This window comes from Pteropus medius, unplaced genomic scaffold, assembly GCF_902729225.1.
Source record: "Pteropus medius unplaced genomic scaffold, Ma_sr-lr_union100, whole genome shotgun sequence".
Taxonomy (NCBI): Eukaryota; Metazoa; Chordata; class Mammalia; order Chiroptera; family Pteropodidae; genus Pteropus; species Pteropus medius.
The window spans coordinates 2257991-2399487 of NW_024342466.1; the positions used below are offsets into that span (position 1 = coordinate 2257991).

General features: G+C 55.9%; 2 protein-coding genes across 3 annotated transcripts in view; one reads left to right on the top strand and one right to left on the bottom strand.

Annotated features, from left to right (window-relative positions):
- Positions 1-16756: 16756 nt before the first annotated feature.
- Positions 16757-92228, bottom strand: COL6A3 (collagen type VI alpha 3 chain). Its single transcript, XM_039861550.1, has 46 exons — positions 92080-92228; positions 91614-91817; positions 78109-78226; positions 76089-76706; positions 69786-70388; positions 65160-65750; positions 62966-63565; positions 61188-61760; positions 59167-59775; positions 56542-57147; positions 54318-54932; positions 52845-53444; positions 51635-51972; positions 51001-51079; positions 49650-49795; positions 48324-48416; positions 47755-47808; positions 46828-46899; positions 46163-46189; positions 46011-46055; positions 45857-45910; positions 45333-45395; positions 44707-44772; positions 44259-44312; positions 42807-42842; positions 42139-42201; positions 41341-41403; positions 40027-40089; positions 39219-39242; positions 37805-37897; positions 37605-37655; positions 37388-37423; positions 36870-36932; positions 35778-35840; positions 34846-34878; positions 34724-34760; positions 34611-34622; positions 34020-34513; positions 32487-32583; positions 31201-31896; positions 29754-29856; positions 27256-27659; positions 25762-26025; positions 24677-24775; positions 18084-18248; positions 16757-17428 (listed from the first exon to the last, which is right to left on the bottom strand). Exons 1-46 carry the CDS (start codon positions 92140-92142, stop codon positions 17388-17390), a joined length of 9891 nt encoding a protein of 3296 aa, XP_039717484.1. The 5' UTR covers positions 92143-92228; the 3' UTR covers positions 16757-17387.
- A 42184-nt stretch (positions 92229-134412) lies between these two features.
- MLPH (melanophilin) overlaps positions 134413-141497 on the top strand; it is a 36057-nt gene continuing 28972 nt past the window's right edge. For both annotated transcript variants that reach the window (XM_039860351.1, XM_039860343.1), the window contains exons 1-2: positions 134413-134519; positions 138865-138998. In XM_039860351.1, coding sequence (XP_039716285.1) covers positions 138889-138998 — 110 coding nt within the window. In that variant the 5' untranslated portion in view covers positions 134413-134519; positions 138865-138888. The remainder of the gene's footprint in view (positions 134520-138864; positions 138999-141497) is intronic.

The window sequence follows — 141497 nt, forward strand, 5'->3', positions numbered from 1 at the left end:
CCTGCGGACGTGTCCCGGAGCGTCTTCGGAGTCCTCTCGGTGACACTGTATCCGCTCGGCTTGTGTCTCTGGGCTGTGGTCAGCATCAACTTGGCCGAGATAATGAACGTGGGCTGTGAAACCCACAGGTGCGCCCTCCCGCGCTGTGAGCTCCGGGCAATCCCTACATCACCCAGGCTCCTCACCTTGGCATCCTCGACCAGCTCAGGAGCCCCACCCATCCGGGAGACCTCGGCGAGGCTCTCTCTGGTCACAATCGCCTCCTTAAAAACGCACCTACTACAGTACACGCGGGCAGTTTGGAGGTCAAGGACAGTTCATACAGAGGAAAACGTTAGCACTGATCTCAAGAGGAAGTTAATTTTGCTTTTTTTTCATAGAACCAATTTCACACTCCACAACCCACCTCGTACGGATGAAAGTGCTTAAGCCATGCTCTGGCATCTTCGAGGTGGTTTGACCAAAGAAAGGAGGGACCCGATCACACTGAAGGACACCTCTCATGCCCGTCCCGTCACCAGCCTGCCGCTTAGCGCCATTCCGTAACCACAGAGATGAGCGACGTGAGGATGAGGCGTGTTCCCTCTACCTCTTGTTTGAACACACACAGCAGCGAATTGGAGGTGAGTGAAATGTGGCGAATTAGGGTCAAAGGCAACAGACCAGCGCCCCTCCCTCATCGAATGTGTCACCTGGACCTGGCCACACCCGGTCTCAGAGCTTCATCTCCTCATCCGTGAAGCGCGTTCTTGGTGCTTTCGTCTCCATGGCAACCTCCTCCTCATGGCCCCCCTCCACAAGTCTCGCGTCCCTCTCCACCGGCACACGGTCCTGATGGAACCATCGTGAGGGCACAGGGGAAGAACGCACGTGACCTCGCCACCGGCCAAGCCCGGCTCGGCCACACACCTTCCGTGACTAGCACAGCGACAGATGTCCCCCTCCCCCCCACAGAGGAGCCGCAGCTAAGTCTCACAAAGCCAGCTTCCGCGGATGGCTGAATTCCGCCTTTGATCTCCAGCTCAGCGTCTGTCGCGGTGCCAGGGCTGTCTGTCATCGTGTTGCCACCCCCAGCAGATTTCCTTTCAGCTAAACCAGAACCTTCTGTAACATGTCAGTGCTTCGGAACCAACCGAATGTGGCTGCGTTTGCAATAACAAAACCCCCAAACTTAAGTAATTTGTAACGACATGGACGGACTTAGAGGGCATCAGGCGAAGTGAACTAAGTCACACAGAGAAAGACGAATGCCATGTGGTTTCATTTACACGTGGAATCTCACGAAATAACTGAACAAACAAAACAGAAACAAACTCATGGATACAGAGAACAAGTAGGTGGCGGCCAGATGGAGCGGGGGTAGGGAACAAGCTGGAAACTCAGACGGGATTAAGAAGTACAAATTAGTACTTATAAAATTAGTCATGGGGATGAATCCGCGGCATAGGGAATGTGATCAATAATATTGTAGTAACTGCATGTGGCGTCAAGTGAGCGCTAGACTTATCAGGGTGACCGCTACGTACTATAAATGTCTAATCAGTACGTCATACACCTGAAACTAATACAATATCGAATGTCAATTGTTATTTTAAAAAAATTTTAAGCCAAAAAATAAATAAATAAAGAGAGTGCAGTGAGGCTATTCACTCTGAACAAAGATGTGAATTAACAGGAATACAAATTACCTGCCAGCTTTAATGGTAATATTTATAATATCTTTGGATAATGAGGAAAAATAATATTCTAGAATAGCAAGAGCAAATATGCACGAAAGGTTTAAAGTAAAAAATTATATCGAACTTCGCAGTACAAAGAACATTCCACAAACATTAGCTCAGTGAACAGCTTTTGCAGATGGGAAAACTGAAGCTTGGAGAGGCTGGGACGCTCCCTTGGGCCACACAGACCGTCAGTGCCCGGGCTGAGACCGGTTCGTCCCGCTCGGGAGCCCGCGCCTCCCCACGCGCCCAGCCCAGGTGCTTTCCAGGACGACACGCTGCCTCAGCCTGTACACGCCCCGCTTGTCACCTTCTTCCCTGAGGCTGACAACGTCTACCTGAGCCTGTCCCACTGCTTCCCTTTCTGATTATGACCAAGAGGACACGAGGACTCAGACACGAGGCTTGCTGGAGAACAGGGTAGCAGCCGCTGAGGCGGCAGAGTTTGGGAGGAGGGAGACGTGGCTGGCCAAGGCCAGGCAGACCCAGCCCTGAGTGCAGATGAGAGAAGCGTATTCAGACACATCCCAGTAGATGAGGCCACAGAAGGAAGAGCCATCTGCAAATGGACCAAGCTGCTCCCCTCAGGGACGGGGCTGGCACTCCTTATCCACCTGGCTCAGGTAATCCACAGACAGGGACTGGAGCAGAGGAACCAGGACCCAGAGATCCTGGAGGGAGCAGGAGCCAGGCAAAAATTAAGACCTCAGCCAGGAGACGGGGCTTGGGGCTGAGCTCCGGACCGGAGGCAAATGACGGCCTCAGGCGGGGACGTAAGAGGGGACTCAGTCACACCACGTGGGGTCCCATCGGAGTCCGGGAAGCGGGCATCAGTATCAGGTGGAAGAATAATTCGGCGTCCTGCCAGGCGATGAACCAAGGATGCTGACATATCTCCTGCCCTGGCCAGAACTGGCCCAGGAAGGATGAGAACTGGTCACCCAAGCAGGAAGTCAAGGTGGGCGTGGCTAGGAAGGGTCGAGAAGGGTCAGGTTCGCCACGCGGCACCATAACCCACTTCTCTGAGTCTCACGAGGAACCCCGAACGGCCAAGCAGCACGTTTCCTCCTCGGTGGGTGGAACCGTCGCCGTAGGACAGGAAGAGGCCCTCCTCCCTGGGGCACCAACGGCTCTAACCCAGAAGGTCCCAACGCCGTGGCGACACAGGGGCAAACGCAACTGGGTCGTCAGGGATGTCCGCGGAAGGTGACTCACGCCCTCCCACCTCCCTGTCCTCAGACCCGTGTGTAATAGTGACGAAGCGACAGCACCATACGTTGGCCTCCAGCTACGAGTACAGAGGAAAGCCTGCGGGGCGGCACCCCACGATCGCGAGGGGCCACTACTCCCCGGCGGCGCGGACCCGAGTTTTCAGCAGGCCGTTCGCGTGGGTCAGCGGGGCGGCCTCACACACTCGGCTTCTCCTCTCCCGCAGCAACGCACCTGCCTCGCCCGCCGGGGCCTCGACGTGCCGGCCACATGTACGTGGGAAGTGACAATCACGCTTATCTCTCTTTCCTACCTCGGGAACTGCGGAAGCTTTTGTTAAGGTAGAACTTCTGTCAGGCTGAGGCCGGGCTAAGCTGGACCCGAGGAAGAAATAAAGGGTCATTGTGCTCGGAGGCGTTTGTCACCTCACCGTGACCTCAGCCACCGATGCCGATGCCGACTCTCCACCTCTTGGGGCGTGTGATCAAACCAGCGACACTTGCTTAGCTGCACAGCGAGTCCCTCGGCTAGAAGCGCTGTCGTGGGGCACGTGGGACAGTGAATGAGGCATTCGGCAGGTCTGCGGATGGCGGTGCTGGCAGCATGTGACAACCAGGAACGCCAAGCAAACTCAGTGAGCGTCTGTCCCAAGGACAACTCACTGTTCCCTCACGGCAGAAAGGGTCCAAGGTCATCAGCCCGCCCTGGGGTTGTTAGTTGGTCCCTCGAGACACCGCCTCAGGAGGTCAGGGCTGGTCATGACTACAGGCAGGTGGACCACACGGCAGCGGCCATCGCCAGGCCAGCCTTGACGAGGTGGTGTCCATGTCAGGGATGCCCTGGAGAGGCTTTGCCTGAGTGCCAGGGCCACGTGGTGCTTTTAGCCGTTGGTCATTGGAGGACATAGGCCAACGAAGACCCTCAGGGCGGGTTGTCGTCTGCCTGACCGTTGAGAGCACCTCCAGCAGTGGGGGCCTTTGGGGGCCTTCTGACAGAATGTGGATAATCTCAGCTCTGGGTTCACGTCAAAAGGAGCAGCCTTTACCCCAAGCCGTGTTGTCTCTGACCCTCCGGTGCTGCTCCTCCTGAGCCCCCGACTCCGATGTCATGCTCCGCTAACCAGCACGACCCTCGCCCCTGGCCACGTCTTCACCCCTGGTTGCCACAAAAGCCGTAAATGCAAGAAGCACGCGGTGCAGTCAGCTGTTCCCCTCCTCCCCGGCGAGGCCGCTCCACGCCAGCTGGACAAGGCGATGGCTCGGTCCTGCCCTCAGGGGCTTCCCCTTCTCTGCTGTCCCTCAGGGAGTCCCGAGCGAGGGCGAAACGTGGCTCGCTGGGCAAGGCGACCTGTGGTTCATGGCTGGTGGCCTAGGTGGCATGGCCACCTCTCGCTCACTAGCATGACGGGAACTGTTTCTGCAAGGAGGGCCCTCACGGGCTCGAGGGGACGCGGATGGGCTCCAGAGTCTGCAGAAACGCTGCTGTGACTCCTTCCGGCGCAGGCTCGTCCCCAGCTGCCAACGCCTCCCTCATATTCACGGGGAGGTGGGAGGGACAGGCTGTGCCGGATCAAAGACACATGCGAGGGCCTCACAGCTGGTCCTCACATGCTACTGCCATGGGTCCGTTTCCTGATAAACTAAAAAGTCTTTAAAGAAAAGAAGCTCATAGCAGTACAAACAAATGTAAAAGATGCAAGCCCCCGAGGCTTCTGGAGTGCGTCTTGAAAGAAATTAAAAAGGATAAGTAAACAACATAAAAAGTTTTTAACTCTGGAAAGGCAAAGTGAAGTAGCATAAACTGAGGTTATGAACAACCCAGACGGCATTAAACAGGATTAAAAGGTTACCCAAATAAAGCCTTAAAATGATCCAAGAGAAAGAAAATAGAAAATAATTTAAAGACTAATGATTATGGAACACAGATGAAAAGAACAGAGAGCCAAGGATGAACTAAGATGGTAGTTCCGAGCTCAGCACGTTGCTTGAGAAGACGAAGAGAATCTTCCAGAAGGCATGCACGGCCCAGCCCTGCCCTCCGGCTTGGTGCCGAGGCCCAGCAAGGTCCTCGAGTTGGCATCAGATCAAGGACTCGGCCTCCCACCTTGCTTGTGGTTGGCTTGGAAGCTGGCAGCCTTGGCAGGCGAGGCAAGCTCGTCCTCACCGGGGCTGTGGCACATGGCCCCAAGTGTCCCTAGAGACACGCCCGTGTCCCTCCCCTCGTGACAGCCGACACGCCCTTGTTCACGCGCCATTCCACACACGTGCAGTGCGCAAGACGGTCTGTGGGTCCGTGAGGGACATGCACGTGAACTAACCCAAACCCGTAAGAGTCAGACGCGAAACCCAATGTCTGTCCCTCCCCTCCCCCGCCCTGCCGGCCTCGACCTCCTCCCATCGACTTTGAGCTAATCGGTTCCACAGTGTGTCTTTTTTATAGTTTTACTGAAAACTTATGGTCATCGAAGGCAATGCTTTGCACATAGAGCATTTCACCGGAAGCGTCTCCAGCAGACGCCTACACCCCGGATCCCCCCTGGCACCCAGCCACCGGAAGCCAGGTTCACAGAGCCGGGGTCCGAGGTGGAGATCTGCATGCAGAAAGGTCATCGGGGTGTGCTCTGGGGTCAACGCCACCATCTCTGAAGTGGTCACAGTCACTGGAGTGGAGGAATAAAGCGGGTGACGGTGCGGGTAATGGGGAGAGTGGTGAAGTGGGCAGACGACAGCCATCGCACGGCAGGGAATGGCTTTCATGAGGTCGAGGGGCGCGGTAGCAGCTCTGAGAGGCGGTGATGGGGAGTGAAGATGGCACACTCGTCATCTGGGGTTGGCACAGCTGGAGTTTGAGGGGAAAAAGCCAGTTTTCAAGGGAGACAAATAGGAGGGAAAAAACCCTTCTGAAAACGGCTGAAGATGCATGGGGCCGATGACAGGTGATTCAGACGGCACAGAGGAAGTATTTGCGGAGGAGGAAAGAGGTGGGTGATGGAGCCCGATCAGGAGATGCACAGACGCTGGGCAAAGGCGGGTAGCTAAACCTTCCGTCAAGCGAACCATCGGACCAGCCACCCGCGAGCCAGCCCAGGCCTCTGTCGCGTGGCTTCCGAGCTGCCCGTGGCATTTACGAGCAGCGGATTCAGTGCTCACGGCCCCTGTGTGTTCCGATCCAATGAGCCCCTCTTCCAGGCTGAAAACGGGGACGAAAGGCGGACTCTGGGGTGTGGGACTCAAGGAACAGAAGACAGAAGTGGCCCCGACGGCCACTTCTCCCACGCCCACACCAAGGACTGGGAGGACGAGCTCCTGGTCTGGGCACCCTGCCGGGAGAGGGGCGGGGCTGGGCACAGGGGCGCTGCCGCGCCTGGGGGCAGATGCTGCTGCGCCCCATCTTCAGACCCCGTCTCTCTACTTTCCCTTAGCACGGAAGTCGACCCGCTGGCGTTGGGCACAGGGACGCCTAAGGCGCCGAGAGGCCTCGGTTGACAGCCCCTGCGGTTTCCCTGGCAACGAGACCTTGGCAAGCTGCCTCTCACCTCCAGCTGGTGGCACCCAGGGTGTCTGAGCCACAGCCCGAGATCTCTGAGTCAGCCACGCTGGGGCCTTGACTGCCAGAGGTGACAATCGAAATCACTTCCCTTTAGTGATTAACAACTGACCCTTTTGCCCCGTTGCCCAGGATTTTGCCCTTTGCTGTGGTTCCTTGAATGAGACACGGCTTCCGACACTGGTTGGCGGCGCCGCAGGCATCATCTGAGAAGGACCTGGGGCCTGAGCATCTACTGCACAGCGTTTCAACCTGGAAATAGAGATGGCATTTATGAGCATGTCAGTAAAAAGGAAGTGTGTAAGAAACGAGAGATATTAGTTCATAAAAATGTAAAGCCACATAAATAAAAGAAAAATAAGTACTTTTAAAAGATGCAATATTTGTGAAACTCATTCAATCAGTAAAGAAATCTTTTAAAAAAGAGCAGTAAACACGTCCAAGAAAACATAAAATAGCACAGTTGGCAAGACAGACTTTCAGACTTGTCGAATTCAGAAGCACAGTTGTCCACCTAGCAGCTGGGGACTCAGGGCAATTACGAAGCTCTCCGAGCCTCGGTTGGCCTGTCTGCGAAGGGTGCCACCTCTGGCCTGGAAGAGCCGTGGCATATGTGACTGTTAGACTCCTCACAACTGTTTGGAATGACTTCGGCTTGTTTAAAATTTTGAGTTCACTGGTAATTGAAATAATCAAAATGATGCAACATAAATTATCCCATATCAACTTAGTGAGGGTTTACTAGAAGGAGCATATCCGTGTCAGACAGAGGAGACGTTTCGAAGACCACTAGCAGGAGCCCACGCTGGCTCAACTCTCACGGCGGGCAATGTGACGCTGCGGACCAGCGGCCGGAGCGCGCGTCTGGCCTTGGAGCGTCCACTCCGCTTCTTCCCATTTGCTTCCACTGTCACTATCTATGTGCGCGGTTACTCGTCCCTGCGTCCTTCGCCATATTGGAGAGGCAGAAACGGGGCAGGTCTGCCCTGCAGCCCCATCGAGCCGGCCACCGACCCCTCTCGTCCTGCCTCTGTGTCACTCCCTCCTGCCCCCGTGACACGGCCCTGGTTAGGGTCTCCACCGTTTCCAGCCTCCCAGCTCCCCTCGACGTACGCCTGCCAGTTCGTGACAATGGGACGCGGGGAGTAGATTGTCCCTCTGTACGAACATTAAATTATTAATGCATACCCTTCTGCCTCTGCCGTCTTGAACATAAACTCTTTTGCATGGTAGCGGGGGCTGTTCGAGGCCAGCCTCATCTCTGTTGTCCCAGGAAGGTCCCACAGAGATCGTGTCCCCTGACGCCTTCCTCTCTGCAAAGCTTCAGGCATCTATCTGCACGTGTCAGGTGTATGTGGAGCAGAGATGCCCTGCCCTTTGAGACCCCACTGCAGGGCCAGCCCCGCAGCCAGGCTCCCCAGTGCTCCCCGCTGTCCTCAGCTTCTACTCTGCTCACTCCCCAGTGCTCCCCGCTGTCCTCAGCTCCTACTCTGCTCGAGGCCATGGAAGAAACATGACCTCGTCCTTGCCTGTCTGTACATCTGCCTCCAAAAGCTCCTTGAGAGCAAAGGCTGAGGCGCTTCGTTCGCTCATCCCTGTTGCCTGTCACGGGCCGCCCACGCCCCTGTCAGAGCTCTGGCCACACGGCCCTGTGACTGTCATGCACGTGTCTGTTGCTTCTGCTAGACCAGCTGGCCGAAGACGCTACCACGCCCATCACTGTCAATGCCGAGCCCAGCAGAGCGACACACACGTAGCGCACACCAGCGTAAGTGCCAGCACACACCAAAGCGGTCATTAGACGTGAAAACCCACAGCGCCCGCCCGCTCTAACCCGGCTGTTCTCAGCTCTGCTTTGCTCCTGTGGGATGATGACCGGAAGAGCCCAGGTCCCAGAGGCCAGTCCGAGATGGAGGATGTGGGCTGCGGCTTCGCTGCCAGAAGCTTCTCCCTCCGGGCGCTTCGTTGGTAATAACGTCATCGGCGTTAAGCTCCGTGTCACAGGCGGTGTCCTTGTTCCTCATGGGCCCGAGCGGCCAGCACGCCCAGAACGCTCTCTGCACCGGACGCTGCTGAACAGAATGAACCTTAGACCTCAGTGGCGCCCATGGCCGTGCACGTGTTTACAGAAAGATCGCTAGACCCCGTCGTCTGCTCCGCCTTCTGCTGGGGTCACAGACAGTGACCCAGAGGTCAAGGCGGGGTCCGATTTCAGCCAGAGCGTCAACGTTTTGCACAGCTGTACACAGCAGACAGGACACAGCAACAGTGTATTTTGACTCAGTGCCTCTAAAGCAGAGATGGCACACAAGTGGCCCCAGGGCCAGGTTTTCCTAGGGGACATTTATCGGCATCAGTATATTAAAATCTTCAAACATGGGTGCCTGGAAGATGGACATTTCGCCCTACGGGCCTCAAGCCCCAGCAGTAACCCCCCGGCCTTACTCATCCCCGAAATCGACGCTGCCTTTGAGATGCCATCTGTGCCTCCAGCTAAACCAAGCATCCCGCACGAGCTCCAAGTAGACACAAGGGGCCGAGACCATGGGTGGCCTCTGAGACGTGGCCACAGTGGCTCCTCTGGCTGCTAAAGCCACCTCCTCGGCACTGTCCTATTCTACCCCTTTAGACACCGGTAGTGAGAAAGGTGGGGACACCCGGGCCCAGGAGCCTAAGAAGGCATGAGCCGCAGCGTCGGGGCCAGTCCAAGAGGGAGTGGCCTGGGGGGCGCCATGCAGGTAGAGCCGTCTCTGAAAACCAAAGGTTGATTCGGAGCAGGGTTTGAGTAGCAACTTCTGCCAAACAAGGGAACGACAGTGAGACAGGCAGACAGTCCCTACATTCCCGCAGGCGATGGAGTCGGGCTGCCCCGCAGTCCATTGAACTGCACCCTGCTATTTTTAGCCCCCTCCCTGCCACGCTGGCAGATGCTCTCCCTGAACGGCAGGCGATGGGTTCCATGTGTGCGATCTGGAATGTGGCAGCCGAAACGCCACCAGAGGCCCGGGCTGCTTCCTTAAAAGGCAGGAGAAAGTCCAGGCGGTTGGCCACGGGGCTGAGAGCATGGACCTCAGGCAGGGGGCGCGGCTCCATCCCAGAGTTCTTGGGGGACACACGAACTAACAGGACCCAGCGTAGGAGCATCCTTGACGGGAAAATGGGTTTTCATCTCGAAAATCAAATAAGGACGAGGAGGATTTGAGTCGACGGATGTGCAGCCTGGCTTCTGAGGAAAGGCCATCCCGTGTGACTCACGGAGCTGTGTGTATGAATCTTCTGCTGACATTTACGGATCAAAGCTGTCTGGCTACTCGGTTAGAGCTCGAGGCTCAGCAGAGCCAGCCCTCAGCTCCAGCCTTTCCCAGGGCAGTCGTGGAGAAGGAAGCAGCTTTCTGAATGTATTCTAAGATAGTAGACTATAGAATAGAACAGAACAGAATAGAACAGAAGAGAAGAGAAGAGAAGAGAAGAGAAGAGAAGAGAAGAGAAGAGAAGAGAAGAGAAAGAATAGAATAGAATAGAATAGAATAGAATAGAATAGAATAGAATACAATACAATACAATACAATACAATACAATACAATACAATACAATACAATACAATACAATACAATACAATACAATAGAATACAATAGAATACAATAGGGCAGAATAGGTTAAGTTCTGAAAACGGACAGGAACCGGGGAGCTGAGTAGCCATAGCCGCGGCTGAAACTCGCACAGCAGACGAGTCACAGGCCCTGTGGCCGTCTCTGGGGCCCTGGACCACTGGACACCGGTGGTCCTGTGCCACACTCTTTGCTGAGCCCATCTGATGGAGCGCTGGGCGTGCTGTGGGCTTAGGGGAAGAGCTCGGGACATCTGCTCGGCCAACGATCTCTTCTCTCCCCGCGGGTAGCGAGGAGCGTCGCATCCGCGATGCACAGCCCCTCCAGACAGCCCCGTCCACCAACTCGATCTCATGTGTCCACTTCGGTTCCTCTAGGCTCATGTCTGAACGGGCAGGAAGTACATGCTGTTCCTGGCCACTCCTCAGCCCGCCTCCGAGTCCGCCTGTGGCCACAGAGGGTGGTTCCAGACAGCCGACAGGTGCCTGCCTCAAGGTCTGCATCTCTGAGCCTCTAGACCTGAGGATGTCCCCTAGCAACAGGGAGGCGGGAAGCCTGGAAGTGCGGGGGGCCAAACACCCCCATGACAAACCCGATCTAAAGAGGTGCGGGTCGGGGGGCAAGCACACAGCGTCCTCATCCCCATCACGCTCCCCGGCTCCTCGGCGGCCCCCAGCGGGACGGGCATCCACGGCCTCCGGCAGCATTCCTCCGTCGAGCTCCCCATCGCCCTCCTTGACCAAGCTCCGTGCACTCCTTCCCGAATAAACGAACTGAGACTGAAACTTGGTCAGGGTTCGCTCTTCGGGGACCCCCAAGGAAGACTGGGGCGTGAATGGCCAGCCGACTCCGTGAACCGGAGCGCCCATCAAACGCGACGGCCCGAGCAGCGTCTCAGACCGGAGCCTCAGACCCAAGCTGGCCTCTCCCGAGTCTGCCAGCGTCTCCGCTGTCTTCACGTCCAGCGTCTCTCGGGAGGCGCGCGCGGGGGTGGGCACCTCAGCGTCCCTCCCGAATGCAGACACGCCCGGCCACTTCCCCGCGAGGGTGCCCAGGGCACAGGAACGGAAACACTTTGCAAAAGGACCCTGGGCCTGCTCCCGCACCGAGCCTCAGGACCTCTGAAGGACGGTCCAGCCCTAGGGTCACGATTCCAAATGGACGGGGAGGCCCCTGGGACCCGATGGCACCAAGGACCCCTCACTGCCCACACTTCAGCTCCAAGCAAAGGCCAGAGGCACGGGCGGCATCGACCTCGGACCAGGGAACCAGAAGGGGCGGCCTCGGGCAGCCCCGCACAGAGCCTGGGGGCCGGGCACCCCGGCAGCCCCAGCTTCTCTGGAGCCAGGCCCAGGTGGGGGAACTCGGAGAGCTTGGCTCCTACTGAAAAACAGCCAGATCCGGCTGGAAACCTGACAGCCAGGGCAATTTGGCAGGGACATGCGAACTATTCCCTAAAAGTGAATCCCCGTGGGGAGAAGCAGTTTAAAACTGACCTTCAGGGTTCAGGATACTGGCTTCCTACACACACGCTGGCGCCCAGGCTCGCTTTACAATCCCGGGGAAAGTTGTACAGAGCCGGGGGGAGGGGAGTGGAAGGCGCTTATGGTGACAGATCCAGCAAAGATGTTGATGAAAAGCCTGAAATGTGCTAATAGTTGAGTTTAAACAGATGTCCCCATGACTCGGTCCCAAGCAAGTGGCCTTCTCACAGCCCTAAGCATGAGCCAGGATGTCCAGCTCCTCCAAGTCCTTCCCAGCAGAGCGGCTCCAAATATTGGAAAAGAAATGGGAAAACTGGGAGGGACAGAAGGGGGCGGGCAGCGACTCTGTCCCCGAGAGCAGAGAAGCTCTGGGGTGCGGGGCGGGGGGGGCGTGCTCTGCGCACCTCACATCTGACTCCCAGGGGAGAGTCCGAAGCCCCTGGGGAACGGTGCCCACGGTCCAGCAGGCGCCCGTGCGTCGCGGGAGCTCTGGGAGAGTTTGGTCACATGACTCGCTCACACACGGCCTCCACACGGAGGGACCACTCCGACCCTGTTTCATCATCTATAAAACTAGGATAACGGCCTTGACCTGACAGCACTGCCTGCAACCGTGCGCGAAGCACCCAGGGCAGTGCCCGGCACGCCACTGCCACCGCATAAAGGTGCATCGCGCTAACGAAGGTCGCGCCAGCTCAGCGCCTGGCCCCGGCATGACGTTCTCGCTCACGAAATCCAAAACGTGTTCTTTATTGGCGAGCCCCTTCTGCACCAGCCGGGCTGTGAGCGCCCCGAGGCTGCCCCAGATGACGGGGGACCCTGGGGCCAGGGTTCCGGGGAGGACGCGGGGTCCCTGGCGCCTGGCCGAGGCCAGGTCTTGGAAAGACGTCCACGTGTTTCCAGGACGGTGGTGCTCGGGCCGCACTTCGCTGATTGCAAAGTCGGGACGGGTGACCCGTCACGGGGTTCGGGGTTCGCTTTAGTCTCTTCGTGGGAAGGGATGTGGGAAGCTGAACAGAACACAAAAGCGGTATCAGTTCGTACATATTTTGGATCAAAATGGACCCAGAACCCAAATTCATTTCTTCTGCTGGGGGTGGCTGTGGTGTTCGCCGCTGTCCCTTCTCCCCTAAAATTCCCGCCACGGCCTCATCTCCCGTGTCCTCACCTCGCTGCGCCGGCTCCTCGTCCACACGTGGCAGCCAGAGGACCCGGTCAGACTCACGGAGGACCACGTGAGCCTCTGGGCCATGGCGTGCTGGCCCGGGCCCCCGGCGGCCCCCCGGCCGCGGCCTTCCTGGGTGTCCCCCCACATCCAAGGCAAGGCACGCTCCTTGCTCTCGGGGCCCCGTCTGCCCAGAATCCGCTCCCCAGCTGTCTCCTGGGCGGACCGCCCCCACCATCTGCACATTTTCCAGAGTCGCCTTCCCCACGAGAAGGGCAGCTGTCCCGCCCGCGCCGCCGGCCCCGGGCCTCGCCCTCCCCGCCGCCATCGTCCTCGCCCCGAGCGGCTCGGCATCTCGCGTCTTCGGCACACTTCTGGCACATCGTCTCCGCCGTGAGGATGTGACCCCCTCGTGACAGGGATCCAGTCCTGTTTATTCACTAATTTAACCCAAAGGCCCAGGGCGACACATACGATGCACTCAGCATCTGTCGAGTGAATCGCCATCACCAACCATCTCTACTGAACAGAGCAGAATGAATGACATGGACGTGGACGTGGACGTGGATCTTCGTGTGGATCTGCAGATCTGGGGCGGCGGAAGCCATCGATACTTCTCCGCTCCATTTGGTAACTAATATTGGGGTAAAAAGCAACTGTCTGGGGCCTAGTCAGAGCACCGCGCCCAGGGGCAGGCCTGACTGCTGTGCAGATGGGGGGATTTGAGGCAGTTGATGGTGGGGGGCGGGGACTTTGGGGCCGAGACAGCCTGTTCTCAGTCATCGTCTGAAGTTGAAGCGAGGGAAGCGTGATGGGCTTTGCCCTATGCCCCTCAAGGAGCCTTCAGTGAGACGCCCATTGGCCACTAACGTATGGCAAAGGCAGATTTGCGCACACTATCACGGTGACTTGTGTTGCCCGTTTGTTTTCTAGGAGGGCTGGGGGCCCAAGGGGGAAGGTCAGCGTTTGGCCCCTTGCTGGGGGGCCGGGGCCCGAAGCTCATTAAGTTCCTGCACAAAGCTGGCATTGGGTGCCAGGTGGGCCCCGGGTCCCCAGAGGCGCTCCGCACGGACCCTGGCTCAGAGCACCCCGCACTGAGCACAGCGAGCGAACCAGGGGAGGAGGCCCCAGCGGCCTCTCCAGGGCAGCTCAGCACCGTGAGGGGCCACGCTCTTCTCACGCCCCCGGGGGAAGGGAGGAAATGCCCTCGTGGCAGCAGATCGGGGCCTTGACGACATCTTCCTCGAAGACGAAGCCCTCGGAGAAGCACTCGGTGCCGGGGCAGTGGCATCGCCCCTCCCCTCCACCACCAAGAGGGGCCAGGGGACAGCTCTCAGCACATGGGCCCGCCCGCCGGCCCGCAGGAGCTTGATGGCTTGGCGGAAACAGGAGGCCTGTGGATTTGGCAAGGTCACATGTGTTTCCTGTGGATCCAGTGACCCAAGAAGATGGCTGGACTTGAGTCGACTTAGTTACACTGTACCCCAAGGGGGTGGTCTCCTGGATAAAGACGCCCCAGCACCAAGAGCCTATGACGAGCACGACTCCACAGGGGGCTGTGAGAGGTAGGACGAGGCTCACAGAAGCCAGATGGCCCGAGCTAGTCTCTGCGGACTCTGCCAGAGAACCAGCCTGTGCCCCGAGAGTCGGCACGGGGGGGCCCATCGCAGAAGGGAGCTGGGGCGGGGCAGGACAACGGGGGGCAGCTCCAGCTTCACCCGGGACCCACGAGGGCACTCTGACGCAGAAGCAGCAGGCTCAGGAGATGAAAGACACGTGGCAGGGGACGAGCCGCGGGCTTCCCAGCTCGAGCCCCGCCCAGCGCCGTCAGTCCAGCCCGTGCTGGGCTCACAGCGGAAGGACTTGGAATGATAGTTAGGATTCAAGGTTTAAAATGAACAGGACCCAGCCTGAGATCCACTAGGACGCTCTGGATAACCAAAGTGACGGGGAGGTGACAGAATCCAGCCGGAAGGTCCTCACCAGAGCTGTTAGCGGTGGGTCAACATAACAGTTGGGAGCGGGTCTTAGAAAGGCAAAAACTGCCAAACCTGGCTATACACACACACACACACACGCTTTTTTTACCTGCGTGCAGCACTTTACACACCGCACACCTCACTGCACCGCACACACTCACACACACACTGCCTTTTACACACGCTGGCGGCGCTCTGGCCCCAGCACCTCAGAATGCGACTCTGCTTGGGAACAGGGTCCTTGCAGATGTGACTGGTTAAGTCGAGGTCACACCGGAGCAGGGTGGCTCCGATCCAAGGTCACTGGTGCCCTCATAAGAAGACGACCATGTGAAGACAGGGGCAGAGACTGGAGTCACGTGACTGGAAGCCAGCGTTGAAAGGTGGGAGCAGGGAACGCGGGAGGTAATAGAGGCGGGGGAGGGCAGCCAGGAAGGAGCCCGACAGACCTCAGGGGCGCGGCCCTGCCGACACCTCGATCTTGGACTTCCAGCCTCCAGAACTGTGAGAGAATTAAGCACTGTCGTTTTAAGTGGCCGGTTTGTGACACTTGGTCATGGTGGCCCCAGCATACAGGTGCAGACCATTTCCTGGTTTAGGAGCCACCCACTGCACTAGTGACGCCCCCCATAGACGTCACCTGCTCCAATGCGAACTTGGCTCGCACGCACACAGCCTGAGGGGACGCGCACGGTGTGTTCTTGGGCGAGGGGGACCTTGGGATGGCTGTCACTAAGAAAGTCACAGAATCTACATTCCCACCAGATTCAATATCCGCTCGAAGGGAGCTTAGAACCATCACGAAGCGCTCGTAGGTCCACTGGGCTGGACTCGTGCAAAAAAGGGGAGTCTTCAAGATTAGGGGGGCGTGCCCTAAAAAACAGAGTCGGTCCAGGCCCCCTGACTGCGACAGCCTCTGAGGAGTCCCCAGAGCTTTGCGGTTCCCTTGAAGCTGCCCTGATGTTCAGCCAGGTGCTTCGGTCCCAATGAGGTGCCGGTAAACGAATCCCCAGCGTCACGCGCTGTGAAGTCCTCAGTCTCCCCGTTCCCCGGCTTCCTGCAAGTCCCCGCAGAGGCCTGCTCTGCCGCGCCACCCTCCCATGGCCCCTGTGGGTCACAGCTCCGACCCCCCCAATCAACTGGGCACCGGTCAGTCGCTGCGCGGGCACGCTCACTTTGAGTGCATCGCGAGAATGTCAAAGGCCGGACAGAAACCACAGGAAATGGTCTTTGAGACCATCCAGTGTCCCCCCTTTATCCCCAGGCTCTACACCCACTCTCTCCTCTCTCCCCTCTCAGTGGACCAACCAAGGATTCATCCCCGATTCACGTAAGACAGCCCCGCCCACTCCTGGGGACCTGGTAGCTCCCCCGGAAGCACCTGCCAAACTGGCTTCCTTCCCAAGTGGAATCAGGGGCCACCTGCACATGTGTGTTGGTTTCTCGTGTCCTCTCCGACACCAGGAGAAATAAAAGAAAAAAAGACTTTATGTTTTGTCTTTGAGATTCCAGAAAAAGGCTGGGGAGCCGTGGGCCGGCAGCTCGACACCTCTCGGCCTCCGTGGGGTGGGAACAAACGGAACCCCAGGAGCCGGTCCTTTCGAAGAAGCAGAGAAGGAGGACAAGGCCCTGGGACCCGACGAGGGGTTCGAGGGTAGGTGGGGGCCAGCCTCGTTCTTAAGACCACGAAGTCTCGGGGCCGCTGAGAATGGTGACCAGTGTGGCCGGCCACGGGCCACTGGATCAGGAGCGGGCTGTATGCCCTGGTCCCCACACACGGTGTGACGGAGCACTCTGCCCCTCCCCCCCCCACCGGACACAAAGGGCGGGGCCCAGGACCCTCGGCCTGGACTGGGCCCAGTTCCCCTGGGGTGATTCTGACAGCAGGTGCTATGGAAACAAGACAGCCAATGACACCAAACCCGAGACACTTTCAGCACACTTTATTAAAAAGTTTCTTTGTATAAATTTCCTAAAAATTTTAAAATTAAATTAAACCCCCCAAGACCCCAAAAAAAAAAAAAAAAAACCACACAACGGTAGCGGAATGCCAAAAATGTTCTCTGTTACGATTTCTTTTCATTCTGGTGTAAAATTGGTCCCACAACAGTGCGCAGAGATTAAGAGACTTTGCTTCCTTCTAACGAGATCGTTTGTCAGAGGCTTTAGGAAGAGGAAATTCTCTTGAAATCTAAGCCAGGATGTCGGGAGAAGAATGGGAGACTCAGACACGCGCGTGCGTGCCGTTCGCGGGCTTTCTGTCTAGTGCGTAATTAGGAGGGGACGCGGTGAACCAAGCAAAAGTATATAGAGAAGCCGTGACGTCTGGGGTTATTTTCTAGACTTTACGTTTGTCCGAAACAGGCATAACGTGAAACTCCAGAGGGAATCTGAGTTTATAGAAATGTTCACATAAACACCAGCAGTGGATAACTATTACACAACTTTCGAAGTATACGATATAACTGCCTGGAGACAAAGGGCGTTGGGTCCACAGACACATTAGCACCATATGGGTAAGTCATGCGCAGAACGATTCGTCCCAGGTTCGAGTGTAAATCAAAGCATGAAATGGTACAGTGCCGGGAATCTACACCCAGAGCTTCTAGGAAGACGACTTGCAAATGGCTGACTCCTTCTTCTCCGAGAGGTATGTGTCCCCGGCCAGCCACGCTTAGGTCCCAATCGCAGCGATGACGCCGGGGTTGACCAGCACTGAGCGTTGACGGCAGGGGCGGGCAGGGAGGGAAGAGGAGAGGGAAAAGCCACGTTAGTGAGTTGAAAGGACACTGTGCTTCTCACGGCGAGGACCCCGTGGCCTCTGGCTTTCTCCCTTTTCCGCTGCAAACCTTTATCGGTTCCCTGGGCACAGGCCCAGGGCCCTGTGAAGCTGTTCTCATCTTATTACCAAGTGAGTTGCCCAACGTGACGGAGGCACTGCATGGTCCAGAATCAACATTATCGTTTAGAGGCAGCAAAATGATTTAAAGACGAACACGTGGCGCTGTGTACCTTCGGTGTTATCTATGGTCATTCCTTATTATTTCTCTAATGATAACGTTTGTTAGGATATTTTATGAATAATAGAAACTTTAGTAATATTTCCAAATAGTGAAGGGTACGACTTGGCTGTGTGTTTCTTCATTGGTAAAAATACAAGTATACCTGCGTGCTTACAGGAAATAATAATCATCCAGAAAATTAATCTCATGTGCTTTATCTGAATATCGTCCTTATCTGAAGATTCAATTTATCTTCTTATTCATAGGCATCATAATCATTCACATATCTTTAAAAGGTGCATCATGCATTGGCCTGGAACTCTCATGCGATCTGCAAACTCTACAAACACCAAAGAACGGTCACTTACCATGAGCGCAAACCTTTTCACAGTCTTTCTGTGAATTAAATCTGTTTTCATTCCCGCCGCATCCTCCGTACCAGAACCTCGCACAGCTCTTCGTGTCTGAATCGTAGTACCACTTCAGAATGAATTTCCTGCAAGTCCCTTCATCTTTGGGCAGCTTACATATATCTTTATTAACGAGACGAGAAAACAACACGAATTAGAAGTCACTCTGCAACCAGCGTAAGGAGCCGACGCTCTAACCACAACGTCGTTGGAGAAAGATGAGAAAATACTTTCGAGAAGGAAAATCACCCTCGACCTTCCCCGAGCCTCAGCTTCAAAAGGACACGATAACCACCTACAGCTCCGTGAACAACAGATAACGGTCGTAGCGATGAAAGGACTTGATGAGCTGCACGCGGGGTCCCAAACGTCAGCTCTTGTTATCGGATAATTCGAGGTGAAATGAACTGTGTTTCCCTTTTCCAGTCACCGGGCCATTTACTCTCCATTTCTTCTCATGTTAAATCCCCAGGAAATAAACTGAATTTTAAAACTTTGGAGCTTTCTTCTTATTGGCAAAGTAGCAATTAAGTCTCTATAGTCAGAGTATAGTTCAAAAATAAGGCTGTGCATTTCATTGCGAGCCAGCTGGGTGGAAAGTAAATGTCAAATGGAAAAGAAAAAAACTCGTGTGTGCGTGTGTGTGTGTGCGCGCGTGCGCGTGTGCGTGTGTGTTAGTCCAGTGCCTTTGTGACCGGCCAAATGAAACAAGTAAGTGAAAAGAAGTGCTAACACTGATGTAAAATTCACAACGGCAAGAACTTCCCATAGCGAAGCTGTTTTGAAGACAGAGAAGCATTCTTTTTCCCATTAAGGAAGTTTACGTTTCAAATGCACGTATCTGACGGAATCCAGCTGCAAAGTAAAAGCCACGCTCTCCACCACGCCTGCAAGGAAATGTTTACAGCTCACTCACAGTGACACTTCTGTTTACGGGCTTTTCTGGCAAACTCCAGATCGTGCTGGGAAAAAGAAGCATTAATGTCAACCGTTATCTGAAAGGTTGAAAAACGTAACGTTCTCTCGACAAAACTCCCCGGAGCGTTGGCCACGACGTGTTTACGTGAGCAGCTAACATGCCTGAGCCGCCCGGCGCTCCCCACGCGGGCGGAAAGCTCCACGGGCCTTACGCCCAGTGCGTGAGCTGCCCACGGCCACAGGGGTGGCCCGCGCGTGCCGTGCTGATCGACAGGAAGACAGAAAAGGAAAAGCTGAACAGAACCAAGGCTTAGGTCTGAGTAATGGCCCAGGACTGGTCTAGAACATTCCCTGGTGACTTGGGGGAGCTGTCATCGGTGGCTCCAGACCCAATCAGGGGCCCAGAGAGCCAGCTGTGCTACCAAGAGCCTTTGAAGACCCAGCGAAGCCTGACAAAGTGATGACAGTTCTCAAAAACCACTCATACCTCTCAAATGTGCCAACAATGGAAGGAAACGCCTGACTTTCAAGGAATGCCATGCAGGGGACTGAGCAGGGCGAGACCACGCGGCCACCCCAACGTGCCCTCGGCCACCTGTGAGACCACAAGCTGGTCCCAGAGCCTCTCGCTCAGAGCGTCGCCGAATGGCTCGTGTTTGTTGCACTCCATCTGTGCTGAGCGCACTCAGTCTGGCCATCTGTGTTTAAACCGTCCCCCTCCCACTCCCCCGTCCTCTGCCAAAGCAGACACGACTGTCTCCCCAGACCCGAGGACACCCGCCTGGAGGCAGCCCTGGCCCCGGCGCTGCTCCCCGACCCCCTGGCTTCTCCGGCGTCCTGAGATTTTCACCTCGTCTCTCCGGCACTAAACTGTTGCTCTTGCATTATTCCAGCGAGAGCCACACTGAGACCCCGTGTGGCTTCCCGCTGGAATCAAAGGACACTATCGCAGTGGACTCGCAGATATCCCAGAAACCAGGAGAAATGCATTCACGAGACCCTCACACGCTCCGCAAGGACAGACACCTGAGAACCGTTTTTCAAGTCTGAAAATGGGAGGTTCTGCATTGGGAAGAAGCCCTGGAGACAATCTCCACCGCCCTGATTCCGGAGACGTGCGCAGGCGGAGTCACCTGAGCTGTGTCTTCGGCTCGGACATTTTCCAAAGCTGCGAGTCACCATCGCTTCCTCGAGCAAAGCGGGAGGGGGGAGGAGAGAAGGTTTATGCTGCAACTGGAAGCAGGTTTCTCCTCGGGTTAATGGATTCACAAACAAAAAGAAAGTTCCACGGCCCTCGGACCCCGCACTGTTGACGGGTAGCACCGCTTCCAACCTCGGAAGCACGTACGATTTCACCTGAATGGAAAGAAGACTTCCCCGCACCTGCATTTTGAGCAGCGATAGGCTCGATGTGCACCGGAGAGCCTTCCGGTGCCTTCTCAATGGACTCGTGGTTAAGTTTGGGCCCTTCAGTCCTTCAGATCTTGACCAATAGACTTTTTCGTTTGTTTTCATTTTTATACTTGACGATGAAAAATACCAAATGTTCTTTGAGGGCATAACCCAAATATGGCAACTGACAAGACACATTCTCACGCGGCGATAAACACACAGCCCGGAATGGCTGCTTCTCTTTAAGCAACCGGAGAAGGTGTTCGCAGCTACTCGGTTGACCTCCGTGTGGGGGGTGGTTAGTCCTTTCTCCCGCTATTGACTTAAAGTCACATACTTTCCCTATTACATCATTCTGCGCTGGCCAATGCTCTGTGTTTATAGTGTAACACGGCCAACCAAACGCTGAGTTTCGTCAGATCTAAGTAAGACAGAAGACTGTCAATAAACCATGACACGTCACCAGTCACAAGTCACGTTTCTATTTCAGAAGTGTTATAAAGGGAAAATTGTCCAACTTAGAATCAATAAAGTAAGTAAAATGTTAAACTTGTCTCCATCAGAGCTATGTAATCGACCCAGCTATGCCTGCTCAGATGACACGTGGTCATGCCTACAGATCGTTAATTTCTAGAATAAGCGAAAAAAGCGTGTTACACATTCTGTTAGTTATTTCGGCATTCTTTTGCATTGGAATTTTTCTTCGATATGTATGGATAAGCAATAATTCTAGATTCACTTTGTAATATTGCAAAAATGCAAATCTTCTGGGTCAGATTATTTTTATTATCGTCTAGAAACTTCAGTCTTAGCTTTCATAGCAATATGCATAGAAAATATCTATCCGGGGCTTCTTTAGCCAAAAATGAAAAGGAGGAGGAGAGAAACGGTGACAAAAACCTAAAACTATATACACTCGAAAAACCAGCAGTGAGCAAACGTGCGGCAGAGGTGCCCCAATGCGTCTGCTTGCCGCGAACTGCCACTTACAGGGCCAGGCCTTAGTACCACACCCTGCACTCCACCCCGACAGGGCCAGGCCTTCCTGGGGGACAAAGGGTCCCCTCACTAGACCGTCCTCTCCTTATGTGTCACATAAAGAAGTGCCTGAGAAAGAAGTATTATTGCACGTGAATTTCCAAATGGGTGAACGTTAAATCTGTCCGTGAAAACGCAGGTGTTAAAACTGCTCGCTCTTCGTTCCCTTCCTTAGGTGACATGGACTGGAGCGTTTGGTCCACAAGGTCCTGCACAGGCTCAAACCCCAAGCACCACGTCTCCTAAATCAAAGTGCTAAACGAGGACAAAATGCAGTTCCTCAAAATGGAGCCGTGACCCAGTGCGCGTCCCACTCGTGGAGATTAAAAAAAAGCAGGGAGACGCAGCCCGCGCTCGGCGCTGAGGAAGGGCCCCATCTCCGTAAAAAACGCGCCGCGTGTCCAGCCGATCGTGCCGCGGAAAATACGAGGAACTCAAGTGCCCTCGCGCTCATGCGGGAAAGCTCCTTGGAAAGCTTCGTGTGCCTGAATTGCCTAAGAAATAAGTCTTTGGAGAAATAACACCTACTGTGGTGATTGACATTCAGATACAGAATATACATGCAACTGCCGAGTAAGAAGTTACCGTGTTTTTCAAAAGTTATTTAATAAAATGATAAATTGTCAATTCCTTTTCTATCTGCAAAAAAAAAATATGAATATCGTTGAAATGTGTTTACCCCTGGGAAAATTTTCTAAGATGACTTAATTCTAGGGGGGGGCAGGGGAGAGGCGGGAGGGAGGGAGGGGAGACGACAAGCTTTCATCTCCTGATTCTGTTTTCCCATCTTGAATTGTAAACATTTTAAGGTAAATATCCAATTAATTCAATTCCAAAAGAGCTCTCAGAAACGGCGCGGGTGCGAGTGCAGAGACCATTTGCTGAGCGACCGCGTATCAGGCACCTTCTGGGCGAAGCGCTGTTCCGTCACGGTGCAGCTCAACGGCCAGGGCCTTGTTCTTCAGAAAAACAAGTAATTCACGTCTCACACGGACCTGAATCCGCATGTGAAATGGGGAAGAACGTCCAAGTTCCGGGGCTGAGGGTTACGTGCTCCTCAGAGCGAACGGGAAAGACTGAGAAAAACTCCTCGCCTCCTTGAAAGACACGCAAGCCCCGATGTCAGAAGCTCCTGCCTCTCTATCGCGTGGGGAGAGGGGACCAGTAAAGGTCTGGATAGAAAATGCCTCCTACTTCTGAATGTGTGAGTCAGTCTCAAAAAAAAAAACGGAAACAACAACAACAACAAAAAACACCCAGCCCGGCCAGATCCTTGTTTAAAGATTGGGTTGTTTATACTAACTAAACACTGTTTATATAGACTTGTCCTTTCTGGACCACACATAAGAGGACCAAACACGTCCCAGATCTCACTGTGTAGTTCACGTCCAGCCATTGTCTCTCCATGAAGCACTGTGTCTGCTAGAAGCTTCGCATCTCGCACACGCTGCAAGGGGTAAGTTTTCCAGTGAGTGGAAAACTGTACCCGGACCACGGTGACTTTGAAGTCAGAATTCCATCTGTCCCGACCCACGTCTTTGGGAAGTCCCACGAGTTCTTTGTGGGTTCTCTCTGAGCTTAAGCAAGGTGTCGGGGAAGCGAAGGGAGGGGATTCAGAGAGGGAGCGGGAGCCGGTCAGGCAGTGCAGGGCACCCAACACAGGACAAAGCCTTCTCCACGGTCCCCTGAGGCAGGACTCAGGAAGCTACTTATGAGCAGAAGTCGGAAAGGCCGAGACTTCGGCTTCTTCCCCATCCCACACCTCACCCCACAGCGACAATTCTACTCTTTTTTGTTGTTGTTGTTTGAGTTGAAAATTATAACCTTAGAAACTTTTATAAAATATTTTATACAATAAAGCTTAATTACCCAATCTACCACGAATTCCTGAATCATTCCCATAAATCTGTATCAAGAGGATAGAGTTTCTTGTTTTTCTGTCAATCTTTCCGTTAGAAAAGATAGAGTTCGAAAAACACATGGCTATCTCTAACACAGACCAATTCCTAAACTTGTTTCCAAAAGCAAACTATTTTAAACATTTTTTAGTTCTATAAGTAGTTCGCTTATTTATTATCCTTATTATACATCTATGTGCATAATCGTTGCACAATTTCTGCATTGACTCAGTTACCTTATTTCTCGCAATTCCTGATACGTGTCAGTATGGGTTGGGCCGTATTAAGGGATGAAGATAGGTGATAGACAGAGATAGATATAGAGATAGATGTAGATAGATAGATGATAGATAGATATAGATGATAGATAGATGATAGATAGCTAGATAGATGATAGCTAGCTAGATAGGTAGGTAGGTAGATAGATAGATAGATAGATAGATAGATAGATAGATAGACAGACATATGTAGATAATGGATGGATGGATGGATGGATATATAGATACATAGATAGATACATAGATATAGATGATAGATGATAGCTAGCTAGAAGATTGGTAGATGATAGATAGATAGATAGATAGATAGATAGATAGATAATAGATAGATAACAGAAAGAGAGAGAGAGATGATGGATGGATGGACGGACGGACGGATGGACATATGACAGACACAGGACAGACACATGACAGACACATGACAGATACATGACATGGTTCCTCATGGGAGGGTGGACGACCTAAGGCTATGCTGAGTGAGGGGTCACAGCCCCCACGGAGCCCCACAGCCCAGGAGGAGAGCAAGTGACCGCTGTTGGTCCCAGAAATGCATCCAGAGTCCCTGAGGAAACCTAAAACGCGTGCTCGCTGGCTCAGGCGCACGGGGAGCGGCATGGTGGGCCGAGCCCAGAGCACGCTTCGGGAACCAGAACCAGAACGTCCACCCTGCCCCCGCCCCAGGCACTTCTGGGTCCTCGCCTTGCGTGAGCTCCAGTCTGGGTTGTCTGTGTCCTCTAAGCAGGTTGTATTAGATGAGTCACTGAGCGGGGTGAAGCATCGCAGACCCCAAGCCCGTCTGGCCCCAGGACAAAGCAGAAGAAAGGTGACCACTGACACATGAATTCCTGGCCACAGCCCCCAAAGCGACCCCCGTCCAATTTTCTCCAAGAGCCTGGGGACAGGCGAGGGAAGTAGCCACTTAGGGCTCGGAATGTGCAGAATGACTGGCTCGAGGCTTGGCAGGCCTCACGGTGTTGGGAAAAACGCTCCTGGAGCTGCTAATAGACCAGATGTTCTCACGACTCACCCGCTTCGCTCCCGGCCAACGGCTCTGTGTTCACCATGAGGTTGATGGTCGAACTAGAAGCTGGCTTCGCTGGTTGTGGGGCTGGAGGCTGAGTTTTCTCTATAAATGAAAAATGCGTGCAACAGGTCAGTTACTCAGAAAACCGAAGGGCTCGGGGATCCGTAAGGGCGGCGGCAAGCTGGATTCGGGCTCAGACACGCGTGGGCCGAGACGCAGCGGCCCACTGTTTGCAAGCCCGCTTCGTCCCAACCAGCGACCAGAGGAAGTCCCTGAACTTAGCACAGACTCGCCCATTCCCCACGGAGCCGCTTCTGTGTCCGGCTGTGAAAACAGCCCTGGGCTGAAGGGTCGTGGGTCGCTCATCTCCACAGATTACATGGTGACCGGTGGGGATCCCTGTCCGGGGCAGAGGCCCTTGATCTGAACAGCACTGGTCCGGAGAGAAAAGGATGTGAGCCTCTCCGCCCCACCCAGAAGTGGGGGGCCAGAAGAAAGTGGGGGACCCAGAAGAACTTAGAAATGGGGGGGAGGCATGAGTCATGAAGAGAGACTGGGAAAGCACACGAGGCAGGAAGAGCACTCAGCAGCAGAGGACGGCAGGGGACAGAGCCCCGCACAGCGGGACCGGGGTGGGCGGAGTCCGATGTCCCTTCTGCGGAGGCCGTGGACACCCCGTGGCCCCCACGGCTGAGACTGTGGGCTCCCCAATTACTCCCAAAGGAGCCAGCGGCCCTCAGTGACATCTTCTGCTCCTGGAAACGTGGGTGTGGGGCACGGTCGACCCCAGCCGGTTACACGGGCAGATCCTTCCCCAAGACGAAGGCGCTGCACTCAGCCAAATGGACTTGGTTTCCTCCACAGAGGGCCCAGGACCCCAAAAGCAGGGCGACAGTTCATGGGGAACCCCGTGCTCCTTCTGTTCCTTCATGATGACATTGGAAGCAACCAAAATGCCTAGGACCTTGACCTAGCTTCACGATCCCTCCAGAACAGAGCAGCTGGAGAAGGACCGTTCCCTCCTCGCCCTGCCGATGTGCCGCGTGCAGACCGGGTGCCGACCTGCCTGAAGCCGACCGCGTACTCACTTGTGCTGAAACTTCCTTGGTAGGTGGCCCTGACCTGGGACCTCAGGTGGCAGACCACCGCCACGTGGTAGGTGTGCCCGGCACGCAGGCCCCGGGCGACATGCTCCGTGGCCGTGAGGTTCAGCTTCAGCACCGGGGACCGATCGTGGGCCGAGGTGACGGTGAGGTCGTAGGAATAAGGAGCGGGCGGCTCTGGCCTCTCCCAGCGGAGTCGGGCACTGGTCTCCGTGGTCTCGGACACCTGCACCTCTCGGGAGGCCTTAACTGGAAGACACGGCAAAGCAGAGGGGGGACGCAAAAATAAAACCCCGAGTGACCGAAACACACGGGCGAGGGATGACACCTGAAAGGCACGAAGCAGCGGACAGCGGGTGGGACATCGAGGTGGCGGGACCGAAGCTCTTGCTCAAGTTTCTCGGGGTTACGGTTTCGTAAGCCACCGACGCCTGCGAACGTGACATTCGCAGTGACTCAAAATCACGTGGCTCGTCAGCAACGGGCCTGGCTCCCTCTCCTTCCTGCCGAGAAGCTCTCTCGTTACGGAGATGCTCTGAAATGACGCGGCCCCGCGCACTAATGCGGGGAAGTGCGCTCCACGGGATTTCGAGCCACGAGACCTTCGGGCCTGGCGCGAAAGCCCTTCCTCCCCGGTCATAGAGGCGGGCAAAGCCCAAGAGCATCTTCGCGAGCACGGACCTTCTGCCCTGACCTTCCTGTACAGCCTGCGACACTGCAGTCTCTTCTCACATCTCTTCCGGGGAACAAATGAGATAGCGACCTCTGGGCCCCCTCAGGCCCCCCACCGTCATGTCCCGCCCCCGCCCCGGGCAGTGCACACAGGCCATCCCCATCTGCGGGGGGCGCTGCCCACCCGGCTCCGCTAACACCCGACACCGCCCCGGCACGCAGCATAGGGCCTCTCTCCTGTGGGCATGCGCTTCACGCAGGACAAGGTCTGCAATGACAAAGCTCCTCCCAGAACCTCTGGAGTCGCGTCCCAAAGGGGGCGGGTCTGGCACAGCCACCCAAGCACAGCCGCTGCCACTTCGCTGCCCAACGGCAGAGAGCAGGCTTTTCTCTCCCTGTCACTCCGCACACGGGCTCTAAAACCCTACCCCCACTTAGAACCCGCCCCTTTCGCTTAGGACCACCTGATGTCCAGGAGAGAAGGGGCAGGCCCGCCTGCCGACATCCCAGAGGGAACAGGCAGCTCTCGGCCTCACCCCAAGGCGGGGTGTGGGGCTCGAGGCAGAGCGCAGGAGGAGCCAGAGGGAGACCCATTTGGAGGGAGAGAAAGATGCCTTTCCAACGCGGGGGGAAAGGTTGCGTTCCGACAGTTCTACGCCCTGATCGGCACCTTTTACAATATGCTCTAGATGTTCGAATCCCAGTCCAATGACTCTACGTCATTGCTTTGTAAACAGGCAAGGGACATGCCCCGGACACAGTAAGTGAGGATGTCACCGTCGGCAGCCCTAACCATGGCTCTCTTACCCGCGGGTTTAGCAGTGACCGGCTTGGGGGCCGCTGGTCTGGCCGCCTGGGGCTTGGGGGTCTCGGGCTTTGCAGCCACTGATTTGGCAGCGATGGGGGGTCTTGCAGCTACTGGCTTTGCTGCTGCCACAGGCTTCGCTGCCACCGGCCTCGCAGCCACCGCAGGTCTGACCGTGGCCGTCTTGGGGGCCTCAGTCTTGGCAGCCACGGGTTTGGCAGCCACAGGCCTCGTGGCAGCTGCCTTCACAGGAGCTGGCTTCGCGGGGGCTGGCCTTGAGGCTGGCAGGTTCACCGTAGTCACCGGTTTGGTTCCTGTGGTGGTCACTGGTTCCGTGGTGGCCACTGACTTTGTTGTGGTCACTGGTTTGGATGTAGGACTTGAAGTAACATTATTTGGAACGTTTCTGTTAAAACACATTAAACATTGCTTCAGCCCATACGGATCGTCGCCTGCTGCCTGCAACACAGACAACCCAGGGACTATGCGAAACTTGTTGTCTTATCCAGATGCAGGCAACAGTTTCAGGTATTAATATCATAAATCTACTAAATTCCTTCTTCAGGGGATTCGTGCCGAAGAAAAGAGAGCGAACGGCGTATAAAATAATAGAATCCTTAGCAACAAAGCCACATTGTGGCATAAATACGTCTGACACCTAGTTTTCCATTCACGAAATAAGAGCAGGGATAAAGAAACGACGATCAATATCGGAATAGTCATTCTTGTTAACAGCCACGATATTTGGACAATCTTCTGATTAGGAAAGTTGATCTATTTGACCATGTACACCAAAAATTAGCTAACATCAATTAATAGCTACTCTCGTTATCAGAAATTGTCCACTCAACAAAGCAGTGTGCTTCGGTGGAAAATTGCGAAATCTGAGCATCCTTCCGCTTCTGGGACTCGCTGCGCATTGTTTGAAGTTGATGTGTGTGTGTGTGTGTGTGTGTGTGTGTGTGTGTGTGTGTGGTTGTTTTTGCTACTCCCTTCTGACTCAGTATGAATCCCTGAAGAGAACACTGACCTAACGGAACACGATGGCGCAGACGCAACCTTTGCTCATTTCTTGCCCTGAGACGAACATTCGTTATTTTAGAGATATACTGTGCCATCGGTCACAGGCAGCGTATTTTCAAGTTGATAGCATAAAACTTGAAATAGTTGGTGTGCTCATTCTGTTTTCCTAAAGATGAGGTTGAGCCAGCTTCAAGGAATGTTCGAGAGGAATTATGAAAATAATGAAAGCCAAGGACAAGAGAACCCGTGTCGCGAGGTCGGCAGGCCTAGCATCGAAGCGCCGGCAAGGGGCCCAGGCCACGCTGGCGCTGAGTCCCGACGCGCGAGGCTGAGAGCTACGGCGTCCCCTCTGGGGACAGAGGCGAGAGCTGAAGGCCTTGGGGGCTGACAGAGACCGGGCCGCCGTCTCTCCCTGCCTGGAGCTCAGCCAGGGGGAAACCAGGTGTCTGGTTTCCAAGGATGATTCGAACCCACAGCTCACCTGGTGCACTGGGCAGAACCCCACATTCCCCAGTGCATGACGCACTGGGCGCTTCTCTCGAGCGGCACCAGCTGCTGGCACATGGCCTGCACTCAGTGCCCGTCACCTGGCCACGGTGCTCTCCTGCCTGGTCCTGGAGCTGGCACCAGCAATGGAGCCGGACCGAAGGACACTGAGTGTGTGCCAGGCGGCCAGGGGCACCGTCCCCGCCTCGTCCGTCTCTCAGGTAGAGCGAGCACATCGCCTCTTAACCGCTGCCACCACTACCTGCGCCCCGACAGCACTGACTGTTTAAGATTTGCGGTCCATTTTTTGCTTGGCGCTTCCAATCCTTCCTGATGAAATCATTTCACACGGGAGATGGTAGACTGTTTGGACCTAGGGCCCCCCTGGCCCACCCTCTCTGTACCCTTGCCCTTCCCAGTGTGAGGTGACAGGTCCTCCCCCAAGTCGTCCACACTCTTGACTCTAGCTGGGCTGACATTGGACATGCCTGGCCAGTAGAAACAGCAGCGCCCATTCTAGCCTAGGCCTCAAGAGGCCCTGCACACTCCCGCCTTCTCTCAGGGAGGCCTGTCCCGCCACCTGTGGACGAACGCGGGCTTGCCACAGGAGAATGAGAGACCAGGTGGGGCAGAGACCAGCCACCTGCCGAGACCACCCTAGACCACCAGTCCACAGCTGACGAGCAGCTGGCCACAGGCACGGATGTGAGCCCAGGAGCGGCCAGTAGAACCACCCAGCTGAGCCCAAGCAAAAATTGCTAACCCAGGGAGATGCAAATTAAACGAACAGTTATTTTAAGCCACTAAGTTTGGGGTTGCTTGTTTTGCAGCAAAAGCTGACAGGGACAACAGATTCTTTGAAAAGAACGTCCCACATGACCTTCTGGAAGTCATGATTTCTGGATGTCGGTGTCCTCGCCCCATAAAGGTAGACGGTGAGGGACCTCTGCCTCCCCTCCACACCTGTGAGACGAGTATTATAACCACTCACACTTGTTTGTGACCAAATTTCACAAGACTCTTTGTCGGTTGGTCCCCTTGGAACCAGTCACACTGTTTCTTGATATCTGGGGACAAGTAAAAAGCATTTTCACCTAGAGAGAAACAGAAAAAAAAAATTTGAAGTGCATATGAATCACTTGCAACTTAAAATTAATCTGCGAATGAGTTAAGTGGGTCACATAGTAGGTAGTCCATAAATATTTGTTGAATTAATTCTTCCAGACAAGCTAAGTCCAGTGACTTTAAACACTAAGTATAACAGTATTTGATCCATAAAATATTTGAAGCCAATGTCTTCTACTTGGCAACATTGGGGTAATTCGGTTGAACTTAACATTCACTCGATGTGTGTGTTTGGGGGAGGGGGGAGGGCAGACAGGATGAGAAGGAAAATCAAGCACAGAGTTTGACAAGTTCCAAGCTCTGGAACATCAAATTATAACCAAGTTGCTTTTATGACTTTCTCAGTGCGGTGCTTGACAAAAGCTGTTTTCAATCTCCTGAAGGCAGGGACAGTGGCCCCTGGGTGAACCTGCAGGCTTAGCTCTACTTCACATATTTTCCCTAAAACTTTTGCGAACACCGTTTTCACGGACCTCTCCTTTCTTTTGAATAATAAACTCTCTGTGAGCAAACGTTCACCCTGTTCCTTATCCCCATCCTCCGCCAGGCAGCTTCCTGTGACAGCTTTGGCCGCACCATGTGGGGGGCTCTAGGAACCTCAACGGTGAACAACACAGCCTCTCAAGGACCGTGCAGTCCACTGCGACCACAGGCCCACACGCGAATGGCCGCCGGGCCGTGTGAAGATGGGGTGAATGCAGCCTCCAGCTTAATCATGGGCCTGGGGCATGGGGAGCACCCCCGGTGGGCGGGGCAGCTGGAGGTGAGTTTTGAAGAGGAACGTGGATTTGCTGCTGAAGCAGAGGCGGCCAGCATCGTGAGTGGGGAGCCACGCCGGCAAAAACCCAGAGGTCTCCGAGCGGGGGCTGGTGGCTACGCCCGGACCGAGGCAGAGACTTCTGGAAGCTGCCCGGTGCCCCCGCAGGACACGCTTCTCTGTGATGTGCCAGCGTCATATGTCATGCACCATAGTGTGCCCTCAACCCGCCCCCCACCCAGACTGACACCTCTCAGGGGCACGGTGCCTACGGCCGGCGGGGCCCGGTCACGTTTGGCCGAGCGAACGAGGGACCATGGGCGGGGTGTCCGTCTGTGTGTTCACTGCCGACTTAGCTGCAAGGGGTGGCGGGGACTCGGCCAGTGTTGGGAGCATTTGCTGAGCGAATGAACGAGTGGGTGGCAGCACACGAGACATCTTCTCCGGCAGCTCGAAGCCTTCCCACTTCACTCCCCTGCCCCCTGCGCCTGCAATTTCACCTCCCCGCCCCGCCGACAGTTCGGTGTCGCTAGCACACAGTGGGTCAGGTTGTGACTTACTGTCGACGGCAGCAGCCTCCCAAAGCGCATCAGCGGCTCCTCGTTGAGGTCGGCCGGCCGGTCCACGAGCTTGAAGAATACGTCGTGGGGCTCGCTGGCGAAGCTGTACACGTCCTCGACGTTGACCTTGCCGCCGATGCCCAGAACCACGAAGAAGTAGCCCCTGCACTTGGCCTGCAGGATGGCTCTCCGGGCCTCCTCCAGCCGCGGCTCCTGCACCTCGCCCGTCAGCATCAGGACCACGATCTTCAGGTCCCGGGGGTTGGGCGCGCTTTCGAAGACCTTTTCTATGGTGTACTCGATGGCGCTGCCCAAGGACCTGGTCCCCTGCAGCTGTGTCATCCGGCTGCCCAGGAAGTCCAGCAGCTTCTCCTTGGAGCCGTAGTCGGTCAGGGACAGCTCCACCCTCGCGGGCAACACGATGCTGTTGCCGGGGGACGCGTAGGGCGCGTGCTGTACGACCGCCACTCTGGTCAAGTGCTGGGAGGCCCCGGGGTCGGGGCTCATGTCCAGCTGTCTGACCAGGTACCCGATGTACTTCTTCATCTCGTTGAACTGGAACAGAGTGGTGGACTCGGAGCTATCTAAGACGAAGGCCATGTCGACATCCATGTCGCTGCCCGCCGCACGCCTGTCCCGGAAGGAAGGCCTCCAGCTGCCGAAGCCGCAGGACGGGTCGATGTTGCAGATGTCTGGAAAGAAGCAGGGCGGGGGGGGCGTTTCCCCCGCAGCAAGATGCACCGCGTCATCTGCTGGGAGCCCGGGGCGACAAGAGCTGCCACAGACTCGGGAAGCCCGTCCGTGCCTTGCTGACGTGACTGTGGTCAGCGTCTGTTTTCACCAGCGAACACTAAATGAACCAGCAGCCCGAGCTCTCCCTACTGTGCTGTGACATCAGCATTAGACAAGGACGGAGGGAGGGGGGGAGGGGAGAGAAGGGAAGAAACCACCTTACTTTTTTGACCACTCTCTGAAGAACTATGTTCTAGAAAGTCCCAAAGCCAGATCATTGAAATCCAGACTCCGAGGTCAAAAATGTGAGCAGAGCCCACATTATCCTTTATGACCTAAAAAACTAATCTCTATCAAAGAGAAGCTCCGTGTGGGGAGTTTCACCTTAACTGTGGAACCTGCTTCTGCGATGTTGACGCTGGGGACCGCGGGCCTCACGACCCTCCAAGCCCTACACGCAGAGGGCACCTTTCCCTTCCAACGTCCCTCCACGGAGCGTGCGATCTGCAGTGGCAGCTGGACGGAGGTGGCTGGAGGAGGAGCACCTTACCCAAGCAAACGTGACAGGTCAGCACGGTCTTCAGGAAGTCGTCGAGGTCCCTCCTGGCGGGCAGGACGAGCGCGTGCCCCACGGCTGTGTTATTGATCTGGTTCAAACGAAAGGCAACGCTGAGTGCCAGTGCTCAAGATAAGGGGCTCCTCGAAAACACAGCTGGGGGATAAATCAGCGTCACGCCAGCAAAACAAACTTCCCAGGAGATCGGTATCATCTTGCTTTTTTGCGTTAAGGGGAGGCACTGAGTCTTATGGGAAAATAAAGGTTTGCTTCTGATGAGATGAGCGGGGAGTTCAAACCCCACTCCTGTGCTTCTTGCTGGACCCGAAGCGAAATTATTTAACCTCTGCGGGGTTCGGTTCCCTCGGCTGTAAATGGGGATCATGGTAAATTCGCAAGGGCGTTATCTGGAGGATTGAATTAGATAATATGTGCAAAGTGCCTGGTGTAGCCTCCAGCAAACAGCGGTGGCTTAAATAACCGTTATTTCCAGCAGCAAGTGTTAGCGCCATCTCTCTCCCGCTCTCCCAGGTGTACGAAGGGATTCGATGAAAAAGCACATAATGAAATCATTTCTGGACGATTCCAGATGCCCTGCCCATCACGGCACCTGGCACGCCATTGCGAATCATTCATTTAGTGAATAAATTTAATTAATGGATGAGTAACATTTCAAACTTGTTGAAACCACGTTAAGAAACACATGTGCTTCTAGGTCACTCAGCCTGCAAGAGTTGGAGGGGGGGGTATGCAAATGGGCCCCTTTTAAGAGCGCACAGCCGGCCAGTGGCTCAAGCCCAGGGCTCTCTGCTCCTCTGCCCTGCGGTTTGGCAGAAAACCCCTGAGATGGCAGCGGTGGCCCGCCGTCCCACTGACGTCAGCGGCGGGAAAGCCACAGAATGTCCAGTTTGGGAGGCAGGACGTCAGCCGGCATCGCCCCTCGCCACGCCCCCTGCAGCTGAGACATCTAAGACCAGAGAGGTTACGCGACACGCCCGTGGCCCTTCCAGAGACGCAAAGCCAGGAGGCGGGCGGGCTGCACCTGGAGCTCGGGCCTCCTCACTCCCGGTCCTGCTCCCCGCCCCCCAGCCCCGGCGTGCACCACGTAAATATTCATTGATTAATTGCAGCAATTAAACGAGTTATTGGAGGGAACGACAAGGGAGCACTTGGCCGCATCACAGGCTGACGTTGGACGTCAGTCTGGCTGAAGAAAGGTCCGCACAGCGGCACACACCGGGGAGCTACAGTCACTGCTGTCTGGGGACCTCGCTGGGAGGTGGCAGGCCCCCCGGTTCGGCCCCGGGAGCGTCTCCTCCAATACGCGAGGAGGGGCCCAGAGACCCAGTGCCGAGCCAGAGGCCGCCCTGGGGTTCTCCCCGGAGACGGTCTCGGCCGCACCAGCCTCCTCCTGCACCTGCTGCGAACTCGGGGGCGTGGACACGGAGGAGGGCACGGTTGTGCCTGAGCACCGTCCCAGAGCCCGGGAAGAGCGGGCGGTGACACGAGAGAGCCCGGGGCACAGACCTGCAAGGCGTTGATGAGCTGCCGGTCCTCCTGGGTCGTGAGGAACAAGGGTGTGATCCCGGCGTCCGACAGCTTCAGCACGGCCTCCCTGAGCTGCGGGGACGCCCGCGCGGGCTTGTTGCTGAAGAAGACGGCCACCTTCCGCATCAGGAACCCGCCCCGCACCCGCTTGTACGTGTTCCTGGCCACGAACGACATGGCGGTCTCCAGACTCTGCTGCTTGGACGTCAGGGCCACCTGGAGGTTCTTGATCCTATCCAGGAGCACGGACTTCTTCCTGGACTCGGCGAACCGGATCTCCGTGGTCACCTCGTTGTTGTAGGTGACCACAGCCACCCGAGCCCCCCGTGGGCAGTTGCTCTCAGCGATGGTCAGGTCGCCCACGATCTTCAAGAGCACGTCCCTCATCCGGCTAAACGTGTCCTGGGTGACCCCCTCGGAGGTGTCTAAAGCAAAGGCCAGTTCCGTAGGGAAGACGGGGCATTCCAGGGGCCCTGTGGGAAGTGGGGGGGTTCGCAAAGCCAGGCCTTACTTACCGGAGGAGGGGTCCTCCGTCCCCGGAAGGAAGTCGGACTTGTGCCATTGACTTACCGTAGCAGCAGGCTGCAAGGGAAACAGAAGGTGCGTGAAAGGCAGGTAGCCGTGCGGGGGCTTCGGGCGGGAAGGTAAAAGGTGGTGCAGGCGGCAGGACATCGTGTACTTACGGCATTTGTCTTTGATGCTCTGGACGAGGGCGCATTGCTTCAAGGGGAAAGGAAACAAGGCGTGAGCGGGGCAGACGGGGGGTGGGCAGGACCCCGGGGCGCGCCGCACGCGTGCAACTTACATCAACCGCGTCGCCTCTGTTGCCTTTCGGGCCCTGGAAAGCAAGAGGGAGAGGCTGACGCGGCCACAGAGACAGGACGGGGCACGGGGCGAGCTCGGCTGATCTGCATCGTTTCCCTGTCACTCAAACTTTACCAGTCAAAGAGCAAAAGCGAGAAGAATTTGAGGACAAATCGTTCCCCCTGCGAGGTAAATAGCTTCACAGCCTGAGAACCCAGAGGCACATCACAAATCCGGGGACGCGAACCCAGACACCCCCCCTTCAGAGAAAGGGGAGCACGTCCTCCACCCTGTTCGCAGGAGGGCGGCGAGGGGTCGCTCAGCTACCTGTCGGCGTCAAGCCCACTGCATCCCAGCTGACGGCACCCCAGGGGTGACCCTGGCCGCCCTCGGCCCCTGTCTCGTCCCAGCACGTGTCCAGTCTGGCGGTCCAGCAGTCGCCCGTGGGCCGCTCGGGAGGCGGGGTGACGGCCGGCAGGCTCTGAACCACGAAGCGGTAGCTCCCTTGGGGGTTCATAGACCAAGGGAAGTTTCCCCCAAACCGAGGTCTGACATGACTATAGTCTGACATGACTATATTCTTCCACACGAAGCCACCAAGAGCGGTTAAAATGGTTCCCTTTTGTTTCCTACACGAGCCTCACGCGAGGCCCTGACACGGGAGGTGACAAAGGTCGCGACACACCCCAGGCCAGACGGTTCCACATGAAACTCGCCTCAACGCTTTCTCATTCCCCCGAAACTCAAAAGCTCTTTTCTCCGTCGTAGCGTCGGAAGGGAAGCGGTTTAAACATCAAAAATAACAACGATAATGACAAAAATGTAGAAGCCCCCTGCCGTGAGGGAGGGAGGGGGCGCGGGCTGGAGTTTCGGGGACCACGGGTAAGGAGTCTGGGCCCCGGCAGGCTTGCTCAGGACCAGCGGGACACTCACGGATGGTCCTGGGTAACCGGGGTCTCCCTTCTGTCCGACTGTTCCCGGAGGTCCCGAATTTCCCTATGAAGGGCAGAACGAGCATTGTTCAGTTATAGCAGAAGAAGGAAAATTCTCAGCTCTTGCAGCTGCGGAAGGCACTGGAGGTCGTCCAAGCCCACGTCCCCCGTGCCCACGACAAATCCCTCACTTGCTGGAACCTTGTGTCCCCAACGCACGAGGGTGGGGACAAGCGGCCTTAACGAATCTGGTGCGCGTCTCCCCACAGCCACATGCTCTGGAGGGTCGGGTGCTTGCTAAGAGCCATTTTAAGACTGTCCGTGGATGCACAAGGGCTCAGGAGCTGACAGTTAGATCACCATTTGGCCTGGATAACCGATCCAAGGTTTAAAACTCCATCTCGAGTCGTAGATGATCTAGTTTGACAGTCTTGCTGAGCAAATTAACAGGATAGTGTAGTACTATGATTTTACCTACATTTTAAGCTAAAACCAACTGTTAGAAATGTTGACCCGTATCTAGACCACGATTTGCTAATTCGAGACTCGGTGCAGTCTTAGGAGGATGAGCGAACACCCACCACTGAAGAGAGTCACCCAGAATCATGGGTAGCTCAGGGAAAAGGAGCCATTCTCGGCGGGAGGCGGGGAGCACGCGGTGTCCGCCCAGCTCACCCCTGAGCCTGGCCAGGCCCCTGGGAACTCCATATGCCTCGTGAATGCCTGTCGCCTCACTGTCCGGCAGGACCAAGTATGACCACACAGACCTCGAAATCACTCATTCTGAGACTCGAGTCCCTGTGGTGCCATGCTGGGACTGGACCATGAACTAGTGACCCTCAAGATATGTTAGAGGAAGGGGCTCTCGGGACCTCGTCATGAGGGGTACATCACAGACACAGCCACAGGGGGTCCTGAGGACATCGGTCTATGGCTTAGGGCTCCTGTTCTCCCACCCTGTACGATCACTGGCCAGGCTGTAGGTGAAGAGGATGATGTTCAGAGAAGCCGTGTAGGCATCACTGACCGAACGCCCTCCCACACCTGGCCTCGTTCCCACCCACACCCACAGCCACGGTGAGGTCAGACTCACCCTTCGGCCTCTGATGCCTTTGGGTCCCGGAGCTCCACCTGCTCCTGACTCACCGGACACACCCTGGGAAGAGAGCCAGGCAGTGGCACATTCAGCTCGGGAATTGAGGTCTCGCCGAAGGTCCCTGGGGCATCTGGCCACACCCCCCAGGGCGGCCGAATGGCTAACTGTGCTTTCCTTTTCCGCTGGTCGCCCCAATGCCTCTGTCTTTCGCGGACTCAGTCCCCGCGTACTGAACCCGTAATGGTGATACCGTACAGAGCACAGCGTTTTAAGGTTGACGATGTATTTTATTGAGGTGTCTTTTCATTTACTCCCCACAAGCACCATGACAAGTGTATACTGTCATCTCCATGTGACAGGTGAGGGAGGATCAGAGAGAGGGTGAGGCCTTTCCCGGGGTCGCTCGTTCATAAGGGCCCATCCAAGACCAGAGCTCAGATATTCGGATTCACAGCCCGTGGACGCAGCAGACCCCGTCCCCCCGCCCCCAACCGCGGTGACGGCTCAATGTTTACCTTGGGACCTGGGTATCCGGGGAACCCTCTTTCTCCCTATAAAAGATAAAGAAATGGCTCAAAATTTACTCCCAATTTAAATTCATCTGAAATAAATTATTCTTGAGCTGAAAAGTACATCTATCCATGGAGTCATCAAGAGAAAAATAAATCACTCTGTTGCAAAAAATTTCGGAGAGAGGATTCTTCAAAAATGCGACATGTCGGAAGTACATACTTTTTTGCCTTTGCGACCTTCGCTGCCGACTCCATCTCGTCCATCGTCTCCCTGCGTGGAGAGATAGTGTTGCTGCAGGTCACCGCGTCGGGCACGCCACTGTCCCCTCTGTCTAGAGCCCTGGGCAGGGGACTCCTGGGTCTCTCAGACACTCCCAGAGCGAAGTACAGATCAAGGAAGTGTTTCCACGGCTCCCTCACCCTCCAGGGGTTACGTGTCTGTAAGCGGCCGGGCCCGGAGCAGTCCTCGGGCACACGGCGCCAGGGACCGCCAGCACGAAGCACCGCCAGCAGCTATTGGTAACGAGACCGCTCGGATGCGGAATCTAAGACGCAGAGTCAAACCTGAGGGTCTCGGAGCTGAAAGGACCCTCGAAGGTCAGCTCGACTCTGGGCATCTCTGAGTCTCAGATTCTGCTTCCGAGCAAGCACCGGGGACGTGGCCTCTCACGCCTTCCTGAGTCTTCTGTGCTCAGACCGTCCCCCTCGTCCCCATGCCCCGTCCCCTCCTTCCAGCTCATGCCACCAGATGTCCGTCTCCAAACTCCCCCTCCCGGGACGCTCAGACCTGACCTGTCACCCTCTCACGGGGTGGGAGGGTGGCGGGGTGGGAACTGGACACGACTTAACTATTTCGAAGGAATCGGAAGAATCTGTGCGAAACGCACGTTAACATCTCCAGAGCGTACCTTAGACATGCTACTTAGATAAGGCACAGTTTAAACGGACACCAACAGCTGCACAGTTCTTGTTCCCAGACCCGTGGGAGCAGAATCGGGACTCGGTGTCCCTCAGCGCTGTGACTAGATTCTAAGTTCTGATTTTTTTTTCCCCCTCTGCTTCTGAGATTAAGACTAATAGAATTTTTTTTTAACTTTAATTAGCTGTAGAAAACTTAATAATACACCAGATACATATTTTAAAGCTTCGGGCTTATAAGTCAGATCGATCAGGCCCATGTATATAGTTTTTGGGTAAACTAATTCATTTTTTAAAAATTCCCCATATTCTGTAGATTTCTTTTTCCTGCAGAGAAATGTACCCTACAAAATTATTGTTAGTGAGAAGTTAGATTATTTTAAATAACACTTTTTTAAATGAGTTATCGAGGTAATTTCTCTTCCTAGAACGCCTCATTCAAAGGAAACTCTTTCTACCTAATTTCTCTTCCTAGAACGCCTCATTCAAAGGAAACTCTTTCTACCTGAATCAAACCCAATTCCATGTTAATCCAAAGACATTTATTCCCCCCAGAAACGCTCCATTAGTCATGCTCACAAAGCATTTGCAGGACTGGACGTGAAGAGGGCTTAAGCTTCACTAAGCTCCCACGTTCATTCGCCCCACAAAATACAGGGAAAACATCTTTCACCCACTCCCTCCCAATGAAATAAAACTTGTGTTGAAATTTATTTTCTAATTATAAGCAGCAGGCTTGTTAGTTCCAGTCACAGCCCCCACGATGCGAGAAGCCACTGTCGAGTCACCTCTGTTTGGAACAAGTGATTAGCGTTAAAGTGCGACCCCCCCATGCCAATCTCGTGCCCCACTTCCGGGAGCACTCCTGGGAAAATTTGGCCTTTGCGTCTCCCAGGGAGCCCGATTCCAGGCTCACTTGGTCCTGGGTCTCGGGTTCACCCTGAGCCACGAGAAGCGAGGTGGGGACAGTTAGACCCATGACCCAGGCAGCCTGCTCAAACAGCGCCACCCGGCCCGGGGAGGCCTGCCGCCAGCTACCAACTCCTGCTGGGTGCAGAAACATGGTTTTTTTTAAGCCCCCTACATATGCGGGAGTGGACTCCTCGCCAAGAATCCAGGAGGGTCGGGGCGCGCGCTCCACCACGTGGCACGGGACTTGCCGACGGGGAGGAGAGGGGAAGGGACGTCGGGAAAGAAGCCCCGCGGGGCTGGGCAGGCGCGACTCAGCAGGGAGACCCAGCAGAGGGGGCGAGCTGGGTGCACGCGGACTCTTTTCGTGACGAGGAAATGCTGCCCTTCCAGGCTGCGTATGATAAACCGAGGCTTCTCTCGAGGCCTGGAGACCTGGTCCCCACAGGGCGCTCGGGGAGCATGCTGCGGGCGTCGCAGGTGGCGCGTGGCTCTCCGGTGGGCACAGCGTGGCCGGCAGAGCCGCTGCACGCAGCACCGCATTAAGAGCTCTGCGGGGTGCCGCCATCCGCCCCGACGGCTCGGGGGTGCTGAGCCCTCGTCGGGAGCCACGGCATCCACAGCCGCTGGCGCCAGGGAGCAGGAGCCGTGGAGGGGGCGGGAGCCCTAACGGCCACACCAGCTCTCAGCGGAGCGGTGCGGGCGGGGCCCGAGAGGAGGAGGAGGAGCAAGCAGAGGGACAGCGGAGGGACAGGCCACTGCGGGCGGGGCCGGACGTGGGCGCAGGAAGGAGCGCTGCCTTTGCCAAGACAAACCTTTCTCCCGAGGGGGCCGGCCCTGCCACGTTCTCCAGGAGCGCCTGCGGTCCCACCGCTCCCCTGGAGGACAGGAGTGAGTCAGTGAAACGGTCACCCTCCAAGCCACCGCGTCTGACCCCTGCCCCTGCCCCGCTCACGGAGGTCGGGGCGCAGCACCCAGCCCGGGCACCCGCCGGAGAGCCCCTCCCATTGCGAAGGCTCGTGGCCGCGGCCTGCACAGACCCACGCATCGGTGTGACCGCTGGGGCGTTTCGCGACCGCGCCCCAGTGCGGTCTTCGGTGTGCATGTGTGTCCGAAGCCCGACCAGACAGCGAGCACCAGGTGTCACGCGGCTGTATCCGTCTGCCTCGCCACACGCCGCAGTGACACCTGGCGAGACAGGTGTGGAAGCCTGGGCGCACCTGCCCGCTGAGGGAGTGCATGGCCCAGCGGTCCCTCGGGTGGGGCAGCTCGCACCGCCCAGGGGTGACCTAACGAGTATGGCAACCACCAGATGGTGGCGGCTCTCGCTTTCGGTAACCATTTCGAGAGCTTCGCCTCCGCTGCTCAGAGTGGCAGTGAATGCAGAGCGGAAGAAACTCAAGCTTTAAAAATAGGCATTTATCGGATTTCAAAACTGGCAAAGGACTTTCTAAGCAAACGACAACTCTCGCCAAGATCCAGCTTCCACAGCAAAGCACGTTCGTGCCTCTCGGTAGCAACAGGCCCGTCCATTGCCAGGTTTCTGTCATTGTCCTTTCCGTAATGATGACAGGATGGTCCCCTCCCTATCCTGTCACGCACGAGGGACACCAGGGCGGGCGGTACCGGGTGCCTGGTCCCAGTTTGGCTGTAGCTGCACGTCTGCCCACCACCTCTAACGGCCAGGGGACATGTCAAAGTTCTTGGTCACCGCGACTTTGACAGCTCGTGTGTCACACTTGAGGATGGGGACTCCTCATACAGAATACTGAACCACGGCCAATCCTCAGGGGCCAAACATGAAACGATTTGGCACCAGGTGAGAATTTCAGCAGATGTAGTTAGATTTGACGCAGCTCCAGCCACGACCTCTCGAGGGGGGAGAGCCAGCCTCGGCCAACCACCCAGTTGGTCTGCATCTGGAAGGCGCAGCCGGGGACCTCAGAGGCCCTGGAGTGCCAAGGAAGAGGGCCGCCACTTCCTCGGGTAAACCGGCCAGCACTGGGAGGACTGAGGCCGGCCCGAGGTCAGCGTGGGGCTCAAGGGAAGGCTTGTCCCCAGGACCACCCATGGGCCCTCAGCCCGCCTGGGCTCTTAGCTAGCCAGGGGGAGCAATCGGTGGAACTTACCCGCGGCCCAGAAATGCCTTGTTCACCAATCAGGCCTGGGGGGCCGGTGGGGCCGGGTGGACCCTGGAGAATGAAAAGGCCGATGTAAGTACCGAGTCGGGGGACGCTCCCTGAAAAAGCTCAGATGACACCTGCACTTTCTACGGAGCCCAGAGCCTCACCGGTGCCAAAAAGGCCACGGGGGCCACGGCTGCAGGAGCCCACCCGGAACGTGGACGGGGCATCAGTTTAGAAAACACGGAACACGCGTTCGAACGGAAGCTCATGCACGGACGTCCAGACGGCCACTATTCCCACACTCCGGACACAGCCCGAGCGTCCATCCACCGACGGACAGATAAATGCACTGTGGCCGATGCACACGGGGAATATTACTCGGCCATCGAAAGGAATGAAGCACTGCCACGGGCTTCGACGTGGTCAAAGTCAAGAGCATGATGCTCATGAAAGAAACCAAAGGGCCACCTGTCGGATGGTTCCACTGACGTGAAATGTCCAAGACAGGCGAGTCCGTAAAGACAGAAATGGAGTCAGCGTTGCCGGGAGCCGGGGCAGGGGGAGGGGCGGGAGGAGCGGCTAAATGGGCCCGGGGCCGCCTCTGGGGACGATGAAACGTGTTGACGCCCCACAGAGCTGGCGGTCGGACGGCACCGTGAATGCGCTAAATGCCACTGAGTCGTTCCGTCTAAAGCGATTAGTTTTGTGTTCACTTTTGTAAAATGGGCTGTCACCTCAATGTAAACAAAACACCGAGGCATCTGGGAAAAAGCCACCAGGCATGTTGCATAGCGCACTGACCTGTGCACCTCGGGTCCCCTGCTCCCCCGCAGAGCCGGGCTGGCCGGGGCCGCCCTTGTTCCCCTGTGAGAGAGAGAGAGAGAGAAGAGGCAGGGAGGACTCGGGGGGCTAGGCCAGCGGCGGCCCTCTGTCCCGCGGCCACGGCTGGGCGAGCGGATGGCACGACAATCCCAGCCCTGCACGGGGCGTCGAAGCCATCGACCCGGTAACTCCAGGGTGACAGGGTTAAGGCATGGAGCCAGTGGTCATTTCTCATTCTTAAAATCGTGTATTTTTCTTGCCTCGCCTTTTCTTCAAGACAGCTTTGTGAAACAAGGGTCTCTCTTTTTCAGACCCGAACCTGGGAGACACGGAGACATCGTGACTTGCTAACGACCAGTTAGTGGGCACTTCGTGAACGGGAGATGTCCCGGGACCGGCTCTTCCATCTTTTGCCCTATGTGTCCCCACCCCATCCCCACTGTTAACCAATTTAGAAGAAGCTACATTTAAGGAGCTGGGACAAAAGACGGCACCAGCTAATGGAGGTACAAGCCTTCACGGTGAAGGAGAGGGAACGTTTTAACTTGTGGGAGGGTCACGTCTGTGCCCTTTGAGGATGGTCCCCTGAGAGCACTTGGTGACTTACACTGTGGTCACAGAAAAGAGGCACCAACTCAGAGGCTTACCTTAGCTCCCGCTGGTCCCCTCCGGCCAAAGCCGCCCTGTGGGAAAAGCCACACAACCGTGAGGGGGGCCGAGGACAGAGCCCGGGGGCTTCTGCGACCTCGCCCGCACATCCGGCCGGGCCCTATGCCAGACGCCGTGCTCAGTCGTCCTCGAGGAAACCCACATAAAAGACACCCTCTTCCCTGCCCTCGTCTCGGTGAGGTTTTGCTTCCATGCTGCCCTATTAGTCACCCAAATGGGAGTTTGGAGAATTACTTCAGCTCTGCCAAGCAAAATAATGACTCCTTCTGGCTCCACGATCTAGGCCAATTTCAAATAAGGAATGTGGAGCGGGGTGTCAAGCTGTCTATTTTCCTACCGTTTTCCTAACTGTAGAGAAGTAATGAAATTACTTATAATGGAAAGGCGCCCCAACCTCCCCGAGCCGTCCTGGCCAAACGCAACACCGCCTCACGTCCGCGCCCAAGTGAGCACGTGGGGACCCAAACGCCCAGGTTCGCGTCCAAGTGCACACACGAGACCCGAACACCCAGAAGTATTAGCGAGCCTCACGACGCAGCAACATCTTCCCCACGCTCCAGAGGTCACCCCGAGTCCAAGCGGACGTGAGCGTGCTGCCACCCATTTACCCCCTCCTCAGCGGGAAGTCTCGGGACGGGAACGAGTAATCGTCCCAGTGTGTCTTTGCTGGCTTGGCCCACTGCTGCGTCCACCCGAGACCCACATCCTGCGCTCCCAGGAGGCCAGCCTGGTGACCTTCTGGGGCGGCCACTTTGCCATTATTCACTGTGGTGGCGGCTTCTTTCATGAACGACGTTGGCCTCTTCCCATGGACCAGCGGGGGAGGGGCAGGGCCAGGTCACCCCTCCACAGAGCAGCAGCCTGGCCGGCCCCTCCCAAACGGGATGGCCCGGAGTGTGACCAGAGGCCAGCAGGGCTGAGTGCCCCGGGCCCTGGAAGCCTGTGGCGATGTCCCGCAGGCCATCTCTGCTGCTCTGGCTCTAGCGAGCTTCAGCAGACTCGAAGACAAGGCCCACAGGGAGCCACCGACACTGCCCGGAAAAGCGGCGGCCAGACGCGGACCCCGGAAAACCACCTGCTCTCGCTGCCTGAGTCACCGCAGCACACGCCCCAAAGGATTTATAGAACCGCAGCAGGAGCACAGCCCTCCGGCCCCCCGAGCTCACGCCCTCGCCCCGCCCCGCCGCGCCCGCCACCCAGAGCCCACGGCCGTTTGGATTTTCGAAATATCCAGCGGATGAGACCTGGCCGCGTCTTCGCAAGCAGCAGAGACATCGCTTTAAAAAGTGTCTGTCCGTGTGTTCGGGGGAAAGGGCAGGAAGTGGCTCTCCAGTGGGACGAGGGACAGAGCGCAGAGGAAACGGCGAGAACGAGAGCGTTTAAGGGGCTAACGTCAGGCAGAGCCCCCCAAAGCCGTACGAGGCACTCACATCCTTCCCGGGTTCTCCAGGGCTCCCAGACACCCCGTCTCTCCCAGGGAGACCCTGGAGGGGAGAGAAGATAAACGTGAGGTCCTCAGCAATACTGGGGAGACACAGCGGGGGGGGAGGGGCACAGCTGGGGTGGGGGGACACATGGTGGGGCACGGGGGACCTAGGCGCGCTCCCGCCCGCAGGAGCCTTTGCCGTGACCAGCACTTCCCGTAAACATCTAAGGGGCGCCAGTTCCGCAAAGAAGCCCCTCTTGGAGGGTGGCTTCGGTCCCCAGTGAAGGCTTCCCAAACACGGACACTCAGGTGGCCTCGGGGAGCCCTCTGCGCCCATCCTCACGTGTCCACAGCCATAAAGACCCCCCCCCATGGCCTCCGTGGCTGGCGACGAGCCAGCGTGAGCTCCATCCCCGGCCCTCGGCGCAGGACGTCTGGGAACGAAACGATACCATGGGCCCGATGTCTCCGATCTCTCCTTTGGGGCCCCTCTGCTGGCTGTCCCGTCCCGAGTCACCCTGAAAACAACACGGGTCGGGGATATGAGCCACGCGTGCAAGAAAAGGACACTTTGTGTTCGCTTCAGGAAAAGAGGAGGGTTTGCAGCTTTTCTCGTCTTAGCTCGGCTCTGTAGAACCCGTACGCAGAGGACCGTCCTCCTCCCCGGGGAGGAAGAACCACCGCGTCCCTGTCTGGGGCTGAGAATTCCTGGCCGACCCCACGGCCGGGGCCAGTCGGAGTGGGATGGGCGCCACGTGGGTGGAAGCGCCTAACGGGACTGGCATCCGGATCATCACCGACGTTTTTCTGGCCGCCCAGTCCCGCTGGGTTAAAACGTCCCAAGACCGCGCGTCTGGACACGCCTCAGGTCTTCAGAGGCCAGGCCTTGCCAACGCTTATCTTTGCAGCTAGGGAGCAAACACGTCCCCGGCAACCCCAACATTTCGGGGAAAGGACAAACCACGAATTTTATCAACACATTTTAAAGTAATTTCTGAAGTAAGATTCTTCCTTTCAACCCTCGTCTTCTACTTCCTCAGAGTCGAGTCTCAAATCGGCAATAAGGGGCCTTCCTCACCGGGTCACCTCTGATGCCAGCGTCTCCTCTCTCTCCTCTGTCTCCTTTAGGTCCTTTGTCACCCTACATAAAAAAAAAAAAAAAAAAAAAAAAAACCACAGGCCGAGACTAAACACTAGAGTTTAGAATTCTTATCCCAACCCTTAAAATCACCTTCTTCAGCTCTTAAATCCTCAGCAGCCCAAAGTTAAACATCTGCTCTTTTGCCAAGAAGGTGAAATTACATCCAAATATTTCGGATGTGTTCAGGTCATCCACAAATATTCCCTGGGGATCCACTCTGTGTTTATGACAAAACAAATTCAATCTCTGCTTTGTGGGACACAGTCTCCAAATAAGACCACGTAATGGAATGTGTCACAGTGGCCAGGGGACACGGGTGCCAAGGGTACCCCCCGCCCCCGGAAGGGGTCAGGGAAGGCTGCTTAGCGGAAAGTGAGCTCAACGTACACGAGTGGAATAAACCGTCCCGAAGCGAAATGTTTAGAGTTTTTTTTTCGTAACAACACGGGAAACGCACATACCCGTCTCCCGGGGACCCCCTTGTCTCCGGAAGAGCCGGGCACTCCTTTGTCTCCCTGCCAAAGACAGCGATAGAACGTCATCCCTGGCACAGTGTCCGCCGAAGACGGAGGTGCCCGTGACCGGGACCAGCCGGCTCAGCGCAAGGTCACTTACATCTTCACCGTCAAGACCGTCCAGGCCGATTTCCCCCAATTCACCCTGCGAGGGGACAAGAGGCACGGGTGAGGGCGGAGGCCACCCAGGCAAGGGAAGAATCAGAAACGCTGGGCAGGTTTCCAACATAAACAGAAAAATAAGGTGAGTACCTTCTCTCCTGGGAACCCACGAGAGCCCTAGAAAAGAAAGGACAGGGGCCGTCAGCTCTGTCCCTCGGCCACAGAACAGCCCCCCACGCGCCCCTGAAGGCTGCAGCCTCGGGAAACTCAGCCTGAGAGACGGCTCTGCCTGGACCACCTCTCGCCGTCACGGGGGAGGCGGTAAAGCCAGTTTGCCGGCCTGACAGGTGAGTGGCCTGGGCTCCCCGGGCAGGAGGGGCGGCCCCGGAAGCCAGGGACAGGCTTCGACGTGCGGTGGCGTCCCCCTCAGCACTGGCCTTCAAACGTCAGCAGGTGGACGAGAAAATTCACCAGCCCTGGAATCCAAGTAGTTCACACGAAGAACCTTCCAGGGCCTAAGCCCCTCTCACCGCCCCCCCTCACCACCCCCAGCCCCACTTCTGGCTCTCTGGGGTCCAGGGGCTGAAGCCAGGCTCCGGCCTCCTCTCCACCCTGGCCCGCGGCCTGTCCGTCCTCGTGACTGTCCCTGGCTGCTTCTCGCTTCCACAGGAAATGATTTCTCTGTTCTCAGGCCCCTCCGCAGTGCGCCCTTGTCCCCAAGCCGGGCGAGGCTCCGGGCCACCAGGGGGCCACTCGGAGACCGGCCCCCCTCTGCACCACCGCCGCCCGCCCCGCCTGCACGCCCCACACTGTACCTTCACGCCTCTCTGACCCGGGCAGCCCTGGAAGCCCTGAGTGCCGTTCACGCCGGGGGGGCCCCGTTCGCCCTGCAAGGAGAGGCCAAGGCGTGTCGCGGGCTGGAGCTCCTTGTCACGGAGCCACCGCCGAGTCCGCGTCACTATGGAGGGCGCAGGTCAGAAACGGTGTTTGGAGGGGGAACATGACAGCCAGGCGGAGCCTCCAGCGTCCCTGTCCCCAGGCCCAGTGCACGGCATCCCTGGAGCGGGGGGCCCCGGGGTCCCTGCTTGGGGGGCTGAGGGTGCGTGGGGCTCTGGGCATCCTGTGCAGGTGGGTGCTGCGCCCCCGCGGAGACCCCTCAGCCCGACTGCTTCTCTGCGGCCCTGGCTCCTGGCTCTCCAATGTAGCCTGCGCCCCGGCTGGACCCCGTGACCCCACCTGCTCCCTGGGACCTTTAATCCCCGCCCAGTCTGGGCATCCTCACAGTGTCTCAAAGCCTCTCAGGCCATGTCCATCCCAAGTGCCACTTCCCGAAGGTCCCCGGGGGGCTGCCGACCATCTGAGCCAGCAAACCTTCCTTGGGAGACCCCCCTAAAGGGAGTAACCCCAACTACAACCGAGCAGATTCCTTGCACCCCGCGCCCGCTGCCCCATTCCTGCGTGGGTGTCTCAGCCTGTGGACACGGAGTATGCCGCTCGGTCTCAGAGGCCACTTCACGCCTCCCTATGACACAAGACGGAAGACCCCGTGGACTTGTCAAGCTCACGTCACCGCGCTGTCTGCGTCGTGTGGAAATCGAGGGAGGGCGTTCAGGCAGCTCAACATCCGTTTCCTCCCGCTGGGGGCGCCCCGCGGCCCGAGCAGACGCGAGGCCCACGGTCCAGTCCCAGCGCGTGAGGACGGGGTGGGGTCAAAACCGCGGGAGAGAGACGACCTCACTTACCGGTCCTCCCTCGTCACCGGGGTACCCTCGGTAGCCGTCTTCTCCGGAGATGCCCTGCAACGAAGTCAGCCGGTTCCCGGGGGAAACCCACGGGTTCGGGGGGCGGGGGGCTCTGTGTCTCCCCAACCCCGCTCCGCGCCGTAGAGCGGGCTAACATTTGCCATGGCCTCGGTGTGCCCCTGAACTTAACAGTTTTCCCCTCATTACTTCGGTGCGATTATTCTTTCTATCAGGATCTTTAAGGCTCCTGACTGACCAAGAATCCCCAGCCGTGTCCGGTAACTCAGAGGCCGAAGCTGAGAATCCGGGCCGACCACGCGCAGCGAGGCCGCTGGTTACAACACGCTCCCGCGACCCGGAGAACCGGTGCTGAAGGAGCAGCTCCCCGCCCCGGGGACCCGGAGAAGGAGGCGGACACGTGGGCGCCGACCCCCCTCGCACCGCCCGCCGACCCCCGAGACCATCCCGCCCCGACTCCGTGCAGTAACAGCACAGAACACGCCCGCCCAGGTCCCCACCGGCCTCTGAAACCTAGTCTCGGGCACGAGGAGAGGGCGAGGCCTCCACACCTTGGGCCCGATGCTGCCGAGGGGTCCGCGGTCCCCCCTTTGTCCGGAGCACTTGCAGGGCACGCCACAGCAAGCCTTCTCGGCCACGTTGTCCTGTCAAAACGAAAAAAACATTGCGGTCTCAGTAAACGTCCAGAGGAGGGCGTAGCTCTGCCACAAAGGCCGGGAACCTAAGGGCCCCACGGTGACCGGCGAAGGCCTCCCACGGGGCGGGCACGGGCCGCCCGACTGGTGGCTTAGCAGTCGGTGTGGGGGCGGGAAGTCACAAGTGGGAAACCGAAGAGCGATCGAAGTAAAATACATCCTATACACACTCGCCTCCGACTAGGCCTCGTTTCTAGAAGGTTCCAACATAGATCTTCAAGTTTCAAACATTAAGCCTATTATGCATTTTTTAAGCTCCAAAGAGCGAAACCTAACAGAACGAACTGTAGGTGGTCAGGACAGAAGGCGGCCCCAAATGGAGACCCATCGCCCGTCCTCAGGTCACAAACTGTGACAGCACCCTGGAGGGGGCCCGGGGCAGCCTTGGTGAGGGGCACGGCCGCGCGTGCCTGCCTCTCGGCCGCAAGCCAGTGCCCCGAAGACCCGTGCCACACCTCGACGTGCCCTGCCAGCCCCCGGCCTGGAGCGGGGAGCGCACAGCCGAAGTGCACTGCCACCCGCGAAGCTCCTGGCGGCCGGGCGAGCTCTCCTGGGGCGAGCTCTCCTGGGGCGAGCTCTCCTGGGGCGAGCCTCCTAGAGCTCTCACTTCCTCCCGCACCCTGGATTTGCCAACTAACTCGATGTCCTTCCAACGGGGTTTTAAAAATCCTAATTCCAACGCTGGGAAGGAGGCAGAAGGGACGGAAGGGACGGAAGGGGCAGAGTCCGTTCACGCCTGAGCCCAGTCGCCACCGCCAAAGGACCTCTGGGGCGACCACTCCGGCCCCCACTCCCACACCTCCCGCCGAGAGGGGCTGAGCCCGTCAGGTCGGGGAGCCCCAGAGGGCGCCTTCCTGCGCCCCGAAGGAAACTAGAAGAGAAAGACCAAAGCCCTTCTCCGCCCGGGAGCGCTGTCTGCCCCGCCCAGCCGCGCTTTCATCGTGGGCGCCGCGGACACCGTTCCCAACACCGTTCCCGATGCCACAGCACGGTCTGCCCGTGTTTTGCCTTCTCGGCAGTCTTGGGAATGGAAAGACCTTCGTTAGCGAGAGCCCGGGAAACGCAGACGGGGGCCACCTCCTAGCTCGCTGTCTCTCCGGCGCGGGGCCTCCCCGTTTCCAGAACTCACGCATGCTATGGCGACAAGGCAGGTCCCCCCGCGGTGGAGACACAGGAACCTACCAGCTGCTCTGCCAGCTCGTAGTCCAGGTCCAGCAGGTTCAGCCTCAGCGGCCGGTTGTACGTGAACCCGCGCCCGAACTCCAGCTGCATGAGCTGCTCCAGGTTGGCCACGCGCTCCAGCCCCACCAGGATCAGCGCGTGGACGCCTGTGGGGAGAGACACGCTCCCTGAGCCTCGGGGCGCAGGAGGCTCAACGCCTTTTTCCTTCCGACTTTTTTTCTTCAATTTATTTAAATTAGTGTCAAGTACACAGTACATTGGTTAGACATCTATATAGTTCATAAAATGATCCCCCCAATTGCTCCTTCCGTCCCCTGGCCCTCCACCTGGCCGACATGAATATGCTAACCGCTCTCCCTCTGCTGTGCTCCCCACCCCCGTGACCATCCATCAGCCATTAATTTCTACTTCTCTAACCCTTCACCCCATTCTCCCAGCCCCTGAACCCCCTCCTCTCTGGCCATGATCGACTTTTTTATTTTTTTTGAAAAAAAAGGTCTTATAAAATTTGGCCTTTCGCTGTAAGATGTTTAATGTGACCAGTCTCCTACCCCGAAGAGCTGAAATACTGGAGCTTTGGACTCCTGAGAGCAACGGTCTTGGCTACGTCAATGTCAATAAGTCAATGGGTTAATGCAAACACGGGAAGGGACACCACGAAGTGTATTCATACAGAAATGATCAGACGACCCCCTGCATAGCACGGGCATGCTGCAGGAAAGACGGACATAGCAAACCTCCAAAATCAGATAATACCGGTCTCGTCGCCATCGCTCACGAAAAACAGGCTCATGCGCAAAATGTCCCTGTGATAGATTTCGCTCCCGTAAACCCTCCCTAAACTTGTGGTGTTGGTCAGTGCTACCAGTTTCCAAAGCAAGGGCCAACCAAATACGACATCTGATGACAGGCATCGTGCTTATCCAGCCACCTTCACGGCTTATCCAGTCACCTTCAATTTGGAAAGCATGTTTTGGTTACCTACCCGACAATAAAGTGTATTTTCACTTAATGATGCAGCATTTCTGAGCTGTGATCATCGCAAATTGAAAATAGAGCGGTATTTTGGCTGCGAAGGTGACTCCTAGTTTATACGGCTCCATGAACCAAACCTTTGTCCTCCTTTGCAAAGCAGCGAGCTTTCTAGATGCTCTCCCACGCGAACGAGGCTGAGAAGCTGAGAGGCCTGTGCCAGGACTCGGTCAGCGGTGCGTCCGAGGTCCTCGGGCGCCAGGGCCGGGTCGCCGGGGGCAGGGTGCTCCCACGGGACCCCGGGAGTGAGCCCTCTGTCACCAGCACAGCGGTGGTCACCCAGCTCCCCGTCTCATGTCTAGAAAGCCCCGGAACCTACCTTCCTGCCGGAGTTCCTCGGACGCCTTGTGCAGATCAGCCAGGCTTCCATCCGCCCCATCGGTCAGATGAATGACCACCTGGTGATAAAAGGTGAGTCAGATCCCAGCAGAAGTTAAAGGGACCTCACAGACCCCTGGAAGGGAGACGAGCCCCTTCGAACGCCTCCCCTTGCAGTTCAGGAAACCGAGGGCCAGCGCCGAAAACCTTTCATCAGCCCAAGTTCAAAGCCCTGTGATGCTGTGCAGTAAACGGGGTAGAAAGGAAGCAGGTGGACGGTAATACTTGACTTAAAAGAAACACAGCAGCGATGAAAATAAAACCAGTGTTCCTCACTCTCCTATTGATGCGACGGTTTCTGGAACTCGTGTGCGTGCGCGCGTGCGCGCAGTGACACGTAGGTGTGTCCACACGCACGAGAGAGAGGAGAGATGTGTATAGGGAACAGAGCTGGTGAACGGGTAGGATATAAACCTGAATTAATCTCACATTCTGCTCACTCAAGCCTAATCCCTCAAGCGGGGTTTCCAGGATCGTTTTGAGAGCTTAGGTAAGACAAGGAGGGTGCCCCGCTCCAGGCCGTGGTGGCGGGTGGGAGCCGGTGCTGCCCACCGCGCCGGGCCCGGGGCACGCACCTTGACGGTGTTCGGCGAGGACTGCCTGAGCTTGGCCCCGTAGGTCTTCAGCGTGTCTGCGGTGAGCACGTAGGGGTGCTGGCTGCGCATGTTCCGGAACTTCTCAAACAGCTCGGGCTGGTACTCGGCAAACTCGAAGGCCTCCACGGGGCCCGAGGGCGTGCTGGCCACCACCGACACGCGCACGGTGGGCGACTGGCCGCCGCTGCAGCTCAGTCTCGGCATCTGGCTGATTCTTTTCAGGATGTCCTCCACCTTTGACTCGAGGCCCTTCTGAGCCGCAAAGACGTTCTGATCCCTTGAGCCGTCGAAGCCCAGAACCACATCCAGATTGCAGGCTGGGAAGGGGAGAGCGGGCAGCGAGCATGAGGAGGCCGCGGAGATGAGCTCAACACACAAGCACAGCCCCGGGTCATGGACCGGATGCCACGGTCAAGGGCAAAATGAGACCTCTGAGGGTGAGCCGTGAGACACACTCGGATCTGCCCCTCTCCCGGGGAAAGCTGGTGCTGGCGTCGAGGGGCCAAAATCGTAGGCCACCTTAGCATGTTGTCTTTTTCCGTGATATGAATCAGTGGGGGGCGGGGGGGATACGTAATTGCCGTTAAATGCCCCTCAAGCTTGCGCTTTAAATTAAATGCACTTGAGAACTCAAGTACTCTGGTCTCATATAACTGATCTAATAAACTTAAGAACAGGAACAGAGGTCACTAGGTTCGAATTATTTGGGAGATTAAACTAAGGAGAAAAGGGACGTCTCCTAAGGACAAGGAGAGACAGGAGTCCACTCCCATCCCGTAAGCACACCCAACACCAGTGGCCACGGCAGCAGTCCCCAACCTTTGTGGCACCGGAGACCGCGGCTCCTAGGAGCATCTAGCGCCTGAGGACCTGAGGCGGAGCCGAGGCGGTGATGCCAGCGCTGGGGAGCGGATGCAGATACAGATGGAGCTTTGCTCGCTCGCTCACCACTCACCTCCTGCTGTGCGGCCTGGTTCCTAACGGGCCACACACGGAACCCGTCTGTGGCCTGAGAGTTGGGGACCCGTGGGCTACGTGACCACCAGGTTCCAGCCCACGTAGATATATGTAAATGTCTGACATAACCAAAGGCTTAAGGTATCGTAGGCCACGCCGGGGACCTGGATAATGATGTCGCTCGTGCACGTTGACGAGACAGGACTGAACGCACGCCCGCGACGGAGATTACCTTTGGAAATGTCGGTCACGCCCGGACATAAGGTCTCCTGCATCGCGCCATCCAGAGTCTCCAAAACCTGCTCTTTCAACTCCGACAGCTTCTGGATATTCCCCACTACGAAGGCCGTCGCGCTGTTGGACGCGATCTTCCCGACCTCCACGGAGTCGGTGTTCCCCAAGCCCACCGCGAACACCTTGACACCCTTCTGCGTGAGCGCCAGGCTGGCCTCCTGAGCGTCCTCCATCGACTTGCCTCCCATGATGACAAAGGCGATCTGCGGGACCCTCTGGTCCAGGCGGCTGCCGGCCTCTGGCACGAAGTGGTTCAGCTGCAGGTGCTCGAGGCCCACCTTGGTGTTGGCGTGCCTCCCCCCTTTGTAGACCACCTTGTTGATGGCGTCGATGATCTGCTGCTTGGTGGAGAAGTCCCTCAGGAAGAACTCGTCGGTGGGGTCGGTGTTGTACTGGACCAGCCCCACCTGGATGGACCCGTCCTCGCCGTACACCGTGTCCACGATCTCGGACACAAAATGGAGCACTTCCTGGAAACTGTTCCTCTGGAAATTGATGGAACCGTCCAGCAGGAACACGATGTCGGCTTTCCTTTTATCTGAACACGAGCAAAACAGAGATGAGGAGACATTTGGTTTCCGTATCCGGAACACGGACACACAAAATGCAAAGGGAAAAGGGCTGAGGGAAGACGTTCCCGGCGCGCGCCCACGGCCAACGCCTTCGCACTCTTCCGGGCCTGGAATTCACAGCCCTCAGGACACTGTGCTAGAAACGAGGCGGCAGGTGGCAGGTCGCTTAAACACGACGCAAAGGGGACACGAGAACTCAGGGACCGAGTCGGTTTGCGTGCAAAATGGTGTCGCGCTCCGAGCTCAGGGCTCCGAGGCCTCGGGGTTCTCGGGAACACCACTAGACAGACATTTCCTCCGGCCAAAAATGAGAGGTGACGTCTGGCAGGCGTTGGGGGAGATGGGATCGAGGCAGAGCAAGGACGGGCTGGTAGGGACAGACTGGAAAGTGGGGAGCGGCCCCCACACGCCTTCGGAGGGTTGCCTGCCCCCATGCTGAGAGCCTCGTGGGACCCTGCTGAAAATCGATGGCATTTGGGGGCAACTTCCTAATTATAGCAAATGGCCAAGCCTGGAGCAGAGTGGGGCATGGGTTGGCCAACTGTCTATTCCGAGAGCCAAAGAGTTTGCTGTCGCCCCTCAACGTGCCTTTACAGAAGCTTTCAGCGGGGCTGTAATTAGCCTCATGTGCTCATGGAAGAATCAACGGCCGTAGGCTTTCTGGGATGTGTTTCCTACAATTTCACCTGAATTGTTTTCCTAGAACCTAATCTCAAATATCATCTGCACCAACAACCTTGAGAAGAGAAAGTTATTCAAACGAATGCTAATTACATCTTTCCATTGAGAAAAGAAACATCGATGTCACACTCCGCGGTCAGGGGCCCCACCTCTCGTACCTGCGTGCGGCGGGGGAGGCGTGTACACTCCGGGAGGTGCGGGGGTGACCCCAGAGGGCCCGAACGAGTTCATCATCCTGTCTTCCAGGTTGGGGAGATCCCGGAACTCCCGCACCGTGAAGACCAGCCTGGGGTTGTGGGCGAATGTCTGCAACTCCGTTCGGTCGCTGTTTCTGTCACCGACCCCTAAACTCGCAATGCCTGAGGAGCGTATCACCTGTGAAAACCTAGAAATGTCATCCTGGGACTTCCCGCCCAGAAACAGCACCAGGTGCTGGGGCACGCCGTCTTCGATCCGGCTCCCGGCAGACTTGACGAAGAGATTTCGTGCCACGAATTCCAGAGCTTTGCCGGTGTTCAGCGGGGCCCCGCCTTTGAACCTCAGGCGGCGGACCGCATCGATCACGGCCGCCTGGGACTTGTAGGTCTTCAGGTAGAACTCGGGGAAGGCCTCGCTGCTGAACTGCACCACCCCGATCCGCACTTTATTGGGGCCCACGTTGAGCCTCCGAATGATCTTGATGATGAAATCCCGGATGTGTGCGATGCCTTCGGACCGGACGCCGTCGGAGCTGTCCACCAGGAAGACGATGTCCGCAGCGTCACTCTCGGCCGCTGCAGGGGAAGGGGAGAGAGAGGGGAGCCCGTGCACGGCGGGCGCTCGCCTGGTTTTCTTCCTGCATTTGTTTTGAGTCTGAACGTCGCATCTTACCGCACCGTAATGTTAACGTTACAGCTATAACTCGGTGCACGTGTGTTTACCTCTGGGTTGTTTTTTTTTTAAATTAATCACTAAAAAGGAGGCCTTTTTTTTTTCTTAGCCAAACGATATCCACTTCTTGAAATACTTTAAGTTCTCCCAACCTTTCTGAGTTTACTCGACTTTAATTTTGGCTCTGCAGTCTAAGTTACGACTCACTTTAAAAATGAAAGCAGCCTTTAGAAACGAACTCCAGGAACCAGAATCTGCGGAATCGTGAACTGTTACTAGCAGAAAGGGTTCAGACCCCCTTTGCTGTACAGGAAGAGAGAGCCAGCTGAGGCCGCGGGTGTCTCCCCGTGCACGGCTACCGCACAGCTACCGACCGACCGCCCAGAGAATGCACCTGTCTCCCCGGGGGCCACGACATCCTCCCAGGCATTGGGCTCATCGCTTTTCTCTTTGCTCACATACCTCTAGCATTATACGAAGTGTTCGTTTTCACTATTACTTCTCCTATCTTCCTAACCCGAGTCCATTTTTTAAAACTATAAAATTAATCAAAAGGTCCTGGGAAAGATGAACCATGTGTTCCTCTTAGTTAAAATTCTAGCTACTTCTTGGATGCCGTTTCATTAAATTACTCATATGTTGCCAGTCCACACATTCAACCTGACTTTCACCTCATAAATCACTGGGCTACTCTGAGTGGGAAAAGTCAACACAGCGAAAACCGGGCAAGTCACGGAATTGAACCGTTTGCACCGAGGAGGAGAGAAGCTGTCGCAGCACGCGCAGCCAGGCCTCGGGTTCTCCCGCAGCACACGGAAGGTCTCAGAGAACGTCAGCCTCAGAGGAAGCCACGCTGCAACCACAATGCACCAGGACAAAGTGAGGTCACGCTGTAACGATGTGCGGACACTGCCAGAAATACCCAGACACCCTGCATCCTGGCCGAGCTACAGCTTTAGCCGTAAGGTTTAGTACACACGCCGTGGTAGATTAGCTTATTTCATTTCTTGACAACAGTTGACCTAGGGTAAAAGTCCCATTTCCTTGAGCCTGGCCCGGAGTCACCCACCACGAGCTCAAATCCTACCGGAAGTTCTTTCTAATTAATACCCACCCGTACCAAGATACCCTGTGGGTCACCATCTCGTGCGTCCTCCCTTCATGTGACAAGCAATGGCCCCATCTGGTTCAATCCGAGGGACCCTTTGTTTTCATTTAACTCATCCTGAGTACCATAGATGGGTCTCTGAGCTTCTTATTTGTATGTATGTGTGTATGTATGTATGTATGTATGTGTGTATGTATGTGTGTGTATGCGTGATGTATGTGCAGTAAGGTGTATGTATGTGTATGGCGTGTATGTGGCATAAAGTGTATGTATGTATGTATATGTATGTGTGTATGTGTGTATGTGTGTGTGTATATGTGTGTGTATATGCATGTATGTATGTATGTATTTTCTAAAATCCAAAACACTCAGAGAACAGTAGCAACAGCAAAGGCTCGTCTCACCTGGGGGAGGGTAGGGCGTGCTGGCCAGGAGCCGCTGCACCTGCTCGGCGGTCAGGGTGGTGATGGGGGTGAGCAGCTTCTGCTCCAGGCTGGGCAGCTCCCGGAATGTGCTCACCGAGAACACGTATTCAGGGCTCAGGGAGATCTTTCTCAGCTCCTCCTGGTCTGTGCTCCTCGAGATTGCAAACGGTGCCACGCCGGACTGCTTGAGCTCTAAGGCCGCGTCGTCCACCTCGTCCGTAGATTTCCCGGACGAAATGAGGACCAGGAACTGTGGGACGCCCTCCTCGATCCGGCTCCCCAGCGGCCTCTTGAAGATGTTCCTCGACACGTACTCCAGGGCCTCCCCGACGTTGGCCTGCCTCCCTCCCTTGGGCCGCATCTGTCTCACCACGTTCTGCACCTCGTCCTTGCTGGTGTGGGCGTTCAGCAGGAATTCCACCTTGGGGTCCTCGCTGAACTGGATGACCGCCACGCGGGTCGTGTCGAAGCCCACGTCCAGGGAGTCTACCAGCTTCTCGATGAGGGCGCGGATGTACTGGAACTCGGGGCCAGCTCTCTGCGACCCGTCGATGAGAAAGACCACGTCCTTCTTGCCGCCAGCCCCTGCAAATCACACAATGTCACAGTTTCACCTTCGCTGGCACCCGACTCCTATATTAACAAACCACCTCCTGGTTCGTCACGATAGGCAAAGTATCCTAATTCTGACTGTTTCCATCAAAATACTAGTCCCAGGAGTGAGTGCTGGCATTTCAGTGGTTACGAGGCAGGGAGAAGAGGAAGAACCAGCAAGGACAAGGAAGGGTCACTCTGAAGGAGGCAGAGACTAGATACGCAAGAGTCACGTCCAGACAAAGCGGGGTCTGAACTGCGACAGAAGCTGCTCGTAGGTCAGGCACGATGGCGCCAGAGAGCTGACCGTTGGTTTCGCCGGATGGAGGGGCCTGGGCGGAGCGCGTCGTGTGGGGCGAGGTGAGTGAAAGGCACAGCGGGCTGGTTCAGAGAGGAGCTGCAGAGAGTGGACGTGACTCTCTTTAATGGGGACTGGGGCATGCTAGGTGGGGAAGCAGGGCATGGAGGAAGAGTCCGAGAGAGAGAGGAAGCGGCGCATCTGTATCGTGAGGCATAGCGTCCTTCCTGTCCTTAGCGGAACTGATGTTGCCAGAGAGACAAGAATCGCAGATGGCGCCCTTGAGTAGGAGAGGAGCAGGTGCCCTGGGCAGCAGAGACGGTCGCCCCCGGCACAGGGTATGGACGCCGATGCTGGGAGACACCACGTCCTGCTTCCCAACACTCTTTCCCAATTTACTGGCTTGTCCTCAGTGAGACGGGAAGCAGATCTCCCTCTCAGAGTCAGCTGAGGAGGAGAGTGTGGGGGGGGCAGGCCGGGGAGGAAGCCATCGTCTCGAAGGGTGGGAGCGCGGGTGGACTGGGAATCGCGTTGTCATGGAAACACGTTGTCATGGAAAGCCTGCGCTCAAGGTGAGCTCCAAAGTGCGTTCTTGGGAACACGCTCGAGACACGTCATGCAAAAGGACCCCCGCGGTCAAGTTTCGGGGCGCTGCGCTTCCTTGCTGTGTTGAGACGCACAGAGCACAGCGATTACTAAGCTAAACCATCAAACATGTTGGTGGGGGAATAACCGCTTTCATCTGTTCATCTGATTGTTTCCCAAATCTATTTGATGACGAGCCTGCAGGCTGTGGCCCGTGCTGCGGTCTGTCCGGGACACCAGCGAGGACAAGCCGACGCCTTCGGTAGCACCATGTCAGTCACCCTCCCCTCCCCCCACCCGAAGGCACCGGGTCCTGCGTCTGACCTTCACGGCCTCCCTTCCTTTGCCCCACTCCATGCCACAGGCTGCGGGTGGAATTCTGTAGGATGAAGCCACAGGGAGCAAGACACGGCTGCCTGCTCACCACCGCGACCCTCCCCGCCCGGGGCCCGGGGAGGGCGAGCCCCTGGTGGGTAGTTTTGGGAGGAATGGCCATATCTCAGCCCCCTTCCTTCTCGGACACCAGGCCCCCACGGTTTTTTCAGCTTATCGCAGCCAAGCCTAGAAAGAGCGGACCAGGGATGAGGATGCAGAGTAAGACACGGCTACAGAGCCAGGTGGCCTTCCCGCCGGTTAGGACGCTGGCTTCTCAGCACCACGCAAAGCCAGAAGCGACCTTCCCACGTTGGTTCTGGCGACACCAGCACTTCAAAGACTACGCTCCCGCTGGACCCGGCGCCTGGGGTCAGGCTTTCTCCCTGATCACGGAAGGTTGCCGGCAGGACCTGCCCCGGGCAGCTTGGAACTTCACCGGTGGCGTCGGTTAGGTGGCCCGCCCTTCGGAGATCTTACCAAAGCCCTCCCACAGAGTTAGGGGGTCTACACTCTAAGCCAAGCACATGCCCGTCTTCCAGACCAGTGAGGCAAATTGAACCCAGGCATCTCCCCAAGCCTCTGTCACATCTGGCCCCTGAAACCAAACACATGTGGCTCCTAATTCTTCACATAATTCTGCTTTTCGCTCCATACGGCAGAGGAGACGAAACTGGGGAGACTTCACAGCCCACCATCCGGACGAGACGCCCAGATGCTTCAAAGAACAAAGACCCGAGAAGCCCCCTCCTTACCTGGGCCCGGCAGAGGGTACACGACCTCCTGCAGCTTGCTCAGCTCTTCGCGGCTGAGCCGGATCACTCTCTGGGAGATGTCCTGTTGGATGTCCCCCAGCTGCCGGAACGTGGGGACAGCCACGGCGAAGTCCGGGATGAAGGAGATGGTCTGCATCTCCGTGACGTCAGCGCTCCCGATGCCGATGCCGAGGGCCACGGCCCCTTGCCTCTTCAGGGCCACCGAGGGGCCCCTCACGTCGTCCCCGGACCTGTCGGCCGTGAGGACAATCAGGAGCTGGGGGACGCCTTCTGCCAGCCTGCTTCCAGCAGAGCTAACCAGGATGTTCCTCAGGACGAAGTCCAGGGCGGCCCCGGTGTTGGGGGTCGGCCCGCCCAGCAGGGTCAGTCCGCGTATGGCGCTGACCACATCCTGCTGGTCTATGTACGAATTCAGGTAGAACTCGGGCCTGGTCCGGTCACTGTACTGCACCACGGCCACACGGACCCGGTCTGGGCCCACGTCCAGGCTCTCCACCAGCCTCTGCACGAACTCTTTCAACAGAGGGAAGCTGGTCCTGACACCGTCAGAGCCATCAAGGAGGAACACCACGTCCTTGTCACCTGAAACTGGGAGGAAGACAGCCCGGATGACACATGGGACGTGAGACGGGCAATTTCCTACCCATACGGCGGGCTGAATAACGGCCCCACAAAGATGACTAATTCAGAACCTCCAGAACTTGACTTTGGGGGTGTCCTTATAGGAGGGAGACAAGGGGATCAGAGCTAGGGGGAGAAGGTACGAGGATGGAAGTAGAGATCAGGAGAGAGAGAAGATACAGCGGAGCGGGCTGGGGGTCCACGGGTGGGGGTCCACGACCGGGACCACAGGCCAAGAGGTGGAGGACCCGCTGGAAGCTGCGGGAGGGACGCAGGCCCGCCGACACCCGGTTTTGGATTTCAGACCTCCAGACGGTAAGATAATGAATTCCTTTGTCAGTGACACCAAATGACACTAAAATGTCCATTTCAAAGTAGTGTATATTTGCAAAGGATTCGGACAACTGGGTGGGTCCCCAGTCGGGCATTGTGCTTCGTCAACAACGCGAGACACCCGTTCTCGCATCAGGTGGCTTTTGCGTAAGCCCCTCGATGCGTGGCGACTTGTTACGCGGCCATAGGAAGCAGATACACGGACACAGGCAGCTAGACCTTCCGTTTTAGAACTGTTCAGCGCGTGAGCAGCATTGTTAGCATTCAAGGGTGAACACGAGAAAAGACGGTGCGGGGTAGAGGGACACGGAAGGCGGAGCCTGCATCGCTGCTAGCGTTTTGCAGGTGGGGGCCTCCGATGATTGGCTGTGAGTCCCAGCGGATCAGCGGGAAAAAACGTCACTCAGATGTCTGGGTTACTGTCTCCCACCGGCAGGGTACTGGCTCAGTGTAGAAACTCTGGATTCTCAGTTTTCGATTATACATGAAACTGATGACTCTTTTCACTGCATTTTTTATCGGCAAAGGGAAAGTGGTTAAACACAAAGCCACAGCCACGCAGACGAGCAGTTAGGCATTTACGGTGGGACTGTGTCTGCTTCTCGTCACGCTGTAGATTCTTCACGGACGTAGTGAAGGGTACACAGCGACACCCACTTAAAATACGACGCCGGGGGACTATGGAGATAAGGCTGTTTTAGCTACGATGGAACCATGTCATGTGGCTTTTATTATGCAGGTAGTAAAACCCGTGTTTCTTAAAAGGGTGTTTAAGCACTATTATGTCTGTCTTTATAACGTGTCTTATTGTGCAATATTTTAATATCCTTACAAAGAATCGCCCTGGTTCTCCTGCTTGGCCCTAGAGAGCCGTGAGAAAGTCAAAATAGGGAAAGAAAACTCGCATCTCATTGGTCCTATTATCCATCTTCCCTGGAAACCCAAGGAGGGCTCAGCCTAAGGACCTGGACCAGCAGCCCCCCGTCCACTCACACACCGGAGAACCGGACTGTGGAATTCCCGCCACCAGAATTTTTATGCCATACCTGGTGTCGGCGCCCCATTTTGCACCATTTTTAAGAGATTCACGATCTGAGGTTGAAGCTCTCCGATCTTGGGAAGCGACTCCGCAGCCAGGATGAAGGCGGGAGACAGCACAATGAGCTCTAACTCGGCAGGGTCTGCGTTCTTGGCCTGTAACACGAAAGGCACCACGGAACTCTGCTTCAGGTTGAGTGCGGGCCCTTCCACGTGATCAGACGACCTTCCCGCCACCAGCAGCACCAGGAACTGAGGCACCCCGTCCTCGATCCGGCTCCCGGCAGACTTCGCAAAAATGTGTCTCTGTGCGTAGTCCAGCGCATAGCCCAGGTTGAGAGGTTTGCCGGTTTTGATCTTCATTCTCTTCACGAGGTTCAGGATTTCGGGTTTGTTCTGGTGCTCATCAAAACGGGACTCCACCCTGACATCGTCACTGTACTGAGCCACCGCGATCTGGGTCCCGTCCGGCTTCACATTAAGCTCATCGATAACCTTGTAGAGAAAGTCGCGGACGGCGGGGAACTGGCCCACGAGATTGGCGGAGCCATCAAAGAGGAACAGAATGTCTCGCTTGGTTTCTACAAAGAAAGGAGGTTGGGACACAGTGAGGGACAAGAACACGACAGTCACCAAGCTGACTCCCACCCAGCACCGCGAGCATTTGGTAATGGAGCTCGGGTGACTCGTCTGACAATCACTGCGCCAGCAAGGGAAGACACCAGGTGTCACTAAAATGTCCATTTCAAGGCAGCGCCTATTTGCAAAGGACTAGGACAACTAGATGGGTCCCCAGTCTGGCACTGTGCTTTGTCGACAACGCGAGACACCCGTTCTTACATCAGGTGGCAATCGGTCTAGGAGAACAGACAGTGTTTTCAAGTTGTTATAAAGTATTGAACGTGTGGTCTTTTCACTTAAAGATTGACCTGTCTCTAGTGACAAAGGCCAGAATGGGTTAATCAACCAAAGATAACTGAATCGACACGTATCCGCTCTAACCGGATGACCTTTCCATCAAGTCGAGGCTACGGGTTAGGACCCCAAACAGTGCCCGTTGTCACCGTGTGGGTCAGGCTCTCTGGCAGTGCTTTAATTTGCTCTATTCAGACAATAGAAAAAGCAGGACAGCCCGCAAGGGGCCGGAACATGTCACATGAACATCATTGTCAGTTCAAACACTCCTTAGAATGAATCTGATCAGGTTTCCGCCGTCTCGGTCTTGCCGCCCATCTGTGTGATGATTATGTCTCTAACCAGCACACTGGTTTGCGGTGATAAATCGGCGCGGACCTCTTTTGGAACCCATTTCACCATCACGTGAAGGTACGACCTTCGTTGGGTTTATAACAAATCATTTCCTCAATACAGCAGATTCTGAATGTAAAAAAATTATATCGCATAAAGAACATAACTGTGATTTTTAAAAGGTCCCAATGCACTCGTGTATGAAAGGGGACCCGTCCTGCTCTCGCTCCCTGGATCTGCACTCCAGAGCCTTCACGGGCATTGGGGGTGTTGGTGGGGAGCTTCTAATAAAGGGTGGGATAGGATGCGAGGAATGTAAGCTGGATTCTCTAGACCTGCCTTCATTGACGGGCGCCCTTTAGACAGAGACTGTAAACTTGCCAGGTATGGCGTAACAGGCCCCCGCTCCAAACCCTTCACCAGAGGGAGCCGCTCGCTCATCTGTCTGCCGTTCACCATGCTCTGGAGTCGCGATGGAGCCGCCTGCCGCCAGGGCGGGCGGGGAGGAGAGGGAGCCGGCGCGAGCGGGGAGCTTTACCTGGCTGAGCGAGGGACACCTCCTCCACACCGCCACTAACATATGTGGTCAGGGGCTGAATCAGCTGCTGAGGCAAAGCTGGCAGGGAGCTGAAATCGTCCATGAGATACACCAGGCTCGGGTTAAAAGCGATCTGCTCAAGCTCGGCCCTATTCGCCTGGTTCGCACCTACGCAGAAGGTGAGGACACCCTCGCGGGCTAGCGCGTTGGCGGCTTGCAAATAGGAGTCGTCGGACTGGCCGGCCGTGAGCAGGAGCAGGAGCTGCGGGACGTGCTCCCGGATCCGGCTGCCGCCGGCCTCGGTGAAGTGGTTGGCGTGGACATAGCGCAGGGCCGAGCCAGTGTTCCGGCCTGACCCCCCCTTGGGCTGCAGCTGTCTCAGGTGCGCAAGCAAATCTGACTTTGTCTGGTATGTGTCTAGGGAGAACTCCGTGACGGGAGTGTCGCTAAATTGTACTAAACCGACACGGATGCCGTCGCTTCCCACATCGAGGCTGTTAACTACATTCGTGACAAAGTCCCGCACGTAGGGGAAATTAGTCTTTCCGACGTTGAACGATCCATCCAAAAGGAAGATGAGATCCCTTTTGTTTACGTGAACTGCAGTGAAGCACAGGAAACACAGTGAGACACACACACCCGCGGCGGGCTCCGCCACGCGTGCCCGCGACACGCGCACGCACACGCACGCCGACACGCAGAGCACAGAGGGCGCCAGCGCGGCAAAGCACGTCCGTCTCGCAAAATATGGCAGCGGCTGCATATTTTCCTCCGGCGGTGGCTGGTGTCTGTGGGAGCGTGGACAGCCAAGCTCACGGAACCGGGTCGGCTCGCGGAGACACAGCGCCAAAGCCAGAACACGTGTGACCCACACAAAGTGATCGGGACCCCGGGAGCGGAACGTCCTTTCCAGGACGTGAGCGCTGCGAGGGGGCCGTGCCCTCCGCGCGTGAGGCCGGGTCCTCAGGGGTCCACCTCGGCCCTTACAGAGAGATCGCCACCGACGGGCGGGGGACAAGTATTGGCCCAAGTTAACTCGAGAACATCACTCCCTGCAGGGCTGAAATGAATGGATAAAACCAGGCTGTTCTCATCTCAAGGTGCTCCTAGGGCCTCCCCTTTGTCATTCTGCACCGTACCCTTCTCCTAATGGGGTGTCACAGTATCACCAGGCGGTAATGCAACGAGGTGCCCGTGGGAATTCCTCCAGAGGGGATCACAAAAGCACGGAGACACGTTAAAAGGCAGAATCTATGCCTATGCTGGGCTCAGGTTACACGTGCGAAGAATCAAAAGTATAATTCTCACGCTAGAGGGTTTTCCCGAACACACTGAGCTCATGCCTTCCGAAAAAATTATTTCCCATGTCTTTCCTGGTGTCCCAGTAAAATTTAAACCTAACAGCTACTAAATGAGAGACACAGAGAGACAGAGACACGGACAGGGACAGGAACAGGGCCACAGAGCCCGGGGAAAGCAGGCGTTTGAGCAGCACAGCCATGTACTAGCCTCCCAGTGCTAAACTTCGTGAGGCAGAAAGCTTTATTCCACGATGCTCATCTTCATTAAGGATGACGAATTGTACTAATTCAATTCACAAGGCTCATAGACTGTTCGAACGTTTTTAAAAATGACTTTCCACGGGTAGCCACAGTAAATGCGGGCTTGGAGAAACACTGGGGCTTTGTCTTCGCGCCCAGCCATGCCCCGCGTCTTCCCGTGAAGACAGAGAGGGCAGAGCGCTGACGTGGACGCTGGCCCCGTTCAGGCCGCTTAGACGTGGGCTGTCAGCTCAGGAGAGCAAGAGCCAAGCTATGGTGGGGGAGGGGAAGGCCGGACGGGCATCGCCAGTGGAAACAGGGCACCGGGGCCTGGTGAGGGATGAGGACTGAGAAGTGACCTCCTTGGCTAGAAGCTTCAAAGGCAGGCGGCCCCTGATCCTCTGCTCTAAGCCCTGCAGCTCTTTGGTTTGCCACGTTTGAAGCCGCAGCCGCACGCTTCTTCCATGACATCCACAGACATGCCATTGTTTCCTAGGGCACCTACGGTCATGCCATTCCCAGCTCAGGGCGCACGGGAACCTGGAATAAATCTCGTCTGCTGCCCTCACTCCTATCTACTCGCTTTTGATCCTCAGAGCCTCCACCTGGAGAACCCCCCGCCATGTGTCCGACGCCCTCCCCCCGCCCCATACCTTCAGTGATTCCAGACAGGGTCTTGAGCGGCGCCAGCAAACTGGGCAGCAGACCCTGCAGAGGGGCAGCCCGGAACTCAGCGGGGGAGGGGGTGAAGACCAGGGAGGTGTCGAAGGCCATCTCCTCCAGCTCCGCCTGGTCGGCGTCCTTGTTCCCAACGGCGAAGCACAAGATGTTGTTCTTCTTCAGCTCCTGGGCGGGCTGGCTGACTGCGTCTAGGGACTTACCGCCTGTAATCAGCACCAGGAGCTTGGGGACGCCCTCGGCGGCCCGGTAGCCGGCCCCGCTAGTGAACAGGTTGTTGCGAGCAAAGTCCAGAGCAGCACCCGTGAGCAGGGCCGGGCCCTCCAGGAGCCTCATCCTCCGCACGGCGGCCACGACGTCCCTCTTGGTGGAGTGGGTGTTGAAATAAAACTCGGGCTTCACACTGTCCGCGTACTGAGCCACGGACACCTGGATGAGGTCCTGCCCGATTTCCAGCCTCTGGATGACTTTGGCGATGAAGTCGCGGATGGCATTGAAGTTGGCCGGTCCCAGTGCAGATGAGCCATCCACCAGGAAAGCTATGTCCCTCTTGTTGACTTCGATGACTGTAGGTAGCAATGTTATAAGGTGAGTAGAACAGTCTTAGCGATCATTCAGCTATGACTCTACACAACCTGCTCCACTCAGAGAGCGTTCCCGCCCGCTCCGGCTAAGGAGGAGCCAGTGGGAGCCCCGGGGAGCTTGTCACCGCACGCACGCACGCATGCACACATGCGTACACACACATGCGCAATGCACACATGCACGCACACATGCACAGCACACACACATGCATACACGCATGCACGCACGCACGCACACAAGTTACAGCCGTGTCCTCCCCTGCGGGATGGCAGATCAGGCTCCCCGCCCACCCCCCACCCACTCAGGACTTTTTACAAAATCGAGGCACAAAAACAAATTTAGTCTTGGTCGCCACCTGTTTATCATGTTGTCACTAAAAAAGTGGGATGCTCTTTTTTGCCATAAATCTATAGCTTGGGGGTAGAGGCCAGAATGAAGCCGTTGCTCAGATAATTAAAGAAGCAACCCGAATCTGGTCAGGGGGCCTCTGCGTCGCAACCTCGATGCCACGAACACTTGTTGTCAAGTGTAAAAGCTGAAAGAACATAAACCTCCTTCAGCTTCTCTTCCTCGTGCCTTGATATTTCAGGCAGAGGGAAAAAAACACCAATTGCTGGGTGTCATGAAACTTACACGAAGAAAATCAATGTCAAAACCAGCACGCGCGGCACAGAAGTATTTTCAATAAGAGCTCTGTGCCGTGAAGGTTGTAAGCTGCACGGCGAGACCGTGACAACCGCAAAGTGAAAACCCTCGAAGAGACCTCTGCCTGGAAGTGACAGCAAGGCGCCCCCGTCACCCCGTGTGGTCAGGCAGGCGGCATGTCACGCTTCGATTCACATGATGTCTGACCACGTTTCTCTATAAAAGAAACATGCAAATGCACACACGGACACGAAGCGTCCGGGGACCGTCTGGGGGGAACCGTGGCTTGGGCGTCAGGCTGCGCTGTAAGCAATGAATTTCGAGGGCCCTGGGATCCTCCCTGTGCTTCGCGCCCCACACCCCGTCTCCTCCCTCTCCCTGCCCTCCGCTCCGTGCCCAGGTAAAAGACACGTGCGTGTGGCTACACGTGTGCTCCTGACACGCACACGAGGACAGGAGCGAGCCGGGCACGCACTGCCTCGCACCACACCCTTTCTGGTCCGTGGACGTGGACACGGCCACCATGAACGAGACTCCTGTGTTCAGCGAGAGGCATGTAACGTATGTGACAGGGGAACAGAGAGACAGATCGGCGTCCGCCGCTGGGCGCCCCGTCTGCGGGAGCGGAGACCTCTCCTCCCGGCTGTGGGATGGCAAAGGAGCCGGCTCCACCTCCACAGGGCTCTGCTGGGGCCAAGTTTGCGGTGCCCTTGCTGGGGGTGAACCTGAGGTCCCGCTAACCTGTCGGCTCCAGCCCTCGCCTCCCCGCTGACTGACACCAGCACAGCCCCCAAGACGCCGCTTCCCTGCGGCCCCTGCGGCCGAGGGCTGGGCGACGGCCCTCGCTGTCCACGTCCTGTTTGCCAGCCAATCCTCTGCCCCCCACCCCCATGCGGCCTTCCTCTCCACCCTGCTCTTGGGTGATGTCTAGGTCACTTCTCGGAGACTCGGGGGCCCCGCCTGCTAATAGATCATGCCCTCTGTGCCTGCAGCATCTGCCGCTAAGGCCACACGTGGCCTTGATGGCTCCGCTCAGTCACCTCCCCTGCCCCTGCCTGGCCGCTTCCCGCCAGCTCCCTCATGCTGCACCCTCTTCAGCCACACGAGGCCCCAAAACTGCTCCCCTCACTCCCAGGCGGCCCCTTGCCAACGTCACTTCCCTGTCCCCGTGGCCCCTCTTCAGGGCCTCGCCTCCCTCAGACCCTGCGGACAAAGCCTCCATCCTGCCCTCCGCGCGTCACCAGGCAGCTGGAATCTCCCGAGGAAAATCACGGACCCGGGCGCCTGTGCGCGGTGCCAGAAGCCCAGACGGCGGACGCCGCCCCGGCGAGCTCGGCCCCCTTCTCCACGACTCTGCCCTCTGCTCTCTGCTCAAGGCTCTCGCCACCGTGCCCACACTGGGACCTCACCGGGGAGAGGCCCTAGCCCCCAGCACACACATCACAACCGCCCGGCATCGGCCCTGTGTGCTCGCCTCCCTCCTCCCCACCCCGGGGCCCCTGATGGCCGCCACGCGGACATGGCCTGGGTCTTTGTCCTACTCAGCTTCTCAGCAGTTCGGGGTCCATAGGACCCCTCCCTCCCTCGAGACACCCTGTCCTCGCTGGCTTCGGACACTCCACTCCCTTTTGTCTCTCCCACCACCGTCTGCTCCTAACGGGCTCTTTCCCAGGGTCGCCCAGCTATACGAGCACACTTCCTGTAGCCGGGCCGAGGCCTGGCTTTCCCCACGTGCCTGGGAATGTCAGCCGGGCCTGTGCCCACCTAACGCGACGTGCCCGCATCAACAGGGTGATGCTCACACCCTAACTAGTTGCCTCTCCAGTCTTCCCTGTGCCCAGTGAGCTCCAGCCCTGCTGCCCCCCGACAGTCCTGAGAGGGGCCGCCCCCTGGACACTGTTCCCTCTGCTGTCTGTCCACTCGTTGTCTTTCTGTCCTGGGGCCGCTCAGACTGGCCTTCCCTGGCCACCCCCATCCTTTCCATGACAGCCCCTTAGAGTCCTCATCTAACTGACCACACTGGGGACTGTTCTGTCTGGTCGTAGGCTTGCACTTTGTCATCCATCTATCCCCGTGATGCTGTGATGGGCTGGTGTCCATGCTGGTGTGCCCAGCAGCGCTGTGTCTGAGGTTTGGCACGCCGTCTGGCACATACCAGATAGCCAAGAACATTTGTTGAGTATTTACAAACCAAGATGATGATGTTTGTAAATGAGGGGTGAACACTCTAGTGAGCGAGGGAAAGCCGAAATGGGGGCCATGTGCTGCCCACAAACAAAAAAGAATCTGAAACTTCTGGAACAGAACTGTATCTTCACCTCGTGTAAAGGCCCCGGAGCCCAGCGAGGTTGTGCAGCCCACCCAGGCTCACACAGCTGCTGTGTGACGCTGACCCCGGAGCCAAGGCCAGCTCTCCCGCAGCGTTCACTAAGCCCGAGGAAATCGCTCGTTTTTTTCCCGAAAGTGTGCAAGCCCAAAGAAAACTCAGCAGGTTGCATTCCAATCAGAGGGATGTCTGGGAACATCAGGAGGATCGTCAGCATGGAACTGGGCGTCGATTTGGACTTACCCCGCCCAGCAACACGCCGGACGCCGTTGCTAATAAGATCCCTGACGGACAGAGGGGACCACGGGCTGATGTACCTTGGTACAACTGGGTCTGCCCAATTTTTAACTCCCGCAAGGCTCGGCACAACCTACTTAAGTTTTAAAATACGCCTCCCACAGTCGTTACATGTATATCTGCTGTACGACTGGATTAGTTTTTTTGGGATTTTTTTTTAATGACTTCGATTGGGCTGTTTGCCAAGGGCCCTCATTTGAGTGTGTGTCAGAATCTCTTCACTCAAAAGAACGACCTGTAAACTTGACGGCGCAGAGAAAAACGTTTTCCTGAACGGTGCGCAGAGCGAGGGCTCGGTCGTGGCTCACCTCTCAGAGCTCGGCACGCGGAGAGCTGTGGGGAGACAGCCCTCACGCATCTCTGACCTTTGGAGGTCAGTGCCATCATCCTGGAGGAAGTTCCTCAGAATCGTAATGAGCCGAGACCCGTTTTTAGGATGACCGCATCGTAAGTAGACAATACGATGATGTTCGGCATCTCCGCGTTACAGGCTTGTGGAGTGAGCCTTGAAAGCGCGCCTTCGTGACAGCTCGGGGGCTTCCCCCTCACTAGTAGACTTTTGCTTCTTTAGAAACGCCAACCGTCCCCACTGTCCCATCCAAGAGCTAGCTCGCCCCCAGAGGACTCGACTGTGGTACTTACAGGTTCTCCTGGAGCGAGTCATTCTGTAAGGTGCCCGCCTCACCCCTACACACACCAACGCACAAACACCCCGCTCCCACACAGATGGCGAGAAGGGCATACGTACCTTGTGTGACAATGGTTGGCGGTTGCAAGACAATGTGCCTTTGGGCCACACCAACAATGTATGACAGTAATTGTTCCTGGATGTCCCCAAAGCTACGGAATTCCGGGACAGTAAACACCAAGTTGTCATTGGTGGCTATGTACTGAAGCTCCGCCCTGGGGGCAGCCTGGGCTCCAAGGCAGAAAGAGAACACACTAGCCTGCTTGAGCGCCACCACCCCGTCGTGGATCTCGTCACTAGAAGGCCCGGCACTTATGAGGACCAGCACCTGGGGGACCCCTTCTTCCACTCGGCTGCCTCCTGCCCGGGTGAAGTGATTCTCCACCACGAAGTCAAGGGCAAGGCCAACATTGGCCAGCTCCCCACCAATGAACCCGAGGGCTTTGATCGCATCCAGAACCTGAGCCTTGGTGGAGTAGGTGTCCAAGGAGAACATGGTTCTGGGCTCATCGCTATACTGGACCACCCCCACTCGGATCTGCTGAGTTCCAACCGAGAGTCTCTCAAGGAGATTTACAAGGAAGTCGCGAATGACTGTGAAATTGACACTTCCGGTGCTGTCTGATCCGTCAATAAGGAAAATAATGTCAGCAGAGTCTTGTGCTTTAAAAGAAAGAAATGCAAAAAAATGTGAAAGCATTAGAACAAGTGACCACATGCATCGTTCAGTGTTCCGACATGTTTCTTTGGAAACCGATAAGAAACACGAAATACGGACAAACAAAACACATGTTGATTAAGGAATGTGAAACCCTCTTTGAGTTCTGCATTCTGAATGGATAAGAGGCAACTTCTTAGAAACGATGGCGTAACATAGGGACATTTATGTCAAATTTTTATTTGCGCCATCTTCGTAGAGATCGTGTTCACTTTTCTGGGTGCATAATCTAGAAACGTCTACTAAATTTGGAGGGAAATGCACTTGATGTACATTTACCATCCCCGCAGGAGAAAATTAAGGAGTACACTGACAAAGATCCAAAGGCGATCTCTAATTTTTGGACATTTCTTTTGTCATCTTCAAGTGGTTATAAAATTTTTTCTTGTCCAAATCCAAGCTACAAAACAGAATCTCAGATTCCGGGTTTGTCGACTCAGCGTTTCACTGTTAAACACTTGATTCCTTGATCAACTGCTGTGTCTTCTTTTTTCCCTTAAAAACCAAAATGGCTGCCTACGTGCAGCTCTGTGAATTTGAAAGGGAGAACTCACCCTACTCTTCGGGTTTTAATTTTAAAGATGCTCTGATAAAGTTTCGGGTTGGCATTCTTTTTCTCGTGACGTTCAGGTGCATGACACTCAAACGCAGGTCTGGGCTTAGGCTAGATGTTCTGCTGATGCGTTTTTTTCTATTGCCTCTATATTCAGTCACGTAATGCAGAGCAGTGTTAATCAGAGTGATGTGGAACAAGTCATGACATAATTATCCAACCTTGTTTTTATGACATTCCGAACCGGTTGCCTGGCGGGGCTGTGAGCATCTAATAAACCCTCAATCAGAACCAGCTTTCGGGTTGTACCGATGGACGTAAAAATGGCCGACCGAGACCTCTCTTTTCCCTGCACAGTGGCGAACAGGAAACTTCCACCCCGTTGCTGAGAACTGGGGTTTCACAGAGGCACTGAGCGAAGAACAGCGATCGCTAAATCTACAAACCTGAGCAGCGTATTTATTTCGAAGTCTCAGCTAGAATGTTTAAATGAGACTGATTTAAGCTACAGAAAAGTAAAATCATCCCGGTACATTTTTTTAACGACTTCAGTGTGTGCTAGTATAGGTAGAGATGTTAAGGGAGCATATGCGATTTTTATATTCTGAGATTTTTAGGAAGCTATATTTGGGGTATAATTATCATATTCTGATCTTTCCTCATGACAGTGAATCTTTTGTATGTAAAATAATTTTTCTTTGTGCCAGCAAAATTGCTTTGATTTTCACTATGGAAACAGGATATAAGCCTGGTCTTATAAAATCGAAGAATTTCGCTACTGTGAAATTATGTCCCCGCCCCAGCTCTCTCGTCGCGTGGGCCGAGCCGGGGGTTGCTAGAACCAGAGCTGGTCTTTCTACCCTTATGCACGCAGACTCCGCGACTTATTCGCAGATGCGTTCTTCGCATAGAGAAAGATAATAACTTGGATATAGCTTTTAAGATCTCATAAGATATCATCTGGGAAATATAAGGCCTAATGAGGATCCTTTTCCACTAGAGTAATTAGGACCCTGTGGTCTTAATAGTTGTCACATGAAAGACTTAAATAGGACCGGGCCTTGGCTAAGGATTGTTGAGTGTTTGCCACTCTTTAGCCAAAACGTGAGATTGATGAAGGGCCTGTGGGACGGTGTGGTCCCAGCAGTGACCTGCATAGCAGGCTATAGAAATGGCTCACGTCACCACGTGACTAGAGGCTCTGCAGACCACACCGCCTGAACCAATGACCTCAAGGGACAAAGGACGATTTTCCATATGCCAATTGGCACAGCAAGACAGTGAAGAGAAATGTGAACGATGACCCCAAGGTCAATCATAGAAACTATCGCAGGATGACACGTCCTTTGTTAACTTATTACTTAGTTTTCAGTTGCAATTTACATTCGCTTAAATAAGATAAATAAGCCCTAAGGGAGAACCCTGAACGTTTCTCTTCTAAAAGGCCAAATGGCTGCAGGTCATAGAAAAACGTTGGATAATTTGTCATCACTGAAAAAACAACACTGTCCCCTTAGGCACACCATGACGGGACACACGAGGGCATGCTGTGCGTGTTATCCGGGGGAGCCGAAGCCTCGAGAAGACCCAAGAGCCTCCAGTCCTTGCACGCGGCAAGGCACACCAGTGATCGATAATGACCGTAAGTGTCATCACATCTATCTAAGATTAAAACTATGAACTCATCTGGTTTTCTGCTTTTATGGCTCGTGTACCTATTGCACATCCTCTGTGGCGTTAAGTTTCGTGACGTCCATGGGAAAATCACAGGCTCCCCCTACACCTTAGGGTGTTGGGCGTGAAGCCCTCCTCAGCTCATGGGCTGCTGCTTTCCTTAAGATAAGTCAAAAAGATCACATTTATAGCTCCTACGCAAATACAAAATTGTTGCTCAGTTTCACGGGTTCTCGAAATCTTTGTGTTTTACAGAGAAGAGAATGTTCACATGGGAAGCCTCGCTGCACGTAGATTGCCTGGAGCTTTCATGTTAGTTTAAAACTTTCGTATCTTTTGATTTCTATTTATAAAGGGGATTTTTAAAAAACACACAGCTTTCAGAGATTGATTGATTAGAGTTCATTTAGAACAATAGCAATCATTAATAACTTACACACATAAACATACCTATGGGGAAGAGTTACCTGGTGGACAGGCAATGGGAATAAATTGCCCTACCTCCTCAGGCACCACGATGATGCCTTCCTGACTACCTTCCCCAAACCCGATGAGCAGAGGATGATTATTACGGCTTTATTTTTTCCTGTGGCACATGCAGTGGGGCGTGATAGGAATTGCAGAGTGAAGTTAATTGGAAAAGACGACATAAACGGATTAATAGTCCACCCTGGTGCTGCTAGTGGCTCAGACACTAGAAGACAGAGATGCTTTCTTGGTGTAAAAACAAAGGTTTTATCGTCTGTGAGGAAACATACCGTGATCGTGGCTCATTTAGCATTCATACGGCAATCTAATCGGCTGCTTGCTGATTTACATGATGGCAAACTCATCCCCGCTTTTTGCTGAGTTGGACGAATCGTCCATAATGGAAAGGTGTCTGTCTCTCTACTGGTCCCCTTCACCGTTTCTGACACGGGGCGGTTATTATCCCTCTAGTGTGTGATGTCAGCAACGTGCTGATACTGAGGATGCCGTGGCGGGTGGAGCAGGTCCCTCCAGATCCCCGTCGTCATTCCCTGCACCCTGGGGTGTCCTAGCTGTGCTCAAGGGCTCTACCTTTCGTTTCTCGCGACCTGGCCGGGTCGCCACCGATGTCGTAACGCAGAGGCGAAGCCTGTCGTCTGAAGCCGGGGACGCTCTTTAGGGTTAAAGTAAATAACCCAGACTGCCGCCCCCTCCTCCCTGGCAGAAGGGGACCCGTGGGTGGGCACATGGCGCCGGCGCCCCATCGAAGCTGAAACCGTGGGGAAGTAGCCGCTGGGGAAGCCGTTTCATCGACGACCTCGTGCAACACCCTGGCTGGTGTGTCCTGAACCCTCCTCTCAACTAAGCCCCTTCCTCCTGACGCCTGGTCGTCTCACTCCTCACCCCGTGCTTTCTGGGCCTCTTATGGAAAGCTGATGTCCAGTGCTCCTTCCCTCCCGCCCCTCCATTATTCCGATCACGGTCCAGAACACTCCACCTTCCTCTAGACTCTGCCCTCTGGCCTCCCTCCCGCAGGCTGCAGGGCGTGCCCTTGCTGCCCTGTGATCACCCCTCGGCACATGCACGTGGGACGTGCCTCCTTAGGCCTGCCTGCCATGTGCTCTGTTCTCATTCAAAGAACGATCCACTTCCTCGCTGTAGCTGAATACACCGAGGGGCTCTCCGGCCGTTCTAATGGCTCGCAGCTACGCCGCGCTCCGCCTGCGAACACACCGCACACCCCGTGGTCCTCCCCAGGGACTTAGTGCCTGCACAGCCCGGCCCTTTGGGTCCCCAGCTTCCTCATCCCCACGGTCCTCTCTCTATTGTGTCCTCAGCCACTGGTGGCCACTCTGCGAGCGTCACTTGGAACCCACAGTCTGCCCTCCAACGTCTCCCTCCGCACTCACTGGCAGCGCTCCCGTGTCACACACACGGCTGCTTCTAGGGCTCCCCCCGTCACCCCTGGCGTCGCATCCCCTGGCTCATCCGAAGCCTCCCAGACCGTCGAGGCTGTCCCCCGCTTCCCCGCCCAGCCAGGACCAGGGCGGCCTCTGTCAGGACGTCACTTGTCACCATTGTGGATCTCCTTCCCAAGAAGCGCTTGCCCCGTCATTCTCTCTTTGAGCTTCAGACCTGGGACCGCTACTCTCCCAAGGAAGCCTGAGACATCGGCAGGACGTCAGGGCGTCGCACGGACGTGGAAGGCCCCGCTGGAGTCTCTGCCAACGACCAGACGCCACTGGGGGTTAGCAGCTGCTTCCCGAACACGTCGTGAGCCTTCGTCGCAGCCCTGCAGCAGCTGTCCCAAAACAACTCGAGTTCTTCCACACTGCCGAACGCCACTGCCTCTTCCTCTGTCACCTTATCGATACCAAGTCACCCTGAACACTCTCAACTTCCCCGTCCATCTCAGAATCCTTCTTCCCCTTCCCCTCCATCTCGGAGGTCACATGTCTGTCCCTCCCAGAGCTCGTCTCTCCTCGGAGGTCCTTGATGCCACCTTAACTCCCTGCCCGTTCTCCTAAATTCTGTTCTCGATCGTCCACCGGCTACGAGGACTAGTTTCTGGACAAAGGGGACCCCTCCACCTTGCCATCCCTGATGAGTAAGCCCAGCCACGGGCCGTGGTCAGAGCTCCGTGATGAAACATGGCTGACGTGTTACTGGTCCAGTTCCTTGCCTGCTGGTCCTTGAGACACTCAGCGCGGGAGAGAGAGTAATGGGTTTGGCTGGTTAAATAACTTGCCGGGCAATTCGCCCCACACACGGTACAACGCAGCAACACGCCGGTGTCGTGTGCACGCGTGACCGATACCTCCAGAGCAGCCCCGACGAGGGCCGTCTGAACAGGAGAGCGTCTGTGGGCACAGCCAGGCCGCAGCACGGAGACCCGAGACCAGGCCCAGAACCTAAGACAGAACCTCTTTCGCTAAGTCGAGTCTAAGGTTTCTTACGATTCTAACCTGTCGAGTGTCTGAAATAAACTCCACGGAGCCGGAGAGAGGGGCTCTCTGTGCTTTCCCGCTGGACGCAGGTGGGCGCCCCCTCCTCCCTCCGCTCACGGACCTTCAGACGTGGGGTTTCCTTAAAGGAAGCGGGCCTTCCGTGCTGATGACTGCGCAGCATCTTTGCTAGAAGCCGCGCTGGGGCTCCCTTTCCTAAGGATTGTGGGAGAACCTCTTGTGGGACTGTTATGTCGGCCTGTGGCTTTTCGAGTTAAAATCCGTTTGGAAAACCGTCCTCTCGGGGGTAGCTGAACGCTCCGTTTTAGGAGACTGTGGAGAACAGGCAAACCTTTGTTTTTAGACCTGCGAAGGGTCATCTCCTCCCTGACCCCCGCCCCCACCCCCGCGCCATTTAGCCTGAGCGGCGCCTCAATGCCAGCGGTTGCCAAGCTCATCTCCAATGACCAGCAAGGCGGGCAGCAGCTCGGCGACGTTGCCGTTACCTGTGACGTCTTTAGGGGCCTCTGTGTCTCCAGCCCTTCCCAGAGCCACGGACAAATGCACAAAGGACACTAAGTTTCCCACTACGTCATGAAGGGAGGTAAAATTCTCTAGGTGGAACACATGCATATCGAACGGTTCGCTTGCTATTTCTTTTAACGCTGCTTCATCTGCATCCTCGACGCCAACGGCAAACACGTTGACGTCAGCAGACTTGAGCTGCGCCGAGGGCAGAGCCAGGCCGTCGTCCGCGCGTCCGTCGGTTATCACTACCAGAACCTGCGGGACTCCGTCGCCGGCCCGGCTCCCGGCAGCCCGAGTGAGGTGGCCGTGCATTACGGATTCTAATCCTTTTCCAGTCTGATTGCTTCCCCCAGTGTAAGACATGTTGGAAATGTGAGAGAGTACTTCTTGCTTAGTGTGGTACGTGCTTAACAGGAACTCGGTATGTGGGTTGCCGTTGAACTGGACCAGAGCAAAACGGAAATCGTTTTCTCCCACAGCTAAAGCCTCTACAACATCACACAGAAACTCCCGGACCAGCTGGAAACGCTCCTCGCCAGTGCTCCAAGAGGGGTCCACTAGAAATGTGATGTCGGCAGCGGTACCGTTTTTAACATCTTTAAAAAAAGACATTGGTTTAGATGTTTCTCCTGCCCGAGCAAAGGCTCCCTAAACTCATTCCGTGTATGCTATGCTGTTCCTACAAGCTCGCACCTCACTTGCAACACGGGCAGGTGGGCGGACTTACCTGTGAAGCAGGAACTGGGCACAGGGACGCCACGGCTGCCGGTGTCCTGCCGTTGGCCCAAGGCCCGTGTGCGATCATGGCCTGCACACAGCTACGGGGCAGCACACTCCCTGGGGTGTCTTTTAACTGAAGCTCGATTGTCTGTGGCACTTTGAGCCCCAAAACCCACCTGATCGGACCGGAAGGATAGCTTACCACGGACGATCAACCGTCATTTTATAAATTCTTCGGTGTGGGGTCTGAAATTGGGCCTTGATGAGAAGGAATAGTGAAGACTACTACTGTTTCACATTAGCTAACCTCCAGTGCTTTGGGCAAACTCAAGAAAAAGAAATGTGATTTAAAAAAAAAAAGTCTGCCTTGAGCAAAGACTTGGTAATAACTGTAGAGAAAGGCAAAGTCTCATTTTTTTCAGACCCTTTAGCAGAAGACAGGTACCCTACATACTTTCCAGGGCCAGAAAAGCCTTCACAGCTGTTGGATGTCATTTATCTTTTTCAAAAATGAATTCTGTTCTCCTCAAAAGAGGGAGCGGGAGGCTCAGGGTGCCCTTCCACACGGGGGGCCAGGTGGGCTGTCCACAGTAGGCTCCTCGCCCTGCTGTGTTCGGTTGCCCCCCGCCCCCCACTGAGGGGGCGCTCACCTCCCCGCTACCCAAGAACCCACGGGCATGGTGGAAGGCCCCTGTCAGAGGCCCGGCTCCTGCAGCACAGCAGCGGGAAGCCCTAGTCGGCCCTTCCACGCCCACAAGGCGTGAAGCATTTCTCCGTTTTCCAAAACTCTGCAAACCAATGCTTCACAGGGTTCACCGGGACCGATTTTTCAGAATGAGAAACTCATTTTTAAAAGATCGGATGATTCTAGATGAAACACGTTTCCGTGTCCGGAATTACGGGGAGGGGATGCTCCTTGTGGTTTGTTTTCAAGGAAGATGATGTTTACACTCAGGAGTGTCTTCACCGGGTTTCGTGTGCTCAGAGGCCAGCGCAGGAACGTGGCCGAGCTGCCACGCAGACCTCCTGCTCACACCCAGTGTAGACACGAACCGCTGCTACCCAGCCCCGAGACATCAAACCCACGTTCTAGCAAAAGTAAGCCATCTCTCCCTGGACAACGAGCCCCTGAGGAGGTCTGTAAACTGGATGAACCGTCTGTCATAAAGGGCCGAGCTCCGTCCTAAAAGCATCTCTAAGCTCCACGGCCAGCTCGTGATGGCTCAGACCTGGACCCTACTCCTTTCAACAACGTGACGAGATGTTCCCGGCTCTTACCTGCTTGCTGTTGGGCGTGCGTTAAAGAAAAGCCAGACAGAAAGAGGCAAAAGATGGCCACTAAGGGCAAATGGCGGTGTTTCCTCATCGTGAACGTGTCCAAGCCCCCAGTGCGAACCTGCAAGAGAAAACGGAGTTGGGGAGAATGACCGGCGTGCGACTGTCAGATTCCTAACTGGCGACCAAGCCTTATTCACCCGTCTACGAGCGGGCGTTTTGACTGGACGTACAAACGAGGGATCTTTGAATCTCGTGATTGCATTCGTGTGGCCACAGCTAAAAACGGTGCAATTAAACCTTTTTTCCTTTCGCACCGAGGCAGACAGCAACAGCGTCTCACTAAACACACGGCAGAATGGAGACGAGGCAGGAAGACAGGCAGGCGGAGGCACCGAAGCGGCAGGCTCGTGACACCCATCCTACCTCTGGACGTCGCGTTTAAAGGGATCGCACGGGAAAGCTTGGGAGCACAGACTCTGCCCAAATCACGACCCTTTCAAATCTTCCCCTTATTTTCTATCAGAATTTCGTACTTTTCTTCCGACGAAAACCTGCCGTGTGCCAACCTCCAGCCTCAGACTGGAACCGGCCCAGAGCTATTGGACCGGCAAGCCCGCCCTGCTGCACGGTCCCCAGGCCCACGGACCAGCTGGTGGCTGCGAGCGTGACTTTCCATCCACCGAGCCCATGTGCAGGTGGGCTCAGGAGCCTGTGTCTACAGACCTTTTCCTGCAAGCGAAGAGCACCGGCTCCCCACCCCGAACTGGGAAGCGCCCCCCACCCACACCAAATCCTCACGTCGGCCTCTTCACCTTCAGTCCCCAATGCAAGGCGACGACGGCCTGCGAGCCTGGGCTCCTCACTACGCACCCCCAGAGCGCTGGCCCAGGCCTTCTCTGCCCAAGCTCTGTCCCTCGTGCCAAGTCAGCACCCCTCTTCTCCTCCCCTTGGTCCGACGTTCTGGTTCCCCCTGATTTTTCCTGGGTCACGGGTATGCGACCTGGGCAGTCCCATAAGACCCTACGCTCAGCAGGACCGCATGCTCAGTCTGATGCTGTCTGGAAACTCTGAACACCATTTGGACAAGGGCCCTTCCTTTCCAGTTTTCACTGGGCCCACAAATTTCGGAGCTGCTCCTGGGTACAGCTGCGCGTGGGTGTCAGTGACCCTTCTCACTCCTACCCAGGCTGGTCGGTTCCCTGGTCAGGGGCTTGAGGAATGGCTCTGAGAGGATGGACCTTGCAACACAAATGGGCTCCGATGTTATCAAACCACTGGTTTTGATGTCATGTTGTCGAAAGCTGTTGAGCACCTACTATGTGCCGAGCACTGCTTTCCATCATTTCCGCATCGTCTTCCCGGGTAGCTGCTAAGCCCCACGCTCAGAAACAAGGGGTCGGGGCTCAGAGAGCAATCGGCCCGGGCCACATATCTATTACGGGACATCTCGCCATGCCAATGGCACCCACCACCCTGAAGGTTTATAAGAGCAGAGGATAAGAAGGAAAACATTTTTTTAATATTCCATGATGACTTGTCGGTCAAGTTCAATAGCCTGATTTTGGAGCTTTTTAGGACTCAGTAAGGAGCCGTGATGGTGCTGGGGTGCCTGTCACGGTGCTTGGGGTCAGAGAAACCTTGCTCCTGCGTCCACCACACCCCATCTTGAGAGGTCACCTAGCTGCTCTACGTCCCAGCTCCCTCACCTCTCACGTGGGAGCAAGGACGGTGACGCCTCCCGTGAGGGCCTGCAGCAGGCTGCCTGTTAACGCCCAGCACAGAATGGATAGTAAGTGACTTCTAACCACCCCTCTGTTCCAAGGTCAGTGTTGCCAGCATTTCCCAAAACGTATTCCGTGGAACACTCATCCTATGAAATGTTCTAGGGGAAAAAAGGAGGGGGTTCCGTGAGCCGCCGAGTCTGGGAGCCCCGAACAGCAAGCGCACTTCTGGATAGTTCCGAGTACGTCGACTCGGAACGGCGAGAATCCCGTCCACTTTCTCTAACCCGGAACGTCCCGGACGCGATGCATCACACCGTCTGCCGTAACGGCCGTTCGCATCCAGTGGAAGGAGGTCACAGGAGCAGTGGCTCCCCCGACCCCTGTCTGATCTCGCCGGGTCCGGGCTGCTCTCCAGCACCAGCTAACGGCATCTCCACCCGCCCAGGTCAGGGGGCCGTGGGCGTCTGCTCCCTCGGGCGCCTTCAACGACAAGCGGGAGCTGCGTCCCTTGGTGGACGAGCTCACCACCTCCCAGCGACCAGGTGAGAGGGTTGGAGTGTGCAGATGACCAACGAGGCTCTGGGGAGGCGCCAGATCCCATCCCGTCACGAACTCCCGGAGCGCAAGTTCATCTAATTGGTTGTTTTTGCTCGTGCTTAGTTTCAGGAAATACTATTTGATACTGGAAAGTATATAGCATAGACTACAGTTAAGTGGAAAATCCCATTTGGTTTAAGAAACTTAAACACGTTTAATCTGGAGAGATTGGGTTACCATAATAATTTATATTTCATTGTTAGTGTTCGAAGCTTAAAAAGAAGGCCTTGCGAATTACAACACAAAAAGGTATTCGCCGTCAGTGCAAATGAAAATCAAAAACATCTCTCTGGGTTTTCAAGTATGTGTCATATTTTCAAATGCAGATTTTTCCAGCCAATAATCCTGAGTCCAAATGCTTCTGAATTTCCCTTATTCTCGGGAACGGTTTGACTCTTTCTTGAGAGAGACAAGGGGAAATGAGAGCGAATCGGATGTGTGAAATGGCTTCTGAAATGTCTGACTGGAATGCTGACCAGACTCCATGAAACCTGGAAGGAGCGAGGATAAAAATACACCAACAAATTGGATAACCTAGAAGAAGTGGATGTAAGTGGAAATATACATCCTACCAAGACTGAACCATAAAGAAATAAAAAATCTGAATAGACCTAGAATTAGTTAGAAGATGACTTTAGTCATCAGAAATCTCCCAACAAGGAAAAATTTAGGACCAGTTCTTCACTGGAGAATTTTCCAAACGCTCAAAGAAAAATTAACACTCATCCTTCTCAAACTCTTCCAAGAAAATTACAGAAGTGAGAACACTGTCGAACTCATCCCATGAGGCCAGCATTATTACCCCAATCCCAAAATCAAAGGGACTACAAGAAAAAAAAGCACAGACCAAGATCCCTGATGAACATTGATGCAAAAATTCTCAACAGAACACTAGCAAATTAAACTCAGTAACGCATCGTAAAGATTATACATGACCAAGCAAGCATCGTTCCTGGAAAGCAAAGATGGTTCAACGTACCATAATCAATGTAATGTGCCATATGGACAGAACGAAGGGGAAAAAACATATGAGCATCTCGATCAATGAAGAAATACCACATTACAAAATTCAACACCCTCTCGGGATTAAAAAAAAAAAAAAAAAACAAAACACTTAACAAACTAGGAATAGAAGGACATTATCCAAACATAATAAAGTCCTTATTTAGAAAGACCACAGCTAGCATCATACTCAATGGTGAAAAAAATGAAGGCTTTCCCTCTAAGATCGGGAATAAAGCACGTATGCCTCCTCTGACCACATCTGTTCAACGTATTGTTAGAAGTCCTAACCAACGCAATTAGGCAAGAAATACAAATGGCATCTAAACGAGAGAAAGGAGGAGTTAAACGGCCTCTTTGAAGATGACATGATTTCAGATGTAGAAAACTCTAAAGAGCACACAAATCTCAAAAAAAACGACTGTTAGAACTAATTGACAAATTCAGCCAAGTTTCAGGGTACAAAGTCAACAGACAAAAATCAGTTGCGTTTCTATACACTAACAGCAAACAATCTGAAAAGGAAATTAAGAAAACGATCTCATTTACAAGGGCATGAAAAACAAGAAAACACTTAGGACTCATACGCTGAGAACTACTAAACGCTGCTGAAGAAAACATAAAAAGACACAAATAAATGGAAAGGCATCCCACGCACATGGGTTGGAAGACTTAATATCGGTCGAATGTCCATACTCTCCAAAGTAATTTACCGATTCAATGAAATCCTTATCAAAATCCCAATGTCATCTTTTGCAGAAACATAAAGAAGAATCCTAAACTTCATGTGGAATTTTAGAGGGCCCAGAAGAGCCGTAGCAACTTTGAGAAATAAAAATAAAGCTAGAGGCCTCATATCTCAAAACATGTTAAAAAGCTACCGTAATCAAAACAGTATGGGTCCGGAGCAAAGGCAGACATAGAGACCAGCAGAGGAAAACAGAGATCCCAGAAATAAATCCTCACGTATAGGGTCAAAAGACCTTCTGTAAGGGAGCCACGGCTACACGTGGAGAAAGGGAGTAGTCTCTTCACCAAATAATGCTGGGGAAAATGTGTCTCCACATGCAAAAGAATGCGGTTAGACCCTTCCCTTACATCATTTACAAAAACTAAGTCAAAATGGATTCCAGATTTATGGCAAGACCTGAAAATATGAAACTCCTAAAAGAAAATATGAGAGGAAATATTCATAACATTACATTTGGCGGTGATTTCTCAGACATGACACCAACTGCACGGGCAACAAAAGCAAGAATAAACCGATAAGACGACCTCAGATTTGAACCTTCAGTGCGGTGAGGGAAACCATCCACAGAGTGGACCCCCTGCCCTCTCCGCTGAGGGCGACCTTCCAAGCCGTAGCCCCAACACTGCCCCATTCCCTCTCAAGCCCATGCTCTACCCTGGGACTCTTCCAGACCTTTGCATTCACCCATACCTTCCTGCCACATACTCTGCTAGATCTATTCCTGAATTTGGCTTCTGAAAAAAATAACAATATAAAAAAGCACATGCGATGTCTGTGATTTGCACGTATGTTCCCAGTTCATTGAGGGTATACGCTTTAGAACAATGCGAAGGGCATTGTGCACGTGCTAGTCTTAATTCTTTGTGTTTAAATCACACGTTGGAATTGTTATTAGCAACAAGCATCCTACTCGGAAAGCATCTCATGGGAAAATTGTCTGTCCACATTGTTTAAATTTTACTGGATCCTTTCCAGAAATATAGCCTGTCCTTTCCAAAACAACCTGTAATATTACAATCGGCCATATTTTTAATATGGAATCCACAGATTTCAAAGGACCTGAGAACTTCCCACATTGTGTGCAAAATTGTACGTGTATAAGTAGGGTTCTCCTCAGAACCAGTGGTGGGAGGAGGGAGGGTCCACGTTCAAATGTGATTCCAAAGGCACCTATTCTAATTCCTCACTAAAGTTTAAGCACTGCTGCTTCAATAAAAAGATTTAATGCAAATCTTCCTGGGGGACCAGTTCAATTGTTTTAAATATTTGATTAATTCACAAGACACAAGATTTTAAGTAGTATTCCAAAAGAATTCTCTAGTCTTTGGTAGAGCTTCATAAAAATCTAAATCGTATTAGGATGAAATCTGCAACGTTTTTCTGAGACATTCCTTACTTCGACTATTTTTTTTTTTTTAGGAACATGAATTTTAAATTGGTTGAAAATGCTATGTAAAGATTTTTATTTCCAAGATATTAATCTTTAAAAGAGCAACCCCTTAAACAAAGTGCTTTCCATCAGGACACAAAGACATGAAATAAATCTACAGTGTACAAGAAATGGTTTTTTCCAAAATCTGTACAGATATTGAGGTGAGGGGGAGAGAGCAGAGAGGAGGGGAGGGGAGGGGACGGGAGGGGAGAGAAGCTCTTCCAACTGAAAGAAAGGGCAGGAGAGAAGTCTGTGAGCTAATGCGTTATCCAGGCCCCGCTGATGACTAAGGAACTCACATGATTTGGTTGAGCTGAATTCCCAGGTGGGAAAAATGCCTTCGGCTCCACACACTTTTCCTGCCGCCATACTCAGAAGCCAGCCATGTGGCTCAAGTGTTCCTAGCCCAGATGTGGAATATTTGTTAATGCTTTTGCTTGCAGCTAAATCTGCTCTATTGTTTATCAAGTCATGAGTCCCGCTTTTTAAAACTGAAGTTCCCGACAAGAAATCCTGGAGAATTTTTTCATTTAGATTATTAAATGATATCAAACATCATCGCTCCGAATGATCACCTGGCTTGCCCATTTTTAAAAGGCAGCCGCCTTCCTGTCACCCTCCCCCAGCCCTACGCCTCCCATACCCCCAGGAAGCAAAGACTGGGAGCCCAAAGGGTATTTCCTGTGTCCCCTCTTGTGGGTAGTATTTCACACCTTCCCCCCAACAACTGAGGGCTATGTTCTCCTCACTTTGCCTCACCTGGAGACTAAACCCAGGTGAGGCAAAGCGATGTGCCCAAAGCCACACAGACAAACCGAAATAGAACCAGAATCCTAACCAGAATCCCTACAAAAGTCTGGGTTTCTGAAGCCCACAGAAGAACCCCAAGAAACCCTAAGAGGCAGTGCCAGGTCTGGCCCAGTCGAGGAAACTCCCTGTGTCTTCTGGGGGGAAAAAATAGACTTCTCCGGTGGTGACAAACCACAGATTCTGTGTCGACAGAATCCATTTGTCTGCTGCTGTTCTTTCAAACAGGAAAAAAGTTGGCTGCTGAGCCCTTGGGGCTGGGTGGGGTGATCTGCGCTTTGTGTCCTGGAGTCTGGGTCCCTCGGGCAGTGGGGCCAATAAGAGAACCTCGGTAGCAAGTCCTCCTTTTCACTCCGCCTCCTTCGAAAAAGGATGCGAGGGGCCTTTTTCCTTCCAGTAGCGGCCACTTGAAACTCGAGAAGGTACCTCAAGCTATGGAGATCGTGTCCCAGGCCCCTCAACTTGAACTTGGATTCAGTCGGATTTCAAAGACTTTCCCAAGCTTTTTATTGCAATTCTGCGAATTCAGTTTTCGTTAAGTCGACTCCAGAGCGTTTTCATTTTCCACGTCTGGAAATCTTTTTTAAGAAAGAGACACACACATGCACACAAGGAAATAATTTTTAAAACAAAGAGTCTTAAATGCATCCAGAGCTCCCATTTCGAAGTCATTAATTGGGCCGCCTCCAAGCGCTGCCTCTGAAAACCAGGCTGGTCTTCCTATCGAGTGTCGGGACCTCTGTTAACCCCTAACTGTCCCGTTTAAAGCAGGAGCTGCAGAAACAGGCGAGGACCACCGTGCCACGCACCGTGAAGTGAGAAGTCACAGTTCAGGAAACCCCACGGGTCCCGAGCTGGCAGCTGCCCTAGTTCGCTCTTGTTCTGTCTCTTCCTTTCCTTGCCTGACCCCTGGAAAAGGAGTGTCCATTCTTAACCCCAGAGAAGAAGCTGAGAGAAGACATATCGGTCATTCGGTTAGGGAAGAAGGACAGTGGGATTTAAGATATTATTGCTCTCTGAAGAGCTTTGGCGGAGCCTCAGAAGCAAATGACTTTAGACAACCCCAAGAAAATCCCTTCAAAGAAATACATCGGAAGGTTTTGTTTTTTTTTTACTGTTTATTTTGCAACCTAAATCTCTGATTTCCGTTCGATGGACATTTGCTAGATAAGAAATACCAGCCACGCACGTATCTGTAAACGTTCATCGCTGACCCAGGCTCGGAATGCAGGATTTTAACTCTTCCGATCCTGTGTGTGCTGACTCAGCCTCGCTGCCACCCACGGGTGTCCTCGTTAGACACCAAGTGGCCCACTCAAGTTATTCAGCCCTTCCCGGTAAAATCAAGTAAAACGATGCCCACTCAGCAGCTCACGCCTTGGACGAGAGCAGTCCAGAAAGAGGGGGTGCGGACGCCCCCTCGCAGGTAGCCTCTTCCCTCATCGAGGTCACACGCGAGGACGTGTTAGCCTCCGGCCCCCGATAAAGGCGATTTGGAGAAAGAACCTCCCCGTTAACTGCTCATGTATTTAGAAATCTACTTAAAGACATATTCTCAGGGTCCGAGACAACGACCAGCCACAGAAAGTTCCATCTCCGCTGTGGCTGGAAAGCTAGATGCCACCGCGCACGTGTAAAAAACATTTTCCCTCCTAAATAGAAGGCAGCCAGACGAGGCTTTTCCTCCACTAATACTGCTAATTACAAACATTGGGCAGAGCGTTGGGCAGAGTTAGCGTTAAGGAGGAGGGTGCCTTACAAAACGCTTCAAGAAATGGCACAAACGCGCCTTCTGTCCCTGCCCGTGACACGTGGTCCTGTTGGCTCCAGGTGGGTGCTGGGCGTTGCCCCTCCTCCCTCCCCTTCCTGGCCATGGACTTCGGAGCCGTCGGCCTCGCCAAAGCCACGATGTTCCACCGCAGTATTACTCAAGGTGGCGAAAATGTTCTCATGTTATTAGGGAAAATCAAACGTTTTGGTTTGTTTTCTAGTCTGATTCATGGTCAAGTACAGAAGAGAAAATGATTTAAAATAGAGACTTTAAAACTTAGGTCAAGACATCTGATAAAATGTCATCGACTCTGGATTTAATGGAATCGCCTGGAAAATTCTGCTCCGCCGCTGTCTCTAGCGACGACAGTCAGGCAGTTTCTCCCGGCCTCACTTACGTTGTGCGTGAAACGGGGCCGACAGCCAGATGTTCTAACAGGCGGTGGTTCTGCGACCACCTTCTCACGCCTCTTACCCCAGATGGCTTCCCCGCCGCCCCCACCAGACGCAGAGCGCCCTACACTGCACGGCGGGGCGATCCGTGGGCTCCGCTGAGCTGGCCAGCTCTGTGTGCCGCCACTGGGCCGCCGAATGGACTGGTGAAGATTCCAGAAAATCCAGTTTCCTGGAATGGCTTCCCTTGAGACCTGAGTCATCTCCAGCTGCTGTTCAGTTATTAATTTTGAAATTAAACCGACCCATGAGCTTTTTGCTGCCAGCAGCCGATTCTCCATGCTCTGGACCCGAGAAAACCTAACGTATAGCGCACGACACGGGGGGAGGGAAGGGGCCTCCAGGAATATTTCCCGCCCCACTTTCCCAGGCCTCGCCTGACTCAGAAGGGTTTCTCTGTCTTCCCCGAGCCTCAACCTCAAGAGCTGCAGGATTCCACTGAGGGGAACGAGGCCAGATCGCAACAAAAGATGAGCAAGCTCCCGGTGGGGGGGGGTTCGGCACAACTTCCCGTATCTGTCTTACTTTCTTCTCCCCTCTTTCTCTCCAGATTGTTCGTTTGTTCGTTTGGAGCAAGAATTACCTTTCTGCTAAATGAACTTAAAATATGCTGCTCCATAGCAGCTGTCGATGGAAAGGGGTGGCTCTCTCCACGTCACACTCGAAAACACACGCGGAGACTCATGCTCCGCGGACGCCCCGGGTCCCAGAGACCCGCCCGTGGGAATGCACCGTCGCGGGCGGGAGCACCGGGAAGGGGTGGCCTGGCTGTGCCACCTGCTCCGCGACCTCAGCCAGGGTGTCACCTCTCTGTGCCGCACGTCTTCATTTGCAGTGTCCGGGGTGTGGAGAAAGCATTCGAGACGGTGATTTTTGATCATTCAAATAGCCGCACAGAAACCCTACACGCCAACCGGACAGCAGGGCCACGTCTTAGTCATTTCTGTCCCCTGCCTCAGGCTTCTTCGCTCTGAGCCAGAATTCTGCAACGAGGCACGCGGACGGCGAGCCTCTCAGACTCACGAGCACAAGTCAGAGGGTCCGTGAAATACGCTACTCCATAGCAACCGTCGACGGAAGGTTCACGGATTTGAAATGGGACCTTTATAATTATAGTTAGTGTTGACTTTTTTAAAAATACGTTCAAATAAGATGCCTATTAGAAGAAAAGGGCAAAAGGCAGGTAATAAAAAAAAAGTCCTTGGATCGGTTCCCGTCACACTCTATCCGGTTCTAAATTTCAGAAATTCTCCCCGGATACAGCCCGGCAGGAATATGCACACCGGCTTTGGTTCCGAAACTCTTTACTGTTAAACTTCTCATGACAGACACGGGGACGTCGCCGTCAATCGTGATCTGCCTAGTGCCCTTGTGATGAAATGATTTCAGGGTGCACAGTACCTCATTTCAAGGCATAATTTCACCCAAGACGCTCATGCTTGAGCATAGAAAAAAGGAAATTCTAAATGAACGTCTACTTCGGATATCAGTCACGAGTTGTAAAATTCTGTTGAAGCCTCCTCTAGATGGGTCGTGGAGTCCCCCACGAGCTCTGCTCAGAGGCCCCCCAACCCCACCCCACACCCCAGCCCCGGGAACCTCACCCTGAACTCCAGCTCCTCAGGATTTCAGGAGCACAGAGGGACACGCGCCCTCTAGAGGACAGAAGACCAGCCTGCGTGTTGGGGAACAGAGTTCCAGCGCAAAACTCATCTCCCTCCCCAAACAGACCCCGGAGGCCAGGCGTTAAAAGTTGTGTTTTCGAGAACCCCTCTTAGCTAATCAGGACACGGCGTGTGACCCCTGAGTGTGCGATGGCCGTCCCCCACGTGTAGAGGGGACATGCCGCATCTTTTCCAAAGGGAGTGGGATTCTCTCCCAGAATTTTGACCCTGGAAAGAGAGAAACCATATCTAGCAATGCCGGGATGGAGAGACGGGTCCCTGTCTAGTTCAAAGCTTTGTGAATTAGCAGGGACTTTGAAAAGCTTCCCCGCTTTAAAATTGGAAGCACTGGGGGCTTTTGTTTCCTTAGCTGGAGCGACTAATAAACTGTGTGGAAAGGTCAGGCCATGCCTCGCATCTTCCAGTGCGGTTCTTGCTGCCTGCTTTCCACAGCTAAGACACCACGGAAAGTCTGCTCCTGGGTGTGACTCGGGGACAGCCTCCTGGTATACGACGTCCCCTTCGAAAGTGGACGTCTCCTCCAAGGTCTGATTCTTCTCCAAAAGATAACAAACCCTCAGGTTCTTCCAAAAAGAACAGTAATAAAAACCGATTTTCAAATAAAAGTTTGGGCTCAAGCTGTTAACATCACGCCTGCGAGACAGTCTCATGCTACAAAATTCATGACCTGACAGTGAATTTTAAATCCTAAACGTGGAATTTCACATAAAAGAGGGTGGCGACACAGGCTGCCGCTGAGGACCACACTCAGTCCGGCTGTCTAAACACCGAGCAAGGAGACTCGTGAAGTCTCGATGGCAAAAACTCTCTACCAATTTTCAAAGGTCCGATTCAAGCTGGCTTTAAGCACCGGCGTCCATAGCCTCCGACCCAAAGCCGAGGGCAGACTGGTGCCTTGCTTGAGCCACAAGTCGATCGTGGACCATGGATTAATAGAAGGGATTTTCATCCTGCTCTATCACGTGACGTGGTAGGTTCTAAGCTACGAAATCACGAAAGGCACTATGACAACGAGATGAGCCAGGGCGAATCCTGAACACTTTAGAAATGAAAGAAAGGACCGGCTACTCCTACTCAGAAAGATGCTTATCTTCTATCAAAAATGTCCCTAGGACCCAAGTTTGAATGTCCACCGTATATACCGTCACCTGGAGGTCACAAGCATGGTGGGGTGGGGCATACACCCCCTTCCAAGGGCTGGAGGAGCCAGAGCCAAGGGCTAACTCCCTAGAGGCCTCCCAGCCACCCCCCAGGAAGGTGGAGTGGCCACGCCCTCCGGTTCCCCAACTGGAAAAAGGCAGGACAGCTGCGCCTGCCACCTGCCGTGGTCCCTTTCCTGAGTCCTCATCTCCACCCGATGTCCCCTTAATGGTTTCCTCACTGCCGTGAGCGGGGAAAGAGAGAGTTAGATGCACGGTGATGAAAAGCCCCATCTCAACCAAGAAGACACCAAGACTGCACGACCGTTCTTACAGCCAAATTCCCAGGAGAGCCCCTCACCTCCCCAGCCCTGTGCCATCACCCTCGGCAAGAAGCCCACACAAGAACGAACCCAAGCGCAGGTCGCATCTTCCTGGGCCCCCACCCCCAGAGGCGGCCCGAATGAGGGAAGCCGGTTCGGGTGGTCCGGTCAAGGAGCCAGTGCCCACCCTGCCAGCCAGCCCGCCCGCCCAGTACCCCTTTCCCCGTGGGTCGCTACAGCCTTAGGGAGCATAAGCCAGGTTCCCATGACTTTTAGTAGAATACGGCAGGAGGACATTATCTTCTTGGGGGACAAATCAAACAGCACCATTCCAAATCTAGATGTAAACTAGTTTGGGGTCCTCCATCGCTAGGCCATCTGCTTTCGTGAAATGGTGAAGATTTTACTGCTTGTCTTAGCCACCTGCTGACTGGTGGCCTTGGCCAGTAATTTAGGCCCCTGATTCTTCATCCTTAAAACCAGGGCGGGGCTCGCACCTCGGTGGCTTTCTGCCAACAGCGCCTTCCATTATCTTTGGCCCAGCAAGGGACCCAGAAGTCTCAATAACGTCCAGCAGCCAGCTGGTTCTCAGTATAATTTTGGCTGGAAACAAAGAATGCTTGATTGCAAAGCCATTTCTGTTTAGGTTTTTTGAGTATGAAGCATGGGTCCCCTGGGAGGTTGGGAGCAACCTACCCCCCAAGCTCCGAGCACCCAAGATCCCACAGCCCTCGTGCGTAGGGCAAGATGCTGGCTGGTGTGGGCCAACACCCTATGTCCCCTTGCGGTGCAGGACACTCCACTAGCTCAGAACGGTTTGTTTTTAGGGTGCAGACCAACCTCTAAATGTGCACCTGGGGCTGTTTGTGAAGGGCTGATTTTCCAACATTCTCTGATACTCCCCTGGGGCCCCCCCCAGAACCCCACCCTGCTTCAGTCAGAGCTGACTTCCTAACTGTAACCCCTTGAAACCGGTCCCCAAAGCAGGCTGGCAACTGTCAGGGGACGCTTTCCATCCTGGGCGAGAGGACCGAGACCCGCCCTCCCGGCCGAGGAACAGGCCTGGGGCCCCCCCGCTTGGCACCCGCAGCACATCTGGGCAACGCGGGCCGGCCACGGGCCCAGGGCCCTGCCTTGTCCACCGGGCATGCTGCCCGGACACTAGTGCCTCTCCTCCTGTGACCCCGCAGCTCCCCCACGCAGCCCACGGGACGAGGCTTCGGCGGTGGCTTCAGGCTCCTAAAAAGATGAGGTCCCGTTGGCAATGGCTGAGTAACTGTCGACTTGGCCCTGCGCCTGGACACCAAAGTCACCGCAGTCCCCCGAAAGCCACAGACGAGGTCCACCAGCCCTGGACCACGCAAGGCCCGGGGCAGAAAAGCCCGCCCGACCCACCGGGGAGAACTGAGGTGGACTCTCCCCGAGGCGCTGCCCAACAGGTAGCTCTCGACCCCTCGACCCCTCGCAAAGACTCTTCTGCTGAGACAGCAGACTCCTCTGGCTGAGTTAGAAGCGGGGACAAGGGCCAACACACCGTGAGGGACAATCCACTGCGGGCAGGAGCCGGGCTGCGTGTCGGGAGCCCACGGAGCCCAGGGCCTCAGCCCAGGTGCCCTGGGGCAGCCCAGGCCCCCCGCCGAGCCGGGGCCCCCCGGCTGCCACACCCCGGGAGAGGAAGACCAGCTGCACCTCCCAGAGACCAGCAACTTCTAAAGAAAACTGGCTCTCGGCGTGAACCTAAGAACCACCTAGAAACGGTCATCCGGTGGAAAGCGTTCCCTTCGCCAGGACCTGGGGAAAGCAGAGGGGAGCTGGCACCTACCCCGAGCAGACCCGAAGAGCTGTCCGTCCCTGGGCTTTCGACGTCAATCGTCCTCAAGCCGATGCATGCTCGTCCGCTCCCAGCGTCAACTCCTCTCTCTGCAGCAGAGCTGACCAAGCGCGTACAGGACGAAAACTCCCTGCTCCCTGCGCCTCCCCCTCCGGGCACGACTGAGCAGCCTTTGGTGGAAGACTGGGCTCCGAGCTGGGCGGGGTCCAGGGGTACAGTCAGGGCTTCCTGCGGCTCCTCCCCTCCGCTCCCCTCCCCTCCCCTCCGCTCCCCCCTCCCCACCGTGGCCAGCCCCAAACTGTAAATGAAAACCAGACTCTCCATCTCTCTGTTGCTCCTGGCCCCGCTGTGGGGCTGATGTCACCTCGAGAATGCTGTCTTCACCCTACAAACCTTTAGCTGGGCTCCTGCAAGCCCAACTCTTGAAAAAAAAAAAATCACTACTTCTCCTCGTCACCTTTTGGGCCAGGCCCTGGGCGGCAGAGAGAATGCCTTTTGGAATTTTTCCGTGGGTATCCATGGTTTTCCTGCAATGTTTTAGAACACCATCGCAAAGCAAAACAGGAAATGCGGTCCCCTCCACGCTCGCCAGGCCCTCCCACTTCTTCTTGAAGTTTCTGAATCGCAACTTCTAATAACCTCCCCCTCTCCAAGATAAAAACCAGCAATTTCATTCGCCTGGGCTTTCTGCTAACCACAGCTGTTTGCCCATGGAAAGGCAAGAACAGGAAACGACATCCTTTTTTTTTTTTAAGTTTTATATATTTAATGATTCTGATGGTGAGGCTAAGGACCCCACGCTAGGAACATACAAGTGGAAAGAGAATGATTCTCTCGCTCAGAGTTTCGAGAAGATTGCTGAGAAAGAATTTGTGATTCTACAAGGCTCGCGCATGCCACAGCACTTTGATACACGTGATGTCACCCTCCCAAGTCCTTTTAAATGGACACGGGTCGCTTTTTTCGCTAGGTGCGATTAGGGTCCCATTTTATAGATGAGAAACGCCTGGCTTCGTGGCAGAGCTCGGATCTGAACCCTGGCCTGGGACACCCCAAGTCGTCACTGCTCTCCCTCCCTTCACGTGGCCCCTGCGAAGTCAGTCGGGGTGAGGCAGCGGGAGACGTCCGAAGGATGCTTCTGGCTGTAGATCCTCCCAAGTTCAAGTTCGGAGAGTGAACGCTCCATTACCTCCTTCCCGCGGGACGTCTCCTTCAAGGTCAGGGAAGAAGGGACACAGTACACAAGAACCCAGGCCTGCTCCCCGCTTGCCGCTCCAGGGCCTCCTGCACCCTAGAGTGTCAGGCTAGGGGACAGGGGTGGGGACCTAGATGCTGGCATTTCCCTGCTCGTCACCTGTCGATGAAGAAGAAATGAGTAGAGTCTCTGAGTAGGAGCCACGTGGCCTGTGTGACGTGTGGAAAGGCCACATTCAAAATGGCTAGGACTATACATTCCTTGGTATTAGGAGAATAAGATTTAAAGAAATAGGAGAGAACCCGTTCGGCCGGGAACCGTACCCCATAACTAACCACTGGTGATCTAATCCCTCGCCAGCACTGCCTGTGGTTCCAGAAACTTCTGGACACTGATGGCAGTTGGCAGCAAACCTCCAGCCTCTTCCTGTGTGTCCACTAGAGAGAGCATCTGGACTCCTGTGGCTTTCGCGCTTAATTGCTGAGACTTGGGGTTCTCACCCACACACCCAGTTCCTCGCTGCCGCCTGGTCCCAAGGGGAAGCCACACCGATGTCAGCACCGAGCTGCGTGTCGTCGAGGGGCCCAGGTCTGGGCCCGGCCACCTGCGGGGCCTCAAAAGCCACAGAGCCTCTGCGGTCGGCGCCCTCCGTGCTGGCTCGAAGCAGCCCTGGCCCCGGCTCTCTGTCCCTCCCCTCCGTGCAGTGAGAAGGCCGCACGCCCCGCTCTGGCCTCCGGGCGTCAGGACTGCGAGGGGGACGCGGGGCCTCAGATGCGCCGCCCGGCACGGAGGGGGACGCGGGTGCTGGCCCAACTCCGCTCCCTCGGCGGGGCTCTCGGCTCCTGGCAAGCACGGTGTGGAGGGGCTAGGGCAGCATCTCCCGGTCTCCTTTCGGGGGTGGGGGACACACCCCAGCCACTGTGGGTGTCGTCCACCAATGGCTCCCAGCGGCACCTCCTGGGAGGGTCGCCCTGGGCTGCCGGGAGCGGCCTCTCCCGGACCTATCGTGCTGCGTGGGGCAGGCAGAATTCTAAGGGAGACTCCAGCTTCCGGGGTGCCGAGGGGCAGTGGGGTGGGGGCAGCTGGGCTCCGCATCCCAGAGTCCCATCACTGGCTCCCGGGACCGAGGGCACGTTCAAGGAGTAGCAACAGCCAGACTGCACGTTCCCGCTGAGGATGCCGCCTGTCCCCCTTCCGCCCCTAACGCCCCGGCCGGTGCCGCCGCCTCCCACAAGGATGATGCTGGGACTCCCTGAGCGTCATCCCTGGCGGCCCCGCCTCCAGCCCACTCCTGCGGCCCTCCCTGATGACCTCCGTCCATGACCGCCTTCCTGCTCACAACAGCCAGAGGGGTCTCTCTGTCCTGCACAGCACCCCAGCTGGTGCAGGTGTATGATATCGGCTGGAAAGTTTTGCTCGGTTCTAAAAGTCTATGCTTATACAGTCCGGACGACAGACGGCAAAAGGACTAGCAGGCACGCCCGGGGTCGCAAGGCGGTCCTGTGCTCCGCTGCTTCCGCTCAGTCGTGCGTGGCTTTTCCTGTACCCGGCTGCCTCTGTGCCCTCGAGCGTCTTCCCTTAGAAAGACACAGATACAGACTATGACAAGGCGTTGCAACGTCTCATCCGTACCGTAACGAAACGTGGAAGTATCTCTTACTGGAACTTGGGTTCATTTTTAGAAGAAATGTGAAATGATTTTTCCTCAAATGCCATCTCTTCATTTTAATTATTTCAACATAGGAAATCGATGCTGGCAGAGAAGAAGATGTCGATAACACCATTCGCATGTCCCCGGCTTCGTAAATGGCTTCTCCGTGGAGACGGAGCCCCGCTGAGCTCGTGGGAATCCTCAGTGTCAGGACACGTCCGTCCGGCAGACGCCCTGAGAGCAGGGAAGTGGGTGGTTCACAGCCGCTTCCAGGAGCCCGTGTGAGCTAAGCTCATTTTATGTCTTTAATAATCCTCCCCAGATCGGTTCCCTGTCACCCTCACCACCCCTGTCGCCATAGCTACCAGCAATCCACGCTAAGCACTGGATTGGCAGGACCCGGAAGCCCACCACTGTGACCTCTGTCCCCAGTCGAGAGGTATGCGACCCTTGGACGAACCAAGGGGTGCCCCACCACCTTCCGTACCCAAAGGCTTTTTCTGAGTCAAGCACCCCAACATCTCAGCCCTAAGGACCTCAAGACCAGAAGGATCTTCCCAGCAGGCATCAAAAAATTTGGCAAGGAACAAGCAGCCGTGAAGACTACAGCATTATGTGTAAAGCAAAGTTCCAGTTCTACGTAATTATGCCCAGATCTTGAAAGATGGTGATATTCCTAAAATCAGCAGCAGCTGCGTGTCACTGTCCAGAGGCATCAACTAAAGGGACAAAAAGTCGCATCTTCTATGGGGGGCGTAGATCCTAAAAGTCAGGGCACGCGAACAGCACGTCCCATCCAAATTGCCCGGCAGCGTCCCTTCATGCGCCAGTAAAGCGTTGGGTTCCCAAGTTCGTACAGACAACCGCGTGCACTAAATCCCGCACGCGCCAAAGCCTTGAAACACCGAACAAGAAAAAAGGGGACGTCTTCAGGTGTTTCTGCCTCGCAGACAAAAATCAGGTTCCTGGAAGAGACGCGCCTGGGAGCCGACAGAGAATCCCAGGGTCCCGTGCGGGCCTGCGAGGCCCCCGCCCCGAGCTCGTCCGCATCCGCAGTCAGGCCCATGGGCGCGCCGCCGACGTGAGGCTGGGGGTCCGTCTTGCTGGCGGGGGGTACGTGGGATCCCAGGTCGGCTTAAGGCTCCGAAGAGGCACCTCTGCTAATTCAAGAGGAGGAAAGTGAGCCCGGCCGAGGAGGAGCCCAGGTGAGGGCAGCTGGAGTCCTCATGCCGGCCCCGGGTCGCGTCCGGCTCCTTGAGTGGCACAGTGGACAGTGGGAACGAGGCCCTAGGACCTTCTCGCCGCTAATGAGTCGCGGGTCTCGGCCAGGTCCGCTAAGCTTCCCGGCCCGGTCTCCTCACCTGCAGGAGGAGTGTTAGCCGCCACGACAGTGTCAGGACACGTCCGGCACTGACCCCCTGGGAGTCGGGGCCCTATCGGCCATCGTGGCCTCCAGGTCTCCGGCCTCTGCTCTTCCCCTCCCCTGGCCGCAGCCTCTGCCTCTCCCCCTCTGCATCTAGCCCCACCCAACCCCAGTCCAGGGGCAAGGAGGGAAGACAGGTGACAGGCTCCCTGCCCCGCCCTGGGTACACAGGCCATCGCACCCCTTCCACTGGCCTCATCCGCCACTCAAAGGACGCTGTTGCAGCAGTTGTGGAGAGTCTTAAACTGCAGGACAGTCCCCTCATCCCCAAAGCATAGCAGGCCATAAAGGGACATGCAGAGCCGGTAGGGGACGGAGGTCTGTCATTTCGTCTGTCTACACCGCAGGCCCCTTGCCTTGGGAAAAGCTCTTCCCCTGCTTGCATCACGGGCTTCCAAAGGGAGCAGCCACCTTCCTGCGAACCTTCCGGCACCACCTCCACTGCTGGCTCCCTGGCTGGGCACGTGACACACATGGTCCCAGACGAGCCTTTCCGCAGCGTTTGCGGCTCGTGCCTGCAGCCGCCCGGTCTCAGGACGTCTCTGCTCTGATCCCAGGAGCTGCCTTATCTGCAGCCATGGGAAGGAAGACGGGGGAAGGGGAGAGAGCAAACCATCAGCCTCCGGCTCCAGGCGTCCCAGACCAAGCCCGCCTGCCGCTGGTCCCGTCTCAACCCTCGCTTTCATTATGTGAGCCAGAAGCTACTCTTTACTCACACCCATTCGAGCTAGGTTCCCGAAACTCGACCCCAAAGAGTCCTGCCCGGAACATTAATAAAAATTGCTCACGGGGCAACTCTCTAATCAAGTCCCAGGCGAGCAGGTCAGGCCACCGTGACGAAGACCACCGTGATCCCACGATTACTTCTACGTCGAAAAAGTGTTCCTCATCTTGAGTTTCCCTGATTTTTCTTAAAACCATTTTTCTAATCAAACAGACCAGAAGTCAAGCCTTTGTCACTGAGTAGCACATGGACACAGAGCCTGAAATGGAAACGAGACATCTGATGCCTTCACTAAAGCTTCCACCCAGTGAGACAAAGGGGGCGGGAGGGGCTCTGAGTCCCAAAGTGAGCCTTTGACCTTAAGGCAGCGGTCCCCAACCTTTGTGGCACCAGGGACCAGTGCTCCTATGAGCTTTTAACGCCTGAGGATCTGAGGCGGAGCTGAGGCGGTGATGCCGGCGCTGGGAGCGGCTGCGGATACAGATGGAGCTTCGCTCACTGGCCCGATGCTCACCTCCTGCTGTGCGGCCCGGTTCCTAACAGGCCACAGACTGGTACCCGTCCACGGCCTGGGGCTGGGGACCGCTGCCTTAAGGGCTTGGAAAACACCTTGTCACAACATACATTCTTGCAAAGAAACGCCAAACGAAAGGAATTTTATATTTACCCTGTATCAGGAACTTTGGGGGAACATGGGAGCTTCTCCATTTGGGGAAGATTGCTTTGAGTGGAATTAATATGCCAGCACTGAGTTGGCTCTGGGAAAATTTGTGTAAAATTGCTCAGTTAAAAATGTAGCATTCTTCCCAGAATTTTGTGAGTTATAAATCATGCTCGGCTGATTAATTTTAAGGATGGCAAACCCAAATGTGACGGAGGCCAACACAGTTTGCAATTGATTGGAATTCAAAAATTTTAGCAAGGAAATGTTTGGTTTTATAATTATTAGACTACGCTAAAGTTCCAATTTGACTCACTTTCTTTAAACTTTGAAATACAAATTCCATTCGTAAAGATGGGCGGGTCGGTTCTTTCTCGAACAATCCCAGCCTCCGGATTGAATTTCTCCGGGGCAGAGTCAAACGTCCACTCATTTTAACTTCGCTGTCGTCTCGGGCCCTCTGTCTCTTCAGCCAACATGCACTAAGGGGCTATTGTGTGACCAAGCTGTGCCAGGAAGTGGAGGCGACGCCCAGATCCTTCTAGAATCTTCCATTCTAGGCGAGACCTTGGGAAAAGGAAGGGGCCCGGGGACACACAGAGTGAACGCTTGAGGTGGCCAGAGGAGGTGGCCCTCATCTCCACCTGGGAGAATTCAGGGAGCCTGGAAGCTGTGACCTCGGGCTGAAGGGCTGGAAAGCTAGACATTCGATATGCAGAGGCAGGTCACTCGGGAACAGGAGGTTCTGGTTAATTTTCAAGGATTAGTTGTGCTTTCAGCCTCAGCGGGAAGCCCGAGTGGGGAGGACACACATCCCTCCACCTTGCCTTATGCTGGTCAATCCGCCCTCACCCCAGTAGGAATCATGAGGTTAATTTCAAGAGCAAAGAAGCTCCAGGTGCAGGAACATTGGCACCGAATAAGGCAAGGGTGAGACCCTAAAGCGACAACAGGGTGCTAAGTAAAATCTCTATACCTGGAGGACTGTCGCCTCCAAGCTCCTGGCCCTCTCAGCCTCCAAAGCAAACAGCCGTGGTCGCGCACTCCCTGGAAGAGTGTTTTGGAACTGCTGTAGCAAAGAGCCACAGAGGGGAGTCTTAAAACAACAGAAATTTAGTCTCCGTTCTAGAGGATGGAAGTCCAAAATCTAGGTGTCGACAGGGCCACACCCCCTCGGAAGCCACTAGAGAGGAAACCTTGCTTCTCTCAGCTTCCGATGGCTGTCGGTGTTACTCGGTTTGCGGAGGCGTCACCCCAAATCTGTCTCTCTCTCCACATGGCGTTCTCCCTGTGCGGCTCTGTCTTCTTCAAAGAGACCGGTCACGTGCAGTGAGGGGCGCCCTCCTCCTCTGTGAGCTCATTTTAACTAATTCCGCCTGCAACAACCCATTTCCAAAGAAGGTCGCATTCAGAGGCCCTGGGGTCACGACTTCAACATACCATGTCGAGGAGTCACAACTGAACTCGCGACACTTTCCCGGCAGAAAATCGGGAAGTCCCCCCATGGAGAAGCTCAGCAGACAAAAATAAAAGATATCCACATGCTGGCATATGGGGTCCCATAGAAAAATAGGTGGGTCCTCACCCCACTGTGAACCCCACTCTTCAGCAGGACCCGTCCTTGAACACGGAGCTTCCAACTGGGTTTCCGTACCCCATTCTTTAGAGTAAACAACAGATTAAGCCCTCTAGGAAAACCCCTAAATAAGAAACAGGAAGTTAAACAAACAGAAATTAACTAATTAATTAAGAGACTCAGAGGAGACAGGATAATGCGGGATCAGAGAAAACTTTCCACAGGGTAATAGCGAATATTCATGGACACCAAAGAGAAACTATGGCATCCATGAAATGAGAAAAGAATTTTTTTAAATGAGGATATTTACTGAATAAGAAATCTACTTAGAGGTTAAAAATACCAGAGCAAATCTCACTTAGACGTGGATTCTGACAAAGTCGAACTCACAGACTCAGAGGGAACGGTGGAGCCAGGGGCTGGGGTGGGGGATGGGGAGACAATGGTCAGAGATGTTGGGGAGAATGTCATCACCAGCTCGAGTTATAAGCTGAATCAGTTCTGGGGACCTAACGTACAGCACGGTGACGGCAGCTAATAAAACTATATTGTGCCCTTGAAATTTGATGAGAGAGTAGACCTTAAGGGTTCTTACCAAGAAAAAAAAAAGGTAATTATGTGAGGTTGTAGACGTGCTAATTATTGTGCTAACCATCTTCCCGTGTGTATGTTTATCAAAATATCATGTCGTACACCATAAATAAATACAATTTTTACGTGCCAAAGATACCTCAATAAATCTGGGGAAAAAAACACCATAGCAAAACTAAAAACTTCAATAGAAGTTTCTGGAAGACTAACTAACTAAAGAAAACTCCCCGGAAAATATGACAAAACATCAAAGAAAGAGAAAATGAAACAGGAAAAACAAAAAAATTGCAGGCCCATCCAGGAGGTCCAATGTCTGAGAAACAAAAGTGACAAAAAGAAAGAACAGAAGACAATAGGGAGATATTTATTAGATAAAATATGAAGAAATAAGAATGGGAGGGTATGAGTCCCCACACTGAGCAGTGGAACAGACAATAAAGATCCTAAAACCTCCAGAAAGTCAAAAAGACAAAAAAAAAAATCAGAGGGTTATACAAAAGATTAGAATCAGATGACCTCTCAGACATTCTCAACAGCAATGTGGGCAATAAGGGGACAATGGAGCAATACATTCAAAAATCTGGAAAAAAATAAATGCTTTCCATCCTAGAAATCTACGCCCAACCAACTGCTAATCAAGCATAAGGGTAGAAGAAAGACACCATTAGGCAAGATTTCAAAAATTATTGCCCAATACCTTTTCTCAGAAGTCCACTAAAGGATGTGCTCCACCACACTGAAAAAGAAAACCAGGCAAGAGGAAAATGAGGTTCTCTAGGAGATGGGGAGTCCTCAGAAGAGGCAAGAAGAATCCCATTTCCAAGTAGACAATAAGTAGATGAAGCGCAGTAGCTCGTGCAGCTAGCCTGGAAGTCAAAGGGCTGGGATGAGAACAGGACCGGGCATCCAGACGGGAGGCCCCGGAGCGCAGAGAACAGAGAGGTTAGTGTCGTGTCGAGGAGCTTGGAGAAGAAATATGCATAGGTACATAGACAAGAAAACCGAAGAAATCATTAGTAACTCATAAAAGTGTAAACACTGAAGAACTGTCTGTGACATGATTATCGATAGGGAGAGGGGAATGGCGGGCGTGAGAACTTGTTTCCCCGGAAGGGAGTCGGGAGACGTGGGACCGAAAAGGCTGAGGACGGTACAAGCATCGCACATAGACAGACGGGGGCGAAACAGAAAAACGAAGAGTTAGGGTGCTTTCGGGAATGATGGGGTAGAGGGTTGCTGGGCTTTGGTTTATTTAAAAAAAAAAATGACTCTTTTTTAAAAGTAAAGATAAACAAAATCAGGAAGAAAATCAAATAACTTAGTTCTGGGTTTAATAGTTTCAAATTTTCTGAAGATGATTACAGGGTGGAAGATTGGGGGAGGAGCCCTGAAAACAGCCTCGAGTTTACATGTCCCAAAGCACTACTCTGCAATCTTGAGAAATGGGCTTTGGCTTAAAGTTAAAAGCTTTCATACGAAAATTTATATACATGTTTCCATTATTTAAAAAAAAAAAAAGACGTGTTGACACACTTTCTTGAAATCTATAATATCCTTTGAAATGCCTTGGAAGATAATTACGAGTGATAACCTGAATAGACCCAGGGGTTTTACTGTGGTCTTGATGTGTCCACGTAAGGGATTTGCCCTCTAGGAAGATGAAGCAAGGGAAGCCCTCATTTAAAACGCTTTCTTTCTCATCGGAGTGTCTGTCATGATGAAAGCAGATTGTGTTTTGTGAAACGCATTCCGGCCCCATCACAAAACCGATAAGCAAACCGCGCCCTTGGTGGTCAGAATCGAGTGTGCAGGTGCGTGGGGTACCAGACATGCCGACAAGAGCTACGCTGCTTCCGAGCCACCCCAGCATTTACTCAGACGGAGAGGTTTTAGGGGTACCACGCCATGATGGCTTCAACGGCTTTTTTAATCATTCTCCTAAGACAAAGATTTTATTTTAGAATGGGTTCCAAATATTTCTAAATGTTCCTATAAATATCTGCTTTTCATTAATTCTAAATGAACTGCTATTGCTGTGTTCCAAGGAATTTTTCCTGCTTACAAAAGGTTCAGAGATCATTTTGAGAGCTGCTCCCAAATCCGCCTTGTTTTGTCAATGAAATTCACTGCAGCTCTTGTGTTTTAAAATATCTGAGAAAACACACATAAAACAGTTACTCAAGAACATGACCCGGGCTGATCTCGACTCCATCTCTGGTTTGTCGCTTTTTAATTCTTTCAGTTAGCGCCCTTTTAGCAGCAGGCACTGCCTTCGATGTAGGGGTTCCATATGGGACCCGCCGAATGCACCACGCAAAGTCCCTATGAAATTTGTCGTGTCCTGGGCACAGTAGAGTGTATCGCTGCCCCTGATAGTCATTCTCTTCCCCAGGAGAAGACGATACAGTTCCTGAAATCGGCTTTGACTCGCACCATCTACCTTTGTGCAGATCGTAAGTCAGGCTGGACTCCGTGTCTAGCTTAAGCCGATGGGACATGTGAAGGCAGGAGATGGAGAAACGCACCCCAGAGCTCTGCAGCTCTCTGACTGTCTCCTTCTGCCACAAAACCAGTGCGTCAAGTAGGAGCAGCTTCTCCAGACTGGAAAGGGCACGGAATACAGCCAGTCTGTGCAGAGTGACCAGGACATAGATGGCCAGTGTTGAAAGCTACTGAGACGTGGGGATGGTTGTTATGCAGCAGAGCTGACTGGTGGATGTTGTTACTAGAACACTTGCTACAGTTCTGTGCTGCGAAGGCGGGGGACACAGCCCCCCAACGTGGAAGTGTTGACCTCTCTTTTCCGTGAGGACGTCCAGCTTTCCATTCCTCGACGTCAAATGCTACCCCAGGTTCTGAATGTGCTCCTTGAAAACATCTCCTGAAAGCACTTATTTACTAAAAGAAAAGATTCTCCTTGGTATCTGACGAGACATTACCTACCACTCTATTTCATAGAGAATCAACATGTCACCATACAGCTCAGGTCCGCTTTCAAGTTGATTGCCATTTTTTAAAACAACTACGGTTTTAAAAAAGAAAAGTTATAATGAACAAATCTTATCGTCGTTGATGATAAATTTAAACAAGTTCCATATAGAGATTGGATAAAGTATATAAAAATCAGAACCACCTTGGGGAGGGGAGGGGAGCAAAGCCTCGGAATCACCCAGGAGACGTGAGAGGCCAGAGTCACGTCTCCCTGGCCTGCGCTCCCCTCCACCCCCCAAAGACGGACATTTCTGATGAGTCGAAGAGTCCCGAATGGGGGCGGGTCCAGGAACGCACTGCCACTATGGCTCCTCGGACGTGGAAACCGCACATCCCCAGGGAGTCGGGACGCAGCCATTGAAAACCATCGGCTCGTGTCCTGTCCGTTCGCAACGCCAGCCTCACGTTTGAGCATCCAGATGTCAGTGATGTCGTGCCAACCGGATCCTCCCCCTCACCCTGCCACTTGGTTCTATGACATCTGTACTTTGACTGTTAAAGGTTGGGTAACTTATAGTCACCGGGGTCCTTCCTGGCCATTCAAGGGTAGTTTTGGTTCACCCCTTTGGCTGGAAAGCCCTTCCTAGCCACCTCTCAAAGTGGCGGTGCCTCCCAGCCCCCGAAGCTTCTGCTGGACCCTTGGCATGGCCAGGCGTCTCCGGCGTGGACACAGCCTGCTCTGCACTGTTAATGGTGGGACACGAGGCAGACGGAGTGCCCGGTCCCATTTCTGGCTGGAGGTTTGATCTTGACTGTGGTGTTCTCCATCCCAATAATGCCAACTCCTTCTCTGCCGTCTGGCGCCTCTCTGAGTCATTATCGTGTTCTCACTTCTGAGTCTCTGGCGGGGAGCCCCTGTCTCATTGAAGGTGGGGCCCAAGCTCAGAAGCTTCATCTGCCATAAGCGCTGAGCCCTCTGGGGACTTCTGCCATCCTCATCGAGTGACAATGAACAGCATCGAGTTCCGGCTCAATGCCAATAGCATCCCAGGCTTTGCCTTATCTAACCTCATGATGACCCCTTCAGATGTCACTGTCATCGTTGGCACCTACAGATGTGGAAATCAAGGCTTGGAGTAGCTAAGATGCTTATCCGAGTTCACCCATGTAATACATGAGAAGGCAGAGATTTGAACCCAGACAGTTGAACACTGCACATCCTCCCAAGAGGAGAAAATGAAGAAAGATATCACCTGGGCCTGGGGTCGGCCCTCGAGGTCCCTGGGGACCTGACGGGCTCAGACAGCGTGTCACACACCCCCGGGCCCTCGCTTTATATTCTCCCTCCATTTAGAGCTTTTTCTCAATACTCTTTACTTCTCCCTCCTCTTAAAATATCACGACGTCTGCCAAGATGAATTCTGTAAGGGAGTTGGAAGAAAACCAAGCTTCCTCAATTCCTAGCATGCGGACGAACGCACTGCCAACCAAAACCACTTCTCACGATTTAATTGGATGTTGTCCGTTGGTGAAGGAGACGGACACAAACTCTCAACTTGCCGTTCGGTCTAATGAATGCCTCACTTCCCATGAGTCTGCACAAACCACTGGTCCCGCAGAAGAAGGGGAATGTCCCATCGTGTCAAATGTGTCCATCCGGAATCAGAGAACTCGACAACCGAAGGCCGCCTGAGACACGGCAAGTACAAATTCTTCATTTCACAGATGAGGACACTGAGGCGGGAAGGGACGATGACCCATCATCAGGCCACAGGGAGATCGAGCAGCAGAGCCAGCGCTGGACGTCAACCTCCCTGCCCCCCCGTCCTCTGAGCCACAGGGTCCCTGTCCGTGACCTGCTCGTTTTTCTGTGGTTCTCCTTATAGGCGGGCCACATGCTCTCACCCTTGGCCATAAACTTCATGACAAGAACATCGAGTTTCTCTCTAAATAGCTTCTGACTATTTAGATCTTTTTTGGGAAGATACACCAAAATGAGATTTTTCTTCCATATGACAAATCAACCTTGGTTTTTCTCTCCTCATCCATAGCATCTAAGTGTCTCTGAGTCACATCCCGGCAACTCTCTTGGGGAAAAAAAAAAAATGAGTTTCCTCTGCTCTTCCTTGCTGGCTTTCCAGCCCTAGGTTCATAGACAAGATCGGATCATACGAAGATTAAACGCAGAGTAAGTACAACCTTCTCTTCACCCATTAGCACCAAAACAAGCATGAGTTTGTCTCCAATTTGGTAAGAACTTTTAGCGAAACTGCCGAACAGCCCCACTGGACTCTGGGGGGTGCCAGTGCCTTGAACCCACCGAGTCCCAGGGGGCGGCGCCCGGCCGAAGCAGGCTTAGCCTCATGGCCCCATTGGAGCCCGTCACTGGGGACCGCTCTGCTCCTGACCTTTGCCCTTGCTCCCCATCCCTCTGCCCCATCGCACCTGGCTTTCTTAATGCTCTTCCAGCCCCCCCCTGAGCTTATCCCTTGGGCTTAAGGAACTTGGGTCTTCATAAAGAAAGGAAGAGCGTCTGAGAAGGAACAATAAAGACAAAACAAAATCTTCCCTTTTTTTTTATTCTTAACAGATATAACAGATATCCGCTCGAAGTCATAACAGCAATAGCGCATTAGGTGGTGACGGCGTATGGAAATGGAGTGAAGGACAGCAAAGTCACGAGGCCTGGGAGGAGGCGGGCACGCCTGTCATCGGAAAGGGGCTCGGATCGTTAGGAGAGGGCCTGGCGGACTCAGAACGATCACTTAGTCTTCTTTTAAAGATGTGTCCTTGATAGTCTGAGGGAAGAGGAAAAGTAAAATTATGTAAAACGCTCAATTGAGACCAGAGAGGTCGTCAAAAGAGCGAGGAAGGAAGAACCAAAGAAAAAACGTGGTAAATAGAAAAGAGTGACGAACATGGTAGATACTAATTCAGCTCTACCGATCATCACTTAAAATGGCAATAGTCTCAACGAGCCCAGCGAAGACGGAGATTGACAGAGTGGGCTTAAAAGAAGACCCAACGGTATGTTTTCTACAAGAACCCCAATTTAAACATAAAGACTTGGATAGATTGACGGTTAAAGGAGATACGCCATGCTACTATTTATCAGAAGAAAGTTGGATCAGCTATGCTCATTTCAGACGAGCAGACTTTAGAACAAGGAAAACTATCAGGGAGGAAGAGGGGCGCTACGTAACAGTAAGAAAGGAGTCAGTTCTCCAAGAAGAGAGAGCAGTTTCTAACACGCGCCCACCTGGCCACGGCGCGGGGGATCCGCAAGCCCCCCCGTGGCTGGGGAGCCCGACCTTCCTCCAGCCACCGCACACCAGCTAAACAGACAACCAGCAAAGCTGTGGGCGACCCAACGTCGCGACCGCCAAACTCGATCTAAGTGACATTTACAAAGCATTTCATCACGCAAAACACTCACGAAGAGAGACCGTACTTGGGGCCATAAAAGCCGCCACTGCGAATTTCAAAGAACGGAAATCCTACAATGCATGGAATGAAACTCTAAATCGATAACAGAAAGATAGCTAGAAAATTCAAATATTTAGAGGTTAAACACACTTCTAGATGATACATGGGTCAAAGAAGTATCAGGGGGAATTAAAAATATTTTGAACTGAAAAACAATGAAAATGTAATTTATAAAACTGTGTGTGAAGCAGTGAAAAACAGTGCTTAGAGAGAAATTTATAGCATTAAATACGAATATTAAAGGAAGATCTAAAATCAATAATTGAAGTTTCCACCTTGCACGAAATATTCCTAGCAGCGTTATTTATAATATCCAGAAAGCAGAGACGAACCAACTGTCCAACAGCAGCTGAATGGATAAATAAGACATGGTCAGTCCATACAAGGGAACCTTATTCGGCATTGAAAAAGAATAAGGGTCACTACAGCGTAGACGACCCTTGAACACATTACGCTCAGTGACAGAAGCCACTCACGAAGGACCACACCTGTCCGATTCCATCTTATGCGCACCTTGCGGGTAGGCAAATCCATAGCAACGGAAAGATCGGTGGTGGCTTAGAGCTGGGGGCGGGGGGCATGGAGTGGAACAGCGAGGATAGTAACGGACTGGAATGATTGCGGACGGGATCTATTAACAGACCCTGATCGTCACCCAGTGGCCGGTGGGGAGGTAAGAGGGACGTGGAGGTTCAGACTGCAAGGACCTATGCCAGAGCAACAACACTCCCCAGAGCAGGTACACTTATGTCAAACGAAGCAACGGAGGGTGGAGGGCTGGCACCCTTTGGGGAAGGAAGGAGGGGAGACGACAGGGAGGACCGGCGAGGACCGGCAGGTGGGCGGGGACGTGCCCAGGGGATGACGTGGCAGTGAGTAAGGGTGGAAGCAAGCAAAGGCAAGCCAGCTCACCTCCTGCCCACCCAGCGCAGCCACAGACCGGGAGGAGCTGGGTTGGGACACTCGAGAGGCGCAGACAGACTGCTGCTGGGCGGCCGTCCATCCGTAGGAGCTGGCGCGGGCACACCCATTGCAGATGCCACCTCGGCCCTCCCTCCAGGGCAAAGTGAATGGGGTACTCACAGAGGAAGCCGCTAGCAAGGGCGGCTGCTGGTGCATGATTTATAAGCAACGGTGAAGTCTTTTTTCCACTGGCTGCCACAGCCTAGATGCCGTAAACAGCAACGGTGAACACGCCAGCCACTCCCCACCCCGGGCTCTCCTCACCTCACCTCTGCAGCCTGAGCAGTGACTGCGGACGTGAAAAGCGCCCCATGCCTGCTCCCCAACACTGCAGCGGCTGCGTGCTGAGCAAGCACAGGGTGCCGCTTGACAAGACGCACGAGACTCACATTGACTCTGCCAGCCAAATTCTGGGGGAGGCGGGGTGCACGGCCAGCCTGCTTCCTAGAGACTGAGAGGGCCTGCGGGGAAGGCCTTGTCCTTCCCAGCAGGATCTGCAGCAGCACCGGGCTGGGAAGCTGGTGGCCGCGAGGCTGGAGGCATCACTGCCTCGTCATTCATTCATTCATTCGTTCACTCACGCAGGCCGTCCTGCGGGCTTTCCCCATGCCAGGACCTGCCAGCAGCGACAGACGTGAAGCTCAGACAAACGAATGCAGTGCTCAGAGCAGAGGAGACGTTCTCGAGACACCCTTCTGCCACCCGCACGTCCCCAGGGAAAGGTCCCCTCCAGGTACCACAGCAGAGAGGTGCCCGGTGATCAGACTTACTGGTGGCTGCCACAGTCAAGATTTCGGACCCTGGAAAAGCTCCAGAAACACCCCCCTCTTTCAAGAACTGCCTGGCCAGGCTTCCCCCCGCTGGGCTGGTGACACCCGCACATGGTGCTTGGGACCAGAGTGCCCACAGCTTCACCGTCGGGCGCCCTCGCCCGGCCCCTGGGGGCCCTCTTTCAGCTGAGGAGCACCCACTGAGGGCCACAGGTGCAGCTGGCAAAGGCCCGCACCTCGGCCGCCTTCGCAGGTTTGTGCTTGACCAGGGGCGGCTCTGCGGGCCACAGGCAGAGCTTCTCACAGCCCCTGGGGATGCTGCCAAGCCCGTTGCCTGTCCCTCCTCACTCCTCTGTCCTCACGTCACCCCAGGAGATGACGAATGAAGCCCAGGGCTCCCGGGCCACCTCTACCAGGCCACTGTGCCCTGACAGTGACCCCAAAGACCTCAGAGCACCTTCTAGAAGCTTCCCTCCGTGCTCATCCTCGCCCCATGAGGACTCTCAGGTGCTGGGTGAGAAGGAGCTGGGCTGGACGCAGGGCTGCTGGACAGCCTCAGGACCGGGCCCCGGGTGGCCGTGTCCTGCTGCGTGCTGGGTGGCAGTGCCCAGCCCTTCCTTCCCAGACCCTCGGAAGGAGTGATGGTGCTGACATCCTCCTCCACCCACCGCGGCTGCTGACATCACTCACAAAGGATCCTTGAGAGGAGGCTGGAGCCTCAGCTCCACACTTGTTAATTCTCAAGTCCTACTAGGCATTCCCTGCCGGCCAGCACAGGCTAGGAGCGGTGACAGACCAGAGCAAACAGACATGGCCCCAGCCTGGCAGCTCTTAAAATAAAAAAAAAAAAATTAAAAAAATTAAAAAACGGGAGTGGGCAAAAAAAGCAAGAGCCTATAATTTGGATTATTTCTGCTATAAGGCCCCTTGTTGAGTTAGTAACGTCTAAAGCGATTAGAGCTGATCTGCATAACAGTTTGCTCTGGGCACTGGCAACAATGAGCTATTTAAATGAAAAAATTGCTGCAGCCTGGGGGTGGGGAGGAGGGAGGGGAGGAGCGGGGAAAGGGGAAGAGGGAGCCAGCAGTCCTCACCCTAACCCTCAGCCCTAGCCCTGGCCGCCTGCCCGAGAGGCAGAGAGGTCAGCAGGACAAAGAACTTTCTAGCGTCACGAGTCACTTTCGGCTTGGTGGCTGGCTGTGCTGCTCTGCTACACAGTCTCCGTGTCACAGAGGGTGCCGTCCTCGGAAAGCCCGCAGCCGGTCCTGCAGGAACGGTCCGCACTCCCGACAGCTCCGTGAGCGAAAGGGAACGGTGTGGAGAAGTCGTTTGGCCAAAATGCTTCAGAAAGAGGTATGGAGCCAAAACTTAGACAGCCTGGCAGCAGAACCCGGACAGTGGCGCTCTGCGGACGCCGCCGTGAGTTGTGGCACGATGCGGTCAAAGGCACGGAGGTTTTTAAAACTCCCGTCACTGTCCCAAAGCCATAAAAGAGATGTACGCGGTCATCATAGGCCGTACCCCTTCTGGTTCTTCAAGCCTCTGTGATCCGGTGATGTTCGGGGTATCCTTTAAGAGGTGACAGAAGCCCGTGGCTCCCCGGCCCCCAAGGCCCATCTTCACCTCAAGTGGAACCCCAGAAAGCCTCCCCTTGGGCTCCACGAGCGTGGCCCACGAAATGCATTCTTCACCACATTCTCAGCATCTTCGGGGCCAAGCTACAAAAAGACAGACGTCACTAAGACCGTTTTCTACAGGCGACACCAAGACAAAGGGTCAGTCTCACAAGCCACGTGATCGGTGGCTTCTATAACTAATTTAAAAAACTCCTTCCCTCGATCTTGATCTCGTGACCCTTTCTCCAGCTGACCTCCCCTACCTCTCATAAAGCGTGTGTGCACAGGAGGAATCTCAATTGTTTTAGGACAAAAACTCATGAAAAACTTATCAATTATCATGTTTTTACATGATATAATTACATATACTTAAATAATCATTTATAATATTATAGTTTATGGCATTAATTCATTATCTAATTCAATATATAATATAGGAACCAGTTCTAAAGAGTCCGTACTGGTATGTCTCCCCTCCAGGGGGCTGAATGGGGGGTCAGCAGCCTTCCAGAACCCCGAGCGCTCGCAGGCCAAAGTGCTTTGGAGACAGCCAAGTGTTTCCTGCCCACGGGTTCCACGTGGCACACCAGGGGGTTGAGGCGGTCACCCCAAGGGGATCCATACCCCTAAGCCCAGGCTCCCAGTACAGCTTACCTGCTAGAAAGATGATAGATAGATAGATAGATAGATAGATAGATAGATAGATAATGGATGGATGGATAGATAGATAGATGATTTATTGATAGATAGATGATAGATAGACGATAGATGACAGATGATAGATCGATAGATGATAGATAGATAAGTGATTGATGATAGAGAGACATACACAGGTATGTGTGTGTGGTGTGTGTGTGTGTGTGTGTGTGTGTGTGTGTGTGTGTGTGTTTGTGTGTATGTATATGTGCATACATATACCTCCCAGAGACGAGCTGGGGGTCCCTGGATGCTGGCCGCCCCTCGCTGGCCCCCGCCCTCTCCCACACCCATTTCTACGGTTCCGTGTGGTTAAGGTGAGGTGGGAACCGTGGGACCTAAAGAGAACGTGCCCCCGCCCTGCAGAGACACCAGTCCGGGGCACCCGGAGCTTCTAGCATTTCAAGAGAAGCTGCAGACCTCACCTTCTGTGTGAAATCTGAATTTTAAAATGTTGGAGCAAAATTTCTTCGAAACGAAACATGTCCTGCAGGCTCCAATGGTGACCTCTGTCACCAGAGGACAGGTGTCAGGTGTATCAGCGGCTCCCTGAGCCCCTGCCAGGTCTGTCCCAGGGGAGTGGGGGCTGGGCCGAGGGTCTTCCAAGCCCCTCTCGGTTCCATGTCCTGATCCCTCCACGCCTTCTCCCGCCCTGCCCCCTCACCCTCCAAAAAAGAAAAACTCCTGCCTTCACTTCTCTAACCGCCTCTGGTGTGGTTTATCAGAGCATTCACTAAATTCTTCTCGTGGAGATTCACGCTCGGGCCTGGCCAGGAAAAGCTTAATGGACTAGCAGATTCATAACCGGTTTCCACTGACCCCTATGCTAAAATAGCAGGAGCCCTTGGTCTCTCGTGGTTTCTGGCCGGCCCCGGACCCAGCAGGAATGACGTGCCTGCCCGTTGTGGGATTTCACCAGGCAACGGGCCCCAAACAGAAAGCGTCAGCACTTCTGAGGGATAAGGCCGACTTTCTGGCACTCTGTCCGGCCCTCTCTCTACCCGGTTTCTGCTCTTTAATTTTTACCGTTCCTCTTACACGTCCGGGTGTGTTTTTATTACTATAACGTGAGGGCTGCTTACGCCCCAGCACGACCCTCTGAGTCCGCGTGGCCGGCCTCGTCACGCGGGCCCTTCTCGGGAGAAGGCTCCACTCCGCGAGGCAGCCCCCTGGGCGGACGGGGAATTCATGCTTCAGCCCGAGACCGAGGTTTCCAGGCGATACGGAGGCGTCGCCCAGTGGCCAGACACCCGGTCAGGGGGAGGAGGGCCAGCCCAGGAGGGAGCAGGGCTAGGGCCGAGGGCCAGGCGAGGGCCCAGGTGCCCCGAGACGGACCCGGACACCAGCGTCATCCACGGGCCCCGCGGACACACACCCGATCTGCCACCGTACCCCTCGGCACCACGCAGCATGTAAACATCCGCTAAACGCAGGAATATTAAGAGACGCCCCTCCTTTATACAGCCTTCTGTCCCCCCTTTTCAGCATCGCAGAGCAGAATGGCCCCCCTGAGACCCACCGAGGTGGCGGCATCCCCTGGTCCCCGTCGTTGGCCTCTGCAGAAAGCTCACTCTACGGGGACTTAGGCTGGAAAAGGGGGTGTGCTGGGATCTTAGGGAGCATGCTGGTTTGAATGGTGCCCCCCAAAATATGTGTCCACACCCCGACCCCCCAGAACCTCAGAAAATGGTCTTATTTGAAAAGAGGTCTTTGCTGGTACAATTAAGTCAAGGGTACAGGTGTGTGTATGGTAGTTACGAAATCCCTAAGGATTCTCAGGTGAGACGCTCCTGGTCACCCAGGGGGCACTAAGTGAAGAGAGAAGACACAGGGAGAAGGAGGAGGCGATGCGGGCAGAGACGGGGGTGACGCGGCCACACGCCGAGGGACGCGGGAGCCACACGCCGAGGGACGCGGGAGCCACCCGGGCTGTGGGAGACAGCAGGGCCCCTGCCCTAGGCCTCTGGAAGGACCACGGCCCTGCCGACACCTCCACGTCCGACCTGGGGCCTCCGGAACGGCGAGGAAATGGCTTCCTGCTGCGTGAAGTCACCACGTTTGCAGTGATTTCCTGCAGCAGCAGCCACGGGAAGCTCAGCGAGGAAGAGAGAGAGAGAGAGAGAGACAGAGAGAGACAGAGAGAGAGAGACAGAGAGAGAGAGAGAGAGAGACAGAGAGAGAGAGAGAGGAGGAGGGAGAGAGAGACAGAGAGAGAGAGAGGGAGACAGAGATAGAGAGACAGAGAGAGAGAGACAGAGAGAGAGAGAGAAGCAGAGAGAGAGAGAGACAGAGAGAGAGAGAGAGAGAGAGACAGAGAGAGAGAGAGGGAGACAGAGATAGAGAGACAGAGAGAGACAGAGAGAGAGAGGGAGGGAGGGAGGGAGATGCCCTTTAGAAGGGGTCTCATGGCCCCTCGCCCACTGAGGGCCTGAGCTCATTTGGGGGGTGCGAAGGTCAGCTGTGCGGGCTGACAACGGGGGTCCCCAACAAACACGCCTCCAGGCCGCCCTCCAGTGGGGCCCACGGCCCCCCGAACACAGGAAGCTTCCAAATTCAAATATGTGCCTGAAATAAAAGCCCGAAGACCAAGGAAAGCGACAAACGTAGGAAGAAAAGGGTCTGAGCTGAAGCGAGGACGGAAAAAACCTGCAGAGAAAACTGAGACCTCAGAGGAATAAGACACTGCAGTCCTGAGACGAGGATCCTACTTTGTTTTTAATTTTTTAAATAGAATAATAATGACCACTTGACAGTTAAAAATATGAGGACGAGAATGCAAAAAAAAGAAAAAAAAAGCGAGAGAAAACAAAGCAGAACAAAAATAGAAGGAATTCACAAGGAAGGAGCAAAGCTACGTCCGGGAAGCATCGGTCGGTCCCAAAAGTCTCGAATGGCGGAGAGAAATGATGAAATAATAGGAAAAACCATCCCGGACTGAAGGGCGGAGCGGCAGATCGAGGCGCGTGACGGCGACCGTCAGCCGACGGGAGACCCCGGACCCCACGCTCTGGGCTTCTCCTCGCGGTCAGTCATCTGCCTTCCGGCTGAAGCGGGATGGGGCGCCTCGTGCACCCCGCTCCACACGCGGAGAAAGGCTCCGGCTGCCGGGACGTTCCCAGGAGCAGCCCCAACGTCCCGTGCTGGGCCTCAGAATTGCTCACAGGGGCCCCGACGCCCAGAAACACCCTAAAAAGTCGCTTGGTCTGGCTCCCGCCGCCGTGCCCTCTCTGCGGGCCCCTTGGGGCTGCTCCCTCCTTCCTCGGCACGACCCCAGTGACCGCCCCGGCTCACCGGCCGGCCATGCATTCATTAACGAGCACAGTGCGTAGGCACCAAAGCTGGCGTCAGCCCACTTGTCCCAGAAAGGCAGCTTGGCTGGGGCCCCTCAGGGACGCCAGAGATGGCAGACCATTCGACCAGGTCTCCAGCCAGGGGCGACCAGGGAGGTCAAAAGTAACCGGTGTCCACAGGGGAGGACTGTGCCACAGGAGGAGGACACAATGGACAGTGTCGGAGGCCTCAACACCCATGGGGGGGCAGGACCTGCGAGGACAGACCAAGGGGCCTGGAACGCCAATCCCTGGCTCTGTCCCCATCTGCCCCCAGCCCACACGTCCCTCCCGTCATGGGCCCATGGTCAGGCCAGGCCAGACAGAGATTAGATTCACACACATGAACAGTTAAGTGCACTGGACTGTTTATGCTGACGTCATCCTGAGACTTTTCTAAATCCTCAAATTTGCGCATAATTATACAGCATTCAGTTCATTCCATCACACGAAACGCGGCTTAAGTGAGCATCAGAGTGGCGCCATCAGAGCCGTAATGACCGCGTCCAGGGAGAGCGTGACTCGTAAAAGCTGGTCTGGCTGGTTCCCAGACCATCACGTCTCAGCCGCCCCGGCATCCTCGGCCCCATCCGTGTGAGTGGCTGTGGGCCCCGCAGTGGGGAGGCTTTCTCAGCCCGGGAGCAGGCAGCGCCACGGGTATGGAGCGGGCTGAGGTTCGCCCTGGGTACCACCCTCACACCGGCTGCCGCGGGGCCTGGTGACCCCTGATCCTGCACACCAGGTAGCTCACATCTGGGAAGAGCACAGGAGGCAGGACAGGCAGATCCTGGGGGCGCCGCCCAGCACCTGTCCTCGCCAGGCCCTCAGCAGCGCTGACAGGCTGACCGCCGTGGGCACGGCAGTCTCCGGAGAAGGAACCACCACGATTTTTCCACATATTAAGCAACACCCAGTCCCGAACCTCCCGCGAAGACTTCCGCAGATGTTCCTCTGGGCTCGGTTGTTAACATGTTGCAGAGGCAGCTGGCTCGGAGCAACGCTGTGCAGGACGGTGGGTGACCCGACGTGGATCAGCGTCGAGCAACCTCCGTGAGCGAACTTTGGAAACGGATGGGGGTCAGTGGTTCTCCATCCAAAGGTCGTTGTGATGTCCCTGCCTCGAGCCACTTTTTAAATATTCGTATCTTATTCTCACAAGCTCTATTGGTTCGATCTTTTCAAGAATTTCAGGCCAAGAAGAGATGCGACATGCTGGAAAGTCACTGGGGACACCCGTGCGGGACCCCGGGAGGGAGCAGGGGGACGGCTGGCACCCTGGATGGGGAGGGGAAGGGAGAGCCTCAGAGCCCAGCGCAGTCCCGAGAACGCTGTGGGCCGTCGGAGGGGGTCCCGCAGCTCACAGGCACGGCCTGCGCCAGACCCCAGCAGCCGGCAGGAAGTGCAACGTTAGTGGCCAGAGGCCCGCAGGAAGGAGCCGCCTCCCCATCTGCCAGCCGCCCCCTTCCGCACTCATCACCCTCAGAAGTTACCTCCCTGGTGCCGCCTCCTTGTTCTCCGGCTGGGGCTGGCCGGCTCCGCCACCAGACTGTCAGCTCCACGAGCGCAGGGACTTGAGCTGTTGTGCCAACCCCTGGTTCCTCACATGCGGCCAGACACCTAGTGGGCACTCGGACTCCTAGTGGGCACTCGGACTTGTGGAATGCAGGAATGCATGGACGGAGATCTCAGCCGGACACACGATTCTGAAGCGGGGATTTCGAAAACATAAATGTTTAACTCATCAAATCAGAATAATAAACATTCAGATTTGTTCTTGGTCGATATCACAGAAAAATCATCCATTCGTATTTAAAAAACAAAGCCGCCTCTGCATTCATGACGAGAGCAGCCGCCCCGATCCAGTGCTGGGAACACGTGGAAGTTTATTCTTTTCAGCAGAAGGTTGGTGATAGCAAACGACACGTGGTATTATTTTTACACCTCTGCTAGGCTTTCCAAGGAAAAACATTCCTTAATCAGGGAGGGGAAAAAGAGATGAGCTATCAAGCCAGCAGCCGAAGTTTTGGCTAAGGGTGTAGAATTCATGGAGATGAAAGCTCGCTAGCAACTAACGGCCTGGGTGTCAAGGAGCCTCAGCCCACGCATAAAGCTGCTTTTCTCTATAATGTTAGGTAAACAGATGGCTCTCTATGCGAGGGCAAAATGCGAAGATAAATATTTAACGCAGAATAATTAGAAAAACTTGAAACCACTGTAATCAGAAACAGCCTCTGGGAGGGCTTCATTTGAAGGCAGTCCTACATTACGGGTTTTGCAAATAGGCTTTATTATTTTTTCAACTAAAGAAAAAAAACACCCTAGATGCATGTGCTACGTACGCTAACAAACTTGGGGACCTTTTCATGACACCTCATTCAATAAGGGAATTCCTCCAGAGGGGACATCGCGTCCTTGACATGCGGACGCCATGGGGCGAGTCCGTGTTGCTGATCCCAGAGGACAGGACACGCTGGGCAGTGAACCGCTGGTCACTCGCAGTGCTCATAGACGGGCCTGACGCCCTGGGCTGCAAGCTGCCGCCGCTGGCCCCTTGTCCCTCTCTGCTCCTCCTCCCGGGCTTAGGGCTGCCTTCCGGAGGTTCCCTGGAGTCTGCCACACTCCCTCCACAGCGGGGGCTGAGGACGTGGCAGCAGCCCCAGGTGACCGGTCGACGTTGTGTGACAATGACGTGCCGCCTCTGAGCCAACCCCGAGCCACCCCCTGCTACAGCTACCACATAACCACGTTTCCCCCCAAGTGGGACGACTCCAGCTTCCTGACCGAGGCCCGTGGGAGACAGGCCGGACACGGACTCGGCCACACCGGTTGTCCCGAGGGGCTTGTCTCTCAGCCACGCCTCTGCCCTCCCCTCTGCTCTCGCTTTGGAGCTGGGGGTGCAGCCATTAATGGTGTGCGTGGCCATCGGGGAGAACAAAATAGGGAGGGTCTCTGCCCCCCGACCTCGAGGAGCTCCTGAGGTCACAGTCTTTTCGGGACCCCCAAGGGTTTCTCGTTTGGCCCTGGGGAGCTGGGACATCCCGCGAGGTACGGGCCTGGGGCTGGCCGCGCTCGTGCTCGGAGAGGGTGGCCGGGTGTCCTGTTAGGGCGGCCGGTGCCCTCAGAGCCCCCAGCGGGGCCCGCACCCCTGCCCCCTCTCAGCCTCCAGCCAAGGCTGGCCATGCGGCGTCACGCGCTCGGCTCCCGGGCTCACTGCCTGTTCCTCACACGTGCATCGTGCGCCGAGGACCTTCTCCGGGCCGGCCCTCGGGCAGGCTCCACTCCAGACAACGCGAGGACGGCGAGGCATCCAGGGGGCGCTGACTGCAGTAATGACACGGAAAGTTCCAGAAGGTGGGGTCCAGAAGGGGACCAGGTGGGGGGACGGGTGCTCTGAAGGCCTGGCCATTCTCTGAGTGGGCAGGGTCCGACCCTATCCAGCGGGGTCTCCCTGGCTGCCAGGTGGGGGTCAACCAGCCAGGACAAGGACAGGATCAGGGACCTTCCCAGACCAGGCCCAGGAGGAGTCCTCACGCTGTGAAGTGACGGTGACCGTCCATGTCCCCAGTGCATAAAGTCTATTGTTTTACAGCCCAGATCGAAATACACTCGGCCTTTCTTACCCCACGTATAGTCCACCCGCCTCCGCTAAACACGCCGCGTCGAGCAGGTATCCTAGCGGGGAGGAAGCATGACCCGACCTGGGCGGGCGGGGCCCATCAGGGTCTGCACAGTTACAGGTCGGGGCGCCCCAGGTCTGCGGGGGGCGAGGCCCACGTCCAGGCGCTGGAGGAGCTCTCTGAGCACCTGATGACGTGGGCTCTGGAGAGGGGCGTCGGGAGCCCAGCGCGGCAGACCTCAGGGCTCACAGCGATGGTGGGAGCCCACGGAGCTTCCTGAAGCATCTGCCCGTGGAGCGGCCCCCTCCTCACCTGTAACACAGAGCCCCTCCCGCAGCTGCTGAGGCCGACTCCTCTTCCCAACGGACCCCGTGCAAGTCAACAAGAGCGAAACTCGCCACAAAGGCTTAGTGAGTGCACTGCGCACCCCCCACCCCTTCCTGCGGCGGGCGCAGCCCACGTCCCGGCAGCCCGTCCTGCTGGGGTCCCTCTGGAGGTCTCACCGCCCCCACTGCCGTGTCCTTCGAACTGCCTCGTCTTATGGTCACTCAGAAAAGTCAGCCCCGCACAGAGATGGGGGGCCCTGCTCAGTGAGCACCTTCTGTGTGCCGGGCAGGTTGCCACACAGTGAGCGACACCGCGCACCCTTCCTCCCCCCACAAGGAACTGTGGCCTCGAAGGCGGCCGGGACAGGACGCGGTGCCTCCAATGGGGGGACGAGGGCCGAGCACTGCGGCCAGGGGACGGGCCACTCCGTCGGCCCAGCTGCGGGGCGTGGAAAGTGGGGTCATCATTAGCAGTTTCCCAGAGCTCCCCAGAGGACCCGACCACCAGGGAGCGGGCAGGTGGCCAAAAGTGACCTCCCCACGGCCTTTCATGGCGACCTATAGAGCGTTTTCACAGACGTGACCTTATTCGGTTCTTGTAGAGCCACTCAAGGTAACCGAGCGGAAGGACAGCCACCAGAGAGGCTGAGTGGCTCGTCCAGTGCGACCCAGCGAAGCAAGGCCGTGGCCCCAGGTCCTGTGGATCCCCGCGCTCCAGACCGGCTCTTCTGAAGTACGCCGGGGCACCCTGCTCCCCCACGCCCGGGCCTCACCCCCGCTTCTTCCCACCGCCTGCCCCTCCAGCCGAGAGCAGGAGCGTCCCCATGAGGGCGGACGAAGGAGCCGAGGCTCCGGCAGCCAATGCGTGGCCCTCCCTCGAGGACGGGCTGGAGCTGCAGAATGGACAGCCTGACTCCTCGCCCCCCGCAGGGGACAGCGCGGGGGACACGCCACGCGGCCCCAGCGGTAACCTGCGCCCTCACACACCCCGTCTCTGTCTCCCCGGCTTTGATAAACCACCTGACCTCAGACTCCCGCCCGCCCCTCAGCGTCTGCTCTGAAGAAAGCGAAAGCAAGGCGCCCCTCTCACACCAAAGCGAGGCGCCCCTCTCACACGCTAACAAACCGGGACCAACGCAGCCGGGGCAAGCGCATGCCAGACGAGCACTGAATTACACTCCGCCCCTGCCGACCCAGAACGCACCCAGCGGTGCTCTGCCGCCTGCTCCCTCCGCCGCGGCCAGCACGGGGACACCGGCGTCCTGATCGCTTCGTCACGCTTGTCACTGGTAGAATCGGTGCCTCGCTTTGCCATCCCCGCTCCAGCCCATTGGCTGGCAGAGCCCGTAAAGCCATTCAACGAATGTCATTGTCATGTTACCAGTTCTTGAAATGGTTAATTTTCCTTCCTCCATGGCCAGGCGTGTTAAGAGCCACAGGCGAAGAAGTATCTCCTGGAAAATACAAGCCCCCAGCTGTCCAACCATTGGACACAGAAACAGAGATACCGTGCAGAGAGCACTCAGCTGAAACCCGGGCCGCCTGGGTGACGGGGGCTGCTAAGCTCAGGCTTGACTCACAGCGGCCAGGAAGGCCAAGCCGTGGTCCAGTGGGCCCCCTCCCCTCCTCCGCACCCCGCCTCCCACGCCACCCATGGCTTCAAGGAGCAGAACCCTGTGGCCCGTCTGCAGAGGTCCACGTGTGTGGTGCCAGAGCCGCAGGACGCCCAGACCCTGTCTCACCACGAGTCTTGTGGCTCAGGGAGGGCTCGGGGCTTCTGGGACACAGAGCACATCTGGCACCAGCCGGCCAGGCCGTGAGCCCACTCAGACTCCCAGCATAAACACATCCGTCGCTTAGGAAAACAATGACGTTTTCCATAGAGATGAAACACATCTCTAGGGGGTATTTACAAAAACGTATACTCTGCTAAGGGACCGTGTGGTTTTGCCAATTAGCTAGGACAGGGAGCCTTTATGCAGCAAGACGAGGAGAAGCAGGTGAGTACGAGAAGCCAGAGCGAGGGAAGCAAAGTCTGGCGAGGCCCCTGTGTCCAAAAGAAACCACGTCCACAGCTGCAGACAGCCCCTGACCGTCACTGCGCCGCGCTCCGGGACCGCGCTTCCCAGCCCGCGTTTGGCGCCCGAGCCGAGTCTTCCCACGGCACTACGCGGGCAACGAGGCAGGCTCAGTCCTCGGGGCGACCTGCCTTGGCCAAGTGAAATCCGTGTCAGCGTTGCCTGGGATGAGGACCGCGTGCCACCGGGGTGCGGGACACCGCCGGGGCACGAGGCACGCGTGTCTCACTCCATGCCAGGGAAAATCTGCTGCGCGCACCAAACTCCTGGTTCTAGAGGGGTCACTACCTAGGAAACATAGAAAATAGGCCTTGACTTTAAAAGAATCCGTTTTAAAGTTTTAGGTCCATAGAGGTGACATCAGGATGTGGCGAGTCACGGAGGAGCTCGGGGGACGAAGCGGCTTCGGGAGCAGGGCCTTCGAGGGACGGGCGCGGGGCGTTCGTCATCAGTGGGGGTGCGAACGGAGCCAGGCTCCTAGGTGCAGCTGTTTCCAGGGACGAGACGCGGGATCGAGGCCAGATGTGACGTGAGGCCTGAGCCTAGTGGCTCAACCCGCTCTGCCTGTCACAGAGGAAGGCAGGCCTGTGTCGTCACACCTTCCGGCTTCAAAGAAAAGGGGGACCTCCGGATTCCCGTGGGAATGCTCCAGAGTCCTCAGTGTGGGCAGCTAACACCACAGTTGCACAGGAGCGGGTGAGCCTCCGGTGGCGTGGCGCGGAGGGCTTCCTTCCCCGGGCGCTGGCAACCTCTGTCCCTTCCCAGAGGAGGGGGACCCGGACGCGCAGGGCGGGGTCGCATCCCTGCCGTTGCTCGTTGCTCCCCGCTCTCGGGTTTGAGTCTTGACCTTTCCTTTCTCTGCTCTGTACTGAGGGGGCACAGAATCCCAGGCCGCACTGTCTCGTAGCTTCGGGGTGGTTCAGGCAAGAGCAGACACTGGGGGAGGGAGATGGGGGCGGAGTCGGGGTGTCTCTTACTACCCCCCTCCCCTCCTCCCTTCCTCTCTCTCCCTCCGATGGCCCCCAACTTGACTACAAGGGTCTCCCCCATTCATCCCTCTGGGACCCCAGCTCCCAGCAGACATGCCTGAAACGATCCAGCATCCACCAGGCGGCCCGAGATCCTGGCCTCCAGCAACGCCTCCCTCTCCCGCCTTTGTCCCTTGAGGCCTAGAGGGGACAGTGGCTCCCTGCTCTTCCCACTGCCTTGACTGCCTTCTCGTTCCGGGTTTAGCTTCTCACCTCCTTCCCGGGGTGCACCAGCACGGATCCCCAGGGTGCTGGAGCCAGGGGCCGCCTGCGACCCCTCCTCCAGCTTCCCGGCAGGTTTGTCCTTGAAGGGAGAGCCCAGTAGCCATCCCCACAGCCACAACAGCAAGCGGCCCTTCGGTGAAAGCTGTCAAAGTCACCCTGTAGGACCCCTGCTCGAGCTGAGAGGCAAACAAGGATGGGGCCCAGCCACAAGGGGACCGGCGCGCGGGGTTCTGGTGCCAGGGCCTCCTCTCCACGGGCCTTCTAAGTGGGTGACTAATCGCATGAGTCACAGGGGACAATTAGGGCCCAGCTGGGATGAGTTAAAGCAGCTGCAACACGCAGAGAAATCTTTTACGAGCTAAACCCCATCCAGCTGTCAACTGAAACGTGGGAGAGTGTGCCCCAGAGCCGCCATCGGTAACCGGCTCTAGCCACTGAGCCAAAAGCTGATTTAGGAAAATCCGTTCTTTTGAATCAGGCATAATTTGCATCCAGCGAAACGCACTCGATCGAAATGTACGTTTCTATCAGTTCTGACAACTGCATCCGCCTATGTATATTAAGGACACACTTGGATGAGTTTCAGCAAATCCTTACAACCACGTCACCGCCACCTAAACAAAGACGTCTCCCAGAAAGGGCCCCTCGTGCCCCCTCTTAGTCAAACCCCGCCCCGCCCTCCAGACGACCGCTCCCTTGGACCAAACGGGATTGGTCCTCTCTGGAATTTCACATAAGCAACTTGGCATCTGGCTCCCTTCACTCAGCACCCTGTCCCGAGAGCCCCTCGAGTTGCTCTGTGTATCCCCGGTTCATCCCTTCTTCCTGAGTAGTTAACATTCCATCGTACAAACAGCACGCTTTGTTCACCCATCCACGTGCTGACAGACATCTGCCCCGTTTCCAGCTGTGGGCGGTCACGCGATGAACATCTGTGTACATCTGAGTTTTTGTCTTTCTTGTAACCCACTCATCCTTCGAGCTTTCTGCTTTGAGGTCATTGCAGATTCACGTGTAGTTGGAAAAAAATATTACGGAGAGACCCTAACCACCCTTCGACCTAGTTTCCGTCCATGGTGACATCTCACGTAACTACCAGACCGTGTCACAGCTGAGACGCTGACAGTGATACAGTCCGCTGACCTTACCCAGACTTTACCAGTTTCATGAGCACTCGTGAGTGTTTGTGCGTGTGGTTAACTCCACACGGTTTTATCACATGTGTAGGGTCATGTGACTGCCACTCCAGTGGACACGTAGACTAGCTCCACCACAAGGATGCTTGCGGCCACAGCCACGTCCCTCTCTCTCTTGGTCCCAACCCCTGGCAACCGCTGATCCGTTCGCCCCCTATGTAGATTTGCCATTTCCAAAATGCCATGTAAATGGATTCACGTAGTTTGTGACCTTTGGCGAGTGTTTTTTTCGTGCAGAATAACTCCACTGAGAGCCCTCCAGGCTGTCGCATGCACCAGTCTGCTCCTTTCTGTTGCTGAGAAGTCTTGTGAGATATAGGTGAACCGTAGTCTGTTTACCTTTCACCCACCGAAGGGCACGGAGCTGTTTCCAGCTCAAACCTAACACAAGTAAAGCTTCTATGGATGTGTGTATACAGGTTTTGGCAAACATAAGTTTTCAAATTTCTGGTATAAATGCCCAGGAGTGCAATCGCAAGGCCGTGTGACAAGGGCGTGTTAAGTTTTGCGGGAAACTGCCGTACACTTTTCCCGAGCGGCTGAACTATGTCGCTTCACGCTTACCAGCGAGTGTACGTGACCTGGTGCCCTCATCCTCGCCAGCACTGGGTGTTATCACTGTTTTTTGGTTTGGATGGTGATCACTCGCTATAACTGCATTTGCATTTGCCTAATGACTAACGGGGACGTCGAGTACCTTTCCTTTTAACCTCTGCGGTTCCTCTTTTGATAAAATGTCTGTTACACATTTCCTAATTGGCTGTTTGAATTTTAGTTTTGTTTTGTTTTTACTGTTTTTTTTATGTATTCTAGACACCGATCCTTCGTTGGATGTGCGCGTTGCAAATATGTTTCCCCAGCTCATGACTTTTCTTTCAATCCTCTTAACAGAATCTTTCACAGAGCGAGAGTTTTTGGTTTTCACGCAGTCCAGTGTATGTTTTTTTCCTTTTACAGTGATTTTGGTGTCAAATCAAGCGACGAACTCCGTATGGTCCAAAGTATTTTCTCCTGTTTTGGGGTTTTTTTTTTTCTTAAAATGTTGAGTGGTTTCACATTTTACATGTAAGCCTGCGATCCGCTTCGAGTTGGTTTTCGTATAGCGTGTGAGGTTGGGGTCGCGCTTCATTCTTCGTCCAGCGACGTCCGGCTGCCGAAAAGCCTCTCCCTCTCTCCCTGGGCCGCCTTTGCACCTGCGTCAAATACTAGGTGGGCGTTTTCGTGTGGATCTATTTCCCGTTTCTCCGTTTCGTTCCGCTGAGCTACGTGTCTAGCCCTCGGCCAGTACCACGTGACCTTGATCGCTGTGGCTACGTAGCTGAAGAAAACAAAAGAATGTGACCTAGATTTCTATTTAGCGTCCCTCACATCCGGTGGAGGCCCAGATGGTGCTCGGGATCCTCTCGCAGGAGGGTGCCGGTGGCTGGAGCTGTGATGGGAGTGGCAGTGCGAGCTCAGAACGTTCTGGGGCTCTCGGCTCCAGCAGCTCGTGTGAAGAGGAAGCAAGCTGGATGGGGTCTCGCGGCATCATTTGATCTTCAAAGATCAGAGCTGGGACACAAGTCAAAAGACAAGGAGTAGCACAGATGGTCCTGAGCCCAGCCACACCCCGAGAAGGAGCAGGCCCAATCCTTGGGCGGTGGGGGTGGGAGATGGGAAAGGCTCAGCAGGGTTCCCACCTCCCACGGGTGGGTGGGGCTGGGGGACGGGCTATAGTCACAGGGGCCGCCTGGAGATTGGCACACAGTAGAGGCCCTGGCTGGGGGGACACAGGACACACGGGACATGTGAGCGCCTTATTTATCCCTGCGTGGGGGCTACTCACTGATAACCCAAGACTCTGTGCCTGAGGCATCTTCCCTGCCAGTAGGAGTGTCCTCAAGGACAGACAGGGAGCTGGGGCGGAGGGGAGGGGTCGGGGAGGGGGGACCCAGCTTCCTCATCTGAGGCTGGGACACCTCCGAGCCATGCTCACTCTCACCTCCCAGCCTCCCAGCAAGAGGGGCTCCAGATGCCCACGGTGGTGACTGGCTTGATAACACACTTTTTCACCTGAATTTCCTGGCTAACCCCCCTATCCCGCACAGGTGCTTCCCAAAACCAATTACCTGCTCAGGGTCTGCTTCCGGGGGACACTAACCAAGCCAGGGGCCCAGAGCCAACGCTGGGCCGGCTGCCCTTGGCCTACGTTATGTGCTGGCACCGCATCGCCTTCACAGCCACCCCCTGGCGAGTCACCCTCACGTGGCGAAAGTGCCCATCTCAGCCAACGGCACCAGCGTTTTTACCCGGAGGGTTGGGGAGGGAGCAATTATTTGAACGCTATGTTTCACTCGTATAAAAATGAGTACTGCTTGGGACTGAATGTGTCCCCCAAATTTCACATTGAACCCGAACCCCCAGAGGGACCGTATCTGGAGACAGAGCTTAGAAGGAGACATACGAGGGTTAATGAGGCCATCAGGCTGGGGCCCTGACCGAATGCACTGGCGTCCCCAGGAGGAGGGCAGGAGACCACAGATCGGTCTCCAGCAGATGCGCTGAGGAAAAGCCCCACGAGGGCACAGCGGGAAGGCAGCCGCCTGCAAGGCGGGAAGAAAGTCCTCCCCAGAAACTACAGCGGTGGGGACCTTGATCTTGCACTTCTGGCCTCCGAAGCTCAGAAAGTGCATCTGGTCGCTTAAGCCACCCCGTCTGCGTCTGCAGTGTGAGCAGACTAACAGCAGCAAACAGAAAGGACGAGCGGGAGCATGCGGGCGGGGAAGGGAGGAGGGGGCAGGAGCGGAGGGAGAGAGGTCATACTAGTGACAAGTCTCCTTGACTCAGTGCAGCTGAGACAATGACGGAAATCTCTAGAAAGGCCGGTGGCTGGAGCCCTTAGCAGATACAGGTCTGCGGGTGGCTGCTCTTCTGGGTGCCATAATCCTGGGGTGGGGGGGTGTTCCCCTGGATCCACTGCTGACAGGGTCAGCCGCAGTAACCCCTGTGGCCAGTAGAGGGCATCAGAGGGCAGGGGACAGAGCTAGCTGCACCTGGAGTCAGGGCCAGGCTGGCCTGGGGGGCCTGTCACAAAAGGACCAGAGCCACAGGCTGGCTCAGCAGGAAGCTCTCCCAAGAGCCTGGTGAAGCAGCTGTACAGACAGAGGCCAGCAGGGTCACCGGGCACCCGCGGCATCTGCCCTTTGGGGTGATGGTTCTTTCCTCGGTGCCGGGAGGAGCCACCAGTAGGCACAGACCTCAGGGTCAAAACTGTGACGGCCGCACTCAATGTGAGCTCCCAGGGTGGCAGTCTGCCACACTCAGAGGGAGCGTGAGGGAAGCAGAGGCTGTTCTGCCCTGAGGAGGCGGGGTGGGCTCAGCTCACCGAGCGGGAGAGCCAGGCCATCGAGTTGGGGGTCACGGGGGCCCGGGGGACCCATGGAAGCTAACAGCCAAGAGATGTGCAGTCAGAAGCCCACTGGGCAGAGAGCTAAGGCACTGGGCTGCAGGGAGAGGATGAACGCAGGGCGCCAGGACCAGGAGCTGAGGCCTGCGCCAGGTCCGTGGCGGGAGCCGGAGGGAGGGTCTCTATGGGAAGGGACATGTGCCGAGGAGCCCAGGGTGTCTCCCACCCGAAGGCCTGGCTCTACCATCACCAGTGGCCGGGGGCAGCAGGGAGGCACAGAGGCCAAGCTCAGCTCCCACACAGACCCGAGTGGGAAGCCCAGCCCCGCCTGCCCTGTCCACCGACCTCTGGAAAGTCACATAAGCGAAATCCAACCTCCCTGAGCCTGTCCCCTCAGCCACGCACGCGGACGCGACCCGCAGAGCCTGCCCCGCAGGAGTGCCGGGGACTGAGACCACGAAGGTGATGCTCAGCACAGGCCGCACGGTGGGAGCCGCCGATAGCATCGTGTGGTTGTCACTCAGCACACAGTGGGAGGTGACTGTCACATGGGCCCAGGGCGCAGAGACTGGGCTTCGCCAGAGGGCCAAGGCAGCCCCTCCTCCCCACTTGCGGGGCCCTGGGAACCCCTTAGGCCTTAGGGGCAGTGGTTTCTGGAGCAAGTCACCCTGCCCTGCTGCTCCTCTTAAATCTGACCACACTGTCAAGGGTCCCCGGGCACCTGGTCTGGCTGTTTCCTGCCCAGGCCCTGGCTGGCCCAGATGTCCGTGGGGTGCAGGGCCTGGGCACCCGTGAGGCCAGGGTAAGAGAGGGGGCTTTGTTCTCGGCTGGGAGCCCTGAGGTGGGCCGGGGCACAGGACAGGCTGGATGGAGCAAACCCTGGGCATGGGGCAGAGGTCCCCAAGCAGCTCGGGGACCCCCTCAGGAGGCAGCTGCTGGGTGAGAACAAACAAGGAGAGCCTCCCCAGTCCCCTACGGGTCCTCACCCACTCGCCGGGAGCCCAGGACGTGTTCCCACAGCTCAGAGCCGGCCCCACGCCAGAACCACACAACCCGTGATGCGACTCAGCGCCAACTGAGACAGCGGTTTTCCATCGTTTTCTGGGAAACGGCAGACCGGGTCCCATCCCCAGCCTCCGAGAGCTGGAAACGACGCCTGCGCCCTCCCCTCCCCTCCGGGGGCGGCTCTGGCCGGAGAGCGGGGAGCAGGGAGCCAGCGGTCCTCCCGACCTGGCGCAGGAGTCCCAGGTGGCGTAGGCGGGTCCCTGGAGGCCTCTGCCTCCTCCTGGTCCTGGGGCTGCAACGAGCCACCAGCCAGCATCTTGACCCCGTGCTAGGGGGTGGAGGGAAACCCCAGCGCTCCTGCTCCCCACCCTGCAAAGGTCAAGGGCTCCCGTAGCTGGACTCCTGCTGGGCAGAAAGTCAAGTGACACACTGTGCTGGGTGGCTCTCTGGGAAGTCCCACAGGAATGGCCACTGGGAAGTGACTTCCCCAGGGACTCGGCACAGAGACACTTGAGCCACCAAGAGACCAGGCAGGGGCACCAAGAGATGAGACCTTTTCTTAAATCTGGTATTAACAAACCGAAAAAAAAAAATCATTCGAGTGACTCCTGTGCATAAAAACGGTTCTGGGGGACCCGGTGCTGGACGTCCAAAGCTGCTTTCTGGCGGTCTTGCTTCATGTTGAATCACGGGATCTCGAGGGAATAAGAGCGGGTCACCTGATACATGCCGAGTTCTGGGTCAAAGGCCTCCGTTTCCACCCGTGGTGTTTTGAGGAGCCTCCCAGCGCAGGGGCGCGGGGCGGGGGGCTCCGCCCTCCAAGGAGGGTACGCGCGTCGCAGGCGGGTGTCGCAGGTCCCCTGGGGTCCCGGGAAGGAGGGCTGGAGAGCTGACGGAGGGAATTCCCGGTCTTTCGGCAGTGGCCGGCCCCTCCTAGGGTGCGGGCCCCGCCACCAGCCCCACCCCAGGGGACAGACGCGGGGGCGGGACGCCTGCATGCTTGTGGGGGGCTCCCCGGCCAGCAGAAACCGCACCCCTGCCTTTAATTATGCGTGTGAGTTCAGCTCTCCGGCCGCAAACGGAAAGCCTTTGAGGCCGGGGCCAGGCCCAGCGGGAGGCGGAGGGCAGATCTGGGGGGCGGGAGGTGAAATGAGACCCCGTTCCGGGGACGCGGAGACCCCGCTCGCTGCACGGACGCCGACGCCGACGCCGACGCCCAGGGCTCGCGCGCCCTCTGCGCGCTGACCTCGCCGCGCAGGCAGGTCCGCCGGCCGCCGCCTCTGGCGCCCCCTGTCGGCGCGGAGGAGTCGCGGCGGGAAACGGGCCAAGGCTTCGCCCCCGGGGCCCACCTGCCCCTTCCCAGGACGACGTCCGGGGCGGAAAGTCCAGCGGGCCCTGGCGTTAGTCCGGAGGCGGTGCGCCAGTCCGGGCGATGTCCGGGTCGGGAAGGGACGAAGTTTCAATGGGACGAACACTGTCCCGAGGGTTTTCATGCAAACACACAAAAACCGTCTGTGTAACTATAGCAACGACAGTGAGACTATGGACCGCGGACGCTCGTTTCTGGAGCCAGACGCCCGGCAGGCGAGGCACATCCGCCCCGCTCCACCCCTGACTGTGCGTCTCGGGCAAGCGCCGCACCTCCATTTGCTCCTCTCGGAAGTGGGGACAGCGCTGGCACCTCGCTCGTCGGGTAGCTGTGAGGAGTAAATGTGACGAAGCCTTTAGAACACTAGGTGGCCGTCGCTAGCGCCCTCCCCTCGTTCCTCTCACGAAATCAGGAACGCAATCCTCCACCGGCTCAGAAAACCCCGCTGACAGTGGCCTAAATACCTGGGTGTTTGTTTTTCTCCCATTACTCGGTGGCGTCTGCAGGGGCTAAGGCACTTCCCTGGGCCACCTGCCATCACTGGGTGAACATATGGGGGCGGCTCAGAAGCCACTGGGCCTGGGTCTCTTTATACCACTGGGCGGAGGGTGGGGAGACACACGGCTTCGCTGCTGCCTCGGGCAGATGAGACATCTCTGGGACGGGTCGTAGAGGGGCTGGGATGGCCTGGGGCGTCCCCACTGTCGCTGCTGCTCAGATCAGATCGCCCGCTGGGCCTGGGCTGCTGAGCAGGGCTGGGCTCTTCAACAGGTCCCTGGTGGGCTTCCCCTCTCCCGGTCCTTTGTCCAGACAAGGCAGGCTGTTCTAGGTTGTTCTCACAATCTGCGCCGGCTGGAGGGGCTGGCTGCCGGTCCCCCTGTGCCCAGTCCAGGGCCTGCGGGGGTGAGAAGGAAAACCAATGGAACACCCCCACACACACACACACCCACACACACAATTCCTCACACTCCCACACACACATATTACCTCCCTACACATTATTTCTAATACACATAATTGGCCATTATTGTCATTAATTTCATTACGTTCCTCAATACTCCAATACACACTTTTAATACATTAATATTGTCATTAATTCTATCATTACACTTTCATACATTAATTCTACAATATTGCCATTACTCCATTAATATTAATTTCTATTAATACATTACAATTTTCTATTATACTCCATTAATAATTCTATTATTAATATCTATATACATGTTCTACACATTACTCACATACATTATTACCACATATTAATTTTATTGTGTTTTCATAATCCGCTTTTCTGCCTAGTTTAGATTCCCCTTTTTGTCGTTGTGTGTTGAATAATTTCCAGGGTATTTAGTTGTTTTTAGAGGAAAGTGAGTCTAGCATCTTATTCCACAAAGTCCTAAATCCTTCGAATCACACTTTCCAACCTATCTCTCACCAACCTCCATTAAATACCCCAAAACACACACCAATTCCAAGGAGTTGGTCAGACTGCTCAGGCGACGGTGTCCTATAAAAGGCTTGGCACCAGTCAGATATTCAGCAACAGAAGCATCTAGATTAGCCTTGGTGGCAGGGAGCCTATGAAGTTGGGCCCACGGTGCAAACACCCAGGTGACCAAGGACAGAGGCTGACCTCCCTAGCATGTCACCCAGTATACCTACTCGTTCAGTGTCCCTTCTGTGGGAGATGGCCTGTGACGAGCGCTGACCCGAGACGCAAGCGTCACACGCGGTGCCCGCTCCGGGGGTGCACATACACGCCTCGGTCTCCGGTCTCCCACGTCATTCCCTGCGGATCCCTGACCAACCAGAGAGGCTCGCACTGACGTGGGAACCTGCTGCAGAATTCTCCCATGCTCTGAGCCCCGCCCAAGCCTGTCAGAACCTCCGAACCGCTCGCTAGATGGGTTGGAGCAGAATTCCCAAGCGATGCATAGGCTGCCTCCAACATCCAGGGTCTCACTGAGTGCCATGGCTCTGTCACCGTAACAGGGACTGCGAAGTGAATGACACGCCTTTACCTTGGGGTATACGCCAGCGTTCGCTAGATCATTAGACGCCTGCAAACCGTGTCCAAGGTGTGTACCCCTGAATCTTTGTAGGACTCGCTTCCCGGCTTCTGATGCACGAATGTCTTACCTGGGCAGCCTGTGTTCCTGCCAGTTCCAGTCCGACAAGTCTCATTAGGAAAATATCGTCAATATGTTGCACGACATGCTCAAGATTCCGAGGATTATATTGTGACAGAAATGAGTGAGAACAGCCCTGGGGTGACAGAGGCAAGGTGCCCTGCTCTCCTTCCCAGGTGAGAGCTAGCTGCTTCGGATCCCTGTGCTGCCGGTGGCAAGCTGGCTCCTTGAGGAGGGCCAGTTCGGAATCCGTATCCTGTCACCCTGCAGAGTTTGAGTGTCCCCTTTCCCCAGGATGCAGTCCCTCTGGCAAACAGCCACAGGCCCCTCGAGGGAAGGGATGCAGACTGTTGATGGTGTGCATCGTAGGACATCGTAAGGTCCGTTCTCAGAGGGACCTGGCTTCCCCTGTAGTCCACAGACTCAGGGTCTGAGAACTGGTTTAGATCTGGGAACAGGCGGCAGGGTCGTGACATTTTATTGCTACCCCCGATCTCAGCCTCCGCACACCAGTGCCCGAATTCTTCTGCCTCAGCCAACCGAGTGGCGTCCTGGTTGGCTGTCCCTCTTCCGAGCTCCGAGGAGGACCACGGTCTGTGAGCCAGCCCAGAGCTACCCGAGGCCAAGGGACCCTAGGCGCTTTCCTGCATTTTCTGCCAGTAGGGCGATTTCGCCCGCCTTGCCTCTGATAGCTGAGCCTCTCCGTCCAAGCTCCGCTCTTCAGAATCCCGGCATCCCCCTGGACACGAGGGAGAGTGGTTTCCTGTCACGACGTCCTGCTGTCAACACCAGCCACAGGGCACAGCCAGACCGAGCTGCCCACTCCCCTCACCAGTGGGCTCCTCACCACCCGGCGAGGGAGGTGTCCTCTGGGCCTCCCAGGGACAGAGTCACGGTCGAGCCTCTGGTTTTCGTTTGGCATAAAGTTTCCGCCCTGAGTTGAAGGCGCAGCTTGTGCTCCAGGAAACAAGCATGCTCTGTGGGGTCAGAACACTGTGGGAGATGGGGCTGGAAATTTTAACTGGGTTTGGGGTTCGGGTGGTGGCGAGGGTGTGGGAACGGGATGGTTAACATGGAGATTAGGGTGAGTGCGAGGGTAGGAGAAGGGTGAGGCCAGGCTCCGTGGGCTAAGGGTGGGGCTGTGGGTACATTTCTTGGCAGTGATGGGCTTTGGGACCGGGCCATGGGGTGGGGGCGGCCGGGCGAGGTGCTGTTGGAACCGCCGCTCTCGGCTCTGCGTTGGTTTCCAGCTGGCACTGACCTCCAGGGCCCGTACTGGCATCAGACTGACCTGGGTGGCTGAGGGCAGCAGTGAGTGATCTTGTGACAGACTTCACCACGGGGAGGCCATTAGCAACAGTGCAAACATTCTGGAATGCTTCTACAGGAGTTCCATGTGAACTATAATCGCAGCTTGCGCCGTTAAAACCAAAATTAGGTCAGTCTGTGAATTATGGAAGCGAAGGTGGAAATACTGCCGTGATGCCAGATTTAACAGGCGTGACCACCACCTGACGTGGGCTCCGGGCTGCTCCCCACCACGTGCCCCGCAGGCCCCCACGAGAGGGGCTCCGGCTCTGAGTCTCAAGGTCTGCTCTTGGCAGCTTTCCTGCCTCTGGTCATGTGGCACCAGCAGAGCTGGTCACTCCCACTGGGCGTGGGGAAAATATGGACATTGAGACGCTGAGACGTGGGTTTGAGTCTGCTGTCACCTCTCTAACTGTGTGGCGGGGCCAAGTGTCTCAGCTTCCTGGCCTGCACGACAAGGCTCATTCAGCATGCTGTGGCCGCAGTGCCCGCCATGCCCCTCACGTCCGTAACCACAGAACTGAGATGCCCAGGAGTGCGTTTCCGGAGAGTGGAGCGTGGCACTCTGTTCCCTGAAGGATGTCCCTTCCGTGTGAACCGTTTCTGCTCGGTCCCCGAATCCCTGAGGGGGAACGCTGCTGGTCAGGCTAACTCAGGGAAGACACCTGCTCTGTGGCCTGCGCCCAGGAGAGCGGACGGTCCCGCACCCCCCGGCCTGACAGGTGGCTGTAGAGACAAGGGCTTATTCCTAGGGGACTTTCCCTCGTCTGGGCTGGCCTCTGGCCAGGAGCGCTCTCTGCAGCAGCCACCGAAACCAGGTGGGTCTGGGAAACTTCTGAGCACTTGAACATGTGGGGTAGGGACAGGAGGACAAAGACCGCTGAGCTTTGCACAGAGGGTGACCTCAGACCCACTCAGGGAAGGGAAGAGGCTGAGCTGAGCTGGGGCCATGTCTCAAAACACAGTAAGGGCCGATGACTAGGGAACACGAGCGAGGGATGCCGGCCCCAGAGGTGGCGGAGGCCCCCTGTCCTCCAGGCTCTGCCCGGGGACCCTTCTCCCTCAGGAGGGCCCCTGGGTGGCGGGGACAGAGCTCCATCTGGAAAATGTTCATCGGTCAAAGTTAAATTCAAAGGTATCATCAAAACATGTAACTATGATTACTGAACAATAGTTCTCCAACCAGTAGTTATCGACGGCCTCCTGTGTGGCCGGCACAGGGACATCGAGTGACATAACAGTCTCCACGCTGCCCGAGCTCAGTGCACAGGAGAGAGACAGCCAGAAAATGCTTTCTGAGCGGAGGACGGTGGAGCGGCCAGACCGGGGCGGGGAGCGGGGCCCATCGGAAGGTCGGAGACCGCAGATGGAGCTGTCCAGTGGTTCTGACCCCCGCGAGAAGTGGGGCTCCCTCGGAAGGCTCCCTCAGGGGTCACGGTGTGTCCTCCGGAGTGGGGCGGACATTGGCAGGACCCTGCGCCCTGAAGGACTGGTGGGAAGCAGGGTCAGGCGACACCCCCTCAAAGGCACAGGCCTCACTTGCAAACCCTGACGTTTCCCCATCCAGCTGACGCGTTTAGGGAGAATGCTTCCAAAAATGAGATTTCTCTCAATTTTCAAGATGCATAAATTTTTTTAAAAAATTCATTTTGTCTGATGAAACATATTTCCTCGTAATTCACAGATAGTTTACTGGACGCGGGATTTGGGGCAGTATTTTTCATGTGTCAACTTCCTCAATGTTTATCTCAAAAATCCAGGTGCCCCGGCCAGCCCGATGCCAGCCTGGCCCAGAGGGCAGGGGAGAGTAAACGATGGATTTAGCTCCTGCCTGTTGGTGAGAGGACCCAGGACGGGGCGGTGGGCAGGGGACCGCAGGCCTCTCAGCGCTAATCCTAGACTCTGCCATCACGGAGGAAGCTGGCACTTCCGGACACTGTAGGCCAGGGACCTCCTCTCCCCTGCGGTTCCCTACCTATGAGCAGAAGAAAGGTCAGCCCAAGCCCAGCCCTCAGAGGGGCCCTCTGGCCCAGCTCTAGCTCTCTCTGCAGCTGGAGGGCTCCCAGGCTGTGAAATTAAAGCCTCCCCCCAACCCCAAGGCCCACCTTCCACAGTGAGCTCCTGCTGGCACAGCCCACACCATCCTTCCCCCTCCTTCTGCCCCTGGATCCCCACGGAGGTGGGGTCCCAGACAACCACCGGCAAGACTAGCAGGGGGAAGGGGCTCTCTACTGCCCTCTGGTGTCCACTCACCAACAAGACCGCGAGTCCATGATGGCTGAGCGAGAGCTCCGTGCTGCAGGTGTAAATGGCTCCTAGCTCGTTGTGTGACCTTCGGTAAATGTCATCCCCTCTCTGGGCATCAGTTTCTTCATCTGTACCATACAGGATTGAACCACATAGTCTTGAGAAAGAAAAAGCCAGACCCAAGCAAGTGAACAAGGAAGGACAGTCACAGGGGCCAGGGCAAAGGGGTAGGGAGCCAGAGGGTACCACCCAGAGGCAGCTGGGGACAGGGGCCGGGCCAGAGGCGCAATGGAGAGGCCCAGGCGAGCCCAGGATGGCAGGGTTAGCTTCCTCTTCTGTAAAATACGGATAATAACATCTGTTCACCTAAAAGCATTGATTACTTACGTATTTATATTCCTATCCACATTCTGCAGATATGGAAACCGAGTTTCAAAGTAGAAGTAGTTTCAAAGTTTCATAGAGAAAGAACGAATTTTTTGTTTGATCTTTTTAAATGGTAAGTGAGAGGGAGGGGGGAGTGCGCCTTCGTGTGTCCAGATCCCTCGGGGAGAGGGAAGAGGGGAGTCCACGGGAACTGTGCCCGTCCAGCCGCTCGGGGAGCTTGGGGCTGGTGGCCGCGCCTGGGACCCGCTGGGTTTGAAGCGCCCGGGAGCGGCGGCACAGCGGGAGGAGGCCCCCAGACCCCGCGCCGCGGCCCCGCGTGCGCCCCGTCCTGTGAGCGCACGGATCTTGACGCGAGGAGAGCTCTGGCTCTGTGCCCCGCAGGACTTCCCCTGGGAGCGGGGCCTTGGCGCCCTCCCGCCGCGGGGCGGCCTGGGCTGTCGGCTTCCCAGTTCTGGGGCTTTTGATGCCAAGCGGGACGGAAGGCGGTGAGGGGCGCGCGAAGTGCGCAAAGAAGCCCGGGGCCGAACGCCCCGCCTCCCAGCTGGCGTTCCCACGCGCTGTCGGTGGCTTCGGCTAAGGCTCTTTTCCATGCCTCGGTCTCCCCTTCTGTAAAGCCCAAGTGAAATTGCGTTCTCCCTGCGGAGCTGGGACGGGAACTAACGGGACAGCGCGTGCGAACAGGCGCGCGGGTGTCGCGGTGCTGCCGCAGATCCTCGCCGGCACCCGCGCCTCCCGCGCGGCTTCCGAGGGTGCCCGTCCCGCCCTCCTCCTGGTCGGGCACCCGGAGGTGCCCGCGCTCGCAGAACTGGGCGGGACGAGCCGCAGCCCATGTGACGGGGGCGGGCGGCACCCAGACCTCGCCCACTGCCTGCCCGCTGCAGCCAGACACGCTGCTGGCCGCCTCCTGTGCGCCCTGCGCCCTGCTGGCCCCCGTGCTCCCTGACCCGACGCCCTGCCTCGTCCACGCCCCGGGAAGGAGACGGTGAGTGCCAGGAGAAGGGGGAACGGCAGGGCCCTGGTGGAGCCCAGGACAGGGGACCCAGGCTCAGGGAGGGTCCCCGCTGATGCGTGCAGCTCTGCTGATGTGAAAACGCCCCAAGCGACCTCCACGCCCTGCTGTGAGTCTGCGGCCGGCCGAGGGGCCGGCCCTGCGGATACAGAGGATTCTCACTCTGGCTGGAAGCTCTGGAGACGGGAGTGAGTCCCTTTGGGGAGAGACCTTCTCCCAGGCTAACGTGCCAATCTTTGGGACAGAGCCCGGAGGATGTCGTGGAAGAGGAGCAGGTGTCCCAGCCTTTCCCTGGCCTCCAGAAGCCCCGGGTTCATTGGAATCATGTTTGCTGCCAGGCCTCATCCTCGCCCACCCACCTCCTTGCAGAAAAGTGGGAAGGACCGTGGGAGTGGGCGCCCTAGGGTGGGCCCTGGCTCCAGTTCCCGCTGAGCCAAACTCCCTTAACATCCCCAAAGGGTCCATAGGCTCAGATCTAACCAGTGAAAAACCCACTTCCTTTATGTTTTATATTTTCTTTCAAGTGGTTTGTTTTTTTTTTTTTTTCCAAATCTTAAACGCTAAAGGGGGCAGTGAGGCCTCCAGCGGCTCACCAGCTGCAAGGGCTAGCGTGCCCACGGCTACGAAGTCCAGGGAGAGAGCCAGTGCTTGCAGACCATGGGGGGCTGAGCAGCGACATTGGCACACGGGCCAGGGCAGTGCCAGGCACACACATGAGCAGTCAGTGGTTGTACTGATTAAGGCATTAGTGACTGAAAAATTACAGCCAGCTCAGTGGGTCTGGTGGGAGGATTGGTCAGGGGGTGGGGGAGGAGAATAAGCTAATGAGAAAGGTGACTTCAGGGCCCTTGGATGGCAATGTGCTGACGGCTCACGTGAGCCCCAGCCCCTGTGGTTGGTCAGCCCTCTGGGAGTGGCTGTCTTGTTCTTGGCAGAGGCAACTCCTGGAGGGGGAGCTCCCCCTCTCCCCACCTTGTACCGCCCCCCTTCGATTTTAACGTCCTCAGGTCATACAGGGCTGGAGAGGGCCAGAGAGGCCACAGACCCTGGCCGTTGTCCGTGGTACCGATGGGAAAGCCGAGACCCACGGAACTTGCCCAGGGCACAGGGCCAGCTGGTGGCTGAACTGGGACAAAGAGCCAGCTCACCTGGGCCCAACCTTGCTCTGCAGACTGGCACTGAGGCCTCGGCCCTGCCATGCGGGAGCAGAGAGAATGGGCCGCGGGTGGGGAAGCCGCAGCGCGCGCACCAGGGAACCGCTTCACAGCGTCTGTGTCTCCCTGCGCCGCAGGTGTGTCTGGTGCGTCTGCGGGGGGCGGGGCTTCCCACGGAAAGGTGCTCAGGTTGCAGCTGACAACAGCCCGGGGTTGGTTCCTACCCACCGGCAGCAGGCCTGGCCCACAGACGTGACAGCACAGGCCGGCGGGAGGGCAGCGTTTGCGGAACAGCCACGAAGGGTTAACGCAGAGGGCCCACAGCGGGCACCGCCGCCTCCCCACCCCCCTCAGGAAGGGGCGGCACCTTTACCAGCAGCAAGAGCACCTGACACCTTGGTTCTGAGTCAGCCAGCATTCCTGCCACTGTTCAGTAAGGAACTTGGACCGCTTTCCAGTTTTATCTGCTCAGGCTGGGTGGCTGCTCATCATCACCATTGTCCCAAGCCTCAGGGGGCGGCCAGCTCAAGATGTGGTCAAGCCAAGACTTCCCTATCATTTGGCCGAAATCTGAACTCACATCTTTAACGGTTAAAGATGACACACCACTGAAATTCAGCCATCTGGGTCCAGGACGCTCATTTCCTAAAACCAGGTCTGCGGTCTCTCTCCAGCTCGTTAACTTCCGCGTCGCCCTCTTGACTTCTGTGTCGCCCTCCTGTTCCCCCATCGTTAAATGACCGAGGAAGGTTGACGGTCTCGAATGTCAGAAGTGTGACTGCGTCTGCGTGGCGGAGCAGACTCTGCTTCCTTCCGGGGCCTCGTGACTGGGACTTATCTGCACAGAAATGAAGCAGGAGTCGCCTGCCCACACGCCCCGGGCGGCGTCCCCAGGCCATGGCGGGCGCCCTCTGCGCGTCCATCATGTCCTCTCCCCGTGTCCCCCTTGACTGTTGTGGGTGAGGGGTACCAGGTGGAGACTGGGGTCTCGGGGGGCAGCCAAGCGGGGAGCAATGGGAGAGATGACTGGCTGGAAGGCTGTCCCCTCCGTGAGCCCACGTGGGTCCCATGACGTGGCTGTGCCTGGCAGAGGGCTGTCCCTTCTACCGCCCTCCAGGTGTCCCCCACCAGTCACCAGCCTGAGGTGAACCAGAGGTGCGGGGGTTGCCAGCAACAGGTCCCCAAAATGCCAGTCACTTTGGTTTGTGCATTTTAAATGCTGAAGTCACACATATTCCTCATTTGACTTAAGAGTATTTTGAAAAGAGAGTTTTTGAAGCTGTCAGCATTTCGTTAATTCACTAAATGGGAAGGTTTGGTCACAGTAGATAAAGACCCCTGTCGTGGCCATTGGCTCTCCACCCCTGGCCGTCCTGAGAGGTACGGCCTCCCTGCCACATGGCACAGCCTCTCGAGGCCGGCGGGGTTGAAATCTGGGGTGGCTCTCCCCCGCCCCCCGTGCCTCCTGCCCCCGCCGCCCCAGAGTTGGGCCAGAGCTAAAGTAAACACTTAGGTAACATTTTCCAGGTAAGGGCCCGTGAGGCAGCAGCAGCCCGACCTTGGCTCACGCCGTGAGATGCGTGTCCGGCATCTATGCTGCATTGTCCCTGGCTTTATTAAACACAGCTCGTCGCAGGAGCCTCCCAGGTGGCACCGAGCGCGATGCCACAGTTCCTGTGGATGCGGTGGCACTGTCTGCCTCCCTCTGCCTCTGGCCTCGGGGTCACCTCTCAGCCATTTCTGGCCAGCCTCACGGGGGGTGGGGGGGGGGCCTGAAAGGCCGAGGCGGGCCGAGTCCCCTGTGCAGCGAGCAGCCTCCGGCCGCGGTTCTGGTTCGCCGGGGACCTTTCCACCCGTCCACTGCCTGGCCGCGCGCCGTGCCGTAAGAGTCACCCCTCACGGCGGGAAAAGGACACTTCGCTCCTGCTGTCTGGCTTTTCCCCGCTCCCGCCTCAGGATCCACGTCCCCTGAGGCGAGGCCGGAGTCCTGACTTCTGCGTGAGTTGGGGACGGGGGGTCACGGCTCAGCTGACGGTCACGGCGCATCCGTCTGCTCCGAAAATAGAGTCTCAGTGAATACGCGTCTTAGGATACAATAGTTTTTTTAATGGTAAAAAAAAAAAAATGAATAAACCTCAGTTATCCATCAAATAACTCTTTGTTTCAGTTTTTTAAAAAACAGAAACTCTGTGCTCCAAGGGAGCATCACGAACCCATTTTCGTTTTAACATTTTCTTGTCCAAAATCTCAAGTCAGCTATAACGAGGACAGTCTGCCTGGTTCTGGCACCTCAGGGTCCCGTCCCCTCCTTGCCCGCCGGACACCGTCCACAGGCCACACTGGGCACGGGGTGGCCGGCCGGCGCGAAACATCTAAGAAGTTACTTTTTTACCAATTTTAAGGCGCGAGCCAGTTGGCAGCCATGGGATCTCCGTGGAAATTGTCATCCTAAATGGTGTCTGAGTGCTGCTCAGGAAACGTCACTTTTCGTAATTAACCTCGCATGCGAAAAACGGAAGTACGTTTCTAGCACGAAGCACGTGGTTTCCTTAGGAATTCTGCAGTGAGCTCTTTCGAACGGTCAGCACCGTGAAGGGGGGCGCCCCCAGAACTCAGAAGCCCGATGAGTCTTTCGCTTGGCTCGAAGGCCTCCCAGTGGGAGAGGATGGGTTGTTCCGCCCCCCCGGGTGTTCCTGAGAAGACGGATCTCAGTCCTCAGTGAAGACGCGGAAGTCACACAGCGGTTTGACACTTTGAGTCACCCACAGTGGGACCGGTCCTCCCAGGGCAGAGCTGCTCCCTTCCCCAGGGGTTCTCAGGTGACAAGCCCAGTGGATGGACCATGTCTCCAGGAGCACACTTCCCTTCGGGGTCCCTAAGACAGGGGACGGGGGCGTGCCCCATGATGCCAACATCGCCGACACATTTCACAATGGAGAGAGAATAAGGGACCTGCGGCTAAGCGTGTGAGGCCCAGGGGCCGGGAAGGGGTCCCTTTGAAATTAGGGTTCATTTATTTAAACCATCCAGATGTCCAGACACGCACCGGCCTGTTCTCGTAACCTGTTTAACCCGGGCAGGACAAGCTGCCCAGGACGTCGGTGCCCTCCGTGCTGGGTCGTGCGCCGTGCGTCAGCTGACCACTGCCGTCTGTGACGTTCCAGGTGTGACTGTGACGAGACGCAGAGATGGGGAAGAAGCTGGATCTCTCCAGGCTCACGGACGAAGAGGCCCAGCACGTCTGGGAAGTGGTTCGGCGGGACCTGGAGCTCAGACGGAAGGAGGAGGAAAGGCTGCGGTAAGTGGGCCCCTGAGGGGCTGTCCCCTCGGGGCTCGCTGGGCGGCCGAGCGGCCGGAAGTGCGGGTGAGGACATCCCGTGGAGGCCGGCGCTGGCCACCGTTCCGCCTTCGGTCCCCTGCTGGTTAAGCGGAGGGGACCCGCCTTCCAGCCCGACTTCCCGGTGTCCCCGGACGGTGTGGTTGCAACTTGGTCTGGCTCCCGGGGTGACCTCGCCTGCTGAGCCGGGTCATGCTTCGGCCACAACATTGCACGACTAGAAGAGCTAAAGGTACTCCGGGGGGGGCCTCGCTCCGCTCCGAAACACCCCGAATGAGGCCGACCTTCCGCCTTCCCCTCGGGGTGTGTCGGCACCCTCGTCTCCCGGACGCCCCGGCACGCTCTGCACCCCTCTCGCTGTCCCTGAGCTGAGCCCCGCGGGCATCATCACCCCTCCCCGGACCAGGCTCGTCCGCGGACCGCCGAGGTCCAGTTCCCACTAGGCTCCTTGTCGCCTCTTCTCGGTGTCTGTGTGGGTTGCGGGCCTGTTGAGAAGGAGGCGTCTGAGCAGAGGCCGGAGGCGGGGAGGGCCGTAGCCGGAGAAGGCCGGAGGGGGCCCCAGGCAGAGCAGGGACGGGGTCGGGGTCGGAAGGGGCTGCAGGTCGCGTGGGTCCCGGTGGACCGCGCAGGCCGAGGGGCTTCTCAGAGTCCCTTCGAGCAGGGAATGGCCACTGTGCGAGCTGTGGGCTACTGAGAAGGGGTCAGATGGCCGAGCCCGCGCTTTTGGGTGGGGGTGGGAGCATGGGAAGAGTCAAGGTGACTCCAAGGTCAGGGCCTGAGTAACGGCGTGGTCCCCTGTCCCCTCTCCTGGGGAGGGGCAGGAAGCAGCTTGGACACGTTGGTTTGGACAAGTGGGCTCCCCACACCCTGGGCTGGCGCTCAGAAGGGACGTGGCTGTGGGGGTTTCCGCCACGCAGGTGGTATTAGTACCTGGCCCCAGAGCTGCCGTAATTGCTACCAACGGGTGACACAACCCCCTCACCCCGCTCGGGCGGTCGGAAGTCCTGAAAGCAAGGTGTCGGCCGGGTCCCCCAGGGAGAACCTGTCTCTCGCCTGTCCCAGCTTCTAGACGCGGCCGCGTTCCTGGCTCCTGGCCCCTCCGCCGGCCCCCTTTCCCTCCGACTCCCCAACCCCTGTCCCCTGGTACGGACCTCGTGATGGCGCCGGGATCACCCGGATCACGCGGGACTCCTCTCGTCTCAAGACCCTTAACGTAGATCACGCCTATGCCGTCCCTGTTGTTGAGGAAGGTGACGCCACGAGTTTGGGGAACCGGACGTAGATGGTGACGGTGACCCCAGTATGTAAAGCCGTGGGGCTGGAGGAGACCACACGGGAGGGGAGACAGGAGGGGAAGGACCAGGGGACAGAGGACGAGCGGTGAGGGGGCCTCTGGGTCCCGACATGGAACGGACAGAGTCTGTGACACACGGACTAGTCGTTGGGAGGACGAGCGTGGCTCAGCCCAGCGTCTCCAGTGTTAGTGGGGCCTGGGTCAGCGAACCCCGCTCCCAGCTGCCTCTCTGGGCACCCCCCACTTTCCGTCTAGCCTTGGGCCACCATGCAACCCCCTGGGTATTTGTCATGAAGCTACTTTCACCCCGCTGGCCTCTGGGGACACCGGCGCCTCACTCAGCTGCTCAGACCCCAGGTCAGGAGCCCACAGCAGGCCTGGGCCGACTCCCAAGTGCTGAGCGGGGCCCTGGCCAGCAAGAGGCTGCGGGCCAAAGCCGCCTGCCGCGCGTCACAGGGGCAAGGCCTCCTGGCCCTGTCCTGCGTCCCCCTCTCTCTGCCTCTGAGCCCCGCTCCCCTCGCGTTCCAAGCTCCCACCCACTCTGTGGAACGCCAATGTCTCTCACTTTGCTGTTGTGCCCGGAGCAGCTCCCTCCGCCTCAACCCCGGTCCGGGCTCTGCGGTGGGCCCAGGGCCAGGATGCTCTTGGGGACAAAGCCAGCCTGGCCTTCCTTCCCGGTGGAACCTTCTTCCCAGGGGATGGCTCAGACCCACATCCCGGCAGCCCCCCACTCGCTGTTGGCTTTTATTTTCAATGTACGGAGCAATGCAGATTAATCGGAAGGGAGGGGAACTGGCTCTCCAGGGAGCGGAGGGGGGACCCCCTGGGGCGTTCCGTCCCCAGACCCTCGAGGTGGCTAGCCCCGCCCTCGTGGGGACACGCGGCCGAGGCGGGGTGCGCGGGAACGCTCGCGTGCGTCTCGCACGGGGTGACAGCCTGCTGACACCCTTCAGTCCCTTAGTCTCCTCACACCGTGAAGGGGAGACCCACCCGGGCAACTGCGCAGTGCCGCCGGGGCCGGAGGTGTCTGGGAAAGACACGGATGGCGGCGCCCCCTGTCCTGAGGACAGTCTGTGCTCCAGCCAGGCCCGCAGGCCAGTCGGCCACTGTCAGCGTGACCTCATCCAGAAGCGCCCAAGACGGTCCGCTCAGAACGGGCCGGAGGA

What these genes read in the sequence shown, in the direction of transcription:
- COL6A3 (XM_039861550.1), bottom strand. Translation starts at nt 92,142, where the DNA reads ATGGATACCCACGGAAAAATTCCAAAAGGCATTCTCTCTGCCGCCCAG. An exon ending in CGTGACCGACATTTCCAAAG is followed by an intron (nt 51,973 to 52,844) that starts GTAATCTCCGTC and finishes TCCCCTTCCCAG; the next exon opens with CCTGCAATCTGGATGTGGTT. An exon ending in CCAAGGAAGTTTCAGCACAA is followed by an intron (nt 24,776 to 25,761) that starts GTGAGTACGCGG and finishes TTTCATTTATAG; the next exon opens with AGAAAACTCAGCCTCCAGCC.